Source organism: Rattus norvegicus, chromosome 10 (genome assembly GCF_036323735.1).
Source record: "Rattus norvegicus strain BN/NHsdMcwi chromosome 10, GRCr8, whole genome shotgun sequence".
Lineage (NCBI taxonomy): Eukaryota > Metazoa > Chordata > Mammalia > Rodentia > Muridae > Rattus > Rattus norvegicus.
The window spans coordinates 107549153-107693331 of record NC_086028.1 but is presented as its reverse complement, the minus strand read 5'-3'; the positions used below and the strand labels follow the sequence as shown (position 1 = coordinate 107693331).

The 144179-nt window shown below is 42.6% G+C and overlaps 4 protein-coding genes, 1 long non-coding RNA gene, 2 other non-coding genes and 3 pseudogenes across 14 annotated transcripts in view; 1 reads left to right on the top strand and 9 right to left on the bottom strand.

Moving 5' to 3' along the window:
- Positions 1-6672: 6672 nt before the first annotated feature.
- Zfp950l11 (zinc finger protein 950 like 11) lies at positions 6673-21974 on the bottom strand. Its single transcript, XM_063270052.1, has 3 exons — positions 21879-21974; positions 10503-10563; positions 6673-9244 (listed from the first exon to the last, which is right to left on the bottom strand). The coding sequence occupies exons 1-3, from the start codon at positions 21879-21881 to the stop codon at positions 7809-7811; spliced, it is 1500 nt and encodes a 499-aa protein (XP_063126122.1). The 5' UTR covers positions 21882-21974; the 3' UTR covers positions 6673-7808.
- A 5303-nt stretch (positions 21975-27277) lies between these two features.
- Positions 27278-27384, top strand: LOC120095349 (U6 spliceosomal RNA). The gene has a single exon (XR_005490831.1). It is a non-coding gene; the product is annotated as a U6 spliceosomal RNA (small nuclear RNA).
- Positions 27385-37716: 10332 nt separating this feature from the next.
- On the bottom strand, positions 37717-45213 carry LOC134480730 (zinc finger protein 431-like; annotated as a pseudogene).
- Positions 44881-53990, bottom strand: Zfp950l5 (zinc finger protein 950 like 5). The gene is made up of 3 exons (XM_039087579.2): positions 53870-53990; positions 45136-45262; positions 44881-44945 (listed from the first exon to the last, which is right to left on the bottom strand). The coding sequence occupies exons 1-3, from the start codon at positions 53870-53872 to the stop codon at positions 44881-44883; spliced, it is 195 nt and encodes a 64-aa protein (XP_038943507.2). The 5' UTR covers positions 53873-53990.
- A 4417-nt stretch (positions 53991-58407) lies between these two features.
- On the bottom strand, positions 58408-79367 carry Zfp950l6 (zinc finger protein 950 like 6). The gene is made up of 4 exons (XM_017597761.3): positions 79254-79367; positions 61746-61872; positions 61495-61555; positions 58408-60745 (listed from the first exon to the last, which is right to left on the bottom strand). Exons 1-4 carry the CDS (start codon positions 79254-79256, stop codon positions 59698-59700), a joined length of 1239 nt encoding a protein of 412 aa, XP_017453250.1. The 5' UTR covers positions 79257-79367; the 3' UTR covers positions 58408-59697.
- A 7122-nt stretch (positions 79368-86489) lies between these two features.
- Positions 86490-98451, bottom strand: Ptchd3 (patched domain containing 3). Of its 8 annotated transcripts, XM_063269876.1 has the most exons (5): positions 96936-97601; positions 96528-96797; positions 95581-95702; positions 92213-92358; positions 86490-88414 (listed from the first exon to the last, which is right to left on the bottom strand). In XM_063269876.1, exons 1-5 carry the CDS (start codon positions 97479-97481, stop codon positions 86919-86921), a joined length of 2580 nt encoding a protein of 859 aa, XP_063125946.1. In that variant the 5' UTR covers positions 97482-97601; the 3' UTR covers positions 86490-86918. The 8 variants fall into 8 exon arrangements, 5 of the variants coding, with proteins under 5 accessions (XP_063125946.1, XP_038943505.1, NP_001395857.1 ...); NM_001408928.1 differs by having other exon boundaries at positions 86496-88414; positions 96528-97520; XM_063269877.1 differs by lacking the exon at positions 86490-88414 and adding an exon at positions 88457-89367 and having other exon boundaries at positions 96528-97605.
- On the bottom strand, positions 91439-91582 carry LOC120095434 (small nucleolar RNA SNORA48). The gene has a single exon (XR_005490906.1). It is a non-coding gene; the product is annotated as a small nucleolar RNA SNORA48 (small nucleolar RNA).
- Positions 98452-106305: 7854 nt separating the features above from the next.
- On the bottom strand, positions 106306-107577 carry LOC134480729 (F-actin-capping protein subunit beta isoforms 1 and 2-like; annotated as a pseudogene).
- Positions 107578-113236: 5659 nt separating this feature from the next.
- Rpl23a-ps13 (ribosomal protein L23a, pseudogene 13) lies at positions 113237-113878 on the bottom strand (annotated as a pseudogene).
- A 29750-nt stretch (positions 113879-143628) lies between these two features.
- Positions 143629-144179, bottom strand: part of LOC134480921 (uncharacterized) — a 14920-nt gene continuing 14369 nt past the window's right edge. The window contains exon 2 of the long non-coding RNA XR_010055928.1: positions 143629-144179. This exon is cut by the window's right edge and continues 8146 nt beyond it. This is a non-coding gene — a long non-coding RNA (uncharacterized LOC134480921).

Here is a 144179-nt window from a genome sequence, read left to right as displayed (position 1 = left end):
TGGAGGTAAAACATCTTTTCTTCTTTTAAACATGGCAGCATGAGACATGTACAAGCAGCACAAACCAGGAGTGAAATATTAGTTGTTACTGAATGGCTTCACAACTGTTTACATTTTGGAAGCAAGTGTTGTTTTACCCTGTAATTTTAGGATGAATTTATTAAGAAACATTATCAAGGGCTGGAGAAATGGCTCAGCGGTTAGGAGCACTGGCTGCTCTTCCAGAGGTCCTGAGTTCAATTCCCAGCAACCACATGGTGGCTCACAACCATCTGTAATGGGATCTTATGCCCTCTTCTGGTGTGTCTGAAGACAGCTACAGTGTACTCATATACATAAAATAAATCTTAAAAAATGCTCTTTAAAAAAATAAACATCAAACCTATTCTCAAAGCTATTTGGTTTCTAATAATGGATGTACTGCAGTTCTTTCTGTTCAAAAACACTGTGCCCCTGAACTTTAAAAGAAAAAAAAAACCTGCACTAAAACTTTTCCATTGGCTGATGTACAGCAGGGCAGGGTAAAATCGATAAGGGTGACTGGAATTTCCCTTCTGCCCTCTGAAGGTTTGCTGGAATAAAATGTCTAAGATAAATTAAATGGGAGAAAAGTGTGTAACTGCATTAGTGTTCTTAAGCATCCCAACGTGATTCAGAAGCTTTTGGGCCCCACTCTAACTAAGGGAAGTGAGATACAGGAAATGTCAGAGAACAGCATGCTGGGTTTTCTCTTGTTGTGAGTTTTTTTTTTTTTTTTTTTTTTTTTTATTCTCAACCTCACACAAGTGAGCCTCAACTTCAAAGAAGACTTCTTGAGAAAAGGCCTCTATCAGATCGGCCTGTAAACAAGTATGTTGGGCATTTTCTTGATTAATTATTGATGTGAGGAAGCCCAATGAATTGTGGGTAATGTGATCCCTGGGTAAGGAGTCCTGGGTCGTATGAAAAAACAAGCTGAGCCAACCATGGGGAGCAAGCAAGTAAAGAGCCTTCCTCCATGGTCTCCGCTGTGATTACTGCTTCCAGGTTCCTGCTTGCCAGGGTTCCTGCCCTGACTTCCCTTCATGATAGACTATAAGTCGTGAGACAGAATAAATAAAACCCTCAAGTTGGTGTGGATCATGATGTTTATCACAGCATAGAAAACAAATTAGAACAAACAGTAAAACACATTTAAGGAAAGTCACAGGCTTGAATATACAATAGTTGGGACAAGGTGTATTTGCTCTGCAAACTTGGTGGGGAATACTGTGTCCAATCTTTGAAAACATCCCCCGAGGGCTGGCTCCATTACTTCATCTGATGCAAATCTGACAGAAGGCTGAGGTCAGTTAGAGGTTGCACTGTGCATGTCGTCTAGATCTTAATTACTAAATCACAACCTGTATTTTTTTTTAACAGCATCTGTTGTTTGTGATAGTCCATACCAGGTAATGTGATACAATTTTAAAACAGGTTTTCCCTTCTTCACTAAGAGAAGCAGTTATGGGGATGGAGAGATGGCTCAGTGGTTAAGAGCATAGACTACCATTGAAGAGGACCAAGGCCTGGTTCGCAGCACCCACACTGGAAAGTTCACAACTGCTTCTAACTCCAGCTCCAGGGGACCAGACACTTCTAGTCTCTGAGGGGCTCCCACACTCCCACACACATACTAAAAATAAGGAAAATAATTTAAAAAAGAAAAAGCAGCTGTCAGCTTGCCTTAATATTGTATTTTATATGAAAATTTTTGTTTTTTAAAAAAGATAAAAAGGTGGGTTGAAAATTAGCAAAGTTAAAAGTTAGCAAGACCAAGTGAAATGGTGTCATTGAAATCAACCCAAAATCCTAATTGCTAGAGTTGTCTTAGTCTTGGACTCTCATTATTCCTAATGGTGTGAAAAAAAATAGTTTTAACACCGTACAGTTACTGTTTTCATCTACTCTGCATAGGCTCTATAACAACACTAACACCAGTAACAGAAATACTAATGGTTGTTTATCTGGTGTGCATTAGGTGACAGGGCCTGCATAGTTTTACCTGTTTCACCCCTAATTTTGCAGCAATCCTGAAAGGTACGGCTATTTAGTCAGTTTTGCAGATGAAGGTTCTAGGACTCTGCCTAGCACTGCATTGGTCTGGGACTCAGAGCTGGCATCTGAGTCGCTCAACATTGAACTCTAAGTGTTGTGTTGTTTACCGCTTACCCTGTCTTGAGGCAGCTCGCCATTCCAGGAGTCAGAAACTGATGTTTGTTACATGAAACTTTAGTCTAAGTATCTAAACAAGTACTGAGCATATTTTCTTATGCCAACATGAATTTAAACATCTCCCCACAGCCAAAGATAACACAAACATTTAGTGAAGAAAAGATTCTTTCATGTTGCAGGCCACCACCAGTGCAGCCAGGGGTTTCACACACCCCAGCCTCAGGGACAAACCTTAAGAAAAAGACATTTGCAGACAAAGGAAGCATCTAATGCTGACTTCATGTGCAAGTACATGTGATTAATCAACCCAAAAGGATAGGCATAAAATTTCATCCTGTAAAGTTTTATAAAGGAAAGTGAACTAAGTAAGTACTGCCTGGGAGTTAGTGCCGTGCAGAGCACTCGGGCTTCTCTAAGATTCCGCCTCCTTCTCTGCACCTCACAGCCAACAGCCTCCTCCATTACACTAAGATGCTCAAAGGAGTTTCCTTTGAGATTTCAACAGATCCTTTAGAAAAGACCCTGGTAGACATTTTAATGTTACTTTATTTTTAAGATACACATATATAAATGCAGTGAAACAGTTAAGAAACTGAGCAAAGTAACATCACTGTTACTGAGTTGCAGCTATACAGAGCCCAGCCTTCCTATCACTTTATGGTGAGGGAGGACCTTTTATTTATTATTCTTGTAAAATATACATAATATGAAAGCTATCATTTTTATCTTTTTAAGTTAATAGTTGAGTGGCATTAAGTACATTCACAGTATTGTGGGATTATGATTCCCATCCATCACCAGAATTCTTTTACCATTTCAAACTGAAATGCTACACCCAATACTCTCACTTCTCCCTCTCATAGCTCTTGGCAACCACCATGCTACTTTCCATTGCTACCAATTTGATGCCTCTAGGCTCCTTGTACAAATAAAATGTAATATTTGTCTCTTGGCAACTGGGTTAGTTCCTTTTGTGTAAAATCCTTGGGGCACCTATGTTCTGGCATGTGCCACAGCTTTTTGTCTGAATTATCCACCATCTGCATACAGTGTGTGCATGCATCTCTTGGCCAAATGCTGACGTTGTATATTGTTCCTCAGGTAACATCCATCTTGTCTTTGAAGTCAGGTCTCTCACTTGAGATCAATAATGTATGATAGGCTGTCTTGACAACAAATCCCAGGGCTCCACCTGTCTCCACCTCACCAGAGCTGGGCTTCCATATGCCTGACCAGTGTTTTGGAGCTTTGCACTGTGTGTGTATGTATATGTGTGTGTGTGTGTGTGTGTGTGTGTGTGTGTGTGTGTGTGTGTTTCTAAAAATAGCTTGGATCTATAGTAAAGTTTTCAAAAATGTTTTAATATTTATTATACACAATAATTGGATTTATTATAGTGTTTTCATGCATGTATTAATGTATTTTGACAATATTCCCCAACCCCCTTAATTTCTCTTGGGGTTGCATTGAATCTGTAGACTGATTTTGAAAGTATGGCCATCCCATGAGCATACAAGGCCTTTCCATCTTCTAGCGTCTTTAATTTCTTTCTTCAGTATCCAAAGATTTCATTATAGAGGTCTTCCACTTCCTTAGCAAGGTTTAATTCAAGACATTTTTAACTTGGATTTTTAAAGTGCTATGAATGGGATTACTTTCCCTGATTTCTTTCTCGGTATATTTTTCATTTGTTTGTAAGAAGGCTACTGACTTTTATATGTCATTTTTGTATTCTGCCATTTTGTTGAAAGTATTTATCCTTTCTTTAGGTTTTCTGGTAGAGTCTTCAGAGTCTTTGATGTATAGAATTATATCATCTGTAAATAGGGATAATTTGACTTCTTCCTTTCTTTTACTTGCTTTATATTGTTCTAAGATTTTTCAGTACCATCTTGAGTAAGAGTCAGGAAAGCAGGAACCCTTGTTTTCTCCATTTAATATAATGTCAGCTACAGGCTTGCCATATACATTACTATGGTGAGATATGTTTCTTATATTCTGAGCTTCTTTGGATGTTTGACATGATTGATACTGATTTTGTCAAAAGCCTTCCATGCCTATCTCTTGTCATTTGATTTCTATTCTATAAAAAACAAAAGATCATGTGTGAAATTTATTGACATATTGAGCCAGCACTACATCTCTGGAACAAACCAGCTTGATCATGGTGAGTGGTTTTTTGATATATTATTGAATTGAGTTTGCAAGAATTTTTAAAGAAATTTTGCATAGATGTATATTTATATTGGAGATTGGTCAGCAATTTTTTATTTAGTTTTTTTTTTAATCTGGTTTTAGTACCAGGCTGATACTAGCTTCATAGTTTGGTAATATAGCCTTCCTTTGCTAATTAATAGAATAGTTTGAGAAGCATTTGTGTTAGCATTTAATTGGAGGTCGGGTAATTTTTAATTGGTAGATATTTGATCACTGCTTCACTTATATTGCTTTCTACAAAGCTGCTCAATTTTTTAAATATCTTCATGATTTACTTTGGGTAGGTCATATACATATAGAAATCTATGTTTTATTTTAGTTTTCCAATTCATTAAACTATATGATTCCCCCCGCCCCCCGGAGCTGAGGACTGAACCCAGGGCCTTCACTGAGCTAAATCCCCAACCCAAGGTATATGATTCTTAAAGTAAGACCTAACAATTTTTTTGAAATTACATTAATGTATATGGAATTAGATCTCCTTACCCTCCAGTTTATTTACTTTGAGACTTTTCACGTTGATATTTTTGCATGTTTTCAGAACTTTATATGTGAATACCATATTTATATCATTTGATCCCTTCCTTTCCATCAAAATCCACCTATTTCCTCCCTCAAATTCACGTTTTTTCCCTTTAGTCCTTTGTAACCCTAACACATAACCCACCAACCCTAACTGTAAACTTTAATTCTCTAACCCTAACCCTTAACCATAAAGTAGCCCTAACCCCTAAATCTAACCTAACCCTAACCCCCTAACTGTGAGCCTGATCCTAACACCCCTAACCCCCCTAAAGCTAACCATAAAGTAACCCTAACCCTATCCCAACCCTTAACCTTAACCCATAACCCTAACCTAACCCTGTAACCCAAACCATTCCCTGCTGCCAACCTTGTATAGTAACTCTAACCAACACTAGCTTAAACCTAAACCTACATTCTGTATCAGTTGATACAATTCAACCACAAAAGGAAAGCTCTGTGGGACCCTGTGAATGGCACCCTGGTTTCTGGTTGAGCTAAGGTTTGAATCCCCGGTGACCCTGAAAGGGACGATAGGCGTTTCACCTGACCCTCAGGAAACCATGTCCATCACTAGATGCAGCCCTCCACAGATTTGTGACCATCAGTCATGTAAGGGGAACACCAAGTCCCTCCACAGGTAGAGGATGTCAGGTCTTGTAGCCTCAAGACAAATCTCCATTATAATGAGGTACCTAAAGGACTAGAGGTCTAGCCAATGAACTTTCCTTCCCAGACACTCCTCCCTTCAAAAGGTATTTAATCTCAGGTCCACCCTGAGAAGTCGGGTAAGGTCTTACTCATCCACTTCCCGCCATGACAATAAATGTCTTAAAGCCATGGACTGTCTCTTTTCATCAGGATCCGCCCTTGGGGAGCCGTATAGCTCTTCGCCTAGAGCCTAACCTACCTCAGGCCTTTCTGTGCTCCCAGTGGTGGCCACCACCATACTCAGGCCTACCACCACCAATGACTATCTCTGTTCTCAGCTCTACTGCAGCTTCCAGCATCACCCGGATGCCCAAGAGTCCAAAAGCCCAGCTCCTTGCAGGCCCAGGGACCCTGGAGCCAGATCCAGCTGTGTCCTGTACCTGACTGTGCTTCCTCCACACACCCACCCCAGCCTTGTTCAGCAGCTTCCCTACAAGCGTGACACCTGCCTGGTGGCAGCATGGTGTAAGTGGGCTCAAACTTCCCACATCCTGCCTCCCTGAGCACCTGACCCCAGTGGCAAAGCAGACACGGAACCCATAAACCTACAAAGCTCCTATTTCTAAATTCTGATTCATTGAAAAATTCAAGTATATTTTTTCATAGATGTTTTAAAATTTCAATATTAAAAGCTATGAGGTCAGATATAGATCAGTAGCTCTAACCCTTAAATCCTAAAGGCTTGATTACAATAAAAAAAAAACTTGTCATTTGCATTGGTCTAGTGTTTTGAGGTATGTTATCAAGCAGACCTTATAACAAAAAGGCTTTACCATATTGAGTACATTCATAAGGTTTCTTCAGTCTGCATTCTTTTCTGCATTTGGAGATAACTGTGAAGGGCAAAGGCTTCCATTCATAGGAGTTTCCCTTCCATAAGAATACTTTCATTATGAGGACTACAGAAATGTGCAAAGGTCTTATCATATTCAATACACTCATAGGGCTTCTCTCCAGTGTGATTTCTTTCATGCCTTCAGTCTGAATTTGGGGTTTATTGCTGTGAAAAGACACCACAACCAAGGCAACTCTTATAAAAGACAACATTTAATTGCGGATGCCTCACAAATTCAAAGGTTCAGTCCATTATCATCAAGGAGGGAAGCATGGCAGTGTCCAGTGCTGGAAGAGCCATAAAGCCCAACCCCACAGTGACACAACTCCTCAAATAAGGCCACATCTTCTAGTAGTGCCACTTTCCCATTGGTCAAGCATATCCAAACCACCACCGTTGAAGATCACTGTGACTGGCAAAGGCATCACCACATAGGTTACATACATGAGTTCTTTTATATATTTGGAGATTACTTGGTAATGAAAAGGCTTGACTTCAGTGGTAACATTCACAGGGTTTCTCTCCAGCATATATTCGTCTATGAATTTGGAAAGTACTGATCTGAAATGACTTTACCATTCTGATTGCATTCACAGGGTTTTCTCTCCAGTATGTGTTCTTTTATATCTTTGGAGATACCTTTGGGTCTCTTTACTGTATGAATTATTTCCTGCCTTTGAAGTTGGACATGAAAGGGATTTACCACACTGATTACATTCATAAGGCTTCTTCTCTCCAGCACATTCTTTTCATGTATTTGGAGACTATGGTATTGTGAAAAGGATTTATCACATTCATTATATTTCCAAGGTTTCTCCAGTATGCTTTCTTTTATGCTTTTGGAGATTAATAGGTTGTGAAAAGGCTTTACCACATTGACTACATTCATAGGGTTTCTCTCCAGTATGCATTCTTTTATGGTTTTGAAGAGTACTATAACATGCAAAGGCTTTACTACATTGATTACATTTATAGGGCTTTTCTCCAGTATGCTTTTTTTTATGTATCTGAAGATAATTATGATATGCAAAGGCTTTACCACATTGATCACATTCATAGGGTTTTTCTCCAGTATGTGTTCTTTTATGGTTTTGAAGACTATTGTGACAGGCAAAGGCTTTACCACATTGATTACATTCATAGGGCTTTTCTCCAGTATGTCTTCTTTTATGGTTTCGGAAATTACTATGATATGCAAAGGCTTTACCACACTGATTACATTCATAGGGTTTCTCCCCAGTATGTGTTCTTTTATGGATTTGAAGATAACCATGATATGCAAAGGCTTTACCACATTGATCACATTCATAGGGTTTCTCTCCAGTATGTGTTATTTTATGTATTCTGAGATTATGTAGATTTGAATAGAATTTACCACATTGATCACATTCATAGGGTTTTTCTCCAGTATGTGTTCTTTTATGGTTTTGAAGAGCATTGTGACAGGCAAAGGCTTTACCACATTGATTACATTCATACGGTTTCTCTCCTGTATGTGTTCTTTTATGGTTTTGAAGATTACTGAAGCATGCAAAGGCTTTACCACATTGATTACATTCATAGGGTTTTTCTCCAGTATGTGTTCTTTTATGATTTTGAAGAGTACTATGACATGAAAAGGCTTTACCACATTGACTACATTCATAGGGTTTCTCTCCTGTATGTGTTCTCTTATGTATTCGAAGATAATTATGATATGCAAAGGCTTTACCACATTGATTACATTGATAGGGTTTCTCTCCAGTATGTGTTCTTTTATGGTTTTGAAGACTACTGTGACATGCAAAGGCTTTATCACACTGATTACATCCATACGGCTTCTCTCCAGTATGTGTTCTTTCATGAATTTGAAGTCCGCCATGATATGTAAAGGCTTTACCACATTGCTTACATTCATAAAGTTTCTCTCCAGTATGTGTTCTTTCATGACTTTGAAGACTACTATGACATGCAAAGGCTTTATCACACTGATTACATTTATAGGGTTTCTGTCCACTATGTGTTCTTTTATGGCTTTTAAGAATACATGGTTGTGAATAGGAATTACCACATTGATTACATTTATAAGGCTTCTCTCCACTATGTGTTCTTTTATGGTATTGAAGACTACTGATAGATGCAAAGGCTTTACCACACTGATTACATTCATAGGGCTTCTCTCCAGTATGTATTCTTTTATGTATTCGGAGACTACTGTGACATAAAAAGGCTTTACCACATTGATTACATTCATAGGGTCTCTCTCCAGTATGTGTTCTTTTATGGATTTGGAGATGACTAGAACATACAAAGGCTTTACCACATTGATGACATTCATAGGGTTTTTCTCCAGTATGTGTTCTTTTATGTATTTGGAGATGACTCTGTCGTGAAAAGGCTTTATCACATTGATTGCATTTGTAAGGTTTCTCTCCAGTATGAATTCTTTCATGCCTTCGAAGCTGACCATGGCATGCAAAGGCTTTAGTACACTGCTTACATTCATAGGGTTTCTCTCCAGTATGTGTTCTTTTATGTATTTGGAGATAACTGTATCGAGAATAGGCTTTATCACATTGATTACATTCATAGGGCTTCTCTCCAGTATGTGCTCTTTTATGTATTTGGAGATAACTGTGATGTGAAAAGGCTTTGTCACATCGATTACATTTGTAGGGTTTCTCTCTAGTACGTGTTCTTTTATGTATTTGGAGACTGCTGTGTAAAAAGGATTCACCATATTGAATACCTTTACAGGGTTTCTCTCCAGTAGTACTTCTTTCATGCCTGCAAAGATAATTGGAACATGTCAAAGCTTTACCACATTCATTATACTGATGAATCTTTTTATCTATAGAAATTAATTCTACAATTCAGCCTAGTTGTGAAGAGGAATCAGATCTTAAGGTTTTATCACTCTGTTTACACTCATGGTTCCCCCCTCATTATGGGTTGCTTTGCTTCTTTGAAGACACCTGTAATGGTAAGAGTGTTTATTACATGGCTCATATCTGTAGTGTCCTTTTTCTCTATGAGGTCTTTCACATATCTGAAGAGAACTGAAAGAACTCAGGGGTTTACCACACAGAGTGCATTCATAAATTTCTTATTATCCTATAGTGCAAAATACACTACATTTGCATATAGAATTTACAATGGAAACTGGCCAGAGAAAATTTTCCACATTCCTAGTACTCAGGAATTTTCTTCAGTGCCAGTTTGTGGATATATTCCCATTGAAAATGGAAAACTAATTATTAGCTTGTATCAGACTGAGGAAGTCTACTCAAATGGGGAATATCTTCTAATAGTTCTGGGAGAGAGAGAGGTACACTGCTTCTTTCAATAGCCCTGTGCTCACATGGCTTGCATCCAGTGGGAGGCATGATATACTTATTAAAAGAAGGATAAGAAATGAAGATTTCCACATTGCATTCACACAGTTTGACATTTTCTTCATCAAAGACATACGGTATGGGGATTAAGGTTTCTCCCTAACAACATTCTTGACTCTCATAAACTGCCCCTCTCACTAACCTTAGCAGTGTTACTACAGGTATATGAGCAACACCAACTTTAGGATGGAATATTTCCTTACTAGAGGGTTTTGGACATATGCACCTGTTCAATGTTTATGTTTTGCAATATGTGAGTATTATGGGGTTGGGGATTTAGCTCAGTGGTACAGCGCTTGCCTAGGAAGCGCAAGGCCCTGGGTTGGGTCCCCAGCTCCGAAAAAAAGAACCAAAAAAAAAAAATATGTGAGTATTATGAGTCTAAATAGTTTGTCAGGTCTACAGGGCAGTTGCAATGTGGCTAGTAAATGGTAATTTCTGATGAGGCATTATTTCCTTTTTTCTCAGAGGAATGCCTTGCAAACACAAATCAGACACCTGACACTGAGGTTCATGGATTTTTGAGAATTTAATAATCATCAACATACTTAAAGAAGTGTTACATATACTGCTGTTTTCCTTTAAAATGTCCAGGACACATTAAAAATTCTTCAGAAGCATATTTATACCAACTTACACATGAAAATTACCTTGCATGTCTTCTAGAACTTTGACAATGTTCTTCAATATTATGGTCTTCCCAGTTATAGCCTAAAATACAGTACCAGAAAAGGTATGAATTATTGTTGTAAATTGGGAAAATGTAACTTACTATCTTCACTGAACCTGACTTATTCACCTCATTCTTCCTCGTTCTCAATTGAAATTACAGAGGAACGCAGTAACAAACATTTGTTCTCTTATCTGAAAAACCGAAAGAAAACGCAGTGTCTTACCTATAGCAGTGAGGTTGCTGTAGGTCTCCACCATCACATCTTTGTAGAGATTCTTCTGTGAAGGATCCAGCAAAGCCCATTCTTCTCGAGTGAAGCTTACATGCACATCATCATAGGTTACTGCACTCTAAAACATCCCATACATGTGTATAACAGAAACCATAGACCCAACAACACTGTAAACGTATACTTCATTACAATATATTCATATAATTCTGCTAGTTCTTCCACTTATTTATTGACCTAGAGGTGTTAATATAAGTCATCTCAGAAGTAAACTGAATAACGATGTTCACCTCTGTCATTGCTTCACTCTTTGAGTAGGATATATAGCCTTGCAGGAGAAATGCTGAGAGAGACAGAGACAGAGACAGAGACAGAGAGATACACAGACAGACAGACAGAGACAGTGTGTGTGTGTTTCCACCTTTAATCCTAGCATTCAGGAGGCAGAGGCAGGTGTATTGCATTGAGTTGGATGCTGGCCTGTGTATCCAGGACAAACAGAGGTACATTTCAAGACCCTATCTCCCCTGTAAAAATCAAACAAACAAGAAAGAAAAAAGAACTGAGGTTTTTACTGAAGTTCCCTCGAAGAATTGTACATTCATTCCAGTTCTGTATTTATCTTCCAGAATCCTGAAGTGCCCCAGTTGAAACTAACATTAATGAGATTTTATTAAAAGGGGATCCATGTTTAAATAGCTACAGACGGACAGATGAAAATATTAGCAATGTAAAGGTTGATCCTAGGCTTAGCAGGAGGGAGTGGCTCCCTTAAGGCATCTTCTTAGGCTTCCAATCCTGAGCAAGGGCCTTCTCTTTCATGGTGATAATCTCTTTGAAAATTTAGGGATCTGTTTCAGCTTTGGCTGCCATGTTTTTTCTCTACAAAACAGACTTTGCATTTATTTCTGCCCACTTGTTTCTGTTTTTTGTTTGTTTGTTTGTTTTTTCACTATAATCCTGAAGGAGTCACTGGTAATACTCATCCAAGATATTCAATATTCAGTCTAAGAATTGAGTTGGATTCATTATGTTTTAACTCTATCTGCCTTAATTTCCCACGGCATGGGCAGAATAAGAAAGATTTGGAGTCAAAATACCACACAAATGACCTCTAGCTAAATTTTTCATGGCGTCTATCTTTGACTGAAATCCTATGACTTGAACTTCTGTCTGCTTTACTGGCAATGCTCCAACTTTCCAGGTGCTACAAGAACAGCTGATTAGGCTCTGACTACAGCTTTCTATGCTGTTTGCCATCTCAAGTCCTGATATTTTCTACATTCCTCCAAAAGAGAACATTCCCAGGTTCTGTCCAGCAACAAAATCACTTGTTGTGTACCTTCTTTTGTTGTCTTTTTGTTCTAGCTCGCTACTCTGCTGCTGCTGTGATTGAATCCTCTCAGCAAAGGCATCTCAGGTAATGAACAGGTTCACTTGTTGGGTCCTGTCAGATCACAGTCCATCATTTTGGGAGCTTAGGATCAAAACTCAAGCTTCAATAATGAAGGCAAAAACCATGGACAAACACTGTGTCCTGCCTTGCCCCCTTGCTTGGTCCCTGTCTCACGCGCAGCCAGCTCTCTTACCCAGCCCAGGCCCACTTGCTTAGGGATCCTGCCACCCTCAGTGGAAGAGCCTTCCCACATCAATCATCACCCCACACAGTCTCTCACTGACACAGCAGCCAGCCATTTTGATGAGGGCCATGCCCCCAAGTGAGGCTCCCTCAGATGACTGTGGGCTCTAAAATGTTCATGACTGAAGCTAATTAGGACACAGAGACAATAATATGTGATAAAGTTTTTTAAAACCCAAATTCAATGTGTTAACCATATCAATCACTTCAGTAGCAAAGCCCCAAACATTGGTGATGGCAAGAACTGGAAAGCACAGATTTGCCAAGGAATGAGGAGAGGCCTTCAGGATCAGGAAGAGGAAACTGAAACTGTTTCTCCACAGAAAGTCCCCAAACTATCAAAAACCCGAGAAACTCATAACACAATATAGTAAGTGTTCAGAAGAAAAAGAAACAAACCAAACCAAAACCAAAACCAAAAACAAACAAACAAAAAACAAACAAACAAAAAAAAACAAAAACAAAAAACAAACCACAAAACAGGTGAAGGTCTGTTTCCCAGGGAAACAATAATATAATAAGATTATAATGAATAAAAATCACACACCATAGATGGCACCATTGATAAAAGGAGACAGAAAGATAGACGTGTAAGACTTTTAAATACTCCTCTGTGCACTCTTTTCTCCTCTTTGTCAGAAAAGGATTGGAAGTGGCACAAAGCCAGTCAATTGGACAAAGGCAGCGTAAGGAATGGCAGCTTAAGGTTTACTTTTTATTTTTATTTTCTTACCAAATCCACATTGTATAGAGGCCTAATATGCAAAATATATAAAGACCTCAAGGAAATAGATGTTCTAAACCAAAAAAATCCAACTAAAAAGTGGGGTATATATGTAAACAGAGAATTCTGAACAGAAGACTCTCAAATGGCTGAGAAAGACCTAAAGAAATCTTCATCTTAGTCATTAGGGAAATGCCAATAAAATACTTAGAGAATCCATCCTACATGTGTCAGAATGGCTAAGATCAATAATACACGTGCAGCTCATGTTGGCCAGGATACAAGAAAGGGGAACAATGCTCCAGTGCTTGTGGGAGTGCAAACTACTATAACCACTATGGAAATCAACACTTCCTCAGGAAACTTAGACCTCAATTCCCAGCTATACCACTCTTTGGGATCTATCCAAAAGGTGCTCCATCCTACTATAAGACACTCGCTCAACTGTGGTCATAGCATAGTCATACTAGCCAGAAACTGGAAACAAGCTAGACATTCTTCAATTGAAGAATGGATAAACAAAATCTGGCACATTTACATATCACTCCACTGTTTTTTTGTTTTGTTTTGTGTTTTTCTTTTCTTTCTTTTTTTTTTCTGTTTTTTTTTTTTTCAGGAGCTGGGGACCGAACCCAGGGCCTTGCGTTTGCCTAGCACTGAGCTAAATCCCCAACCCGTTTTGTTTTTTTAATGACATCATGAATTTACAGGCAAGTGAATACAACTAGAAAACAAAAATCACCCTAAGTGACACAACCCTGACCCAGAATGACAGATATGGTATGCGTTCACTTATAAGTGGATATTATCTATTAGGTAAATCTAATCAAGCTACACTAACAAACCTAGAGAGGTTAGGTAAAGAGGAGAGCTATGGGGAGGGGAAGCATGGATCTCTCTCTAAAGGGGAAATAGAATAGTTTCTGTGAGTAGCCTGGGGTTTGATGGGAACAGGAGTGGGAGGGATCAGGTGGGGGTAGGGGGTGGATGAAGGGAGAGAGCACACTACAGGGAGAAAGAGATGGAATCAGGGGTTATTAAGGAGTATAGAAACCCAGTGTAATGGCAACTTCCTGGAATCCATGAGGGTGACCCTAACCAGGACTCATAATGGAGGATACAGAGGCTGAACTGACCATCCTTTGACACCAGGCAGGGCTTCAATGTTCAGAATGGGTGACATTCAGTTGAGCTGTTGGCCAAGGTGGTCCCTTGAGGATCCCTAAACAACTCATGATGATGCTAGGACAAAACTTGGCTCTTTGAAAACTGACAGCAGGGCCCCATCGCTGAGGACAAATTCTACACAGCCCCACTGAATGTGAGGTCAAGTTTCACCCTACGTTCTAGTCTCTTGGAGGAGAGAAGGTACTTGACAGAGAAGGCTACAGAAAGAGAAACCTGGACACCAACCCAGCTACGAAAACCCTCTACCGAAAATTGGTTCTTCATGCAAGATGTGCTGGGGCATGAAGGGACAAACTTGTTTGAGTGGCCAACCCACGTTTGGTTTAACTTGAGGCCCAGACATGAAGAGGACACATGAGTAACATTGTCTGGATTTCCAGGAACCTTACAGAGACTTAAATGGCAAGCATGGGGCCAGCATGGGTCTGTGCCATGTGCCAGGTCCTCTGCTGATGCTATGGCTGTCAGCTTGGTGTTTTTGTGGTCTCCTAACAGTGGGAACAGCTCTGACTCTTTTGCTTGATCCTGGGACTCTTTTTCTCTTATTGGTTTGCTTTGTCCAGTCTCAATATGAAGGCTTTCACCTTGTCTTTTTCTATCTTGTTTTGTCCTGTTTGGCTGTCCTCTCTTGGAGGTCTGCTGCTCTCTGAAGAGGAAATGGGGATGTGGGGTGGATCTAGGGGAGAGGAGGATAGGAGAGGTGGGAGGTAGCTGGGAGGATTGGCAGGAGGGGAAACAGTGGTCAGGATATACTGTATGAGAGAAGAATCTGTCTTCAATTAAAACATCAATTCAATATTGCTTAAAAGAAAATGCAAAGAAGGGAAGCAATAATGAACAAAGAAAAGTGAAATAGTGAAGACAGGAGAGACAGCATGAATCTGACAGACACAGTTCTCCCGCTGTCTGTGTGGAGGGTGACCATCACACAGGAGTGTAAAAGTATCTTTTATTTGCCTGATGTAACTGTAATCTCAGAGGCTTACTTTTCATCTGCTAACCTAGGCCTAGTCCTGGAAGCTTCTAGGCTCTGTGCAATCTTATCTAGGTCTAGAATGTTTTCAGCCTCTGAGACTTAACTCCTAAATAAACTCACCCTTTCTTTCTGAACTCTGGCTGGCTGTTCTGGCTCTAAACTCTCCACGTTATTCAAACTGACTTCTTTCACTTCTGACTGAATCGCTCTGAAAACTAACTCTAGTTTTCTGCTTTAACCTTCGGGCTCCTCCTCATTCCCTGGCTTGTTCTATCTTCACCTGTGTCTAGCTTGTTCTCTCTTTAACCTTTTTTTGTAAAACTGTCCGGGTAAAACTGCCTCCTGCTCTCACCCTCTGCACCTTCCTCCTATGTTGCCTCTCTCCTGTCTTCTCTAGAGCTGGGCTTATCCTATTCTGTCACATCTTTCTCTAATTCATTAGGCATCACTTTCAAACACAGGTGCTTCCTTCTAAAACTAACTTTACCTTCAGTGCTTGGGTTTACAGTTGTGTACTAAGGGTGTGTCTGTATTCCAGCCAGAGGGATCAAAGGTGTGTGCTATGGGTTGAATTACATCACAACTAGACACATTTTTCCTAGTAATTAACACAATCTTGGGGTTCACAATCTGATCAAATACCTTCAACACAGGAGTTCACGACAAACTTATTCTTGGGCCCACTCTAGATCTGTGAAATCAGAAATTTTCCTCTCAGCAATATGAAATACGTATCGGGCAGGAAACAAAAGCAGTCAATTTCTTGTGTTAACTTTCGCTCATTTGGACTATGGAATTACAGACCTTTCTGTTCATCCCATTCTAAAGGAATACTCTTATTTCATTTCAAGAAAAACTAATGTTAGAATAACTATTCAAATAATAAAGATAAATATTCGATGTTATGCAGAATCAATACATTAGACAAAGTGGTGCACAAATGTTAAAACATTCTTCAAAGCAAAAATAAAAGTATTACTATCTGAGATTGGTTATTTAATCCAGAGAAAACAAAGAGGTGAGTCAGTTATCTAAGACTTTTACATGTTTGTTCAACTGTAATTTATCATTAGTATTTAAACTCAAACAAAACAGCCAATCTGCTTCTTAACCTCACTTTTGCTTCCTCACTTAGCAGGACTCATTGGCAGAAAGCTCTCATGCCATCCAAGTAAAGCCACTTTCTGCATTTTTACAGTGTACCATAATAGCACATTTGCTTCTCATCTATAACAACCCTTGCTACGCTTGATATTTCATTTCTCTTCTGCACATAACGTTCTAAAAGAACATTAGAAAAACCCTTTGAAGGTGACTGACTCAGCCAGATTCCGTGCTTTCCGTCTATGGCTGTGTGCAGTGTAGATAAGATGGCTGCAGCTCTCACATCATCTGACAATAAGAGTGCAGTAAAGATTAAAATCAGACGGGAGACAGAAGTGGTTGACACTGCTTACGCTGTGATCATACAGTTTTATCACCAATATAGCACTGACTGTGAACGTCTTTACAAGTGCATGATCCTTTTTTTTTTTTTTTTTTTGGTTCTTTTTTTCGGAGCTGGGGACCGAACCCAGGGCCTTGCGCTTCCTAGGCAAGCGCTCTACCACTGAGCTAAATCCCCAACCCCACAAGTGCATGATTCTTTAACCACTGCTATTGTCTCCATTCCTTTAGCTCAGTGTCCTCCTGAGGCACCTAGCTTGTCCTCAACAAATGAGCACTGAGGTGATTTTCATATTTCCACCACTATGAATACAACTGCAATGAACGTGACAATTCTGACGCTTCTCAATGCTAATTTCTACTGCATAGAAAATATACGGAGATTGCTGGGATCCATGTCAACTCTGCCATTTTTATGAGAACTCTGTACAATGGAGTTGCTTGGGTATAGGTACTATGCCCAAATGTATCAGAATATACACATTAAATATGTGTAATTTTACACCAACTGTAACAGTACAATGTGCTTTTAACCAATTTTGATATCTGGAAAATCCCAACTTACTGTTGTTAGAGAATATTTTGCATTCCAATACACAATCCTTAACTGACAAAATAGTGAAAATTAAATAAACACAAACTTCACATCTCCCACTCAACTAACTCAGTGACCCCTAAACTGTGACTTTCCAACCCTCTAGCTACTTCTGATCTCTCTTCAACAAAGGCCCCATGCTCTAAAGCTCTCTCTGTATGGAGGTGATCAGCTGCTCTGTCTGTGAAGCTCCCCATGCCTCCTGTGATCTCACCCAAACCCAGCCACACTGAGCCCACACAGAAAACAATGTTGAGGGATAATTTAATGTCTGTTTCCTGACACGTGGATTATGCCACATGATGTGGGATCTGCCTTGCTCACCTGCACACCGCCATGCACACCTGAGAAACTTCTGCATATCAGAAACTCAGTTCGTACCCTGAACTTCCCTGAATCACACCATTCATTGCAGCCAGTGGTAGTGGAAATGTTAAAGGATTTTAATCAAATATTGCTGAAGGATGATCCCCATCACCTCCTTCCTACCAGTTTCAAAATGATTTATACAATTTATCACACAGATCTAAATGTGAAATGCAATGTTCAAAACTTCTAGAAACCAGACCTTTGGTTTCTGAAATCTGTCTTCCCACTGTACACCAAAAGCAGTGCTTGTGTGTGCACACTGGGCAGTGATGTTATAAGTGATACAGCTTCCTAGGGCCAGAGCTGCAGAGCCTCCTCCCCCACAGGGAATCCACACCCAGGCTGGCTCAGAGGCCAAGGCCCTCTGCCCAGGCCACCACATGTACCAACTGCACCACAGTCTGGTTCACAGTCCACGTCAGTCCCATCAGACTGGACCCTCATAGCTTAGCCAACCTGTTCTTCCTGATGGCTGCCACAATCACTGTTGTGCGGCATGGCATGTGGGCTCCCTCACAGCTCTCTGATGAACTGCATCAGAGGAGAATAAGAAAGAACCTGCAAGGTCCCTCCTACAGGTGCTTTCCTTTTTTTTTTTTTTTGTTCTTTTTTTCGGAGCTGGGGACCGAACCCAGGGCCTTGCGCTTCCTAGGCAAGCGCTCTACCACTGAGCTACATCCCCAACCCCTACAGGTGCTTTCCTGATTGCTAGCCTGGCCACAGGGCAGTAGCAGCTCCCCTACTGGAGGAGTAGAGATTAAATGACTCAGACAGCTCTTCCACCCCACCCTACAGGCAGACAGAATCTTTAGTAGAATCTTCTACCCTCCCAGGTCACCTGCTCATCTTTGAAGACACGGGGTCCTTGGTGTGCACATCCCATTACACACTCAATGTCCAGTGCAGCCATAACCTTTGCTTCAGAGCTGGGAAGTGCTGCACCCAAACTTCAGTCAAACTCAAACAGTAACAACTGAAGCAAAAGGTGGCTATGAATTTGAAATCAAGAAACAGAAACTGGGAGGTAAATAAAAAAAAAATTGGAAAGAACATGGCTGCCCCTAGGTACAGTGGAATGGAAAGTTTATTATAGATAAAAGGGAGAGCATAGTGAGGGGCAGGGACATCTGGGAGAGTCCACGGTGGACGTGACCCACAGCCATGTCAGGAGATGGTGGACGGGAAGGGGGAGCCAGGCTAAGAGGTCAGGAGGGTAAATGATAGATGAAAAAGACCAGGTAATCAAATTACTTAAGGAAGGGCCGCTGAGACAAGAGCAACACAATCCCTAAACTAGAGGGCGGATATACCAGCCATACCTGTGACAGGTAGGGACTGAGGGATGCTTGGGAGAACCTGACAGCCAGGTCCACTCGGATTTGTTAAACATTCAGAGAAAAGAGAAGTTGAAATGATTTAATTATAATCTCAAAGTTTTTTTAAAAGTTGAACCAGGCTCTATGTTCCAATATTCTCCAGCGATTAGACATGTGTACTAGAGCACACCAAGTACACTCACACCTTTCCTCTCAGGCTGTGCACCTTCAGACAGGAAAAATAGCTTTCCTGTTAGGTACAGCCATGCCGGTTTGTCAGGATCTTCTGTGTTGGGTGAACTAGTGTAACTACAATAATATGGTTTCTGGAAATAAGTTCAGATCCTTACTTAGATACTTGACTGTCCTGCTCTATGAAAATGGCCATTTTGGGGCTGGAGAGATGGCTCAGCGGTTAAGAGCACTGACTGCTCTTCCAGAGGTCCTGAGTTCAATTCCCAGCAACCACATGGTGGCTCACAACCATCTGTAATGAGATCTGATGCCCTCTTCTGGTGTGTCTGAAGACAGTTACAATGTACTCAGTGTACTCATATAAATAAATAAATAAACCTTAAAAAAAAAGAAAAAGAAAATGGCCATTTTGGACTTTTATTGCTCATCTAAAATTGATTATCTGACTACCCACTGCTAATGCCAACTACTTTCACAGCAGGAAAGCTCTCACCTTCCTTCCTGGCCTGGCCTGTCCCTTCCATGCTGTGAGTACAACCGCTTCAAAGGTGGACAATGAACTCAATTCTTTTACACTGGTCCCTCTTTATTTCTAATTCTCCTGTAAATGTCAGGGAGTCAGGAACACACTTATTTTCTGGTCTCTCTTCCTCCTCAATGATTGGTCAGGGCCCAGCCCAGAGGAATTGCAGCACTGTCTTCCAGGCCCTGGACAGGGGAGGCAGGATTAGGTGTTCAAAACAGGTCTTAACTACATAGCATGAGGCAAGCCTGAGCTACAGAAGAGATTGCTCTAAGTAGAAACAAATAAAACACTTGAGAAAAAGGGATAAAATTCTAAATGACCTGGAGTCATTGGAGAAAAGAAACAAACAAGAGATTGGAACAATGATGCATTAAGAAAATGAAAATTAAAGAGCAATACCGACAATTGACTTCTTAAAAGGTAAATATAACTGAAAAAGGAACGTATAGCTATACTGACTGTAAAAAAGAACAGGCCGGGGCTGGGGATTTAGCTCAGTGGTAGAGCACTTGCCTAGGAAGCACAAGGCCCTGGGTTCGGTCCCCAGCTCCGAAAAAAAGAACCCCCCCAAAAAAAGAACAGGCCATTCCCTAGTAGATGAAATGGCTACAACCAAAGGCCTGTGTCTCAACTCTCTGAGCTGACTTAACTGTGTCAATAGAGATCCATATCTCCATAAGACAGTCCCCTCACTGGTAATTCAGTATTCATTGGCTCATCACAACCTCCTCAAATTGTACACCCACCAATCTGGTCTGTTTTCACTAATATCCATGAATTAATACATGCCATGAATTTACAAAACCACCACCCTGCCTGAATCAGGTTCTTCTTCACAATGGTGAGTGACCCCTGCAGCTGACTCCCTTAAACTTTAGTCTGTGATGTAGCCATTGCCTACCCTGTTTCACCCTGCAGTGCACACAGTAAAGTGTTGCTCCTGTTCTGGTCTGAAGGCAGAAGCCATCAAATAGTGCTACACAAGGGGAAGTCAGGGTATCTCAAGAACATTCCTGGCCAAGCCTTTAGTGGCCTTGGGACTGATAACCACAGCCCCATGCACTGGGAAGAGCTATGTTCTCAGAATCTGATGCAACCCCTCCCTTAGATTCTGGCCCCAGGCTCTCCTAGGCATATTCTTGGTTTTAGAGAAAGAGCTCTGTTTTATCTCCATACCTGAGAGCCTTCGGGAAAGCTCCCAAGGCCTAGGCCCAAGAGTTACTGCTCTGCCAAATATAGTTACTGGGTTTCAGAAGGAGCTATGCCATTCTCTGTACGTGGGGACCTCAGGGAAAGAAAGTCTGGTTTTATGTTTTCTTTTTTTTTTTTTTTTTTTTTTTTTTTACCTTTTCAAATGGTTATAACCAGGTATCATCCTGCCTTGTGGCAGAACTATGCTGTTCTCAGGAAGAAAACTGAACCTTTAGGGCACACCGGGCCTTACTGTTACTGTGATCCTGTAAGGCCTCATCTAGCAGCTTGTTAGAGGCCTGCTCTCTGACATGAGGATGGGCCTGGTGACTGGTTGTAAATCAGGGTTGTTTCCTTTGTTATGGCTTGGAACCGTATTTCTAGACATCCTGGTGAACAAACGTGTATCCTAGCATTCTAATCTCTAACAGGCCTGGTTAGCACACTGCTTACCTGTGGGGTATTTTACAGGCAGCCCTCCCTCAGGTAAATTCTACTTGGTGTGAACGAAGTATTAGTAAATACTAATTCTAATCTCCTAAGTATTAGTAAATCCTTTAAATCGCCAATTCTACTCTTTTACATCACAGCTTAAAGTGCACTGCTACCCAAAACATGAGATGCTTTTTAGCATCTCCACAAAATTAACTCCAAACGGATGGTACACCTTCATGTTAAATGCTGGGAAAGAACTTGTAGAAACTAGGGGGCGGGGTCCGAGCTTGGCATCCCGCCAAGGCTATTTCTTCACACGAGCCACTGTTCCAAGTGCTCTGCAGACTCAGCCCCCACGTGAAGTTATTCAGAGGCTACCTGTTGGTCCGGCGAGCGGCTAGGACCACAAAGGACCTCACAGGTGGCCGCCGGTTCCCACCCAGTTCCCGGAGAGACCCACCGCACCAGCTCCCGCTGCTCAGCCTCCTGCTGCTCCCCGTTGTTGGCAGTGACCCTGTGCTCACCATGTCGCAACTTCGGAGCTTGTCCGAGCGCCCAGCAGCAGGGCTCACGGCACAACACACGGAGTCATTCAAGCCCGCTCAGCTACTAAACGGAACCTGCCGCACGGCGCCCGGAAGAACCCGCCTCCTCTTCGGACTTACAGGTCCGCCTGAAGGCTCTCATTGGTCAGTACGTCTTGAGTGACATGAGCATCTCCCTTAGGTTTAGACTGTGCTGAGGCAGGCAGCACAGTGAGGGGATCCTGGCTTAGACTTCCAGTCCAGGACTAGACCCTTTTCAGATCTGCAGGGACTTGCATTTCAGCAGCACTTGCTCCTGTCTCCCACCCAGCCCCCGGGAGGATTAACCACTCAGCTTCCACTGCTCAGCAGCCTGCTCCTGCCCTTTGTGGGCAGTGACCCTGTGCTCACAAGGTCCAGACTTCAGAGTTCCCTTCACAGCACTCAGTAGGCACTTCCCCTTCTTCCTGGAATCAAGGCGGTTAGCTTGCATAGCCCCCTTACTCAACTTGCAGTGGAGTTATTAATCTGTCCCACAAGTGGAAGGGTGCCCAGAATAATAATAGTTAAAGAGATTTTTAAGACAAAAATTTGTTTAGTGGCTTCATGCTGGGTTCAGGTAAACAGCAGCTACTTCTCACCTGGTAGGTGAGACAAGCCTGGGAGAAAAGCAGGAAACAGGTGACAAACACTGAGGAGCACTATTGGCAGCCAGCACATTGTCCTCTGTGGAAAGGTGAAAACAAAATACTAACGAACAAACAACAACAACAACAACAACACACACACACACACACACACACACACACACACACACACACACACACACACACAGAGAAAACCTTGCTAGCCAGAAGTAGGGCAAGCAGACACAGAGAGAAAGCGCTATAATCCTCAATGTCCTTTATATATGTAGGCTGACACCAGAAGCTGTGGCCTAGATTAAAATCCTCCCCAAATACATACTGGAGAGAAACCGTATGAATATAATCAATGTGGTAAGTCCTAGTCACAACCATGGTGATCTCAAAATCCAAAAAAGAACACATATTGGAGAGAAACCCTGATGGGAACCTCCTGGCCTGGAGCTGGTTGAAAGGAGACAGAGAAGGACTCTGGTGTGGCTTTAAAGACTGAGGGTCTCCGGACATTCTAGCTCTCTAACTAACCATTCATGCTGATGGTAACTTCTAAAAAGTCCTAAAAAGAGTCTTGCTCGTTCTGAGGGTTAAAACACCTGCAGCCTAACAGCAGGGGATTAAGTAATGTAGCTTTTGCTCTGTCTCAGCAGTAATTGCAGACTATGCCTGGTTTGAGGAGCCTACAGGTGCTCAAAAGGGCAAAAGGAACTTCTTGCCAAAGCTGCAAAAGGACTGGAAAGCCCCAAACTTCACTTGGTAAGGTATCAAGTTTAAAACAATAAAAGAGGAAAGAGAGTGAATATAAAACATCGTTGATATAAATAGTTTAAAATTAATAAATTAAAGTCCTTACGGAGAATATTAGAGATTAAAAGAAACAATATTTTGTGTTAAAATGGATGAAGACACAATGTCACAGGGCACCTGGATTACGTATAATTTGGATATTTGTCAACATAAAAATAATTATTTTTTCAATAATGATTGAAATTTTAGATATCCTTTATAAGAGAGATTAAATTAAGGCAGACTTGGAAAAAGAAGAGACTGAGAAATTAGGTTCTAGACTGGAAACAATAGAACAGAAATTGGAGATTCTTTACATCAAAATAGGGAACCTTCATAGTAATCCAATTTGGAATTTACAATAACATCAAAAGAGGTAGTTTCAATTGAGAAAAATCTAATTTAAAGAATTAAAATGGCAGCCCATGAAAATGCAATATATTGAGTTAATAATCCAGATTCTACCTATGGATGCTCCCTTACAGCAATGTCATCCAATAGATTTTATGTTTTATTTTGTAGAGTTTGGGGAATTAAGATATATATGTGTGTGGATGCGCCATACTACTGATGCACGTTCAGAATTCCAATGGGCTTCTGCCATGAACTCTGAAAAAGATAATTCTGAGATTGCACATTTACTAGAGATGATGTCTTGGAGATGCCATTACAGATTAAATTGGAATACAGCGATATTTTAGATACTATGGCATGAAACATGTTACAGATATAACTTACAATCCTACAGGTCAAATAGATATGGAGAGATCTAACAGGGCTTTAAAGGAAATGCCAACAGAACAGAAGGAGGATATGGAAACCCCCAGATTATGTACTACTTTATCGACTTCAAATTTCTTAAATGTTAAAAAACAACAACAACAACAAAACAGCTGCTGAAAGACATTGGATTATGGAAAAGAACGGCTGAACTAAAGCAGCCTGTGTATATTAAGGATGTCTTTACTTCTGAATGGAAGGAAGAAAATGTATTATGCTGGGGAAGAGGCTTTGTATAGGTTTCCACGGGAAAAGAGAAGCTATGGATTCCTTCCAAATGGATAAAACTCAGATATGACAGTGGGAGACTCCTGAAGATCTTGGCTGTAGACAAGAAGAAAAAAAAATCAAGAAAAAGAATAAAACAGGGGAGTATTGCTGATCCCTCTAACATGGCAACAGCTTTGAGATCTCCAGCCAGTACTTCAACTATGCATAGCCAATACATTTTGTTGGCTACAAAATCCTCAGAATTTGTCATGCCATCCTTTTAAATGGCATAGATAGAAACATATTACAATTTGGTTATACAATCCAAACCAACTTCCTTGCCTGCTTGAGCTGAGAGCAGAGAATCATCTTTAACTGATTTGTGCACATCACAAATTCCATACATTGCTATTGCTGAACTTTCATAGATTACCTATGAAAGTTATATGTTCACAGACACCAATGAACTCACGACAGCCCTGACAAGATTCACCCTCGGTGATACTGAGAGGCTGAGGCATATTTATTCCAGTGTCCTGCCTGATCCTACCTCAGACTGCTTCAATGCTGTTTCTTCAAAAATCTGCACCCAAGACAACTTCTAAATGGCTAGCTAAGATGGTCGGGCATCAGAGACTTCCAGTCAGGACTTTAATTAAAGTCCAAACATTCTCAGACTATAGAGACTGGACAACAAATGCTACAATTAACTTTCTTAAGACTGACCATTATCCCAATTGGGGGGGAGCTCCCAAAAAGGAAAATGATACCCCCAAATCAACAGGAAGCAATTTTAAAAGAATGACACCCATTCCCAAAAGATGGGTGGATGATTTGGTGGTCATTCGATGTGTTATGGATGTTTGTTGTCTAGTGGGGTTGGTTACAAGTTATTTAATGGTCTTGATTAGGGAAAAACAAGGTATAGGAAGCTAGACTTTGGGATTTCCCTCTTTTCTTTTCTCTATCCTTCTTTCTTATGTGGGGGGAGGGAATGAAAATAAAAAGGGGGATTTAGGAATAATATAGGAATAGTAGAAATAAAGGAGAGATTAATGAATCTACTCTTAAACTATTAGAGCTACTACAAGCCAAAAATCGTACATGGGTGTAGATCTTTGTATACTGATTCAAAATTGAGGTTATCTTTTGTTACACTGATAAGGATCTTTGTATACTGATGCAAAATTGAGGTTATTTTTGCTTCAACATACTATGTATCAACTCTTTTAAAGGTATATTATACCTATGTAATTTTAAAAAGTGCAATGTTAAGTTCTAGTCCTTTGAAAGCTGCTATTGCAAACTGTTTAGGATAATTAAGAAATGCAAGTCAATAGTCAATAAAATTCATAGTCATATCAGATATAGTTTATTACAGACATTGTTTCCAAGGTCAAACAGATAGTAAATATCTGGAAATATGTTGCCTTATTCAGATATACTTAGATAAATAGATGGTCTTCAAAAACCTCAGAGATCCACAGAATATGACATTTAAAGATGCTTTTAAGAGGATTATTTTTTGACCATGAGGCACGGTAGGTCCTGGCAGCATCCCATTCCACTTTAAAGAAGATGATGAGCACAGAAAAATCTCCTTATGGAATTCGCTTCAAATACGGTAAACTGCCACTGGAAAAGAAACAGCCTTGCTTCAACTGCAGACAAAATGCAGTCCAAAATGGACAAATGGGTTGCAGGGAAGTGGACTGCTGAGCTTTGCAAGGATTAGGTAAGGCAAGGCCTTTGTAAGTCCTGTCTATCAGATACTCAGAACCAGAAGGCTGCGAATTGATGCTCCAGTGATATAGAGAATTTTGTGGGGAACTGTCCAGACACCCAGCTGTCATTTTTATAGTTTTGGAAGCTGCTTATCTGTGCTTCCTACATATTCTGGTAATATTCCTTCTAAAGTCTCTAATGGATAGAAGACTAGATAGTTAAAGTCTCACAATTAAGCTTGAGTTGTTTAGGATTTGAGAAAATGTTTTTAGGAATAAAAGGATGTTAATAGGTTGGTAATGCAAGTCATGATAAAATAGGATTTAGGTACAGACCTCTGAACTCACCAGGATAGGATAGATAGTAGAGTACTTTATCCAAAATTGCCAAATACATAAATGTACATCTTACCTGACAGGTTTCATAAGTGTTATTACTGTATATATTTTATTATTGTAAGAGAAAGTCTAACTTAAAATTTTTCAGAACTAACTTTTAATATAGGTTCTTAAATGCTTTAACATCTCTTCTGGCCCCCACCTGCCAGATGTAGTAGAAAAGAAAGCTTTAATAAGCTTTCTTATTAAATGGATAATGGGTATGAGAGAAGTGGACCTGTTTAGAAATTGTTCTTTAGAGCAAATGCCATCTGTGTTGTCAGATCAGCAGTTCAGTGTTAGAAGAGTAGTGGTGGTGGCAAGAAACAGCCAGGTCTCAGTCAAATCGGCAGAAGTCAGCAAGGGGGAGGAGGACCACCAGAGACACCAGGAGAAGTTCTTCCCCATGCCTCTCTCAATGAAGCAAAGATCAGCAAAGGCGTGAGACTAAGAAGTGTTGCAAAGCTAGTTCTACAAGCAAGTCCCTCTCAGTCCATTGAGCCCTATTTATGCTCCCTCCAAACATCATGAGTCCTCCATAGGCCTTGCCTTGTCATGTGTCTCTAGAACTCATTATAATTGACATCTGTAAGTTGTCCTCTGAATGCCACATGCACACCATGGCATTTACACACACAGAACATTTAGTGGTGCAAGATTTTAACCCCAACACCTGGGAAATAGAGTGAGGTGGATCTCTCTGAGTTTGAGTGAGTTTTAGGGGCTGTTGCGGTAAATATTATAAAAAAAAGGGGGGGGGGGTTGGGGATTTAGCTCAGTGGTAGAGCGCTTGCCTAGCGAGCGCAAGGCCCTGGGTTCGGTCCCCAGCTCCGGAAAAAAAAAAAAAAAAGGAAAAAAAAAAAAAAACCAAAAACCTCTCGTGCTCGCTTTGACAGCGCATATACTAAAATTGGAACGACGCAGAGAAGATTAGCATGGCCCCTGCGCAAGGATGACACGCGAATTCGTGAAGCGTTCCATTTAAAAAAATAAAAATAAAAAAAAACCCCTCACTATCCCTTACTAGTGCTGGCCTCATGGGCCACATGGCATCTGCGGGGTATTTTCATCTCAGTCAGCAAAGCCTCTCACCTGCTAAGCTCCCAATCTCCATCCCACGCTGCGGCTGGCTACTCTCTGAGCCCAGCTTCCGCTGCCCTCTTGCAACTCTGTCATCTAGTTCCCAAGGTGAGTCACCGCCTCGCCAGTTCCATAGAGTCCGCCTATGTCGAGGCTCTTACATTCCCAGCATCTGCCCCTAGTCACAACTTCTAGTAACTCGTTAAAATCAAAACTCAAAAAGCTTGTAATTTAGAAATCAGATTTATATCTTAAATCCTCAATCCACAAATCGTCCACAAAATAAACTCATAACCGTTTGATAATGATCTAAACTGCCCACCTGGATAAGACAAATTGTCTGAAGATAGCTATGATGGCTAAAGCCTTCCTTAAACAGGCATTTTTTAAAGATTTGTCATTTTCTTGGACTATTATTATCTATTTCTTCTATTGTATCTTCAGTGTCTGAGTTTCTTTCTTTCATTCTGTTGGTGATGGTTGTGTCTACAGTTTTTGTTTGCTTACCTAGATTTTTCATTTCCGGAATTCCCTCAGATTGTTTTTTCTTTATTGCTTCTATTTCTGTTTTCAGGTCATTTCCTCCAACTTTTTTTTCTTGCCTTTCTTTAAGGAATGTATTCATTTCCTCTTTAAGAACCTCCATCATCTTTATGAAATTGTTTTTGTGTTTTGTGTGTGTGTGTGTGTGTGTGTGTGTGTGTGTGTGTGTGTGTGTGTGTGTGTGTTTGTGCTTCAGCTGCTGTTGGCTGTAGTCTTACAGTGGAGTATCAGCATTTGGAGTTGGGGTAATTACAGTCTAGATGCTGATTTTTGAGTTTGTCTTTGTTGGGTGGATATTTCATTCCTTTGTTTCTGTTTCCTCTCTGGTCTCCTGGCCAGTGTGCCCTGTGGTTAAACAAAGGGTCTCATACCTGGAGTTCTGGCAGCCTTCGGTCCAACTGGGTGTCTCTGCTGATGTTGCAACCTAGATTCATTTTCTAAAAGACAAGACATAAAAGTTTCTAGTGTAGAACTTCTTGGCCCACTAGCAACACCTTTCGATTTACAAATTTGCCAAAGAATATGGGTGTTATGGATGAACATTATGATAGTAATAGAGACTATGATAGCCCTACATGTTACATGGCTCTTAGGAATGAATTACCAACAGTGACTGCACTGACTTGCGTATTCCGTCTTCTTTGGCTAATTTGTAAATGGACAAGGAATGCTAAGCTCGGTGCGGTCACTGTTGGTAACTGTTACGAGTTCTTATCCAAAGTCTGTAACAGAGATTTCTCTACTTTGATGAAATATACCTACAGCATATGTAAAATGCCCTGCTCCATAATATTCTTAGATTATTATTTGAAATCATGGAGTTTGAGCCAATGAGTCAATTGGTCTGTGTAGACCGTGGACACACATATTAGGCTCTATAACGTAGGTTCTCAGCCTGTGGATCCTGACGCCTTTATGGTTCAAATGACCCTTCCAGAGAGGTAGCATACCACATATGCTGCATATCAGATATTTACATTACAACTTATAACAGCAAAATTACAGCTATGAAGTAGCAACAAAATAATTTTACGGTTGGGTGTCATCACAACACGAGGAACAGTATTAAAAGGCCGAACCATTAAGAAAGTTGAAAGCCACTGCTTTATAACTAACTCTATAACAATTTAAATGTAAAATACTGCAGGGGATCAGCCCTGGCCGAGGGCAGGGCCTGGAGCAGGGTGGATTCAAGAGCCGCAAGGGAGCAATCAGATGTGGGACACCATTCAGTTTTGTTTCATGAGAGACAGGACAGAGAGGAAACACATCTAGGTATGACTTATCCTACTCTGACAACTTGTGTCTCTCACAGGCTTTATTTAAACAAAAAATCATTTCCCCAGAAACTTTATTCATTGATTATACAGCTTTTCAAAAGTCTTCTTTGACTGCATAAGGATAGTGAAGGAGGAACAAAGCAAGCAAATTTTATGGAAGCTAAGAAATTAACATTATGCTAAAATCATAATGAGTTCATTTTAACTCAATATCTTCTTCCTTAAGGTTGGTGCTGAAAGACCCCAGCTTAGCAGCAGTAACGCCATTTTGCAAGGCTGTACTTAAGATGACTGGTTCAGGGAAAGGTTAGAACACTGAGTACACAGCGGCTGCCAAGCAGGATGTGTTTGGTTGAAGGCCTGGCAACAGGAGGACTGCCGTTGAGCACCTGACAATGAGAAAAGCCCCGGGAGAGGTCCCACACCCTGGTGGGGGGCCGAGTCAGCCGTTATGTTCCAAGAAGGTAGCTAAGAAACTTGCCCCCGGGCTGAACCCTTGGGGGGCCGAGTCAGTCCTTATGTTTCAGGAAGGTAGCTAGGAAACTTGCCCCGGGCTAAACCCTTGCCATATTAGAATCCACCAATTATATCCCTGTAACCATGCATCTGCTTCTGTATGCTTGCTTCTGCTCCCCAAAATCCTATAAAAGCCCATCCTTGGTTCCGTGGGGCGCGCCAGTCCCCCGAGTGACTGAAGCGCCCGCAGGTGCCTGTGCCTGTGTATCCCGACAATAAACCAAATCCTCTTGCTGATTGCATCCTGTGGTGTCTCGGTCTGGTCTTTGGAGTTAGAGGGTCTCCATCCCGAGGGAAAGTTCTCCCTGAGAGCTTTTCAGTGCCATAAAGCCTTGCAGTTACAGAAACGCAAGACAGGACAACTCTATTTGAATTTGATTGTTTCAGTTTAGCACAGAATAGATCAAAAGTTATTTCCTATTATATGTTATATCAACAGCCTCTCTCTAGTATAAGTAGGGATCAGATGTTAGCTTATACCCAACTATTTAGCCTTATGCTTCCCATGGAACTGTAGTTACAGAAATTGTGAACTTCCGTGGGTGTGCTGGGAACTAAACCTGAGTCCTCTGGAAGAGGAATGTCTTAGTCAGGGTTCTCCAGAGTCACAGTGAAAGACCCCCCCCTTAAAAGGAAAATTATACGAGCTTAAGGTCCACAACTATAAAAGTAAGATCCACAGACTCAGAGCCAAAACAGGCTGGGGCGAGCCCAGGCCCTGTGGGGCCTGCCCTGCCGTTAAGACTAACAGACCATAAAGATAAGGAAAAAGGAATGCAGGAACCAGCGGGAGTTATCAGTGCTGACTCATAGGCCATCTGGCAGGAAGGGATAAGCCCCTAGCCCCTGACATTCCGGACGCCCCAGCCTGCACGTACTCTTTTGCTGCATAACCATGCATCCGCGCCTCATTTGAATCCACCAATCAAGTCCCTGTAACCATGCATCTGCTTCTGTATGCCTGCTTCTGCTCCCCAGAACCCTATAAAAACCCGTCCCCAGTCTTGCTGGGCACGCAAGTCCTCCAAAGAGACTGTGTGCCCGCAGGTACCTGTGTTTTCCAATAAACCCTTTTGCTGATTGCATCTGAGTGGTCTCGGCTCAGTCATTGGGCGCTTGGGTCTCCTCCTGAGGGAAAGGTCCTCTCCGGAGGTCTTTCAACAGAACTTATGGGTAGACTCTATATAGTAAGAGAACTGGTTGATGACTTACAGTCTGTAGTCCAACTCCCCAGCAATGATCAGCTGCAGCTGTGAATGGAAGTCCACGGATCTAGCAGTGGCTCAGTCCCATGAGGCAGGCAGGCAAAAAAGAGAAACTCTTCCTTCTTCCAATGTCCTTATGTAAATCTCCAGCAGAAGGTGTGGCCCAGATTAAAGGTGTGTACCACCACGCCTGGGTCTGGAATTTGCTTTGTCCCAGGTGACCTTGAACTCAGAGATCTCCTTGCCTGAAGCTCTTGGGACTCATAGCCACTTTGCCTTAAGATCCAGGTTAGAAACTTGTATCTCCCAGCTTTGAGATCAGGATCACAGGTGAGCCTTCCAATTCTGGATTGTAGTTCATTCCAGATATAGTCAAGTTGACAACCAGGAATAGCCACTGAAAGGTAAAAGTTTTAAAGTCGCCCCCCTAGACACAAAGTTTAGAGCAGAAGAAACAGGTTAGGTCTCAGAATTGTGTGTTCCAGGAAGCCTTTCCTAAGGCTACATCTGCTGGTTCCTATCGAAACAATCTTGAGAAGCAGGAAGCAGCTTCTCCTAGGAAACAATCTTGAAAAACAGAGTTTCTCCTAGGAAACATAACGCCATCCCTGCCCCCTCGGGTTGTGGTTTCCCCCTTTAAATACCTCTTCTCCCAGCCTCTCGGGGTCGAACTCCACTGCCCCTGCGTGGGATACGAGTCTCGACCCCAGTGTACTGGTTGCTATCGATAAACCTCATGTGATTACAAGGACGGTCTTTGTTTTTTTTTTCTTCTTTTCGGAGCTGGGAACCGAACCCAGGGCCTTGCGCTTGTTAGGCAAGTGCTCTGCCGCTGAGCTAAATCCCCAACCCCACAAGGACGGTCTTGTGTGAGTTCTTAGGGGGTTGTGTCATCCGGAGACTTGAGTGAGGGTCTCCCCGCTCCGGGGGTCTTTCACCACTACAATGAGTTTGGTGTTCTTAACCACTAAACAATCTTTTCAGCCCCTCTAACCCATCTTCAATGAAGTAAAATAAAATATCAAACACAGGAGATTGGAGATAGAAAAACCATGGGACATTTTTTGAAGAAAGGTGCAGGCATGTAGAGGACTGGCTTTATAAAGATCTATAATGAAAAGGAGCAAGCGAATTAAGGGAAAATACAAAGTGTACAGTTTGAGGAGAAAGTGGGCACCAGGTAGTGTAGTAGAGCTGAGTCCTGTGTTCAAGTTAATAAACAGATGAAAAAAAAGCCTGATGCTAAATGGAATAAAGGGATCATTGGCACCAAGGCAAGACCCCACCCAGCTAACCTTTCCAATTTGTAAAAAGGGGTTAAAGAAAAACTTAAGCAGTGAAGGAAACTAGTGAAAACAGAAAGCTGATGTAGCTGTTATTGAACAAGGGGGCCATGATCCAGCCACAGTAAGCATTAGAACTTGGTAGATTTGGCCACATGGTTCTGGCTTTAGAATCAAGAATATAAGAAAGGGATTGATAACTAAGGAAAGTCATGGAGAAAAAAATGTGCGTGCAGGGTTTCATGGTCCAGAGGCCCAGAGAGGCCTCTGCAGGAAGCTGTGAAGGTGAAGCCTAGATTGCCAGGGAGACCACAAGATATTGGAAATGCCAAATCCATGGGAAACCTACCAAGGAAAGCTGCGGCCTGGGTTTGGAACTAGCTCTAGAGAGAAAAGTATGTTGCAGACAACAAAACTGAAAGGAGTTGGAGAGCTAAAGAACATTTTGATATCAGACATGAAGATGCAAAGTTCTGAGCTTGCCCTTCTGGTTTTAGGTCTTGCTTTGGTCCAGTGGTTCTCCCCTATGCTCCCTTTTCTCTGCATTGGAATGGTAACATAAATATATTCTGTGCCATTGTGCAGTTGGAAGTATGTGATCTGTGCAACAATGTTACTGCTCATTGTGTAAAGGTTATCCTTGTATTATTCAAATGCTGATTTCTGTGTCCCCCTGCTAGAATAAGGTTTCATCCTTGTTTGAAGAATTGCCTATCTTTTTTTTTAACTAGGTATTTTCTTTATTTACATTTCAAATGTCATCCCCTTTCCTGGTTTCACCTCTGGAAACCCCCTATCCCATCCCCCCTCGCCCCTGCTTCAGTGAGGGTGCTCACCCACCCACCCACCCTCCCTTCCACCTCCCCACCCTGGCATTCCTCTACACTGGGACATCAAGCCTTCACAGGACCAAGGGCCTCTCCTCCCATTGATAGCCAACAAGGCCATCCTCTGCTACATATGTGGGTGGAGCCATGGGTCCCTCCATGTGTACTCTTTGGTTGGTGGTTTAGTCTGTGGGAGCTCTGGGGTGTCTGGTTGATTGATATTGTTGTTCTTCCTATAGGGTTGGAAACCCCTTGAACTACTTCAGTTCTTTCTCTAATTCCTCCATTAGGGACCCTGTTCTCAGTCCAATGGTTGGCTGGGAGCATCCGCCTCCGTATTTGTCAGACTCTGGCAGAGCCTCTCAGGAGACAGCTATATCAGGCTCCTGTCAGGATGCACTTCTTGGCATCTGCAATATTGTCTGGGTTTGGTGATTGTATGTGGGATGGATCCCCAGGTGGGGCAGTTTCTGGATGGCCTTTCCTTCAGTCTCTGCTCCACACTTTGTCTCTGTATTTCCTCCTGTGAGTATTTTTGTCTAAGAAGAATTGGAGCAACCACACTTTGGTCTTCCTTCTTGAGCTTCCACCTCACACCAGTGAGAATGGCTAAGATCAAAAACTCAGGTGACAGCAGATGCTGGCGAGGATGTGGAGAAAGAGGAACACTCCTCCATTGTTGGTGGGATTGCAGACTGGTACAACTACTCTGGAAATCAGTCTGGAGGTTCCTCAGAAAATTGGACATTGCACTATCTGAGGACCCAGCTATACTTCTCCTGGGCATATACCCAAAAGATGGTCTAACATACAACAAAGACACATGCTCCACTATGTTCATAGCAGCCTTATTTATAATAGTCAGAAGCTGGAAAGAACCCAGAGTCAACAGAGGAATGGATACAGAAAATGTGGTACATTAACAATGGAATACTACTCATGCTACAATACTATTAAAAAACTTCATGAAATTCTTAGGCAAATGGATGGAACTAGAAAATATCCTGAGTGGGGTGACCCAAGCACAAAAGAGCACACATGATATGCATTCAGTGATAAATCGATATTAGCACAAAAGCTCAGAATACCCAAGATAAAATTTAAAGAATTGCCTATCTTAATGTTATGTAAAAATTGCTCCCCAATAAAGCTAGCTGATCAGCCAGTGACTGAGTAGTGGAGAGTATAGGGCTGGACTTCCTCCCAGCCAGGGGAGAAGGTAAGAGGGGGGTGGGGGAAGTGGGGATTAATTATGGGGAGAGAGTCCAGAAGATATCATGAGAAAATACCTGGAGCAGAGAGAGTCAGATCAGTACTAAAATGCAAGTATTATGGAGATTTTAGCTGGGAGATAGCCAGGTTAGTTTACAGGATTAAAATAGAGTAATGGGGTTGGGGATTTAGCTCAGTGGTAGAGCACTTGCCTAGGAAGTGCAAGGCCCTGGGTTCGGTCCCCAGCTCCGAAAAAAAGAACCAAAAAAAAAAAAAATAGAGTAATACTGCTCAGTTGTTGTGCCCCTAAAGATTGTTAAATAAATATAATATCCAGTCTCAATTATTTAGGACCTAGCCAGTATAAGAGGAAAACTGCAACACATTTATACAAATCATTCTAAGAGATCTGTGAAGTGGAAACTTCTAGTTTCTTCTGAAAGTCATTTATGTCAAACAATGTTTTGCTAGGGCACACAGGTGAAACGATGTCTTGCTAAAGTCAACACGTGTAAGAATGTTTTTCTGGAACAGACACAGGTGAAAGGATGTTTTGCTGGAGTGGACACATGAAAGGATGCATGATGAAGGAGTATAAATATTTCCACACAGACAGAGGGAGAGGGAAAATTCCCTCTCCAGAGAAAGGCGCATGGATGTTCTGTGAATGTCCTTGGTTTGGTCTGCTCTGACTTGCTATTCTTCGCTGATGACACACATGTAGTGGTTCGCCTCACACAGCGTTGTTGAGCTCCACTTGTGGTAATGCTACCACTGAGAGGAGCTTGCCAAAGAACTGCTCACAAGGTTCCTGCAGGAGCTGCTTCCATCCTCTTGCCTTGGGCTGGTTGGAGAGTCTTGCAGTTTCTTCAGGACTGTAGCTGCTGGTTCAACTGTGGAGTTTGCCTGCCTAAAGGATTTGTCTGTACCTGCTGAGTCGTATTTGGTGTTTGCTACAGGACTGAACTGCTGACAAAGAAGATCTAGCTCACCCCCAAAGAACTATTGCTAAACAGGTCCACTTCCTCCATATCCTAATAACTTTTCTCTTCCACTACCTCTGGTGGGTGGTGGGCAAGAGGAGAGGTTGAATGTTTATTAAAATAGGCTACAAAAAATGCCAAGGTTGGGGATTTAGCTCAGTGGTAGAGCGCTTGCCTAGTAAGTGCAAGGCCCTGGGTTTGGTCCTCAGCTCCGAAAAAAAAAAAGAAGAAAAAAAAATTAATGCCTACAGATCTGCTTTTATATTTTGATATAATTTGATAAAATAAGAGATTGCCCTTAATGTCAGAAGAGACTTTGAACTTCAGACAAAAGTGGTGTTGGGACTGTTATAGACCTTGGGAACTTATGGAATTGGACTGAAAGCATTTTTGCGTTATGATATGGCTGCAAGTCTCTGGGGGTTAGGGAATGGAATGCAGTGGTTTAAATAAGAATGGCCCCCATAGGCTCATATACTTGAATGCTTAGGTGGTGGCACTGTTTGAAAGAATTAGTAGCTGTGGACTTGGAGAATATATGTCACTGGGGCCTGGTAGGAGCCATATTGTCTCTCCAGGGAGAGGTGCATGGATGTTCTGTGAATGACCTCCTTGAGGCAAGGTTCCTTGAAGTTTTTCTCCCATTTGACAAGAACCAGTGGGAACAATAACCAGAACAACTGCATCTCCTTTGGAAATGGAGCTCTGGGGGTTGGGGATTTAGCTCAGTGGTAGAGCGCTTGCCTAGGAAGCGCAAGGCCCTGGGTTCGGTCCCCAGCTCCGAAAAAAAAAAAAAAAAAAAAAAAAAAAAAAGGAAATGGAGCTCTGATCTGTTTATTCAAAAGGTTAAGTAAAGACATGACTAACACATTTACAGAAGATCCCTTATTGTATGGTCTCAAAATTGATAGGAATATATGAGGAAAAAGGAGGGGGCTTGGAAATGTCAACTATTTCTTCTGAGGACGTAAGCATGCCAATACATTGCAGAGAGGGAAAGTTCAAAACTCACTTAGAGGAGATAGGGCATAAAGATCAAGAGTGGAGAGATCATTCTCAGGACAAGTTAGTTCACTCTTAGGATAAGTTAGTAAGTAAAATGTGTTGTGCTCTTAAAGGAAATATGAATTGGATAGATTCATCTTTGCCTTGGGTAAGGGCTTACATAAAAGAAACAGTATAAGTTAATGGAAAAGTATTGATTGTCAGTTTCTGTCAGTTCTTGTCAAATGAAAGAAAAGTTGTGTAGGGCAGGAGCATATTGTAAAACGAAGACAAATCGTGGCATAAAAGACAACTTATAATACATGGTGAGCATACTGAATTCGAAGGTGATAAAATCCAAAGGTTATTGTACTGGCTGGTTCTGTGTGTCAACTTGACATAACTGGAGTTAGCACAGAGAAAGGAGCCTCCCTTGAGGAAATGCCTCCATGAGACCCAGCTGCAAGGCATTTCCTCAGTTAGTGATAAACGGGGGAGGGTCCAGCCCACTGTGGTGGTGCCATCCCTGGGCTGGTGGTCTTGGGTTCTATAAGAGAGAAAGTTGAGCAAGCCAGAGGAAGCAATCCAGTAAGCAGCACCCCTCCATGGCCTCTGCAGCAGCTCCTGCCTCCAAGTTCCTGCCTTGTGTGAGTTCCAGTCCTGACTTTCTTTGGTGATGAACAGCAATGTGGAAGTGTAAGCTGAATAAACCCTTTCTTCCCTAACTTGCTTCTTGATCATGATGCAGGAATATAAACCCTGAATAAGACAGTTATAGTCTTATTAAAAGTTTGTTTGGATTCTAATCGTCTTTTTACTTTGAAACTGTATGAAACTGTATGTATGAAGCCTGTGCACCAACTAGATGTGCCTGACTAGATATAATCATTTGCCTTGCAATACAGCACTTAAGTCACTTTGGCCTGCAATATGCAGTTGTGCTTAGGTATGACATTATCATTTGGATTGTAATACAGTTGTGCTCAGATATGGGAAAAGGTTAATCACTGACTACAAGAAAATAAGGGGAACTTAAGATGAATTTTAGTAAGTAATTGTTGAGAGTCTTGAATAATGATTAAAGAAAATCTGAAACTCTATATGTGTTTGAATGCTCTGAAATTCTGTATAAATAAAGATGGCTTAAGCTATTCAGGGCCACTTGCTTGAAGAACAAGTAGTCAGAGTCCTTTTCATTTCCATTTCAGGTTACTGAACTCACCAGATAAGAATTCAGCAGGGACTGACTTTGAGGTTTCATAAGCCCATGCTAGGAAAATATTCTCTGTCTCTCTCTGCCTCTGCCTCTCTCTGCCTCTGCCTCTCTCTCTGTCTCTCTCTCTGTCTCTCTCTCTCTCTCTCTCTGTCTCTCTCTCTCTGTCTCTCTCTCTCTGTCTCTCTCTCTCTGTCTCTCTCTCTCTCTCTCCTGCCTATGGTCTGGATACAGAACTCAGCTAGCTACTCTCTAGCATTATGTCTGCCTACAAGCTGCCACGCTCCCTGCCATGATAATGGACTAAACCTCTGAAACTAAGAAATCCTCAATTAAGTGCTTTTATTAATAAGAGCTTCTGTGATCACAGTGACCCTGCATAGCAACAGAACTCAGTCTTACACACAAATTAAAATTATATTTACCTTTTACTGTTTGTTTTTGAGATGGGTCTTACTGTGGAACTGACTACTAGGTCTGGCCTCAAACTCAAGAGTGATCATCCTGCCTCTGTCTCCTTGGTGGCAGGACTAATGGTGTATGCTTACATGCGAGATAATTTTTGTTCTTGAAAATGATGATAATATTAGAACAGTGGCTAACAACTGAAAGACTTTCTAAAGGTATTTTCTCACTTCTCCAATGCTCATTTCCCTCTGTTATTAAGCTTTGTTCTTCTCTTTCGTTTTTGAGTGTGTGTGTGTGTGTGTGTGTGTGTGTGTGTGTGGTGTGTGTGTGTGTGTGTGTGTGTGTGTGTGTTGCCTGTAAGTATGTCTGCATATCTAGTTCATAACTAGTGGTGAGGGAAGTCAAAGAGGGAGTCAGATCCCCTGGAACTGGAATTATGGGTAGTTTGAACCACCATATTTGTGCTGGAATGGATCCTGTATGCTATAGAAGAGTTTTCAGTGTTCTTAACTGCTGAGCTACTTTTCTGGCTTCTGTTTTCTATTCCTGATTGTGTTTTCTGTCCAAGGCAGCTTAGATCATTAGGAGATCAGACTCATTCATCATTAAGGAGTAGAACTTCCTTAATGTGGGAGAATTAGCATCAGGCAAGGATGAACTCTCTAACTGAATACCTAATACATGGTTTGGTGATTAACCCTGAAACTACATACACATTACAAAAGAAAAAATTTACTCACCATGATGTATTCACATATTTCTGCACCCTTATTCATACAATGCATATAGAAACTTTATAAGGGAGAGGACATGAGAAGGGTGTTATGCCTAGACCACAGGTCCTCACAGGCCACCAGTGACCACCAGGAATCCAACTCATATGCAAAAGCAAAGAGTCTTTGTTCAAGCTCAAGCTTAGACCCTCCAACTCTCCAACGCAATGGACGGGTGTGGAAGGCCCAAGTTGGTAAAGCCTTGCCTTCTTATTATGATCACAGCAGGGTAAGGGGCTTTCCAACTTGGCAGTTACATGGTTGGTTAACATTTGAAAATTGCAGCTTGGTGCATTTCTGTTGGCTAGTGATGATTCAGCTTGGTATGAACAATTAAGACGCCTGGAACTTTAGGTGCTTTCCTCCTAAGAGCTAATTGTCACTAGGGGTGAAGCGGCTGTTGCTAGGGATGTCTCAATTCCTGGAACAAGTTGGGGGTTTTCCAGTAGCTGAGTTCAATCTAAGGGTAGGTTAAACAAAAAATGGAGTCTAAAAGCAAAATGGGGTTTATAATGTTAAGCAGGGCCCTTCAGGGAACTTGGGAAAAGATGGAGGAGTGGTGAGAAGAAAGTGGTGTAATTGTGTTTCAATTAAAAATGAAATGAAAACTAGATAGCTTAGATCAGTGATTCTCAACCTGTGGTCATGGTGGTTAAATATACCATTCTACAGGGTTCTCATATCGGATATCCTGCATATCAGATATTTACATTACAATTTATTACAGTAGGAAAATTACGGTTATAAATTAGCAATAAAATGTTATGGCTTGGGGCGGGGGTCACTAAAACATGAGGAACTGTATTAAAGGGTTACAGCATTAGGAGGGTTCAGAACCTCAAGCCTAGAGAAATGGCTCACTGTTTAAGGCCATTGAGTGCTGATCCAGAGGATCCAGGTTCTATCCCCAGCACTCATCTGTTGGCTAACAACTGGCTATAACTCCTGTTCCAGGAAATCTGATGCCCTCTTCTGGACTCTGAAGGTACTGAGCATGGTCATGTATAGGAAACCACCAAATATAAAATAAAAGGTTAAAAGAAAACCCTGAATCGGTCAGAAATTTTGACTGTGAGTTGATGACCCTGTCCCTTCACTTGGGGGTGGGGCTTGGCTGGGAGGTAAATAAATAAAATGTTTTTTAAAAAAAGAATGAAATTATCTATGATGATGTCAGAGCCCTGAGACAGGCAGCAACCAAGGCTAGTTAAAACAACCTCCTTCTAGTCGTGCATAGAAGCGTCTGTGGCCTTCCTCTAAGCCAGCCTGCTCAGAGGCAAAGCAGCATTATTCTGAGGTTAGAACCCAAGACCACCAGCCCAGGGATGGTACCACCCACAAGGGGTCCTTCCCCCTTGATCACTAATTGAGAAAATGCCTTACAGCTGGATCTCATGGAGGCATTTCCTCAAGGGAGGCTCCTTTCTCTGTGCTAACTCCAGCTTGTGTCAAGTTGACACACAGAACCAGTCAGTACAAGGACCAAGGTCAGGTTTTTGACAACATCCTGTAATTTCTGCTACAAGAAGATCAAAGGTTCTCATCTTCTTGGGAACCAGTACACGCATGCACACTGACAATTAAAACAAATTGTTAAATAATTTTTACTCATAAATGCCCTTCTTGTGTAGGCATTCATCCTATAACTCAGGTGTTGAGGCATCTAAAGGCAGAGTTTTCTTTAGCATAAATTGGTTCATGTAACAGAAAGCAAGGATGTAAGACTGAAGTGAAAGAAATAAATCCTCAGTTGGTAGTATCACTTGGGAAGATTTAGGAAATGCTGCCCTGCTGGAGGACATATGTCACTTGGGGTGGACTTGAGCATTTACAGTCACACACCATTTCTAGTTCCCACTCTCTGCTTCATGCTGCAGGATGAGGATGTGAGCACTGAGCTTCCTGCTTTACTGCCATGTACAACATTTGTTGTGATGCCAATTACATATTGATCCCATATCCCTTTGGAACCATAAGCCAAATTAAACTCTTTTATAAGTTGCCTTAGACATTATGTTTTATTACAGCGACGGAAAAGGCACTGATACACACGCACGAAGTTTTACACCTGGAGGAGTTATTTCATGTAACTGAAGAGTTTGTGAAATCTAAAAGAGTTACCTTATTGTTTAAAATTCATAGGACTTTTGTCCATATGAATTTTCAGGTACAAACAAAATAGAGAGGGAAATCATAATACATGGATAGTTGACATTTATGAAGCCAGCACTGGACTATTTTGTTGGTTCCTTTTCCTACTACCCTTCTCCATCCTTCCAACCCTCCAAAAATAGCAATCCTACTTCTTGGAGCATATATGTATTCCTAATCATAAAAGAACAAATTAACGTAATTAGTCAGACTGTAAAATCTACATTCTGTATCAGTTGATATAATCAACAACATAAGGAAAGCCCCTATTCCCAAATCCTGATTGGTGGAAAAATTTAATTGTAACTTGGCACAGATGTTTTTGATTTTCAAACTTAAAAGATCTATAACAGGGGTTGGGGATTTAGCTCAGTGGTAGAGCGCTTGCCTAGGAAGTACAAGGCCCTGGGTTCCGTCCCCAGCTCCGAAAAAAAGAACCAAAAAAAAAAAAATCTATAACAGGGGGCTGGGGAGATGGCTCAGTGGTTAAGAGCACTGACTGCTCTTCCAGAGGTCCTGAGTTCAATTCCCAGCAACCACATGGTGGCTCACAACCATCCGTAATGTGATCTGATGCCCCCTTCCAGTGTGTCTGAAGACAGCTGCAGTGTACTTAGATATAATAAATCTTAAAAAAAAAAAAAAGCTCTATAACATTCTGGCTTGGGGTTGCAGTTCCACAGATCAGAGGTGGCCTGATTACAATGAATTCTTGTGAATTGCATTGACCTGGTGTTTGAGGTGTGTTGGATCTAAGCAGCCCTCATAACTCAAAGGCTTTATGACATTGAGTACAATAGAAGGTTTCTCTCCAGTATGTAGTCTTTTCTGCATTTAAAGATAACTATGAAGAGCAAAGGCTTAACAACATTGCTTCCATTCATAGGGTGTCTCTCCAGTATGACTGATTTGAGACAATGAAGACCATAGAAATGTACAAAGGCGTCACCATATTAAGTATATTTATAGGGTTTCTTTTTAGTATGATTTGTTTCATGCCTTTGAAGATCATTGTGCCTTGCAAAGGCTTTACTTTAACGATCACATTCATGGGGTTTATCTCCAATATGTATTCTTCTATGAATTCGGAGACTACTGTGACATAAAAAGGATTTACCACATTGACTACATTCATAGGGTTTTTCTCCAGTATGAGTTCTTTTATGTATTTGAAGATAATCATGATAGGCAAAGGCTTTACCACATTGGTTACATTCATAAGGTTTCTCTCCAGTATGTGTTCTTTTATGTCTTTGGAGATTAAAACGACATGTAAAGGCTTTACCACAGTCACTACATTTGTAAGGTTTCTCTTCAATATGAACTTTTTCATGCCTTTGAAGTTGACCATGATAGGCAAAGGATTTGCCACATTGCTTACATTCATAAGGTTTCTCTCCAGTATGTGTTTTTTTATGTATTTGGAAATAACTCTGTTGTGAAAAGGATTTATCACATTCATTACATTTGTAAGGTTTCTCTCCAGTATGAATTCTTTCATGTCTTTGAAGTTGACCATGAGAGGCAAAGGATTTACCACATTGCTTACATTCATAAGGTTTCTCTCCAGTATGTGTTTTTTTATGTATTTGGAAATAACTCTGTTGTGAAAAGGATTTATCACATTCATTACACTGGTAAGGTTTCTCTCCAGTATGCATTCTTTTATGTATGTGAAGATAACCATGATATGCAAAGGCTTTACCACAATAATTACATTCATATGGCTTCTCTCCAGTATGTGTTCTTTTATGTATTTGAAGATTATTGTACTGTGAAAAGGTTTTATCACATTGATTACATTTGTAGGGTTTCTCTCCAGTATGTGTTCTATTATGTATTTGAAGGTTACTAGGACATGCAAAGACTTTACCACATTGATTACACTCATATAGTCTCTCTCCACCATACGTTCTTTTATATATTTGGAGACTACTGTGATATGCAAACACTTCATGATATTGAATGTCTTCATAGGATTTCTCTCCAGCATGTGATCTTTTATGTACTTTAAGTTGACCATGATATGCAAAGGCTTTACCGCAATAATTACATTCATAGGGCTTCTCTCCAGTATGTGTTCTTTTATGTATTCGGAGACTACTTTGGCATGCAAAGGCTTTATCGCATAGATTACATTTATAGGGCTTCTCTCCAGCATGAATTCTTTCATGCCTCTGAAAATGACTGGGACATGCAAATGCTTTATCACATTGATTACATTTATAAGGTTTCTCTCCAGTATGTGTTCTTCTATGTATTTGAAGATGACTGTGCTGAGAATAGGCTTTATCACATTGATTACACTTGTAGGGTTTCTCTCCAGTATGTGTTCTCTCATGTATTCGAAGATAACAGCGATATACAAAGGCTTTACCACACTGATTACATTCATAGGGCTTCTGTCCAGTATGTGTTCTTTTATGGGTTCTGAGGTAACCGTGTTGTGAAAAGGCTTTATCACATTGATTACATTTGTAGGGTTTCTCTTTAGTACATGTTCTTTTGTGTATTTGGAGACTACTCTGGTATGCAAATTCACCACATTGACTACCTTCATAGGGTTTCTCTCCAGTATGAATTCTTTCATGTCGTTGATGATAACTGTGATAGGCCAAGGCTTTACCACACTGAGTATATTCAGAGGGTTTCTCTCCAGGAGGACTTCCTTCATGTCTGCAAACATAATTGGCACATGTGAAAGTTTTACCACATTCTATATACCAATGAATCTTTTTATCTTTAGGCATTAATTTTACAATTCAGTCTGAATCAGATCTTAAGGTTTTATCACTTTGTTTACACTCATGGTTCCCCCCTCATTATGGGTTGCTTTGCTTCTTTGAAGACACCTGTAATGGTAAGAGCGTTTATTACATGGCTCACATCCGTAGTGCCCTTTTTCTCTATGAGATTTTTTACATATTTGAAGAGAACTGGAAGAACTCTGAGCTTTACCACATTGAGTGCATTCATCAATTTCTTATTATCCTATAGTGCAAAATACACTACATTTGCATATAGAATTTACAATGGAAACTGGCCAGAGAAAATTTTCCACATTCCTAGTACTCAGGAATTTTCTTCAGTGCCAGTTTGTGGATATATTCTCGTTGAAAATGGAAAACTAATTATTAGCTTGTAGACACTGAGGAAGTCTACTCAAATGGGGAATATCTTCTAATAGTTCTGGGAAAGAGAGAGGTACACTGCTTCTTTCAATAGCCCTGTGCTCACATGGCTTGCATCCAGTGGGAGGCATGATATACTTATTAAAAGAAGGATAAGAAATGAAGATTTCCACATTGCAGTCACACAGTTTGACATTTTCTTCATCAAAGACATACGGTATGGGGATTAAGGTTTCTCCCTAACAACATTCTTGACTCTCATAAACTGCCCCTCTCACTAACCTTAGCAGTGTTACTACAGGTATATGAGCAACACCAACTTTAGGATGGAATATTTCCTTACTAGAGGGTTTTGGACATATGCACCTGTTCAATGTTTATGTTTTGCAATATGTGAGTATTATGGGGTTGGGGATTTAGCTCAGTGGTACAGCGCTTGCCTAGGAAGTGCAAGGCCCTGGGTTGGGTCCCCAGCTCCGAAAAAAAGAACCAAAAAAAAAATATGTGAGTATTATGAGTCTAAATAGTTTGTCAGGTCTACAGGGCAGTTGCAATGTGGCTAGTAAATGGTAATTTCTGATGAGGCATTATTTCCTTTTTTCTCAGAGGAATGCCTTGCAAACACAAATCAGACACCTGACACTGAGGTTCATGGATTTTTGAGAATTTTTTTTTTTTTTTGGTTCTTTTTTTCGGAGCTGGGGACCGAACCCAGGGCCTTGCGCTTCCTAGGTAAGCGCTCTACCACTGAGCTAAATCCCCAGCCCCGATTTTTGAGAATTTAATAATCATCAACATACTTTAAGAAATGCTTTTTTATACTTGCTTTTTAAAAATTTTCTAGGACACATTAAAATTTCTTCAAGCCATATTCATAACAACTTGCACATTAAATTACCTTGTATGCCTTCTTGAACTTTGACAATGTTCTTCAATATTATGGTCTTCCCAATTATAACCTAAAATACAGTACCAGAAAATATATGCTATATTATTGGAAATTAAGGAAAACATAACTTACTGTCTTCAGTGAACCAGATTTATTCACCTCATTCTTCCTTGTTCTCAATTGAAATTACAGAAGAGCACCAGTAACAAAGAAACAGTTGTTCTTTTATTTGAAAAAGTGAAAGAAAATTCACATCTTACCTATAGCAGTGAGGTTCCTGTAGGTCTCCAGTATCACATCTTTGTAGAGATTCTTCTGTGAAGGATTCAGTAAAATCCATTCTTCTCGAGTGAAGTTCACATGCACATCATCATAGGTCAGTGCATTCTAAAACATCCCACACATGTGTACAAAAGAAACCATGATACAGACAACACTGTAAATGGATACTTCACTGATAATATATTCATATACCTCTGGTGCTTCCTCCACTTATTTCTTGACCCAGAGGTGCTAATGTAATCACCAAGCTATCTTAGAATTAAACTGAATAATGAGGTTCAGCTCTGTCATTGCTTCACTCTTTGAGTAAGATATATAGCCTTGCAGGAGAAATGCTGAGAGCGAGAGAGCGAGAGCGAGAGCGAGAGCGAGAGAGAGAGAGAGAAAGAGAGAGAGAGAGAGAGAGAGATATTGAGATTCCGCCTTTAATCCTAGCATTCAGGAGTCAGAGGCAGGTGTATCTCATTGAGTTGGATGCCGGCCTGTCTATCCAGGACAGACAGAGGTACATTTCAAGACCCTATCTCCCCTGTAAAAATCAATCAAACAAGAAAGAGAAAAAGAACTGAGGTTTTTACTGAAGTTCCCTCAAAGAATTGTACTCATTCCAGTTCTATATTCATCTCCCAGAATCCTGAAGTGCTCCAGTTGAAACTGTAACATTAATAAGATCTTATTAAAAGGGATCCATATTTAAACAATTATAAATGGACAGATGAAAATATTAGCAATGTAAAGGTTGGTCCTAAATCAGCAACACAGGGCAGGAGAGATGGCTCAGCGTGAAGAGCTCCTGCTGGACTTACAAATGATTGCACTCAACTGCCAATACTTACAAGAGGCCTCAGAACTATTCATTACTCCAAGTTCAGGAAGTCTGAGGCCATCTTCTGACTACATGAGGTGCATACTCAAGCATACAGGCAAAATACTCATTCATTAAAAAAAAATCAAACAAACACAACAGGTAGGAAGAATAATATGTACCTGCAACTTGATGACTCAGAAAGCTCAGGCAGTATTATCATGAACACACGTCATCCTGATAAATATTCTCTCTGCCAGATTTCAAAATTCAGGTGGATGAAGAACAATACAACAGTATATGTTTGACATGTACTGAAATCTACATTTCAGGCTAATCAACCAATAATATAAAAACAAACAAACAAACAAACAGCCATGCCTGTTGACCCACATTTACTCCCAGAGCTCTGGAGCCAGAGTGAAGTGGAACTTTAAATTTGATGCCTGCACGTTCTACATACCTACTTTCTGAACAGCTAGGGATACACAGAGAAACATTGTCTTCAAAAACAAAAGGAAAACCAAACCCAACAAGATTAAAACTAATAATAATAAAAACCAGGTTCACAAAATAGTTTAGCACTGTACAGCAATCGTTTCTACTGCCTCCTTTGTGATTTAGGGATAGAGTCTATAATGTGGAAGGCATGACCACATGAGAAGGAAGCTCACTGATCAGTTTCAATCACTAGACACACACACACACACACACACACACACACACACACACACACACACACACCAAACAGGAAAAGGGTTGAGTCTATAGACACCCAATCCCATCCCCAATAAGGAATCTAGAAAGGCTCCTCCTACAAACACCTCTATAAATTCCCCAAAGAAAGCCCCAAAGGAGAGACAAGTGTTTAAACTCCTATCTGGGAGCTTTTGACTCAGTCAACTACATCCTGACCCTAATGGTCACCCCAGGATAAGACTGCATTTACTCTAACTTCAAAGATCCTAAGAGTCTGCAAGAGCTCAAACACTGTTCAAATGTTCAAAGTCTTTTCTGACACTCAAGACAATCTCTCTATTGCCACATCTTATAAAATCAGAATGCTGTGTTTTATAAAAATAAACAGGAGAGAGGGAATATGTTTGGTGAATGTGCAGTCAGGTGTGGGGGAAGGGGGTACCTCCGTAGGCCCAGGCTGAGGCATCCCTTACCCTTGAAGGACCAGCCACACGACAGCATAGGATAGAACAGAGTTCAATCAGGGTATGGGGAGGGGAGTTGAGAGGGTAGTAGAGATAGAGAAAGGCAGAGAGAGAGAGAGAGAGAGAGAGAGAGAGAGAGAGAGAGAAGAAGAAGAAGAAGAAGGAGGAGGAGGAAGAGGAGGAGGAGGAGGAGGAGGAGGAGGAGGAGGAGGAGGAGGAGGAGAGGCCATTCAGGAGCACATGGAGAGAGGGAGGGAGGAGGGGAATGGAGAGAGAGGGTAAGGGGCAAGAGGACAGAGCAAGCACAAGAAAGCAGGAAAGAGAGCCCCTTTTATAGGGAGTCAGGCAAACCTAGACAAAGTACCAACACAGAAAGCAAGTTATATCTTTCTAATATACAATGGCACAGAATACCCCACCAATTCCAACAGAGAGAAATGTGTACATAGTGAGGGAAGATTGGACAGAAGCAAGAAACCCAGCAGGGTAAACAACAAATCCTGTAGCTCTGCCTCAGATACATGGGGCCTCAGTTTCAAAATGCTTAGATGGCCCTATCCCCGCAACTTCTCATACATCTCTCAGTTTAGTTTCTTCCACTCTCTATATGCAGCTCCCCACGAGAGATGTCTCACAGCTTAGGTATCTCAACATCTTGTGGTCTCGAAATGCAACTCAGGCTTCATGCTCATAGGTTCATGCAATGCCCTCTCACAGTTTTCTCCCTCACTGGGGCTCTGACTCTGCCAAATATGAATGGCTGGAACAGTGCTGAACTGAAACCACAGGGGAAGAATCTGATCTTAAATTTTGCATCTTTCTTGTTTCCAGAACTTGGGTGCTCCTGCCAAGTTTGGATTTGGGATGGACCCTGCCATGCTTGGACCACAGGTGTAGCAGTTTTGTATGAAGTCCCTTGCAGGGACTGGGGATCACTTTGCCTTCTCCCCCTTCCATTAACTGAAGGCTTAGCAGGAGGGAGTGGTTCCCTTAAGGCATCTTCTTAGGCTTCCAATCCTGAGCAAGGGCTTTCTCTTTCATGGTGATAATCTCTTTGAAAATTCAGGGATCTGTTTCAGCTTTGGCTGCCATGTAAAGCTACCCAGAGCTGTTTGTCTCTACAAAACATACACTTTTCATTTATTAAGCCCCACTTGTTTTTTTTTTTTTCTTCAGGGGACTCCTGAATGGTAATACTCATCCAAGAGATTCAATATTCAATCTAAGAATTCAGCCCATTATTTTTTAATTCTATCTGCCTTAATTCCCCAGGGAATGGGCAGAACAAGAAAGATTTTGGGACAAAATACCACACAAATGACCTCTGGCTAAATTTTCCTTGTAGTATATTTTATACTGAAATCCTATGACTTGAACTTCTGTCTGCATTACTGGCAATGCTCTGACTTTCCAGGTGCTACAAGAACAGCTGATTAGGCTCTGTCTACAGCTTTCTATGCTGTTTGCCATCTCAGACCCTTATAGTTACCACATTCCTCCAAAAGAGAACATTCAGAGGTTCTGTCCTGCAGCAAATTACTTTTTCCCTACGATTCTTGCTGCAGCACCTTGCTGATCTGCGGCTGCTGTGATTGAATCCTCTCAGCAAAGGCATCTCAGGTAATGAACAGGTTCACTTGTTGGGTCCTGTCAGATCACAGTCCATCATTTTGGGAGCTTAGGATCAAAACTCAAGCTTCAATAATGAAGGCAAAAAACATGGACAAACACTGTGTCCTGCCTTGCCCCCTTGCTTGGTCCCTGTCTCACGCTCTGCCAGCTCTCTTACCCAGCCCAGGCCCACTTGCTTAGGGATCCTGCCACCCTCAGTGGAAGAGCCTTCCCACATCAATCATCACCCCATACAATCTCTCACTGACACAGCAGCCAGCCATTTTGATGAGGGCCATGCCCCCAAGTGAGGCTCCCTCAGATGACTGTGGGCTCTAAAATGTTCATGACTGAAGCTAATTAGGACACAGAGACAATAATATGTGAGAAAGTTTTAAAACCCAAATCCAATGTGTTACCCATATCAATCACTTCAGTAGCAAAGCCCCAAACATTGGTGATGGCAAGAACTGGAAAGCACAGATTTGCCAAGGAATGAGGAGAGGCCTTCAGGATCAGGAAGAGGAAACTGAAACTGTTTCTCCACAGAAAGTCCCCAAACTATCAAAAACTTAAACTTATAATACAGAAAACATGTAGTCAGAAACATTGAAAAATCCTGTTTTTACCTGTCTTAGACCATTTATGCTCCCAGAAGAAAGATATGCACCGCCTTTATACTTTAATATGCCTTAATCAGTACAACAGCTGGGCAAATGTCCACCCTCCATGCAGTTAGAATCAACCTCCCTATCCATAACCCAATGCACAATGGGGTTGCCTGGGTGCAGATATTATGTCCAAATGTACCAGGATACATACATTAAATATATGCAATTTTATATCAGCTACAACAATACAACATGTTTTTAACTACTTTTAGTTGATATATGTGGGAAAGCCCAACTCACTGCTATCAGTTTATTTTGCATGCTAATACACAATCCTGTGTCCCAGCCAGATTCATTGTTCAATTCTGGACCACGTTTGATCTCCACTCCTTGTTTTTTCAATTAAGTCATACTTAGTGAGATATCATTTATGTGACTCAATGTATTCTGTGTCACTCAGATATATAATAAAGTCTTCTTTCTATGGGTTTGTCCATTATTTCACATCAGTCTCAGTTTCACACACTAACTGTATATTGGTAAATGGATTATGTAGAATATCTTTTACTCATTTATACAACTGTAAACTACATTACTTAAGGAAGGGCCGCTGAGACAAGGGCAGCACAATCCCTAAACTAAAGGGTGGATATACCAGCCATACCTGTGACAGGTAGGGACTGAGGGATGCTTGGGAGAACCTGACAGCCAGGTCCACTCGGATTTGTTAAACATTCAGAGAAAAGAGAAGTTTGAAAAGATTTAATTATAATAAAAGACTTTTTTGAAAAGTTGAACCAGGCTCTATGTTTCAATTTTCTCCAGGGATTAGACATGTGTACTAGAGCACACCAAATACACTCACACCTTTCCTCTCAGGCTGTGCACCTTCAGACAGGAAAAATAGCTTTCCTGTTAGGTACAGACATGCCAGTTTGGTTGATCTTCCGTTTTGGTTGAACTAGTGTAAGTACAGAAATATGGTTTTTGGAAATAAGTTCAGATCCTTAATTAGAGACTTGATTGTCCTGCTCTATGATATATATGCTCTATATTGGACTTTTATTGCTCATCTAAAATTGATTATCTGACTACCCACTACTAATGCCAACTACTTTCACAGCAGGAAAGCTCTCACCTTCCTTCCTGGCCTGGCCTGTCCCTTCTGTGCTGTGAGTACAACAGCTTCAAAGGTGGACAATGAACTCAATTCTTTTACACTGGCCCCTCTTTATTTCTAATTCTCCTGTAAATGTCAGGGAGTCAGGAAGACACTTATTTTCTGGTCTCTCTTCCTCCTCACTGATTGGTCAGGGCCCAGCCCAGAGGAATTGCAGGACTGTCTTCCAGGCCCTGGACAGGGGAGGCAGGATTAGGTGTTCAAAACAAGTTTTAACTACATAGGATGAGGCAAGCCTGAGCTACAGAAGAGATTGCTCTAAGTAGAAACAAATAAAACACTTGAGAAAAAGGAATAAAATTCTAAATGACCTGGAGTCATTGCAGAAAAGAAACAAGAGATTGGAACAGTGATGCATTAAGAAAATGAAAATTAAAAAGCAATACCGACAATTGACTTCTTCCCCCCCCCCCCCGCCGCGCCGCCCGCCGTGCTCCCTACCTCCGCAGCCGCGCAGCCCCGCTCCCGCACCTCAGCCCCGACAATTGACTTCTTAAAAAGGTAAATATAACTGAAAAAGGAAAGTATAGCTATACTGACTGTAAAAAAGAACAGGCCATTCCCTAGCAGATGAAATGGCTACAACCAAAGGCCTGTGTCTCAACCCTCTGAGCATACTTAACTGTGTCAATAGAGATTGTCCATATCTCCATAAGACAGTCCCCTCACTGGTAATTCAGTATTCATTAGCTCAAATCGTGCACCCAACAATCTGGTCTGTTTTCACTAATATCCATGAATACATGCCATGAATTTACAAAATCACCACCCTGCCTGAATCAGGTTCTTCTTCACAATGGTGACCCCTGCAGCTGACTCCCTTAAACTTTAGTCTGTGATGTACCCATTGCCTACCGTTTCACCCTGCAGTGCACACAGTAAAGTGTTGCTCCTGTTCTGGTCTGAAGGCAGAAGCCATGCTCCACATGCAAATCTTTTTCCTGTTGCTGCTTTGGAGAGTTAATGACATGACTGAAGTGGGTAATTTTAAATCTCTGTTAAGATATATCCCTTTAACCTAGGGATTTAGGACGTTTAATCAAGACAAAAGCAAGGTCATTGCCCTGGGGAGCGAGACCAGAATCAAGGTAACCTGAGTCAAAACAGCTTGTCTCAGAAATTTTTTTATGAAAGGCTGAAGATACCGCTGTTTTAGAAATAAAATGCCTCCCCAGAGAGAAATCACTTTACACACAATTGAAAGATTAATTAAAAAATTTATAATACCTCTGATTTATAGTGACATTTTTGAGAATTCTAGAATTTTGGTATCTTTAAAAAACACAGAAATATTACAAGAATGTGCTTTCCTTATCCAAGGTATAGCAATGTGAGGCTGCTTTTGACTATCTGTAGCCACAACCATGATTTGTTTGACTATCTGTAGCTATGACCATAATTGGCCTCATGCTCCAGCTGCAGCATCGTTTTGTCAGCTGCCCAATTTCTGTGATGGTGTGACTTTTGAAATTCTAGGAACCTTTTGGAGGATACACAAATTCGAGGACCCCCCCCCCAACACACACACACACACACACACACACACACACACACACACACACAGACACAGGGTTGGGAGCTGTTGGTCTTTTAGGAGGTTGGCTTTGGTTTGTTAGTAGCCGTGTTCAAAGAAGAAGCAAAGCATCTCTTTCTCCTCTATCCTTGTTTCTCTCCTATCTGGTGTTAGCGGGTAAAAGTGGGGGAGGGGTGGGAAAATAAGAAACCTCAAAGTAGCAAAGACCAGCTACACTGGTTAATACTAAAAAAGAAGCCAGCCTAGGACTGATTTTGGATTCCTCATATACTGTCACCCTTACATCTCTTTTAGGTTCAGGTCCCAAGTTATGTTTTGAACAATTTAAACATGGACTGGAGACTGCACCTCTAGCCATTAGAAAGATGGGAGAGTTATTCAGCAAAGATATCCCCAGGATTATTTCTTAAGTATACCAGTGCCCTAAAGCTGCAGGTCATTCTTCAGTGGCAGGGCCCTAAGTGGACGGTCTGAGATGGTAAAAACATAGGAAAAGGACAAGATAGAAAGTATAAACCTGGGGTGGGGAGGTCTTGCACAAGCTATGCATTATGCTAAGTAGGCTTCTTAAGAAGAATGCCATCTTGTACACTACTTACATGGAGGAAATGGAAGGAAATGGGAGACATCTATGAAGTCAGCAGAAAGATGAAGAAACTATGAAGTTAGCAGAAACATCATACAATGGGACACACTCAGAAGTCTAATCAAATAGTGCCTCACAAGGGGAAGTCAGGGTATCTCAAGAACATTCCTGACCAAGCCTTTAGTGGCCTTGGGACCAATAACAATGCACTAGTGCCCCATGCACTAGGAAGAGTTGTGTTTTCAGAATCTGATGCAACCCCTCCATAAGGCCCTGAGATAAAACAGATCTCCTTCTCTTAAAACCAGGAGTGTGCTTGGGAGAACTGGTCATGGTCTGGGGCCAGGGCCTTTGAGTCATCCTCAGTCCATGTGGACCTCAGGGAAAGAAAGGCTTGCTTGATCAGGCCTGCACTCAACACAACAATGGTTTTGTTTTTTTGTTTTTTGTTTTTGTTTTTCCTTTTCAAATAGTTGTAATCCGGTGTCATCTTGCCCATGTGGCAGTACTTTGCTTTTCTCAAGAAGAAAACTGAACCTTTAGGGCACAGCAGGCCTTAATGTTGGTTGCGATCCTGTAATGCCTCATCAAGCTCCTTGTTAGAGGCCTCTTTGATGAGGGGATGTGCTTAGTTTCTTGTTATGGGTTGGAACCTTATTTCTGGACAATCCTGGTGAATAAACATTTGTATCCTAGCATTTTAATCTGTGCTTGCCCTGGTTAGCACACTGCTTACCTGTGGGGTGTTTAACAGGCAGCCCTCCCTCGGCTAATTCTACTTGGTGCGACCTACTACCTCCTAAGCGTTAGTAAATCCTTTACATCACCAATTCTTTTGCAGCACAGCTTAATAGTGCGTTGCTACCCAACACATGAGATGCCTTTTACCATCTCCACAAAATTAACTCCAAATGGTTCGTACACCATGTTAAATACTAAGGATTGAACTTAGGAGAAACCGGGGCTCTCTGAGTTTGGCATCCTGCCAAGGATGTTTCTACACAGAAGCCACGTTCCCAATGCTCTGCATAGATGCGGCCCCAATAGTGAAGTTATTCAGAGGCTACTGCTGGGTCCAGTGAGTGACTAGGACCACCAGGGACCTCATGAATGGCCCAACCTGGCCGCCGTTCCCACCCAGCCCCGGGAAAGACCCGCCACTCCATCTCCCGCTTTTCATCCTCCTGCTCCTCCCCGTTGTTGGCAGTGGCCCTGTCCTCACCATGTCGCAACTTCGGAGCTTGCCAAGCGCACCTCACAGCACCCAACTGCAAGCCTCAGAGCTCATCTATCTATTCATTCAAGCCTGCTCAGCCAGCCAGTAAGTGGAAACTGCCTCACGGTACCCGGAAGAACCTGCCTCCTCATCTGACTGGCAGGCCTGCCTGAAGGTTCTGATTGGCCGGTGTGTCTTGAGTGACATGAGCACCTCACTAAGGGCTGAGTGTGCGGAAGAGACACCGCACTTTTGGTTCCTATCCAGACCTCAGTTCAGAGTCAGATCTTTTCCAGATCTTCAGAGATTTGCGTTTTAGTGGCACTTGCGCCTGTCCTCCAACAGCCTACCCAACTGTCTCCCACCAAGCCCGGGGGATGATTAACCACTCAGCTTCCACTGCTCAGCTGCCTGCTCCTGCCCTTTGTGGGCAGTGACCCTGTGCTCACCAGGTCCAGACTTCAGAGCTCCCTTCACAGCACTCAGACCTTAGGCACTTCCCCTTCTTCCTGGAATCAAGGCGGTTAGCTTGCATAACCCCTTACTCAACTTGCAATGGAGTTATTATTAATCTGTCCCACAAGTGGAAGGGTGCCCAGAATAATAATAGTTAAAGAGAGATTTTAGGAAACAAGAGTTTTGTTTTGTGGTCCCGTTCTGGGTTCAGATAAACTGCAGCTACTTCTCACCTGGTAGGTATGAGAAAAGCCTGGGAGAAAAGAAGGAAACAGGTGACAAACAAGGAGGAGCACTTTTGCCAGCTGTCACATCTTCCTCAGTGGGAAAGTAAAAAAAACAAGAAAACCCTCACAACCGTATTAGTGAAGCTTCTCTAGATGAACAGAACTGATAGAACCAATCTCTCTATGTAGGTAGAAAGTATATTTATCAGAATGGTTCACAGGCTGTCATCTAACTGGTGGCTAGCAAGTTTGTTGTTGTGGTGGTGGTGGTAGTTTTATTTTATTTTGTTTTGTTTTGTTTTACTGGAATTAGAGCCCACTTCTTTGGAATTCTGGTATTTCTGAAGACCAACTGAGACATCCAGCCACATGGGCTAAACCACGATTGGATTCTTCAACTTTCCATTGGTAGACAGCCACTGTTAGACCAGTAGGACAAGACGACAAAGAACCGCCATCTTCAGTGTCCTTTATATATGTAGGCTCACACCAGAAGCTATGGCCTAGATTAAAGGTGGATTTATCACCTCAAAACATCCGGATTAAAGAAGAGATTTCCCACTTCAAAAGCTATACTTAAGAAAAATCCTGCCTAGCGCCCAAATTCTTTTGGTTTGTTAGTTCCACATGTAGTCAGTTTGACTACCAAGAACAGCCATCACATCCGTCAAGTCAGAAGTACTGAGATAGATACCCTGCCCCGCCTCCCCCCACCCCCAACGTGGCAAGAAAGGTGAGCATAGGAGTCATTTCCAAAATAATGACTTTCTTCAACTAAGGAACCCTGGGATTTTATTGAGGGAGTCTGAATTTGTTCTCTATAGGTTTTTCAATTCCTATGCATGCTAAGTTAAATCCTCTCATGAACATGGTCATGATGTCAAAGCAGAGGTTAAATATCTCTGGATATTCTTAGCTAAAGTCAGCAGAAACATGTACATTATAAAAATTATGGACAGAGATGCCTCTGGGTTGTTCAGCTAATGCTGTAAGGTCTTAGTTAAAACCTAGTAAAGAGTTAAAACCTTGAAATATTGCTTAGGAGCCAGTGCTGGCTGTTATGATTGATCTGCGTATGATCTAACAGGTAGGTGCCACATATACATAGGATTCAAATTCAGAAAACATCAAGGAAAACTCACCTATCTGAACTGCGGACAATTTTCCTTAGAGGAACAGATTTGCTGAGCTATTCTAACCTCACAGTATGGCTGCTTTAGCCTCTGAGCAGGCTGGCTCAGAGGAAGGCCACAGCTGCTTCCTTGCAAACTAGCTCTGTCAGTATTCTGTCTGTCTTAGGGCTGTGGTATCACTCTATAGAATTATATTTTTTAAGGTTTATTTTCAATATACGTGTGTGTTGGGAGCAGCCTTGAGATGGCGAAAGCAGCCTTCAAGTTAAAAAGCAATTGTGTTCTAGCCTTATGCTGGAATAATAAGCAATATTCTTCAGGTTAAAAAGCAATTATATTTTAGCCTTATGATAGAACAAAAAACAATAGCCTTAGGTTAGATCAAAGCAGCACCTGCAGCTCTACATAAATTCAATAGATAGCATAAATCTAGGTGTCAGATCACTGAGTACTGGTGGTCAGGCACTGACGGTCAGGTCACTAAGCAACCCACCCTGCTGTTCCCCCGCTTGGCTGATTTACCTGGCCAATATCCTGGTTATCAAGCCAGGCCCATTCTTTGTGGTCACCCAACTCCTCCCCACATTTTGCTTCTACCAGTATATCTTCAGCCTGAGAAAAATTAAAAATTGTCAGCTTGATCAGACTTCTTGACTTGCTGTCCGTTCTTTGCGTCTCTTGTCCCCCATTCTCTCCTAGGTGTACCCCAGACCCTGGTCGACTGCCCTGCGGGTCGGGGCACGTGTGTGTGTGTGTTTGTGTGTGTGTGTGTGTGTGTACACATGCAGTAGTAACACAAGCTAGAAGGAGGCAGGAAGTGCCAGCGACTGGAGTCCTAGTAAATGGTTAGCTACTATGAGGTTTCTGGGGATGTAACAAGGGTTCTCAATAGCAACACCCAAATGCTCTCAACTGCTAAGCTATCTTTATAGCCACTTTTTATTTAAAAACTAATTTATGCATTTTAATTAAATATATTACATCACTTTCCCCTTTTCGTCCTATGTCCATCTTTCCTCAAATTCTTCCCACTCTCCGGGGCAGGCAGCTGTAAGCAGGGCATCATGGTGATGGGGAGGCCTGCTGGAGTGGTGAAGTCCTGAGTCCTACAGCAGTCAGCAGGTGGTGGAGGTCAGATGGTGTAGATGCTGTGGCTGAGGCAGCAGCTGTGATTGAATCCCTGTGATGCACGCAGAAGCAACAACAGATGTAACAGCAGGGCCCAACAGCAGGACACGCAGCAGGGACCTCCGACCCTGTGCATAGAAGCGGCGTGCATCTCCAGTCCTCCTCACCATAGCCAGTGCCCAGCCCATGGTGATTGTGACTGCGCCTGGGACCCAAGGTGAACTGCAGGTGATGCAGCAGGAGTGTGCGGCTCCTCCATCCCTACCCACTGCATAATGTGCGAGCGCCAGGCCCATAGAGAGTGGCCGAGACCCTGTGGACCATGCTGTTGGCTGCTGCTGTGGCCTGCAGAACACAGCAGCCTGGAGCGGGCCATGTGGTCACAGGGAGATCATAAACCCCGTCTGTGTCACCCAAGTCTCAGCACCAATGTTAGGGTTTCGAATCTCTGCCCATGCCCGGAGAGAACACACGTAGACAACATGGTTTCACGTGGAGGGATTTAATGAGAGAGGAAGAGGTGAGGAGAGGAAAGGTGGCCGGCCATGGGTATGTGAGAAGGGGGCAAGAACAGAGAGGAACAAAGAGTATGAGGGGGTAAGAGAAAGAGGAGGGGGCAAGCAACCCCTTATATAGTCAGGCACAGCTGGCTGTTGCTAGGCAACTGTGGGGCGGAACATATCTGGCTGATATGCAGGGAATTTCAAATCCTTAATGACCAACAGGGGTCTGACTTTGAAGTGACCAAGGATACAGAAAACACAGAGTGGCAAATACATCAGCTAACACTTGCTGATGCCATGGACCTGAACTCCATGAGCTGCAGGGAAAACTATGGATATTGGCCTGAGCTAATCAGAATGTCTCATTGTTCTGTGGACTACTTAGCATACCACTGACCATTCTCTCCTTGGATGACCTTGAAATCCTGAAATTCCTGCCTTTTTTTTTCTTTTTTTCCGGAGCTGGGGACCGAACCCAGGACCTTGTGCTTGCTAGGCAAGCGCTCTACCGAGCTAAATCCCCAACCCTGCCTTCTTTTTCTAAGCACCGTGTTTTCTGGCCTGTGTAACCATGCCTGTCTTAGGCTGTTTCAACTTCACTTGATGGTTTATTGGAATGATGGGGCAGTGAGATAAACAGCTGCACTCAACTATATTGCAAAACCACTTTTCTCTGTGAGCCTGGGTTTCACTATCTGTAGAATAAGAACAAAACTCTGCCCTAGTTTTTGATGAGTTATAACAGACTCAATGACAAAGTAAAACAACTTTGCTCATAGTTGGAAGACAGAGCTGCATTTGAAAGGGAGCTTTCTTCTGTTACTGGAGTTACAATCAGAGCCTGTGTCCTGGTTACCCTAACCAGGTTCAGCCACTCATCCAAAATAAGCTAATTAGAAAAATTGAATTATGTAGATCTGACTTGCCTACCTATAATGCAGCGATCTGAAGGGAAGGTGAGAAGATCTTTTCAATGTCCTAGGACAGCCTAGTTTATATATTGAGTTCCAGGCCAGCCAGAGATTCATGGTGTAATTTTATAAAATAATAATGAAAAAGAGAGATAAAAAGCAATGGAAAAAAGCAATTATTAATGAAAACTGAAAACGTACTAACATATTTATTTGGTATAATTAATTTACACCAGTGATGAAGACATAATGTAACTAATTCATCCTTGAGGTCCTAACAGGTCTACATAAAAGGCAAGAGATATGAACAATGAAATAATCTATCTAAGCCAGGAAACAAATTCTATCCTCTACATAAATCCCTCCCCTATTCTCAGCTCCTTTCTTTCCAGAAAGGTATTCAGATGAGGTTTATTCAGCAGAGAAATTTTCTTTTCTTTTTTTCATAGAAATTTTCCTATGCAGGAATCATTCTTCTCCTAGAATGAGATTGCAGGGGCAATTTGAATTTTTATACAGTCCACTATTTCACTTGATGTTGTCCTTCGGGAGAGATATAAATGTCTCTGAGAATATTAGTATTCCTACCAGGCAGGCAGGCTACAGGGATGACACAGGGAGGGTGAGAAGATTTAAGGTCCAATTGGAGACCACAGCAGGGGCCTGAAGGGTGCTGTCACTGACAGGTACATGCAATTGCCCAGAAATGTAAAGAGTGGAAGACCTGGAAGGGGTTGACTCACCACAGATGAGTGGATACAGAGAATACTGCAGGAGCCAGCTTGTGCTTGCTGCACCCTCAAGTATTGCTCTCTGGCCTTTTAATTCTCTTCCATTTATATCCAAATCTCCCTCTCCCTAATAGTTTATTCACACTCAGCAGCTCTTTCAAATGCCCAATTTCCCCCATGAACAATCCTTCATGTCACCTAGAGTCCCCACTACTCAGGGCTTCTGACTGAGTGTTTTGAAGGCATCAGGGAAGCAGAATATGACCAAGAGATTAGTTATGTGTTCTTTTATATATTCAGAGACTACTTTGACCTGCACTGAGTTTAACACATTGAATACATTTGTAAGATTTCTCTCCAGTATGAATTATTTCATGCCTTTGAAGTCGACCATGAGAGGCAAAGGATTTACCACATCTTTATACTGATAAGGTTTCTTTGCAGTATCTATTATTTTATGTACTTGACAATAACCATGATGTGCAAATGCTTTATCACAGCGGTTACATTCATAGGGCTTCTCTCCAGTATGTGGGTTTTTTTTAAATGGGTTTTGAGATTACATGCTTTTGAGAAGGATTATTATTGATTACATTCACAGAGTTTCTCTCAAGTATGTGATCTTTATGGATTTTGAGACTGTGGTTGTGAATAGGATTTACCACATTGATTACACTCAGGTTTTCTCTCTAGTTGTGTTCTTTTATGACTTTGAAGATCACTATGACCTGCACATTGGTTACATTCACAGAGTTTTTCTCCAGTATGTATGAGTTCTTTTATGTTTTTGGAGATGACTTTGTTTGTAATATGCTTTATCACACTGATTACACTTGTAGGGTTTCTCTCCAGTATGAAGTCTTATATGTATTCGAAGACTACTTTGACATGCAAAGGCTTTACCACATTGATTACATTCGAAGGGTTTCTCTCCTGTATGTGTTTTTTTATGCCTGTGAAGACTACTATAACATGCAAAGCCATTACCACATTGACTGCATTTGTAAGGCTTCTCTCCAGTATGAATTATTTCATGCCTTTGAAGTTGAACCTGAGATGCAAAAGATTTACCACACTGCTTACATTCATAAGGTTTCTCTCCAGTATGTGTTCTTTTGTGTATTTGAAGATTAATGTCTTGTGAATAGGCTTTATCACATTGATCACACTTGTAGGGTTTCTCTCCAGTATGTGCTCTTTTATGACTTTCAAGACTACTATAACGGGCAAAGACTTTATCACATTGTTTACATTCATAAGGTTTCTCTCCAGTATGTGTTCTTTTATGTATCTGAAGATGAATGTTTTGTGAATAGGCTTTATCACACTGATTACACTTGTAGGGTTTCTCTCCAGTATGTGTTCTTTTATGACGTTGGAGACTACTGTGACTTACAAAGACTTTATCACATTGATTACATTCAAATGGTTTCTCTTTAGTATGTGTTCTTTTATGTATTCGGAGATGACTGTCCAATAAATAGGCTTTATCACACTGATTACACTTGTAGGGCTTTTCTTCAGAAAGTGTTCTTTTATGTCTTCTGAGATTACTCTGATTTGACAAGGCTTCATCGCATTGGTTATGTTTGTAGAGCTTCTTGCTAGTATGTGTTCTTTCATGTATTTGAAAACTACTACGATGTGCCAAGGATTCACCATATTGAATACTTCCATAGGGTTTCTTTCCAGTATGAATTCTTTCATCCCTTTGAGGATAACTGTGACGTGCAAAGGTTTTTCCACACTTAGTATAGTCAAAGGGTTTCTCTATATCATGACTTCTTTTATGCCTGCAAAGAAAATTGGCATGTGTGAAAACTTTACCACACTGTTTGCACTGACCTATCTTTATATCTGTATTACTAATTTTACAATTTGGTCTAGTTAATAAGACAAATTGAATCTTAAGGTTTTGTCACTTTGTTTACACCCATGGTTCCCCCTTCATTATGGGTTGTTTTGCATCTTTGAAGACACCTGTAATGGTAAGAGCGTTTATTACATGGCTCACATCTGTAGTGCCCTTTTTCTTTTTTTTTTTTTTTTTTTTTTTTGGTTCTTTTTTTCGGAGCTGGGGACCGACCGAACCCAGGGCCTTGCGCTTCCTAGGCAAGCGCTCTACCACTGAGCTAAATTCCCAGCTGTAGTGCCCTTTTTCAATGAGGCTTTTCACATATTTGAAGAAAACTGAGAGAACTCAGAGCTTTAGCACTCTGCGTACATTTAAAATTGTTTCTCAGGGAGAAATACTCTAGATTAGCATACTGAATTTGCAACATTTACTGGGTCAAACAGAGAAGAATTTCCACATTCCTAGTACTCATAGAGATATTCTGCAGTGTGAGTTTGTGGATATATTCCCAATGAAGTTGGAATACCAACTAGTTATAAACTTGAATCACACTGAGAAAGTCTACTCAAATGGGGAATATCTTCTAAATTGTTCTGGGAGAGAGAGAGAGAGAGAGAGAGAGAGAGAGAGACAGACAGACAGACAGACAGACAGACAGATTCATACTGACTTGCACATGAAAATTACCTTGCATGTCTTCTAGAACTTTGACAATGTTCTTCAATATTATGATCTTCCCAATTGTAGCCTAAAATATAGTACCAGAAAAGGTATGAATTGTTATTGGAAATTAGAGAAAATGTAACTTACTATCTTCAGTGAACCAGATTTATTCACCTCATTCTTCCTTGTTCTCACTTGAAATTATAGAAGAGTATCAGTAACAAAGAAACAGTTGTTTCCTTATTTGAAAAAGTGAAAGAAAATCACTGTCTTACCTATAGCAGTGAGGTTGCTGTAGGTCTCCAGCATCACATCTTTGTAGAGATTCTTCTGTGAAGGATCCAGCAAAATCCATTCTTCTCGAGTGAAGCTCACATGCACATCATCATAGGTCAGTGCATCCTAAAACATCCCACACATGTGTACAAAAGAAACCATGATACAGACAACACTGTAAATGGATACTTCACTGACAATATATTCATATACCTCTGGTGCTTCCTCCACTTATTTCAGACCCAGAGGTGCTAATGTAATCACCAAGCTATCTTAGAATTAAACTGAATAATGAGGTTCAGCTCTGTCTCATTTCTTCATTCTTTGAATAGGATACACCCTTGCAAGAGAAATTCAAACACACACACACACACACACACACACACACACACACACACACACACACACACACGTATATGAGGGAAGAGAGAGAGACAGAGACAGACAGACAAGCAAACAGTACTGAGCACTCATCAGAGAAATTGTATGAACAGTTACTAACAACAAAAATGATGGGCAAACTGGATGTACTGAATCATGCCTTCCTTTAATCTCAGCATTCCGGATGCAGAGCCAGGTGAATCGCATTAGTTGGATGCCAGCCTGGCTTATCTAGGACAGACAGAGGTACATATTAAGACCCTGTCTCCCTTGTAAAAAAAAATCAAACAAACAAGAAAGAGAAAAAGAAGTCAGAGGTTTTTACTGTATTCATCTTTCAGAATCCTGAAGTGTCCCAGTTGAAATTGTAACATTAATAAGATCTTACTAAAAGGAGATACATGTTTATACAGTTACAAATGGACAGATGACAATATTAGAAATGTAAATGTTGATTCTAAAAAAGCAACATAGGGAGGAGAGATGGCTTAGCAGTGAAGAGATTTTGCTAGTCTTGTAAGTAATTGGGTTCAATTGCCACTTACAAGGGGGCTCACAACTATACTCCAAGTTCAGGTATTCTGAGGCCATCTTCCAACTACCACAAGGACCAGGCACATGGGATACATGTTCATACATACAGGGAAAACATCCACATTCATTAAAAAAATTAAAATAGTTATGAAGAATATTATGAATCTGTAATCCAATGACTCAAAAAACTCGGCAGTAAAGCTCAGGCAGTATTAATGTCATGAATACATGGCATCCTGAGAAACAGAATATTCTCCCTGACAAATTTGAATATTTACAACGTGGTTAAAGATCAATACAATACGCCCGACATTCACCAAAACCTACATTCTAGACATATCAACAAATAATATATATATATATAAAAAACAAACAGCTGGGCATGTTGACGCACATTTAATCACAGCACTATGGAGTCAACGTCAGGTGGACCTTTAAATTTGAGGCTTGCATGTTCTATATACCTACAGCCAGGGTTACAGAGTGAAACTTTGTTTTCAAAAGGTAAATAAAACAAAACTAAAAATATAAAAATGCCAGGCCCACAAAATAGCCTAGCATCGAATTGCTTCTACTGATTTAGGGATAGAGTCTATAATGCAGAAGGCATGACAGCATGAGAAGGAAGCTCACTGATCAGTTTCAACCATAACACACTAAACACAAAAAACAGGAAATGGGTTGAGTCTAGAGATATTCAAATCCCATTCCCAGTAAGGAATCTAGAAAGGCTCCTCTTACTAACACCTCTATAAGCTCCCCAAAAGAAACCCTAAAGGAGAGACAAGTGTTTAAAGACATCATCCTATCTGGGAGCTTTTTAACTCAATCAACTACATCCTGACCCTGGTCACTACAGGCTAATGGTCACCCCAGGATAAGACTGCATTTACTCTAACTTCAATGATCTGCAAGAGCTGTAAGAGTCTGCAAGAGCTTGTACACTGTTCAAATGTTCCAAGTCTCTTCTGACACTCAAGACAATCTCTTGATTAGCACATCTTGTAAAGTTAGAAAGCAAGTTATATCTTTCTAATATACAATGGCACAGAATACCCCACCAATTCCAACAGAGAGAAATGTGTACATAGTGAGGGAAAGATTGGACAGAAGCAAGAAACCCAGCAGGGCAAACAACAAATCCTGTAGCTCTGCCTCAGACACATGGGGCCTCAGTTTCAAAACGCTTAGATGGCCCTATCCCTGCGACTTCTCATACATCTCTCAGTTTAGTTTCTTCCACTCTCTATACGCAGCTCCCCACGAGAGATGTCTCATAGCTTAGGTATCTCAACATCTTGTGGTCTCGAAATGCAACTCAGGCTTCATGCTCATAGGTTCATGCAATGCCCTCTCACAGTTTTCTCCCTCACTGGGGCTCTGACTCTGCCAAATATGAATGGCTGGAACAGTGCTGAACTGAAACCACAGGGGAAGAATCTGATCTTAAATTTTGCATCTTTCTTGTTTCCAGAACTTGGGTGCTCCTGCCAAGTTTGGATTTGGGATGGACCCTGCCATGCTTGGACCACAGGTGTAGCAGGTTTTGTATGAAGTCCCTTGCAGGGACTGGGGATCACTTTGCCTTCTCCCACTTCCATTAACTGAAGGCTTAGCAGGAGGGAGTGGCTCCCTTAAGGCATCTTCTTAGGCTTCCAATCCTGAGCAAGGACTTTCTCTTTCATGGTGATAATCTTTGAAAATTCAGGGATCTGTTTCAGCTTTGGCTGCCATGTAAAACTACCCAGAGCTGTTTGTCTCTACAAAACACAGACTTTGTATTTATTTTGCCTCACTTGTTTCTTTCTTTATTTCATTGCAGTCTTGAATGTGTCTCTGGCAATATTCATCCAAGAGATTTCATATTCCATTTAAGATTCCAGCCCATTGATTTTTAACTCTGCCTGCTTTAATTTCTCTGATTATGGGCAGAATAACAAAGATGTTGGGTCAAAATACCACACAAATGATTTCTAGCTAAATTTTTCTTTCTTTCTTTCTTTCTTTCTTTCTTTCTTTCTTTAAAGATTTATTTATTTAATGTATATGAGCACACTGTTGCTGTCTCCAGGCACACCAGAAGAGGGCACCAGATCCCATTTCAGATGGTTGTGAACCACCATGTGGTTGCTGGGAATTGAACTCAGGACCTCTGGAAGAAGAGTCAGTGCTCTTAACCGCTGAACCATCTCTCCAGCCCCGCTAGCTAAATTTTTCATGGAGTCTATCTTTGACTGAAATCCTATGTCTTGAACTTCTGTCTGCATTACTGGCAATGCTCCAACTTTCCAGGTGCTACAAGAACAGCTGATTAGGCTCTGACTACAGCTTTCTATGCTGTTTGCAATCTCAGGTCCTGATATTTTCTACATTCCTCCAAAAGAGAACATTCAGAGGTTCTGTCCAGCAGCAAAATCATTTGTTGTGTACCTTCTTTTGTTGTCTTTTTGTTCTAGCTCGATACTCTGCTGCTGCTGTGATTGAATCCTCTCAGGAAAGGCATCTCAGGTAATGAACAGGTTCACTTGTTGGGTCCTGTCAGATCACAGTCCATCGTTTTGGGAGCTTAGGATCAAAACTCAAGCTTCAATAATGAAGGCAAAAACCATGGACAAACACTGTGTCCTGCCTTGCCCCCTTGCTTGGTCCCTGTCTCACGCGCAGCCAGCTCTCTTACCCAGCCCAGGCCCACTTGCTTAGGGATCCTGCCACCCTCAGTGGAAGAGCCTTCTCACATCAATCATCACCCCACACAGTCTCTCACTGACACAGCAGCCAGCCATTTTGATGAGGGCCATGCCCCCAAGTGAGGCTCCCTCAGATGACTGTGGGCTCTAAAAAGCTAATTAGGACACAGAGACAATAATATGTGAGAAAGTTTTAAAACCCAAATTCAATGTGTTACCCATATCAATCACTTCAGTAGCAAAGCCCCAAACATTGGTGATTGCAAGAATTGGAAAGCACAGATTTGCCAAGAAATGAGGAGAGGCCTTCAGGATCAGGAAGAGGAAACTGAAACTGTTTCTCCACAGAAAGCCCCCAAACTATCAAAAACCCAAGATATTCAGAACATGTATAGTAAATGTTCAGAAGGCAAAAGCATGGGGAAGGTCTATCATTTACTAGAGAAACAATAATATAATTAGATTATAGTGAATAAAATCACAATATAGATGGCACCATTAATAAGAGGAGAAAGACAGGCCTATAAGGCTTTTAAACAACTATAAAATTATAATTTAAAAAAATAAAAGAAACTACAGGTCAACACTGATGCCGTGTACCCTGTTTCTCATCTTTGCCAATAATTGGAAATGGATTGGAAGTGGCAAAAAGCCAGTCAACTGGACAAAGAGGCAACCTAAGGAAAGGGAATCTTTTTTAAAAATAAAATCCATATTGCATAGAGGCCTAACAGAGAAAATATACGAATGAATTCAAGGAACAAGGTTTTCCAAAACAAAAAATCCAATTTAAAAATGGGGTATAGGGGTTGGGGATTTAGCTCAATGGTAGAGCGCTTGCCTAGCAAGCGCAAGGTCCTGGGTTCAGTCCCCAGCTCCGAAAAAAAGAAAAAAAAAAAGGGGGTATAGATCTAAATGTAGAATTCTGAACAGAGGAATCTCAAATGTCTGAGGAAGACTTAAAGAAATCTTCACCATATTAGCCATCAGGTGAATGTAAATCAAAACACATGTCAGAAGGCTAAGATCAATAATACAAGTGACAGCTCATCCTGGTAAGGATATGGGGAAGGGGAACTATCCTCTACTGCTTGTGGTAGTGCAAATTAATACAGCTACTACAGAAATCAGTATTCCCTCAGAATTATGGTTCCTCAGTAAACTGAGAATCCATTTACCTCGAGACCGAGCTATACCACTCTTGGGCATCTATCCAAAAGGTGCTCCATCTTACCACAAGGACATTTGCTCAACTATGTTCATTCATAGTATATTTATTCATAGCTTCCAGAAACTGGAAACAACCCAGATGTCCCTCAACCATAGAATGGATTAAAAAAATGGTGGCATATTTATGCAAAAGCAGTTTTTTTAATGACATCATGAATGTACAGGCAAGTGAATACAACTAGAAAAAAAAATCACCCTAAGTGACACAACCCAGACCCAGAATGACAGATATGGTATGCGTTCACTTATAAGTGGATATTATCTATTAGGTAAGTCTAATCAAGCTACACTCACAAACCTAGAGAGGTTAGGTAAAGAGGAGGGCTATGGGGTGGGGAAGCATGGATCTCTCTCTAAAGGGGAAATAGAATAGTTTCTGTGAGTAGCCTGGGGTTTGATGGGAACAGGAGTGGGAGGGATCAGGTGGGGGTAGGGGGTGGATGAAGGGAGAGAGCACACTACAGGGAGAAAGAGCTGGAATTAGGGGTTATTAAGGAGTATAGAAACCCAGTGTAATGACAACTTCCTGGAATCCATGAGGGTGACCCTAACCAGGACTCATAATGGAGGATACAGAGGCTGAACTGACCATCCTTTGACACCAGGCAGGGCTTCAATGTTCAGAATGGGTGACATTCAGTTGAGCTGTTGGCCAAGGTGGTCCCTTGAAGATCCCTAAACAACCCATGATGATGCTAGGACAAAACTTGGCTCTTTGAAAACTGACAGCAGGGCCCCATCGCTGAGGACAAATTCTACACAGCCCCACTGAATGTGAGGTCAAGCTTCACCCTACGTTCTAGTCTCTTGGAGGAGAGAAGGTACTCGACAGAGAAGGCTACAGAAAGAGAAACCTGGACACCAACCCAGCTACAAAAACCCTCTACCGAAAATTGGTTCTTCATGCAAGATGTGCTGGGGCATGAAGGGACAAACTTGTTTGAGTGGCCAACCCACGTTTGGTTTAACTTGAGGCCCAGACATGAAGAGGACACATGAGTAACATTGTCTGGATTTCCAGGAACCTTACAGAGACTTAAATGGCAAGCATGGGGCCAGCATGGGTCTGTGCCATGTGCCGGATCCTCTGCAGATGCTATAGCTGTCAGCTTGGTGTTTTTGTGGTCTCCTAACAGTGGGAACATCTCTGACTCTTTTGCTTGATCCTGAGACTCTTTTTCTCTTATTGGTTTGCTTTGTCCAGTCTCAATATGAAGGCTTTCACCTTGTCTTTTTCTATCTTGTTTTGTCCTGTTTGGCTGTCCTCTCTTGGAGGTCTGCTGCTCTCTGAAGAGGAAATGGGGATGTGGGGTGGATCTAGCGGAGAGGAGGATAGGAGAGGTGGGAGGTAGCTGGGAGGATTGGAGGGAGGGGAAACAGTGGTCAGGATATACTGTATGAGAGAAGAATCTGTCTTCAATTAAAACATCAATTCAATATTGCTTAAAAGAAAATGCAAAGAAGGGAAGCAATAATGAACAAAGAAAAGTGAAATGGTGAAGACAGGAGAGACAGCATGAATCTGACAGACACAGTTCTCCCGCTGTCTGTGTGGAGGGTGACCATCACACAGGAGTGTAAAAGTATCTTTTATTTGCCTGATGTAACTGTAATCTCAGAGGCTTACTTTTCATCTGCTAACCTAGGCCTAGTCCTGGAAGCTTCTAGGCTCTGTGCAATCTTATCTAGGTCTAGAATGTTTTCAGCCTCTGAGACTCCTAAATAAACTCACCCTTTCTTTTTCTTTCTGAACTATGGATGGCTGGTGCACTCATCTGTTCTGGCTCTAAACTCTCCACAGTAAATGATTCAACATGGCTTCTTCCATTTCCGAATGAACTGCTCTGCTTATCTTCAAACTAATTGTAGCAATCTGTTCTAAACCTCTGGCTCCTCATTCTCTGGCTCGTTCTATCTTCACCCGTGTTTAGCTTGTTCTCTCTTCAACTGGTCTCTGTAAACTCTGGGTAAAACGGTCTCCTCTGCTCACCCGCTGTGCTGCTCCTCTATGCTGGCCCTCTTTCCTGTCTCTTCTCTTGATGGTGGTGCATAGCATATTCTCTCTCCTCTTTCTCTGATTCATCACTTTATCTGCCACTCAATTAGACATCACTTTCAAGCAAGCGTATTTCCATCTAAAACTAAATTTCCTTCATTGTTTGGGTTTAAAAGTGTGTACTGAGGGCCAGTGTGTATTCCAGACACAGGGATTAAAGGCGTGTGCTATGGACTCAGCCATATCACAACTAGAAAACAGGTTATTTGTTTTCTTCAGGAAATAACACAATCTTGGGGTTCACGATGTGATCAAATATCCTGCAACACAGGAGTTAATGAGGGGCTCATTCTTGGGCCCAGTCTAGGTCTGTGAAATCAGTTTTCCTCTCAGCAATGTGAAATACATAATATACAGGAAACAAAAGCAGGTCATTGACCTGTGTTAACTTTCATGAATTTGAAATGTGGAATTACAGAGCTTTCTGTTCATCTCATTCCAAAGCAATATTCTTGCCTCTTTTCAAGAAAAACTGTTTGAATAACTATTCAAATAACAGAAATTAATATGTTATACAGAATTGCTACATTAACTATATTAAAGATAAACAAACTGTTATATAAAAATGTTAGAACACATTCTTCAAAATGAAAAAATTAAGGTGTTACTATCTAGGATAGGTTATTTAATGCAGAGAAAATAGAGATGATCACATACTTAAGACTACTCCTTTTTTGTTTTGTAATTTAGTCATTTGCTGTAAAGTAAATTACTGTCAAAACTGTAATCTACTGTCATTTTTTAAATTCAAACAAAATACCCAGTCTGTTTCTTAACCTCATTTTTACTTTTTCATGCAGCAGGATACATTGGCAGAGAGCTTTCATGCCATCCAATAAAGCCACTTTCTACATTTTCACAGTCTATACTATAATAGCACAATAGCTTTTCATCTGTATAATTCTTGGTACAAAAAGCTTGCTACTTCACTTCTCTTCTCTACATACTACCTAAAAGAACAGGATAAAAACCCATTGAAGGTGAATGTTTCAGCTAGATTTTGTGCGTTTTGCCCTGCGTTACCCCCACCCCGCACCCAGGTTCTCAACAAATGAGCATTGAGGTGATTCTCACATGAAGGCCACCATGAACACAACTGCAATGAATGTGAGAATTCTGATGCTTCTCAATGCTAGTTTTAAGTGCAATTATACTGAGAAGATTGCTGGAATCCCTGGCAATTCTGTCATTTTTAGGTGAACTCTGATAATGGGATACTTGCTTCCAGGTATCATATATAAATGTATCAGAACACATACATTAAATATTTGCAATTTTACATCAACTATAACAACACAACATGCTTTTAACTATTTTAGTTGTTATCTGTGGAAAATCCCAACTTACTGCTGTCAGAATTTATTTTGCATGCCAATACACAATCCTTAACTGAGAAAACAAAGAGTGAAAATAAGACATGGTACAGAATTGAACAATGAATTTGGAAATTTTTTGAATTTATGCTGCAAATTGAACACATTTTATTTTCTCTCTTTTGTTTTCTCAATTAAGTCATACTTAGTGAGCTCTGTTATCCAATCCAAATGATGTACTCTGTGCCACTAGGGTCTACACTAAAGTCCTCCTTCTTAGGCTTTGACAATTACCTCCCATCAGGCTCAGTTTCTCCTTCCAGTCTGTCTCTCTTTCTCTCAACACGGCAGGTCTGCAGGTCTCCCAGGAGATCTGCAGCAACCCAGAGATACAGGAGGCAAGCTCCAGACAGAGACACCCAGGGCAGCCAATCTCAGTGATAACCAGATGGCAAGAGGCAAACACATCATAACCAACAGAAGCCAATATACTATGACTCACCAGAACACAGCTCTCCCACAACAGCAAGCCCTGGATACACCAACACACCTGAAAAGCATGAGGCTAACCTAAAATCCCATTTCATGAAGATAAAAGAGACCTTTAAGTAGGATATAAATAACTCACTTAAACAAATACAGGAAAACACAGTTAAACATGTAAAAGCCCTTTAGGAGGAAACAACAACAACAACCAAAATCCCTCAAAGGAATACAGGAAAACACAATCAAATAGGTAAAGGAATTGAACAAAGCAGACTATGACCTAAAAATGGAAATAGAAACAATAAAGAAATCACAAATAGAGAAAACACTAGAAATGGAAAACCTAGGAAAGAGGTCAGGAGCTACAGATGCAAACGTGGCCCAACAAAGAGTGAGAATTCAGACCAAATTCCCTTATGAACATTGATTCAAAAATACTCAATAAAATTATAGCAAACCAACTCCAATGACACATCAAAACCATCCTTCAGCACGATCAAGTAGGCTTCATCCTAGGGATGCAAGGTTGGTTCAATATACAAAAATTCATTATTGTAATCCACTATATAAACAAAGGAAAAAACCACAATTATCTCATTAGATATTGAAAAAGCACTTGACAAAACACAGCACCTCTTCATGTTAAAGTATTGGAGAGACCAGGAATTCAAGGCCCTTACCTAAACATAATAAAAGCAATATGCAGCAAATCATCAGCCAATATCAAATGGAGAGATACTTGAAACAATCCCACTAAAATCAAGGACAAGACAAGTCTACCCACTCTCTCCCTATCTATTCAATATAGCACTTGAAATTACAGCCAGAACAATAGGACAACAAAAGTACATCAAGGGAATACAAATAGGAAAGGAAGAATTCAAGGTACACTGTGGATATGACAGTATACATAAGTGGCCCCAAAATTCTACCAGAGAACTTCTACAGTTGATAAACAGCTTCAACAAAGTGGCAAGATATAAAATTCACTCAAACCAGTAGCTTTTCTCTACACAAAGGATAAATGGGCTGAGAAAGAAATTAAGGAAACAACACCCTTCACAATAGTCACAAATAATATAAAGTATCTTGGAGTAACTCTAACCAAGCAAGTGAAAGATCTGTATGACAAGAACTGCAAGTCTCTGATGATGGAAAGATTTCTCATGCTCATGGATCAGTAGAATTAACATAGTAAAATCAATCATTTCACCAAAAGCAATCTATAGATTCAATGCAATCCCCATCAAAATTCCAACTCAACTCTTCACAGAGATAGAAAGAGTAGTTCTCAACTTCATATGGAATAACAAAAAAATAAAGTGAAAACAATTCTCAACAATAAAAGAATTTCTGGGAAATCACCATCCCTGACCTCAAAGCATTAGTAATAAAAAAGTGATATAAAGCAATAGTTATAAAAACTGCAGAGACAGGCAGGTAGATCCATGGAATAGAATTGGAGACCCAGAAATAAGCCCATACACTTAGGGACACTTGATCTTTGACAAAGAAGCAAAAAACATACAATAGAGAAAAGAAAGCATCTTCAATAAATGGTGCTGGTCTAATTGGTAGAAAAATGAAAATAGATCCATATTTATTGCCTTGCACAAAGCTCAAGTCCAAGAGGATCAAGGACCTCCACATAAAACCAGATACACTGAATCAAAGAGAAGAGAAAGTGGGAAAGAGCCTTGAATTCATTGGCACAGGCGGAAATTTCCTAAACAGAATTCCAATGGCTTAGACTATAAGATCAACAATTGATAAATGGGATCTCATGAAACTGATAAGCTTCTGTAAGGCAAAGGACAGTCAATAGGACAAAATCTGGCAACCTACAGGATGGAAGAAATCGTCACTAACCCCACATCCAATAGAGAGCTAATACATGAAGAATTCAAGAAGCTAACCTCCACAAAACTAAATAGCCCAATTTAAAAATGGGGTACAGAGCTAAACAGAGAATTCACAACAGAGAAATCTTGAATGGCCAAGAAGCACTGAAAGAAATTATCAAAGTCCTTAGTCATCAGGGAAACGCAAATCAAAAGGACCCTGAGATTTTACCTGACACCAATTAGAATGGCTAAGAACAAAAACTCAGGTGGCAACACATGCTGGTGAGGATGTGGAGAAAGGGAAACATTTCTTCATTGTTGGTGGGATTGCTAACTGGTACAACCACTCTGGAAATCAGTCCGACAGTTACCCAGAAAATTGGAAATAGATCTACTTGAAGATTCAGCTATAATACTCTTGGGCATTGCTAAAATACCTAAGGTTTCTACTCCTGTTACAATGTCTTCTGCCGCCAAGCATGCACCTTTAGTCTCATGGGTTGTTCCCTATGATCGGCGAAGAAGAAGAGAAGACTAGGACCTGGTTTACTGATGGCTCTGCATGTTATGCAGGCACCACCCAGAAGTGCAGCATTACAACCCCTTTCCGGATGAACCCTGAAAGATCCAAGTGAAGGAAAATCTTCGTAGTATGATTGTTCACTGATTCATGGGCTGGCCATGGATGGTGAGGGGTTTGGAAAGATCACGATTGGAAAATTGATGAGAAAGACATCTAGGGAAGAAATATGTAGATTTATCTCTTCAAATGGGCAAAGAACATGAAGATATTTGTGTCTCAGCAGAGGAGAAGTTCAGTAATCAAGTGGATAAGATGACTTGTTCTGTGGACAGTCAGCCTCTTGCCCCAGCCATCCCTGTCATTGCTCAATGGGCACAGGAACAAAGTTGCCATGGTGGCCAAGATGGGTGTTATGCTTGGTTTCAACAACACAAACTTCCACTCACCAAGACTGACCTGGCTACAGCTACTGCTGAATGCCAGATCTGTCAACAGCAGAGGCCAACACTGAGTCCCAGATATGGCACCATTTCTCAAGGTGACCAGACAGTAACCTGGTGGCAGATTGACTACATTGGACCACTTCCTTCGTGGAAAGGACAATATTTTGTTCTTACTGGGGTAGATACTTATTCTAGTTATGGATTTGCCTTCCCTGCATGTAATGCTTCTGCCAAAACCACTATCCATGGACTTACAGAACGGCTTATCCATCATCATCATGGTATTCCACACAGTATTGCTTCTGACCAAGGAATTCATTTCACAGCCAGAGAAGTGTGACAGTGGGCCCACAATCATGGATCCACTGGTCTTACCATGTTCCCCATCATCCTTAAGCAGCTAGTCTGATAGAAAGATGGAATGACCTTTTGAAGACACAGTTACAGTGCCAACTAGGTGGCAGCAGCATGGAGGAGTGGGGCAGAGTTCTTCAGAGGCAGTATATGCTTTGAATCGGTGTCTGTTATATGGTAGTTTCTCCCATGGCCAGGATCCATGGATCCAGGAATCAAGGGGTGGAATAGGGACTAGTTTTACTCACTATCACTCTTAGTGACTCTTTAGGAAAATTTTTTCTTCCTTTCCCCACAACTCTAGGTTCTGCTGGCCTACAAGTTTTGGTTCCAGAGGGGCGAGTGCTTCTACCAGGAGCCACAACAAACATTCCATTGAACTGGAAGCTCAGACTTCCCCCTGGTCATTTTGGGCTTCTAATGCCTTTAAACTAGCAGGTTAAAAAGGGAATAACAGTGTTAGGAGGGGTGATCAATCCAGATTACTATAGGGAAATTGGACTGCCTCTCCACAATGGAGGTAAGAAGGATTCTGTCTGGCGTGCAGGAGATCCCTTAGGGCATCTCTTGGTTCTACAATGTCCTGTGATTAAAGTCAAATGGAAGCTACAACATCCAAGCAGGATAACAAAGGATGCAGACCCATCAGGAATGAAGGTATGGGTCACTCCTCTAGGAAAAGAGCCAAAACCTGCTGAGGTTCTTGTAGATGGTGGAGGAAATGCAGAATGGGTAGTAGAGGAAGTTAGTTATAAACACCATCTATGGCTACATAGCCAGTTGCAGAAACAAGGATTATAGAGTAATATGGATGCTTCTGTTTTATTTTGTTAAGAACATGTTTGTATAGCTATTTGTGCTTTCTTCCAATTTCTTTTTTTTTTCCAGAGCTGGGGACCGAACCCAGGGCCTTGCACTTCCTAGGCAAGCGCTCTACCACTGAGCTAAATCCCCAACCAATTTCTTTAACACCAATTGGTATTTAAGTTGAGATACTAAAAGAATGTTCCCAAGGGACATTGCCCCATTGTAAATTTACAAACGCATTTGCGATTGTACGAGGAATAGTTACATCATATTAGGTGTATTCATGACCTTGTTACTGTTTCGTGTGGACATGAGATATTTGTGTCAAGTTGACAAGGAGTGGATTGCAGTGGCTATTCCTGGTTGTCAACATGACTACATCTGGAATGAACTAAAATCCAGAATTGGAAGGCTCACCTGTGATCCAGATCTTGAGGCTGGGAGATACAAGTCTCTGACCTGGATCTTGGTATGGAGATCTTGAGGCATAGGGGCTATGAATCCCAGGAGACTAAGGCAAGAAAATCTCTGAGTTCAAGGTCATCTGGGACAAAGCAAGTCCCAGATCCAGGCATGGTGGTACACACATTTAATCTGGGCCACACCTTCTGCTAGAGAGCAACATAGGGACATTGGAAGAAGGAAGACTCTTCATCTGCTTGCTTTGTAGAACTGAGAAACTACTGGGTCCTTGGACTTCCATGCAAAGCTGATCATTGCTGGGGAATTGGACTACAGACTGTAGGTCATCATAAAAAATTCCCTTACTATATAGAGACCACCTATAAGTTCTGTGAATCTAGAGAACCTTGACTAATACAGGAGTATAGCCAAAAGATGTCCCACCATACCAGAGGGACACGTTCATAGCAGCCTTATTTGTTATAGCCAGAAGCTGGAAACAATCCAGATGTTCCACAATGGAAGAATGGATACAGAAAAATGCGGTACAGTCACACAATGGAATACTATTCAGCTATTAAAAATGAAGACATCACCCGAGAAACTTCTGTATCTGAGAAACTCCTTTTGTACCTGGAATTGTATTTCCCTGAATCATGCCATTTGTTGTCCTTGTGGGAGTGGAAAGGTCACCATATTTACCAACAGCACCACAGTTTGGTTCACTGTCCATCCAAGTCCAGTCAGATAGTTTACCCAACCTGCTCTTTCTGGTGGTTGTCACATTCACCATCAGAGGAGAATATGAAAGAACCTGCAAGGTCCCTCCCACTGGTGCTCCTCCTGATAGCTAGCATTCCCAGAGGACAGTAGCAGCTCCCCTACTGGAGGAGTAGAGATTAAATGACTCAGACAGCACTGGCCTTCCCAGTTCTGTCTTCCACCCCACCCTAGAGGCAGACAGAGCCATAGCCTGGTGAAATTTCATTTTAGTAGAATCTTTTACTCTTCCAGAGCACCTGTTCATCTTCCAAGGCACAGGGTGCTTGGTGTGCACATTCTATTACACACTCAATGTCCAGTGCAGCCATCCCTTTGCTTCTTAGCTGAAAAGTGTTGAAACCAAACTTCAAACTCAAATAGTAACAACAACTGAACCAAAAGGAATTTGGAATCAAGGAACAATAACTGGGAGGTGAATGAAAAAAGAAATAAAAAGGAAAGAACACAGCTGCCCCTAGGTACAGTGGAATTGAAAGTTTATTATAGATAAAAGGGAGAGCATAGTGAGGGGCAGGGACATCTGGGAGGGTCCACGGTGGACGTGACCCACAGCCATGTCAGGAGACGGTGGAAGGGATGGGGGAGCCAGGCTAAGAGGTCAGGAGGGTAAATGATAGATGAAAAAGACCAGGTAACCAAATTACTTAAGGAAGGGCCGCTGAGACAAGGGCAGCACAATCCCTAAACTAGAGGGCGGATATACCAGCCATACCTGTGACAGGTAGGGACTGAGGGATGCTTGGGAGAACCTGACAGCCAGGTCCACTCGGATTTGTTAAACATTCAGAGAAAAGAGAAGTTGAAATGATTTAATTATAATCTCAAAGTTTTTTTAAAAGTTGAACCAGGCTCTATGTTCCAATATTCTCCAGGGATTAGACATGTGTACTAGAGCACACCAAGTACACTCACACCTTTCCTCTCAGGCTGTGCACCTTCAGACAGGAAAAATAGCTTTCCTGTTAGGTACAGCCATGCCGGTTTGGTTGATCTTCTGCTGTGGTTGAACTAGTGTAACTACAAAAATATGGTTTCTGGAAATAAGTTCAGATCCTTATTTACATTCTTTATTGCCCTGCTCTGTGAACCCACAACAATGTCATTTTGGACATTTACTGACTATCTAAAATTGATTATCTGACTACCCACTACTAATGCCAACTACTTTCACAGCAGGAAAGCTCTCACCTTCCTTCCTTCCTGTCCCCTCCATGCTGTGAGTACAACAGCTTCAAAGGTGGACAATGAACTCAATTCTTATACAGGTTCCTCTTTATTTCTAATTCTCCTGTAACTGTCAGGGATGTAGGAGGACACTCATTCTCTGGTCTCTCTTCCTCCTCACTGACTGGTCAGGGCCAGCCCAGCAGGAGTTGCCAGACTGTCTTCTAAGAACTAGAGGCAGGATTAAGTGTTCTGAAAGGCTGAAGATGCAGCTGTTCTAGACATAGACATGCCTTCCCAGGGAGAAATCACTCCGTACCCAATTAAAAGACTCATGTGGCCGGTAATCTCAATTCTTACATAGGTCCCTCTTTATTTTTAATTCTCTTTTTATAAATCTCTTTCACAATAGCTTGCATCCAACTTTGGTTTGTAGTGACAATTTTGAGAATACTGGAATTTTGGTTTCTAAAGAAAAAACAAACAACCAGAAACATGATAGGAATGTGCTTTCATTATGATCCCAGATGTAGAGATGTGAAGTTACTTCTGATTCTTTCAGCCCCTGACTATGATTTGCCTCATGCTCTAGCAGAAGCATGATTTTGCCAGCTACATATTTCTGTGATGGTGTGACATCTGCAACCGGTAACATTTTGGAGCTTATGTAAATCCAAGTACCTCAAGAGGCAGGGTGGGCGGGTTGTTGGTCTTTTAGGGAGGTTGGTTGTGGTTTGTTAGTAGCTGTGGCCAAAGAGGAAACAAAAGGAAAGAAATCCAATTCAAGCATTTTTTTCTCCTCTACCCTTGTTTCTTTCCTATCTGGCATTAAGGGGTGAAGAGGGTGGGGAATAAAGGGCGGGGAATAAGGAGAAACTACAGAGTAGCAAAAGTCAGCTACACTGGTTAATGCTAAAAGAGAAGCCAGCCTAGGACTGATTTTTGGATTCCTCATATACTGTACCCTTAAATCTCTTTTAGATTCAGGTTCCAGGTTATGTTTTGAACAATTTAAATATGGACCACAGACTGGAATTCTAGGCATTTAGACAGATGGGAGAATTATGCACCATAAATATTTCCAAAATTATTTCTTAAGTACATCAGTGCCTTAAAACAGCAGACCATCCTTCAGTGACTGGGCCCTAAGTGGAAGGTCTGAGATGGTAAAAACATAGGAAAAGGACAAGATGGAAAGTATAAACCTGGGTTGGGGAGGTCTTGCACAAACTATGCATTATACTAAGTAGTCTTCTTAAGAAGAATGCCATCTTGTACACCATTTACCTGGGGGGAATGGAAGGAAATGGGAGACATCTATGAAATCAGCAGAAAGATGAAGAAACTATGAAGTTAGCAGAAACATCATACAATGGGACACACTCAGGAGACGTCCAACCAAACAGTGCTGCACAAGGGGAAGTCAGTGTACCTCAAGAACATTCCTGACCAAGCCTTGGGACTGATAACCACAGCCCTGCCAGGTGGGAAGAGTTGTGTTCTCAGAATCGGATGCAACCCCTCCCTAAGACCCTGAGTTACTGAGGTAAAATAGATCTCCTTCTCTTAAAACCAGGAGTGTGCTTGGGAGAACTGGTCATGGTCTGGGGCCAGGGCCTTTGAGTCATCCTCAGTCCATGTGGACCTCAGGGAAAGAAAGCCTTGCTTGATCAGGCCAGCGCTCAACGAAACAGTGTTCTGCTTGGTTTGTTTTTATTTTCATTAACTTTCAAATAGTTGTCACACGGTATCATCCTGCCCATGTGGCAGAACTATGTTGTTCTCAAGAAGAAAACTGAACCTTTAGGGCACACCGGGCATTAATGTTACTGTGATCCTGTAAGGCCTCATCTAGCAGTTTGTTAGAGGCCTGCTCTCTGACATGGGGATGGGCCTGGTGGCTGGTTGTAAATCAGGGTTGTTTCCTTTGTTATGGCTTGGAACCATATTTCTAGACATCTTGGTGAACAAACGTGTATCCTAGCATTTTAATCTCTAACAGGCCTGGTTAGCACACTGCTTACCTGTGGGGTGTTTTACAAGCAGCCCTCCCTCAGGTAAACTCTACTTGGTGTGACTTGCTAAATCCTAACCATTAGTGAATTCTTTACATCATCACTTCTACTCTTTTGCACCACGGCTTACTGTTGGATTGCGACCCAACACATGAGATGCCTTTTACAATCTTCACAAAATTAATTCCAAATGGATTGTACACCTTAATGTAAATGCTAAGGACAGAACTTATAGAAACTAGGGATTCTCCGTGGTTGGCATCCCGCCAAGGATGCTTCTACACAAGCCACTGTTCCACACGGTCTGGACAGATGAAGCCCCCATAGTGCAGTTATTCAGAGGTTGCCAGCGAGTGGCTAGGACCGCAAAGGACCTCGTGGTTGGCCTCACGTGGCCTCCGGTTTCCTCCTATCACCACCCACCACTCCAGCTCCCGGTGCTCAGCCCCCTGCTCCTCCTGCTGTTGGCAGTGACCTGTACTCACCATTTCCCAAGTTCTAAGCTTCCCTGAGTGCGCCTCACAGCGTACAACAGCAGGGTACAGAGTAGCACGCAGGGCTCAAGCCTGCTCAGCTACTAAGCAAAACCTGCCTCGAGGCACCCGGAAGAACACGCCTCCTCTTCTGACTGGCAGGTCCTCCTGAAGGCTCTGATTGGTCAGTGAGTCTTGAGTGACGTGACCACTGCTCTTAGGGTTGAATGTTCTGAAGGTCACGCAGCGTGGTTCCAGGCCCACACTTTCAGTGCAGAGCCAGAAATTTTCCAGATCTTCAGTGATTTGTATTTCAGTTGCACTGGTGAGTGTCCTGCAACAGCCTACCCCGCTGACTTCCTGCCCCGCCCAGGGGAAGTCCCACCACTAGCTTCCGCTGCTCAGCCGCCTGCTCCTCCGCTTTTAGAAGCCGTGATCCTGTACTCACTGGGTCCTGATATCAGAGATTGTCGGAGCTCTCTTTATAGCACTCAGTAGTCACGTCCCCTGGGATCAAGGTTGTTAGCTTGCATAGCCCCCTTACTCAACTTGCAGTGGAGTTATTAATCTGTCCCACAGCGGAAGGGTGCCCAGAGTCCTAACACTTAAAGAGAGATTTTAGGAAACAAGAGTTCTGTTTGTGGCTTCATGCTGAGTTCAGATAAACTGCAGCTACTTCTCGCCAGGTAGGTATGAGACAAGCCTTGGAGAAAAGCAGGACTCAGTGACAAACACTGAGGAGCACTTTTCCAGCTGTCACATCTTCTCCCGTGGGAAAGTAAAAAACATAAAAACCCTCACAACCGTATTAGTGAAGCTTCTCTAGATGAACAGAACTGATAGAATGAGTCTGTGTGAAGAAAATGGGTTTACTAGAATGGCTCACAGACTGTGATCTAACTGGTCTAACAATGGCTGTCCACCAATGGCAAGTGGCAGAATCCTGCAGTAGCTCAGTATAAGTTGCTCTGTGTCTCAGTTGGTCTCAGTATCTATGACAATTCCAGAGATGTGGGCTCTAATGCCAGTAAAACAAGCAAACCTTGAACAAAAACAAAACACCCCCTCCCCCAACACCACTACTACAACTAAAAACTTGCCAGCCAGACGTAGGACAAGCAGACAGAGAGAAAAAGCTACCACTAAGTATCTTTTTTATATGTGGGTTGCCAATTAAAGGTGCTTTTCACCGCCTCAGAAAATCCAGGTTAAAGAAGGGATTTCTCACTTCAAAAGCGACAACTGAGAAAAATTCCCACACAGCGTCCAAATCCTTTCCGTTTTAGTTAGTTCCATATGTAGTCAGTTTGACTACCAAGAATAGCCATCACATCAGCCAAGACAGGAGAACTGAGAAAGATACCCTGCCCCTTCACTTCCAGTAGCAGGAAAGGAAAGCATGGGAATTGTTTCCAAAACAATGCCTTTCTTTAAAGTAGGAGTCACTGGGATTATGGAGAGAGTCTGGATACATTTGCACAGAGGTATTGCTGCTCCTACACATGCATGCTCAGTTAAATCCTCTCTTGAACGTTGTCACAATGTCAAAGCAGTGATATTTAAGGGTATTCTTAGTTCAAAGTCATATACATATGACTTAGCTGAAAATCCAGTAAATGCCACTGAAAAAGTAGACTGCTGGCTGTTATGATTGGTCTACGTATGATCTAACAGATGTGTCAATGCCACAATTCTCACATATACAGAGGACAGGGAACACAAATTCAGAAAGCTCACCTGTCTGAACAGATTTGCTGAGCTATTCTAACCTCACGGTGAGCAGGCTGGCTCAGAGGAAGGCCACAGGACCAGAAAGCCTCCGTTTTAATTAGCTCTGTCCGTATTCTGTCTGTCTCAGGGCTGAGACATCACTATACAGAATTCTGGTTTTTAGGCTTTATTTTCATTATATACACACATGGGTGTTTGCCTGCATGTGTCTGTGGGCAGTACCAACAGAGGGAAGAAGGTGGGAGATGCCTAGGACTGGAGGCCCAGCAAATGGTTAACTACTACAGGGTTTCTGGGAATGGAAGCTTGATCTTCAATAACAACACCAAACTGATCTTAACCTCTGAGCTACTTTTTATTTAAAATTTATTTTTATACATTTTAATTAAAATATACTACATCACTTTCCCCTTTTCATCCTATGTCCTTCTTTCCCCAAATTCTTCTCACCCAATTTCTTGTCAAGTATGTGTGAATAAATATGTTCAAATACATGAATAAAACTGGCTGGGTCCGTTTCCGTTAGTAGCGTGCATGTGGTTTCAGGACTAACAATTTTGCATTGCATGGCCCAATAGGGAGCTCATCTTTGCCTGAGGCTAATTCTTCTACTTGCAGGAGTGATGTACAACACTTTGTTGCAAACACAAAGGTTCTTGTACCCAAAGATCATTAGGGAAATTAGGAATGTCAAACACACAGGGACCTCTTCTCAATAAAGTAAATCGCATTCTATCCAAAAGGCTGAGAGTGGATTTTATTAATGACCTAGAGCTATCTGTGGAGGCAAATCGCTCCTACCTATTGCTAGAGAGGCAGACCTTACCCAAATTCCCAAGAATGATTATCTCAGACTCTTTATCTCCTGCACTGTTACCCATCCTTAGGGGAGATGTCACATGTACTTTATGACCAGCTGACCTCTATGCTATTGGTCAGAGATCACATTAAATTCTAAGTCTTTTAGCTATAGAACCCTCATGCTCTGTAAACATATATATATATATATATATATATATATATATATATATATATATAAATACAAATACCTAGTCAGTGGATGGAACAAAGTTCCAACAACTTGGTTTTTTTCTCCCATAGCTTATATATTCCAGAAAAACCTTTCAAGCAGTATAAGATTAAAAAGTGATTGCATTTTTCTTCTAGTAAATAACTATGAAAGAAGTGTGTTTCTCAATAGCTTTACAAGAAATAACATTATGTAGTACAGGTAAAGAAAATAAATTGGGGTTGGGGATTTAGCTCAGTGGTAGAGCGCTTGCCTAGCGAGCGCAAGGCCCTGGGTTCGGTCCCCAGCTCTGAAAAAAAGAAAAAAAAAAAAAAGAAAAGAAATTATTCCCAAGAACCCACGTACATTCATAACTAAGCAATTTGTTGTAGATTAACAAAGTATGAGCAAGCAGCTTAGTTTTCTCAGTTACCTTTACTGGCAGGCAGCAGTTTGTGCTTACAAAGAAAAGATTATTTTATTATTTAATCTTTAAAAGTAATATCATAAGAGACTTAAAGCAATCACAAATCTAAACTTTTATATAAAGGTCAGTAACATAAATTTTAAATCCTCAGAATGTATATCTACTCATCAGCAATTTTTATTAAATCATATCAGGAAGCTGACAGCAAAAATGGGTGTTAGAAATCAACCATCATTAGTTCAGCCTTAGTGAGTCAGGTCGGCCAGTGCTACCATTGTTCCTGTCCCCTAACTTTAAAAAAGTCCTTGGCTTAACTGTCTAGAGTATGCCCTTCTGAACTTCAAATTGTTCCTTAAGATATTTATTTATTTATTTATTTATTTATTTATTTATTTATTTATTTTAGATATTTATTTATGTTTCAAATGTTATTCCCTTTCCTGGTTTCCTGTCCATAAGCCCCCTATCACCTCCCCGTCCCCTTCTTCTATAAGGGTGTTCCCCTCTCCACCCACCCCCTTACCTCCCCCCCCTGACATTCCCTTACACTGGGGATCCAACCTTGGCAGGACCAAGGGCTTTTCCTTTCATTGGTGCCTAACAAGGCCATCCTCTGCTACACATGCAGTTGGTGCCCTGGGTCAGTCTATGTATAATCTTTGGGTAGTGGTTTAGTCCCTGGGAGTTCTGGTTGGTTGGCATTGCTGTTCTTATAGGGTTGCAAGCCACCTTCAGCTCTTTCGATCCTTCCTCTAATTCCTCCAATGGGGGTCCCATTCTCAGTTCAGTGATTTGCTGCTAGCATTTGGCTCTGTATTTGACATGCTCTGGCTGTGTCTCTCAGGAGAAATCTATACCCGGTTCCTGTCAGCATGCACTTCTTAGCTTCATCAATCTTATCTAGTTTTGGTGACTGTATATGGATGGGCCACCTGTGGGGCAGGCTCTGAATGGCCCTTCCTTCAGTCTCTGCTCCAAACTTTGCCTCCATATTCCCACCTATGAATATTTTTGTTCCCCCTTTTAAGGAGTGAAGCATCCGCACTTGCATCCACACTTTGGTCGTCCTTCTTCTTGAGCTTCATGTGGTCTGTGGATTATATCTTGGGTAATTCAAGCTTTTGGACTAATATCCACTTATCAGTGAGTGCTTACCACATGTGTTTTTCTGTGATTGGGTTACCTCACTCAGAATGATATTTTCTAGTTCAATCTATTTGCCTATGAATTTCATGAAGCCATTGTTTTTGATAGCTGAATAGTACTCCACTATACAGATGTACCACATTTTCTGTATCCATTCCTCTCTTGCAGGGCATCTGGGTTCTTTCCAGCTTCTGACTATTATAAATAAGGCTGCTATGAACATGGTGGAGCATGTGTCCTTATTATATGTTAGACCATCTTTTGGGTATATGCCCGAGAGGGGTACAGCTGGGTCCTCAGGTAGCGCAATGTCCAATTTTCTGAGGAACCTCCATACTGATTTCCAGAGTAGTTGTACCAGTCTGCAATCCCACCAGCAGTGGAGGAGTGTTCCTCTTTCTCCACATCCTCGCCAGCATCTGTTGTCACCTGAATTTTTGACCTTAGCCTGACTGGTGTGAGGTGGAATTTCAGGGTGGTTTTGATTTGCATTTTCCTGATGACTAAGGATGTTGAAGATTTCTTTAGTTACTTCTCAGCCATTCGATATTCCTCAGCTGAGAATTCTTTAACTCTAAAAAATAGGGTATTTGGCTTTTTGCAATCTAACTTCTTGAGTTCTTTGTATATTTTGGACAATAGCCCTCTATCAGACGTAGGATTGGTAAAGATCTTTTCCCAATCTGTTGGTTGCCATTTTCTCCTAATGACAGTGTCCTTTGTCTTACAGAAGCTTTGCAGTTTTATGAGGTCCCATTTGTTAATTCTTGATCTTAGAGCATAAGCCATTGGTGTTTTGTTCAGGAAATTTTCCCTTGTGCCCATGTGTTCAAGACTCTTCCCCACTTTTTCTATTAGTTTGAGTGTATCTGGTTTGAAGTGGAGGTCCTTGATCCATTTGGACTTAAGCTTTGTACAGGGCGATAAGAATGGATTGATTTGCATTCTTCTACATGCTCACCTCCAGTTGATCCAGCACCATTTGTTGAAAATGCTGTCTTTTTTCCCACTGGATGGCTTTAGCTCCTTTGTCAAAGATCAAGTGACCATAGGCGTGTGGGTTCATTTCTGGGTCTTCAATTCTATTCCACTGATCTGTCTTTGTACCAATACCATACAGTTTTTATTACTATTGCTCTGTTAATACTGCTTGAGGTCAGGGATGGTGATTCCCCAAGTTCTTTTATTGTTGAGTATAGTTTTTGCAATCCTGGGTTTTTTTTTATTCCAGATGAATTTGCAAATTGCTCTATCTCTGTGAAGAATTGAGTTGGGATTTTGATGGGGATTGCATTGAATCTGTAAATTGCTTTTGGCAAAATGGCTGTTTTTACTATAGTAATCCTGCCAATCCATGAGCATGGGAGGTCTTTCCGTCTTCTGAGATCTTCAATTTCTTTCTTCGGAAACTTGACGTTCTTGTCATACAGATCTTTCACTTGTTTAAAGTCACACCGAATTATTTGAGACTATTGTGAAGGGTGTCATTTCCCTAATTTCTGTCTCAGCCTGTTTATTCTTTGAGGAAGCCTACTGATTTCAGTTAATTTTATACCCAGCCATTTTGCTGAAGTTGTTTATCAGGCTTCCTAGTTCTCTGGTGGAACTTTTGGGGTCACTTAAGTATACTATCATATCATCTGCAAATAGTGATATTTTGACTTCTTTCTTTCCAATTTGTATCCCTTTAACTTCCTTTCATTGTCTGATTGCACTGGCTAGGACTTCGAGAACTATATTGAATAAGTAGGGAGAGTGGGCAGCCTTGTCTAGTCCCTGATTTTAGTGGGATTTTTTTTATTTTTATACTCCAGATTTTATTCCCTTCCTGGTCCACCCCATCTGTTCTATATCCCATACCTCCTCCCTGTTCCCCCAACCCCAGTCTCCACAGAGATGTCCCCACCACACCCATCCCACCAGATCTCTAAACTTCCTAGGGCCTCCAGTCTCTTGAGGGTTAGGTGCATCTTCTCTGACTAACTCGGACCTGGGAGTCCTCTGCTGTATATATGTTGGAGGCCTCATCTCATAATTCTGTCTGAAAGAAATGCAGGATGCAAATGGAGAAGAGCCTGAAGAAAAGAAGGTACAGCGACAGGTCCAGAGTGGGATCCAGCTCAAGGGGAGGCCCTAAGACCTGACACCATTACTGAGGCTGTGGGGCATTTCACAAAAGGGCCTATCATGACTGCCAACAAGCAGCTGAAAGAGTCAGATGCAGATTTGTGCACCCAAATGGACAGAAGCTGCTGACCCCTGTGGTGGAATTAGGGAAAAGCTGGAGGGAGCTGAGGAGGAGGGCAACCCTGTAGGAGGACCAGCAGTCTCAATTAACCTGGACCTCCAAGATCTCTCAGACACTGGATCACCATCCAGGCAGCATACAACAGCTGAGATTTTATACATCAGAGCCTGTAGCAAAAACATCTTAACCTAGATTCATCAACAATTTTATTTTCCAAATGCTTTCTAAGGTCACTGCTGACGAACTACATCTCCAAAGTTCTTTACTAAGGTGGTGACTGAATCATTAGTCTGCTCCAGCAGCAATGCCTGAATCAAGAGGTCAAGCATTATTGTTGAGTGCCAGTGACAGTGCCCAGTGAGGGGCTGGAAGCCCCCTTAGAGTTTCCATACAATTCTTAGATTAAGAGGGATATGAAGGCAACAAGCAGAGCAAAACTGCATAACAGCACGAAGTCCTCAGAACATGGAGTCCTCTGGGCCATGCCCCTCCTATGAGTTCTAAAGCCCTGTCATTCCTCCTGTATGGCCCCAGGCAATTTATTCACTTCCCCATCCAGTTATATTCCTCTCCCTTCATCTCCTCCCAGTCCCATCCTCCCACCACCAAACTTGATTTTCATCATGGTCTTTACTACAGCAATAGAGAATCGAAGACTTACTGTAGATGTTAAAATAAACATAACACTTTTCCTAATTTGGTAAAGAAATTTTAATTTTTTTGCAGAATATGTTAAAGAACAATTTAATATGGGACTTCCACATCAAGGAAATGTCTTTAGATAGTGACTATTTTTATTTTTTAACATTTTCTATGTTTTCACTTATACATTAATCATTCATATTTTATCATATACCAATTGGACAAATTTACGGTTTTCATTGAGACATTTTCATACATGTATACAATGTGCCTTGTTTACATCCCACATGACCCTCCCTTCCCTCCTATCCTTATCCCTGCTTCTTCTTACCCCATAACCCTCTTCTAATTTCATTTCTATCTTTTTCTACTGACTAGCCTTAATTAGTGCATTTTGTAATTAGACTGGATTCAGGCCATCAAGAATTATATAACTGGTTAGGGTTATTTGTTACTGTGTATTCAAACAAACTTTCAAAAAAAGGTTAAGAATACTGGAATAAAAATTAGGCCATGGGCAGCCCCGAAAAACATAACAAGAAACATAATCTTAAAAAAAGTTCTGAAGATGTAGGCTTTAGCTGCAGCCAAAACACACACCCCTATTATCGTTGAAATTGCACTTTGCAACACTGGGTAACCTAACAAGTATAATGCCTCAATAGACTTCTTGTTGACTGAAGGCTCATTACTGGAAACAAATGCATAGGAGATGTGTGCAGAAAAATCAAAAGAAAACCCTATACAAATAACAAGATTAATCATGGATATGGAATCAAGATTAACATTCCAGAATGCCATAAAACCTGTCACTCCCACAATCACAGAAGCAATAGCAAAGGTGACCCACAGGGAACACACTGGGTGAGGGATCAGCAGTAAGGAAACGATGAACATAGCTGTTGATGCAATCATGACATTTCGAACAGTATTCTCTATTATCGCAGCATACTGATCAAAATAGATGAATGCCTGGTTATATACCATCAAGGGAACCTCACAGTTTTCAGCTATGCCTCGCAACTTTAGTAACATTCTTTTCTTATTGCTAGAGGATGAAACATCTATGGTTTGGATAAAGCCTCGTGAAGAAGTGATTTCATTTGATGAGGAGACATTAATATCATATGTAAAAACAGGGAAAAAGTTTAAAAAGCCTGCAATATTATTCATAAAGGTATTCTTGTCATTAGGATTATTTCCAGTGTTATTCATATACTGCATATATGCCTCCAACCAAAACTCTGTGAGATTTTTATCTACATACTCATTTTGTTCAAATTGTGTCATACATTTGTCCAGTTTCTGTCTTACATCTTTATCCCAGTAGTTGACAGTTTCTGTAACAATGACCATAACTCTTGGACCATAATCTGAAAAGTAGTCTTCCTCGACATTAAAGTAGGGTGTGATATAGGAATCATCACTTGCCAGGTTGCGAAGATCTAACCCTTCTTGCACTTGGAAGCACCCATATATACTGCTGATGATGTAGAAAATGTATATTAGCACCACAATAAACTTGGCTTTGGAAGTTGTGAGAAAAGGACCAAAATAGTCTCTAAAGAACAAATTCATGGGATGGTTATCATCTCCGTGTTCATCTGGAAACGAACCGAATGGGACACAGCAGAACTTTTTAAATGAGGAATATTTTTGGTCTGGCTTTTCCAGCCAGCGCGACCACACAACTTCTCTTTTACCATCCAGAGCCATAATTGCTCCAAAACAGGTGATGCTATAAAAATAGCAGAAGAGCAGGGTTGTTCCCGTATAGATACAAAAATACTGCACGGATCTGAAAGAGCTGGTGATTCCCGTATAGAAAGCAAGGACATTGGTGATGGTGGTGATTGTAATGGACACTGCCACCTTTGAGTAAGAATTGGAGAGTCGTTCGCTTACGCTCTCCGTGAGGCTGGTCTTCTGCCAGGCAGAAATCATGATAAACATGTCATCAACTCCAACACCTATAACAAAAGAACAGATGTTCAAGTATATTAATAATATACAAGTTAAAACACTGGACATTTTCTATTGGCTGTTTGCAAATCTCTGCTTAAACACTGTTTGCTCAGGCTGTTTCTGAGTTTATATCAGAATTTGTCACTCATTCCTCTGTTAGAAGTCTTAGCTCTGTACACACCTGCTGTTTGTGCACAGCACACTCTGTGTAACCAGGGGTCTTCATGATAAACCGAGGACACCTACCTGATGCCCATTTCATACTAGTTGAAGCAGTATCAGCAACCTATCTTTGATCACACAAGCCATTTCAACCAATATACAAATATGTCTATCAAACATTACTTGAAATGCAAACTGGCAAGTGTGTTTATAGGTAGCATCAGGCCATGTAAGTAGTGCCACTTGTATTATAGCACCTGCTCTCTAGAAATACACCCAGGCGTACACTATCCCTGCTGGTCTCTATTGGACACCCAGCATGTGGTGGACACAAGGTTTCATTGGTCTTGAGATGAGAGGGTTGTGCAAAACTGAGATCTTCAAAACCCTTTCCATGATGCAATTTCATGATTGGCTTGAAACAGAACTGAAGAATGTGAGAGAGCTTTGACATTACTAATGTCAAAAAAGAATGGAGACATAGAAGGAAGGAGACTAGACAGTCCAGTCCTACCACCAATGAATTCATTTTAGACTACAGTTGAGACTGCATGTACTTGTGTTTTTATTCCCAAATGTATTTTACAGTGAGTCTTGGAACTGCAATGCTGATCGTTACTCTTTTTCATAGAGTACAAGTTAGGGTTGGGGAGATACTGGGACTCATAAGCTGGCCTGTAGTTCAGATATTCATGCTCATGACTGAGGTGGAAAGATACAAAATTTTCACAAAGATAGAGGAAGTGTCATAGACTGTATGGTGGCACCACATGACTAGCAGCTCTCAAGTCTCCAGCTGAACAAGGGAAACAATTAGAGACACTGAGGACCAAGAATGGGATGCATTGGTTTCTTAGGTGTTTAAGAACTATTATTTTATTCAGAAATTCTCCTCACAGTTCTTAAGTTGCTGAAATGCATATACAAATCTATTCACACACTCCTGTGGATACAAACTGTGCAAATACAGTGAATACAGACTGGCTTGTAGTAAACACATCTCCCTTAACTATAGTTATTGATGTCTGTGTGGAAAGAGAAACTCTTGAACCTTATGGAAGCCATCTTGTGTCAATTAAAAACAAACCTAAGGCCAATGAGCTGAGGCAGGAAATAGGAGGTGGGAGTTCCAGCAGAGGAGCTTGGGATTCTGGGAAATAGTCAGGTGTGGGAGATTCCAAACACTGGAAGAAACTGACACATAAACCTGAGAAGAGGTAATGAACCAGTGGAAGAAAGTAGCCTAGAATAAACTGGATTATTGCGATATGAGCTACTCAGGGAGAGAGCCAAAGCTTATGGCTTATTTATTAATGAGATATTAAGTCTCAGAGTCACTATTTCAGGGAACAAAGTGGCTGGGAAGAAAATCACCAACTACAGCTGTGGGCACACTGACTGTACATAAATGAGGGTGTGCTCTGAAAAACAAGGCTAAATTGATGTACAATACAAAACCATTTACTATTTTCAGGGAAAACATTTTTCTCAAATTGCATAGTTTGATGAGTGTATGGGTGTGTATTCTTACTCTAAAATAAATTCCAAAAACAGCATAAAAAAGAACACTATAATCTCCCTTTCAAGGATAATCCTGAAAAACATTTTAAAAAATTTTATAGAATTTGTTCTATGTAAATATTATTCTATTTCCATTTAACTTTTATTCTTTGTTTCATGTCATGCACCCCATTCTTGTTCATCTCCCCATCCTCTCATACCTGCCATTTGGCCTTGCAACTCCACTGCCCCAATTAAAAATACACAAACACCAAACAAAAACCAGAAATCATAGAAAACATGATCATGGACTCTGTAGTGTGTCACAGTGTGTCCCACAGTATATCCCTCTGTCCACACATTTTCATTTGTAAACTTTGATTGCAACAAATCATTGGTCTGGTTGAGATCTCTGGTTTCTGTGACACCATCAATACTGGATTCTCACCAGGTCTCCTCCTGGTTATCCTGTTGTTGCCCTGTGTCATGGAGATCCTGCAGTTTTGGATCAGCAGGACTTGTACTTTCAGGCATCCCAACCACTTATAGATGATATTGATTTTGGGGTTGGCCAACTCAGAGCCCTGGGTGGCAGCTGAGCTAGTCAGTGGTCCAGCTCTTTCTTATCCACACCACCATGGTGAGCTCTCTAGTCCTGCTCCTGCTAGGCCACCCGATGCCACATCAATAGTAGACAGGGTCAGTTCTCCTGGGCATATGCCCTTGAGGCTGGCTCACCTACACTCCATGTCTCCAGGGCCAGCTCCACTGTGCTTCCCATCAGGGCACAGGGCCCACTCTCCCAAGTGCAGCAGCTGGTGAGAGATGGGACCAGCTATCCAGAATGCTGCAGTCAGTGAGGGGCAGGCCAGTTCTGCACAGCCTCTGGACATCCATGTGGCCTCCAGTGGCTGCCACAACTAACAACATCCCCATGTTCTCTACTCGTTATATGAGCCGTGGACATTGACATTGATCCATGCTGCTGCATAGTCAAGGACCCAGAAATGGCCCTCATCTCAGCAGCAGCTTGAGTTGGGATTTTACCATGACCCCTGGTGGCAGGGCTGGCCACTCCCAACAGGCTATTCCTCTCCACCATCAAGTCTCCAGCTCTGCCTCTTGTCATGATGCTCAAGCTGCTCCACTTCTCTTTCTCATCTGTCCACCATATACTTGTACATTGTGGTGGCTCCTACTATAGTCTGGCCACATGGCTGGTGGGACCCTGGGTGACATCCTCCAGCAAGTGGATGTTTATGGCCTGCTTGTGAGGTGCAACAGAGGGCAGATCTTTGGATGGCATGGCTGAATGCAGGTCTCAGTCGTCCTCCTTCCACACCGTGCTGCCTGGATTTGATCTGAGTTTATGTGTCCTAGGCATAAAACAGCTTTGGCCACCAAACTAAGCATCAAGCTATGATGAACAAAGGACTGCCATCTGCCCTGCCCCTGACTGATATAAGAACACCACCACCACCACCAATGTCTCTTTACCCAATGCCGGGGCGGGGGAGGTAAGTTGTTTTATAATGAGAAATTTTCATTCAATTATATTTGTCTTTTAAAAGGTTAAATATGTTTCAACATTTCAATATGTCTGATCTGACAAATTCCACATTGATATGGGATCAGGTTGCTCTTAATATTTTCTTATTCAAAACACACCAACATTTATTCTACTTATAATTAATTACATTTATCAGATAAATTTTTAGAAGTGAAATTGCTTGTCTGTAGTTCTCCCCTTTTAAGTCTTTGATTTGCTCCAAACTTGGAGGAATGCAAACCAATTTATACTTTTCCTACAGCAGAATCTAGAGAGTTTTCATTTATGCACAACATTCCAAAATGATCTCACCAGTACTGATTAATCAAGAAAAAAAGAACACTTGTTTTGTTTTTTTTAGATTAGTGTGTATCCCTTGATATATTTCATCTTGTGTTTTCTGGGGTTTCTATTTTGTTTTCTATGTGTGAATGAATGGCCATCTCTATTTGTCTAGGGCACTATATTTTTCCAACTCTGAAGACAGATAATTTGTTCTTTCTGTTGTTTGAGCCAGCTAAACACAATGCATTCCCTTATCCACTGAACATATCTATAGATTTAACATGGCTTCATAATTTGTTTTACTCACCAAGAATAAGAAATGGTGAGTTTGCAACTATGATCACAAATGGGACCCCAATGTGCAGCATCAGGCCAAAGCCACTCACCACTGACATGGCGACAGAAAACACTCCAAAGACTGCAACCCACATTTTGTTTCTTATACAGTCCAACCTGTAAATTTAGAGGGAAAATAAGAACTTATGATGGTGGCTTCCAGATTGAAATCCTACTAATTGGTTGTTGACTTAGACACCTAGGCAGAAGTCTTTGGGCTGACAATTTCCATAGCTTTCTGCCAGAGACCTTAAACTAACAGACACCATTACATTAACAACTCACAAAGAAATAGTGGGGACAATGAAGTGGGGAATCTACAAACGTTCCTGGGTGATTTTTATGTAACTATTTGAGCACTAATCCACTGACTACCATTTCAGAATAGAAATTTGCTAAGCACTACAAATGCTTAACTCTGACTTGGGTATGGATGAAATACAGTAGGTAATAGGTGGTGGCTTGGCTCATCTTCGGTTGTTATGGCAAAATACCTGTGGCTGGATACTTTATAAAAAGAAAAGCATTTACTTAAGTTCACAATTCTGAAGGTCCAATAGGATGATGCAGCATCTTTGCAAGGGCTTCTTTCACTGTGTTATAACATGGTACTTGTCATTGTGGTGGGAATGCTTAAGAGAGAAAAAACAAAAGGAAATATAGGAAAATTGATAGATTTAGGATCCAGGCTTGCTGTTTTCATAACAACTTCCTGTTTTGGGAAATAATGGGGGTCCCATGAGAACTTTCTGAGAGCAGCATCCCCTACTCTATGAAAAGTGACCTACTGCTTTTCATAGATCTTGCTTCTTAAAATCTCCCAATATCACAATACTTGAAAACCAACTTTCTAACACATGAACCAGGACTCATTCAAACCACAGCCAAGGACAAACTGAAACGGAGCATGTATCCAGTTTTTTATTCCTCCAACCCCCGACTTCAAGATATAAACATAGTATACATAGTCTGCAATTTCAAATTAGCTCAGTGAGTGTTGCAGCTAAAAGTATGAAAACATTGTTTTAAATGATTTTTGTGATGCTTATGTCTTTCTGATATGGGCTTTATAGAAAGGTTGATAATTTGAAAAAAGAAAAAGTTGAACACAACACATTCTGAATGACCAACCTATTTTTTTTGTCAAAAGAACAGAAAAGAAGATAAATACAGGACATGTTTAAAGTATGACACTATCTATGCCTTATCATCCCACAGGTCGCAATGCATATCTGTATAAGGGTAACATCCATCTAACCCTAACCCTAACCCTGCAGCAGTCAGGGAGGCTGTCTTGTTATAAGCCACCAACAGAGTTCTGGGAACTAAGCATGGCTCCTCTGCATGAGAAACACAAAATTCTCTAAAGCATCTCGCTGCCCTAACACACATTTTAAAATCTTACAATACACTCCAGGTTTTAGGCTTTACTTGCTATAAAGTGCTTCAAAACAATGACTGATACCTACCTTTACAAATATATTATAGGGAAAAGAAAATAGGTTAGACCCTAAATATGAGTATGACAACTAGGAATTCAATGACATTGATCACATATGAAAAAGGTAACAATTTCTTTACCTGTTCTCATTCCAGGAAGAGGAGGTGACTCCAGAAACATCTGGGAAAGCAAAGCCTTGTAAGATTGTCATAGACCTGCTAGGAGAGGCGACTCAGCAGCCAAGCCACTGAAAGATCCTCAGTCTATCCAGCTGGGTTTTGCAGAAAGCTCTAGGGATGTGTCTTTCATTGAGGCCAAGCAATGTATGCCTGAAAGTCCATTGTGTGATGCTATAAAGGTGAATGTAATTGAGATCCTAACATGTCGAAGATGTCAAAACTGGGAGACATATATCCAAGGAGAACTGCACACAGAGAAGGGAAGCAGCCCAAGAGAGGGACTACAGGCAACACAGCTATAATGGCTGAGGCATCTAAGACCATTGAAACAGAAGTTCCAGACATACAGCTATGAAGTTCTGTGTTTGCACTTCTGGGTTTCAGTCTTCCTTCCCTTTACTATTCCCTTACTATGTCCTCATGCCTCCTTTGTGGAAGGGTAATGTGTATTCAGGCCCATTTTATAAGGGAAGTATATAATTTATTTTTTTAACAGAGAATCACAGGGAATTAACTCAAGTCTCAGATGAGGCTTTGGCTTTTTAACAGTGCTAAAAGTTAAAACTATGAGGACTTTAAATAAAAGATTTGTAAGTTTGATTTTACGTGTATAATCTTGTCCCAGTTGTGGTCACGAGAAGGGGGGTTGGGTCAACTAGAACTGGAGTTATAAGCAGTTGTTGGTCACCATGAGGGGTGCTGGGAACTGAACCCAGGTATTCTGCAAGAGCAGCAAGTGCTCTTAACTGGTTTTATCTAGTTATTACTGTGGGAATATTTAAAGTTGGACTAGATGCATGAGCCAAGGGGTTGGGATTTAGCTCAGTGGTAGAGCGCTTGCCTAGCAAGCACAAGGCCCTGGGTTCGGTCCTCAGCTCCGGAAAAAAAAAAAAAGATGGCCATGAGCCTATTGGGATCAGGGACAGAAAGTGTTAGTTTGAATGAAATATGTCCCCCATAGGCTTATGTGTTTGAATACTTGGTCCTCAGCTCCTTAACACTTGGTACTGTTTTGAGAAAGTTATGTAAGCTTTAGGTGGTAGAGCCTTGCTAGAGAAAGTGCATCATCACTGGGACCAGCTCTGAGGTTTGTAGCCTCACTCTCTGTTCCCACAGATGTGGAAATGTGGATGAAACATGATCAATCAGCTCCCTGCTTAATGATCAACTGTATCCCTCAAGAAACAAGCCAAAATGAATTCTTTCTTCTTTAACTTTCTTTTAGTCATGGTTTCTATCACCATGTATTATGAAAAGTAACTAATACAACACTAACTTATGGAATGAAGTGACAAGGCAAATATTTGACAATAGATACCCAGTTTAAAAGAGAAAAACTCAATAATTTGAAATCTGTAAAACTAGGAAAGAAAATAGAACTAAAACAGAAGTTTCTTCATCTGTTCTGCTTTCTATAACAAATGCCTTAGACTGAGTAACCTATAAGAGCGGAAAGGGAAAGTCAGCAAATTCAGAGATAGAAAGTAGAATAAAGTTTGTCTGGGTCTCAGGGAGAGGAATTAGGTTATTGCATAATGAATATGGAGTATCTGTTAATAATGATGGGAAAAACTTGTGAAGCAGATAGTTGTGTTGGATAAACAGTATGGATATAATTAATATTACCAAATTGTTCACATAAATGAAATATTGTAAAGTGTGTATGTTCTATCACAATATGTTTACTATGAAATAATAAGTAAAAAAGAATAGTTTTACCTGGAGCATGATACAACTGCAAATAGTATGATTAAAATGTATGCCAAGTGAAACAGAGGAATCACAGTCTTGGAGGTTGCCTCAAACTCCAACTGTCTGGAAAGGGATGTAAAGTAGACCACCTGCAACAAAAACATGCCCAGGAAATAAATTCAGATTACAGATTCTGTCAAAAGTACAAGCATACCAGATGCTTCAGCTTGATGGGCAGTGTAAAAAGTGGGACATTTGCTTCTTCACAGAAAATCTGCATAATGCTTTTCAATGTTTCCTTCAAAATCAAAATCATTTCTTTGCCTTTTCGTTAAGATCGGGTGAGAATCTTAACCGTAAACCTAAACAAACCAAAACTGAGTTTTATGCATAACTATGAAACCCTGTCCTCCTTAACAACTGTGGAAAGTGTGGCGTTTTATAAATCGTGTTAGGTTGCTAGCTTCTTATATTTTAATTGCGTCAGTAACTCCTTAGGAAACACTTGGCCTTCCGCTAAGTATTCACTGGGGTTATATATTGGAATTGCTGGTCCAGAAATTTGTCAGACGACATGGACGTCAGCACTAAGCCAGGTTCCCTACCTATAACTGCCCTGAAAAGGGCCGGGCTAGTTACCACCTTCTAATACAGCGTGGTAGAACTCGAAAGTTTTGCCTTTTAATTTCACTCGATACGAACGGGCTTTGAGGGCTCTTGGAAACAAGAGGAGGGTCACATAAAAGAAATAATTTTCAAGTGACTTAATTGGAAAGCCAAACCCTACACCGAATGTGAAAATTCGCGTCTATGCTAAGCGGAGTGACTGATGCAGGCTGCAGACCCGGACGATACCGATGCATTTGCGATGCGACGCCCTCCGAGCGCAGCAGAGAGAGCTCCCGGCTTCCATCCGGGGGTCGCTCTGTCTCTGCCCTCGTTGGCCTCCCTTGCGAGCCCCAGCCTCCGGGCACCTCTATGTCTTCCAGAGCCAGGTCGCTCTTCATGTCGTTAAAATGGTCGAGGAAGTGAGTCAGCCACGCCTGGCTGCGCTCGCGGTCCTCGGGGTCCTCCGTCTTGAGGTAATACAGCAGCCGCATCGCCCGCGACTCCACCAGCCGCTGGCGGTTTCCGGTCGTCGCGTAGCCCAGGACGTTTCCCCCGAAGAAGCCCGCGAGGTGGATGAGGTGGTCGGCCACGCTGTGTATGGGGAAGGTGAGTTCCGACAGGTTCAGCGACGAGTTCTGCTGCCACGAGAAGAGCAGAGGGTTGGGCGGGACGCACCCGACGCTGTACTTGGCGCACACCTCCGGGTACAGGATCTGCGTCCCGTTCTCCTGGACGACTTTCAGCGCCTGCACCGCTCGGTCCAGCCTGCTCACCTCCGCGAAGGCTTCCGGCTCCAGCAGCGAGTCTCTGTGGGACACCACCAAGATGGACGCGAAGTTGGTCTCGGAGCTGGTCCTGGAGGCGGAGAAGCGGTACGAGTCGTTGGTGCTGAAGTGGCTCTGCACGAAGCGCCGCTCGGCCTTGGCCGGGCTGCCGATCGGCGTGTACTGCTCCTCGAGGTTCTCCTTCTCCTTCGGGAGGAAGATGAGGCCGGTGCCCAGCGACGCCGTCAGCAGCACAGGCCCGAGCAGGAACAGCCATGGGTTCGCGCCCACGAGGGCGCCGAGGCGAAGGAAGCAGCTGGACAGCGGGGCTTCCAGGCAGTCGGTGTGGCAGCGGCGCGGCGGCGGGGCCTCCTGACCCACGGGCGGCAGGCGCTCCAACGGCGGCCCGGTGGCCCAGCTTGGGCTCGCCTCGTCCGGAGGGACGGCTTCCAGTTGTCCTTCCGTCTCCCGCAGCTCCTCCTCAGCCGGCGCCACCTCGGCCGGTGCCTCCTGCTGCTCCTCCTCCTCTCCTGGTGCCACCTTGGAGGAGATCATGTCACCCACGGCTGTTCAGAGGAGCTGCTGCGGAGCTGTGTGCACCGCAGTGGTCCGGCGGGGACCGTTGGCTGCTCTTGTGCCCGGATGTTGGAGGTAACGGTTGGGAGGTGCGTGCGCGAGGCGACCTTCCTGGTGCGGGTCACAGAGCGTCCATCCTGCTATCCCCGCACTGACCGAAGCCCTCGGTGGGAGCACAAATTAAACCTTTTTAGTTTGGCGTCCCGGTGGCCGGGACAACTTCGCGTTTACTTTGTTGTCGTGTGTGTGTGTGTGTGTGTGTGTGTGTGTGTGTGTGTGTGTGTTACTCTCATCCCTGCTATGCTGTCAGAACGCTGAGGTGAGGGTCATTAAATCTAGTTTTGCTAACAAATTTAAGTGCCAACCAGAGGGACATAAGCATTTCTTGGAGGAAATGCTGCTTGTGCTACTTAAACAGTTGTCTATCTAAAGTTTACACAGTTTCCGATCTAAACGAAAATTGTACCGAGACAGATTTGGAGATCTTTATGAATCAGCACCCAAAGAAGGACGAGCAGCAGAGGATCGTTGCTTCAGCTTTATTTCCTCCGCGTGTGTTGAGACGACGCAACAGAGTTCCCCCTAAATGTGCTGCTTGTGCGCTTTCAGATTCCGTGGAACAGAACCGGTCCGGTTGTTTTCACCACAGCAGAAGATGTTACTGCGCCCATCCTGGATGTAGGAAGGGCCTAGCAGATTAAAGATCCGACCCCTTCCATTTCTCACAGGAGCAGGGGCATCGCCAAAAAGACCGACTTTTCATCAGCCAGCGCCTCGTGCACTCTCGGGCCTGGCTGAGGCTGGAGTAGCAGGGACAGTCAGGGGAGGGTTTTGGGAAATTTCCACAGAGATCCTGTTAACAACCCAGTTACATTCAGGACTAGCTATCTCCTGTATGTTTCTGTTGATTTTGTGTTGCTGTAAAATTATAAAAATAAAAGGCTGTCTTTTACCCCCACTGGGCCCTGCACGGTGGCGGCCCAGGCTCTCTCTTAAACTTAAATCGCTACAGGAAAGAACAACACAGTAAACCTCTGATCCAATTGATAAGATATAATTGCCCACCTAAGCATACAAGGCCCTGTACACATCCATCCCTTCAGAATATTCATAACAACCTTTAAAGGTACAGAGTGGAATCTTAACATCTGCCTCCATGCTCTCTTGGCGTTTTCTTCCTCCATTCTCCTCCTCTTCCCTCAAACTTCTCTCCTGCCCATCCTTCCTTCTCATCCAATGACAGGCCCCGTTCTATCTTGTACCTGCCTTCACCTGCGTAATGACATCATCCCACAATTTTGTTGCCAGAACTGCAGGCTAAGATGTGTTGGTCATCACAGCTGTTCTACCGCATGGAAGCAGTGATAGGTAAGAGGAGGTACCTATCACTTTTGCTTAAACTGGTCAGTTTATGGTTTGTCATAAATTACAGCTGATGCCACATGCGGTGGTTTGCACCAGTAGCCCTAACTATTCAGGAGGTTGGGACATGTATATTGTAAATTGAAGGCTAGTTTGGACACCATGGCAAGCAGGACTTTGTTTCAAAACAAAATATCAAACCCAAAGAATGGGGCTATCGTTTAATGGTAAAGTATCTTCCTAGCATGTACAAGCACTTAATCCCAAGCACCACAAAAATGCAGTTAGAAAAAGTCTAATACACGGAATGACTATTTATCCTGTCATGCATAGGGATAGAATGAAAGTCACGATCAGGGAAGCATGCCTAACAGTAACATCCAAAGTAAATCAGAACAAAAGATAAAATGAATAAATTTAATAACTACAGAGTCCAGATAACAGTTGTCTCATTTAGGGCAGACATTGGGAAGACAGCTTGTGGTAGTTTGAGTATGCCTAGCCAGGGAGTGGCACTATTTGGAAGTGTGACCTTGTTGGAGTACGTCTGCCACTGCGGGCTTGGGCATTAAGATGTTGGGCATCCTTACTGCCTGGAAGTCAGTCTCCTGCTACTGGCCTGCAGATGAAGTCACAGAACTCAGTTCCTCCTGCACCATGCCTGTCTGTATGCTGCCATGTTCCCAACTTGATGATAATGGACTAAACTTCTGAACCTGTAAGCCACCCTCAACTAAATGTTGTCTTTATAAGAGTCGTCTTGGCCATGGTGTCTGTTTACAGCAGAAAAACCCTAAGATACAACTTTAACACGTTGTGGTCATTTTGGTTTTTATAAGGCTTTTATTTAAAAAAATCATGCAAAAATTTTATATAAGGGAAAAAACACACATGAAACTAGACAGGGCTGTCTTTATGAGAAAACTAAACATCATGTTAACTTTATTTTTTTTCCATGTTTCCTTTATCTTTTTTTCTTTTATTGGATTTTTAAATTTACATTTTAAATGTTATCACCTTTCTTGGTTTCCCCTCCAGAAGCCTGCTATCCCATCCCCTCTCCCCCTGCTTCTATGAGGGTTCTCCCTAACCCATGCACCCACTCCCTCCCACCACCCCACCCTGACATTCCCCTACCCTGGGGCATCAAGACTTGACAGGACCAAGGGCCTCTCCTCCCATCGTTGTCCAACAAGGCCATCCTCTGCTACATATGTAGATGGAGCCATAGGTTCATCCCTGTGTACTCTTGGGATGGTGGTTTAGTCTGTGGGAGCTCTGGAGGGTCTGCTAGGTTGATATTGTTGTTCTTATGGGGTTGCAAACCTTTTCAACTCCTTCAGTCCTTTAACTCCTCTATTGGGGACCCCATTCTCAGTTCAATGGTTGGCTGGGAGCATCCGCCTCTGTATTTGTCAGGCTCTGGCAGAGCCTCTCAGGAGACAGCTATATCAGGCTCCTGTCAGCAAACACTTCTTGGCATCTGCAATATTGTCTAGGTTTAGTGAATGTATATGGGATGAATCCACAGGTGGGGCAGTTTCTGGATGGCCTTCAGTCTCTGCTCCACACTTTGTCTCTGTATTTTCTCCTGTGAGTATATTTGTCCCCCCCCCTTCTAAGAAGGTCTGAAGCATCTGCACTTTGGTCTTCCTTCTTCTTGAGCTTCATGTGGTCTGTGGATTGCATCTTGAGTAATTCGAGCTTTTGGACTAATATCCACTTATCAGTGAATGTGTACCATGTGTGTTTTTCTGTGATTGGCCCCCTCACTCAGGATGATATTTTCTAGTTCAATCCATTTGCCTATGAATTTCATGAAGTCATTGTTTTATATTTTTGAATCCATTCCTCTTTTGAAGGGCATCTGGGTTCCTTCCAGCTTCTGGCTATTATAAATAAGGCTGCTATGAACATAGTGGAGCATGTGTCTTTGTTGTATGTTGGAGCATCTTTTGGGTATATGCCCAGGAGAGGTATAGCTCGGTCCTCAGGTAGTGCAGTGTCCAATTTTCTGAGGAACCTCCAGACTGATTTCCAGAGTGGCTGTACCAATCTGTAATCCCACCAACAATGGAGGAGTGTTCCTCTTTCTCTACATCCTTGCCAGCATCTGCTGTCACCTGAGTTTTTGATCTTAGCTATTCTGACTGGTGTGAGGTGGAATCTCAAGAGTTGTTTTGATTTGCATTCCTCTGATGACTAAGGATGTTGAACATTTCTTTAGGTGCTTCTCAGCCATTCAATATTCCTCAACTGAGAATTCTTTGTTTAGCTCTGTAGCCCATTTTTTTTTAAAAGTTTGATTCTCTGGAGTCTAACTTCTTGAGTTCTTTGTATATATTGCATATTAGCCCTCTATTAGATGTTGGTAAAAACCTTTTCCAAATCTGTTGGTTGACGTTTTGTCCTATTGACAGTGTCCTTTGCCTTATAGAAGCAAAAACTTTCTGGGCCTTGTTTTATTTACTTCTTGAGCCTTTCCATAATGAGGATGCCATTCAGGATTTCTGGCGGGGGTTGGGGGATGACTACTTACCCAGATTCAACAGACCCCAAACAGAGAAGATTTAGTGTCACACACCCAAAGAGCTGGGGCTCTCTAAGATGCTTCTGAGTTAGAAAAGTTGCACAAAGCATTGCAAGGATACTGGAGACCACCATTGGTGGACAGCAGTAATATTTTAGACTAAGTCCTGTAGCAAAAGTTCTACCTTGGGCTCCTACAGATGAGTAGCTAATGTTTGACCTGCTCTTAGCCAACCTGCTACAACCTTTTTCTAGTTTCTTACTTTTCTCCCTTGTATTCTTTCACCTTTTCTTTTTTAATTTCCACACTTTGCACTGTGGAATTACAATGTTTGTCTTTGAACTCTAACAGCGGTCAACAGAAACTTGAACAAAAATAAGCAGAAGTTAATTCTTTTTCACCAAAGCTGTAGAAAACTAGTCACTGTCCTGACTCAGAAAATGTTCACTGAAAATGCAATTTCCAAAGACTCTATTTCTCACCTCAGTCTTTGCTGCCATGTGACACAGCTGCCATGAATATTTTCCAACATTTAAAAAGTGGAGCTGGTGTTTCTTTTTGTAAGGCAACTGAAGGCCAGAAACAGATGTGAGGAGTCAATAATGAAGAAAAAGCAGGTCAAATGGCAGAGGTCACCAAGAACTTGGTCTTACTGCTTTGGCTAAAGTCAGTCCTCCACATTTAATGAAGCTCAGATCCTATGTCCAGGGCTAGACAGTGTGGTCAACTCAATCTGCTTTCTGCGCAACCTTTCAGCTAATTGTGTTGTTGTTTTAGACTTGCTTTTTGTACCCACTTCTCTTATGGTTTCCGACAAAGTTTAAGAGACAGTCTAGGGGTAAAGTGCTTATTTACACAAACATGAGAACCTGAGTTGGAGTTCCCGACCCCATATTTGTAGTCATAAATAATAGAAAAGGATTTGGGGCACCAACTCATGCTAACGCTGGCACCGGCGGGCCACATGGCGCCAGCGGTCTCATTTAGCTAGCCAGGCTTGGCAGACTCTCCGGCCCAAAACTCTCAAAATGTCTCACTCACTAAGTTCCCAATTTCTATCCCACACTACTGATGGCTATTCTCTGGGCCCTCTGGTAGGAGCAGATATGTCTCAACAACAAAAGAATAAATAACGTTAAATGTCACATTTTGTGGATTTCCGATGTTTTTGAAAACTATATAAAGTAATCTGGACCATTGTTCATTAACTACTCAGCTATTTCTAATAAATTATCTTGAAAACACCCTAACAGCAAACTCAGAGCTTAATCATCTCAGATCAATTTATAACAGCAGTTATAGGACTGGGTCTAAGCCTTGTATTCTTAAATGTCTATAAGAGAGTAACAACATCAATCATAATTTTATATCAATAAGAAATTCATAGCAATGAAAACCTAAATTTGTATCAAATTCTGTAGCAGTGTAAGAGATTATGACTTCAACTTAATAACAAATATAAGGATTTCTACCAAATGAGATAATGGCTGCACGATGAATTCTAGCTAATTTCTCAAGGTTAAATTATGACCATTTCTAACTTTCCCAGAAAGACAACTTCAGAACAACCACCCTCAGCCCCCCAAGTCCAGGACATTGGGCTGACAACTCTTCACAACTTCTTCAGACTGAATATGGGTGTTGAGATATCTTAAAGGGGGGTAGGGAAAATAGGGGAGTTGTTTGGTCTTAAGAAGGCCATCCAACGATTGTTGTAGTCTCTGATGTCTGTCCTGACTGGATCCGGCTGAAAGTCCCTGAGATCAGGAGTTCAAGAAGTCAGTTCAGCACGTCTGATGATGACAGTCACCAAACTGTAATTCTGTAATATATAAGTCTCAAAACAAAATTTTAGTATCAAAATATCTGTATGGATTGTATTCGTCTGTGTAGGGTGTACAGAGTGGTTAGGATGAAATTCTGTTCTTTTTTTGTTTTATTTTCTTGAATCTAGTTCTTCAGGAGCTCTCCCTCTATCAAATCTGACCCATAAAGCTCTGGAAGGTTTCCAGAGCCCAATCACCTTTTCTAAAAGCACAAACCCAAAACCTTTTCCCCAAATCAGCGTATCCTTCAGTTGGCAACCAGAAAGGCTTGTATCTTGTGTTCTCTTCCAGAGAAATAATATTATCACAAATCTCAAAATCACACCCATTTTGAAAATTAAAACAATCTAAAACAAATGAAGTAAACTAAAATATTGTATTATGCCCTCTGCTTGGAGCCATTGCATTTCCCCCTATACTAGTTGTGAACCATGGGCAGAATTTCTCACGTGACTTGGGCAAAATCTGTTTCTCCTTCTAACAATAAAAGCAAAGTAATCACACTTCTATTAATGCCTGCTAATAAGAAGCAGGCAGCTTGTCAAACCAGGATTTTAACCCACAATTCCCATGGAGCCCACATTAGAAAGAATATGAATATCCTGTAAGACTTACTAGAACACTGTATCTTTATACCATCTATCTGTTGAGCTCTCTACCTGGAGCCTCAGACCTCCACTCACAGCAACTTCTATAATATGCGGCTGTTATTCACTATGCCTGATGCTACAGACATCTAATTTTTCTAACTTAGTTCTGAATCATGGGCAAAATTTCTCACGTGATTCGGGCAAACTCTGTATATGAATCTATTCTAAAAGCAAATAAACCAGTCTTTGAATTAAGCCACACTCTTGGCTTTTTGACCCAGTGTAGCCAGGCTCTTTTCACAGCAGGGGTGAGCAGAGACTTCCCCTGTGTTTCTTTGTTTCAAGGTTTCTATGCTTGAGTCTCGATCTCTGAGCCACCCCTCTCCCACTTAGAAAATAAAACTCTAACTTTCAGGCTGATAATTTTAAATTTTTCATGGATTCTTGACTAACATGTTGGTTCACCACCTGTAGTGGTAAATAATAGAAGTGGAAGCACCAACCCCCGCTATGGCTGGCACTGCGGGCCACATGGCATCTGAGGGGTATTTTCATCTCAATCAGCAAAACATCTCCACCTGACCTGCTAAGTTCCCAATTTCCCTCCCACACTCCTGCCTGCTCTCTGGGTTCTGCAGTGATCTCTCCGCTTCGGTCATCTATCTCTCAGCTCTCTGCTGCATATTTTGCTCACATCCCCGGCATTCTCCCCCTGTGGTTATAGTCACAACTCCCAGTAACCTGTTAAAATCAAAACTCTAAGAAGCTTATAATTTATCAATTAGATTTATATCAATAAATTCTCACTCCACAAAATGTCCTCACAATAAACTCAGAGTCAATTAACATTGATATAAACTGCCCACCTAGATAAGACAATTAATATATATAAGATAATTGTCCTATAATTATCCATCCCTTAAGAAGTATTCATACCTACTGTGGCCATTAAGACAACACAGATCTAGGTTGTCCTTCTCTGCCTCCACCTTGGTTCTTCTTCCTTTCCCTATCTCTCCGGCCTCTTAAAAACCTTGTCCCTGCCTTACTTTTTCACTGCCCAATCACAGGCCTTGCCTTATCTTGTGCCTGCCCTCACCTGCATATAGACAGCAATGCACAGAACTGGAGACATTAATAGACATTATCTGGACATTTTAAACCAGATACTCCTCATAAAGATTCATCTTTAAATTGAACATAGACATTTATCCTTCAGGATAACAAGTGCCTTGTTTGCCCAGAGAAAGACATGGTTTGTATCCTTTTATTGCTAAATGAATTAAGCCCCAGTCTGTAAGAGGAAAGCTTTGCTCTTTTTAGTAAGACTAAGCCTACCTTGCTGTTAAGAAGATATCTGGGGGCTGGAGAGATGGCTCAGTGGTTAAGAGCACCCGACTGCTCTTCCAGAGGTCATGAGTTCAATTCCCAGCAACCACATGGTGGCTCACAACCATCTGTAAAGAGATCCGATGCCCTCTTCTGGTGTGTCTGAAGACAGCTACAGTGTACTTACATATAATAAATAAATAAATCTCTAAAAAAAAAAAAATTTAAAATGACCCAGACCATCTGGGCAGAGCGTTTAAAAAAAAAAAAGAAAATATCTGTTCTGTCCCATGATAAGGAGAAGCTTTTCTGCTCTTTCTGCTCCCTCTGCAGCTTCCTTTTTGTACCTCTTTTTTTTCCTGCATTCTGCATATTGCTCTCCTAATTTCTAAGTGCCCTGTTAATTTCTAAGATAGTCTGTTCTGCTGTCTTCTCCTAACCTTGCTCTCTCCTCCTGTTCTGATGTAGTAATGTCCTTCTTTCTTTCTTTTTTAAGAAGATTTTATTTATTTATTATATTTAAGTACACTATAACTGTCTTCAGACACAGCAGAAGAGGGCATCAGATCCCATTACAGATGGTTGTGAGCCACCATGTGGTTGCTGGAATTTGAACTCAGGACCTCTGGAGGAGCAGTCAGTGCTCTTAACCACTGAGCCATCTCTCTAGTCCCTGGTAATGCCTTTCAATGCAATCATTTCTAGTCTTTTGTACCTTTTCTGGGAGAACAGATCACATGGGTTTCCCTTTTTCCCCAAAATGTTCACTAGAAGATCAAACATAAATTCAAATCATAAGTTGAATAAGAAGTTTACAACAGGGAATGTTTACATAACATTCACTGTCTGTCACTATCTCTACAGGTTTATGGAGAGGCTAAAGACCATAACTAAGTTGTCATTCAAGTCGTGTATAGATAAACCAAGTCAATATTTTATCTTCTGTCCTTGCATCTACAATGAATTATTAGTTCTCTGATAATAACCTTTGATTAGTTGTTTTACAACCTCTTGGAATGTGTTCTAAGTTTTAAATGCCTGCTTTATCCCAGAAGCAATTAACTCGTGACACTTGAAGACTATCAGAGTTCTCATTGCAGTTTTGACTATCAGAAAAGACTTAATAGCAGTCCTATTATGAAGGGCTTAATAATTACTAATATAATTTTAGGAATTCTTATAGGAGCATCATTAATAATTAAGAAATCATCTACTTGTCTATATAGCATCACCATAACACAGTACATCTTGGGTTGGGGATTTAGCTCAGTGGTAGAGTGCTTGCCTAGCAAGCGCAAGGCTCTGGGTTCGGTCCCCAGCTCCGAAAAAAAGAAAAGAAAAGAAAAAAAAGACAGTACATCTTCATTGTTCTGAAAAATCTGCTCGAAAGGGTGGGTTAATATCTAGTGTTTGCTATATATATTTAATAATTATGGGGAAAGCATATTAATAGCAGAAATCTTTCCTCAAATGTTTTCTCTTCAGCCTTGCCTAGAAGGGCAAATCCATCATGTCTTTATAGTCCATAGTGAAATTGTGGAAGATCACCTGTTAGCTTTTAGCTTCTCCTAGATGGCTTCTGGCAATTATCTATAATACTCTTCACAGACTTCGGCCCAGTGACAATAGCTTTGGTTTTTCTGTAGTAGAATTAATGTAGTATACCTGTGATTTTATTTTGTATGTCCTCTACCTTCCTGCCCCCGCCCCCATGTCACCTATCTGTGGTGAATAGCTGTCACTTACAGTTTCCTCTTTTTTCATCCATCTGGTAATGCTGCCTCTGGGGTTCATGGTGCCCGAGACAGATTTGTTGGCGAATAGCTACAGCATCACCATAAAGGCCAACTTGTAATGGGTAGTGTGACTACTGGACTTCTGCAGTTCTTCCTCATGTATGGAACCCCAGCAGCCTTTGATCACAGATTCACTCCAGCATTCTTTATAGTGATCGCTCCAGAAGAGCCATGGTTCAGATCCCAGAGGCACATAGATGAGATGTCACCTTCAAAATATCTATAGAATCCCCTGTCTCCATCGTAGTCCCACAAAAGGTAACTCTTGCCCACCACCTTGTCTTTCAACTTTCAGTGGCTGGTCAGCAGAAGAGGACGCCGTTACACAGACTGGGGAACAGATAGATCTGGCTGCTGATGTTTTTCTTGACTTTCTGTGGGGAAGAATTACCTGTTAAGTTCAAGGCAAAGGCCAACTGCTGATTTCTTATTGTGGCAGCCATGGCAGGAGCCTGAGGCCAGTATCTGTGTCTCTCTCTCCAAATCAAGGCACAGTGTATTTCCACTTCTCTGGATACTCAGGAGTGACCATCAAACGTTTTTCTTTGTATATCTGACTATTTTCATTCAACATCCGTATTGCTAATGTTTCAGTAGTCTTTTCTGTTTCTAGCTCGCATTATGTTATAGAATTATGCCACAATGTCTTATAAATTGTGTCTATGGAGAGCTGGAAGGTAATTTGTAAGCTGTTCCATATAGTTCACCTTATTGAACCTGAGTCTGATGTATTTGCATTTTTGCCAGATATATATCTTGGAGTAGAATTTCTGAGCATATAGCATGCTTTCTTACCAGCAACTGAGCTTGTCAGTCTTCACAGTTTTACTTAATTGGGATGATGTATGATATATCCTCAAGGATATATGACAAATGGTGCTAAACACCTGTTCATACATCTACTGCCTATTTGGAGTCCCTATTTTATTTATAGGATTTTTAAAAACATATTCTAGATATGAACCTGAAAAGTTATACATTTGAAATGCTTGGGAACCTGAGAAATTCCCTGCAGGAGAATCTGACACACTGGGATTATCAGCAGGCAGTTAGAAACCGGATTAAGGGTTTAGAAGCTGGATGGCTCCTGACAAGGGTCAACATGTCATTGGACTTCCCAGGAGAACTCCTGGCAAGGATGCTATGTGATAAGGATCTCCACCAAAATTTACAAGCTTGGAAAACTGAAAATAAATTTATAAATGAAAATCTTCCCATTCAAAGTTCCCTTTTCTTCCCTATAGAGCTCTAAGCTCCGGGTACCCTGGCACAGTTTCCACTTATGCCGAGAGACTGCTGTCCTTCTTACTTCTAATTAAAGGGCAATTTGTCTGTTGGGGTTGGACTCTTTTTTTCATTTATCTCCACTTGCTTCAGTCAGTCCTGTTCTCACAGAGATCCTTGACTATTACTTGCTCTTCAAATACCTTTTCCACAACAGGATCTGCCAACCTGTATGGCTTTGGGATTGACCTGACTGAGGCAACAGGAAATGAAGAAATGACAGATACGGATACAGCAAAGCTGGGATCAGTTAGATTCTGCACCCTGATGGACACTACCAGTCACAGCCTGGAAATTCATGCATATATTACATACCATAGGACCAAAGAAAAGGCAGGTTAGCTAATCTCAGTGTGGTACCTGTGTTAGTTAGAGTTTCTTTTGCTGTTTTAATACCATGACTAAAAGTGACCCGAGGAGGAAAGAGAGTGTTTGACTTGCACACATATCCTAAATCACAGTCCACTGAGAGAAACCCATGCAGGAATTCAAACTGGGTGGGAGCATGGAGGCAGGAGCTGATGCAGAGGCTGTGGGAGAGTGTTACTCACTAGTTTGCCCCTTGTGGCTTCCTCAGCCTACTTCCTTAAAGTGCTCAGGACCACCAGTGGTGGCACCACCTGCAATGGTCTCAGTTCTCCATGTCAATCACCATTAATTAAGAACATGTCTCACAGACTTGCCTATAGCCTGATAGTATAGTGGCAATTTCTCAGTTGAGGTTACCTCCTCTCAGATGACTCAAGCTTGTGTGAAATTGATATAAAAGTAGCCGGCACAGGATATCTGTAAAGAAGCCAGACTCAGGCTGCAGAATGCTGCAGGAAGTGGAGGTTGATATTTTCAGGCAACATCAGCATAGAGGACGCTTCAGTTGCTACTTTCTGCACACACTAGATGGAAAAAAGCAGTGGATTTGGGACTTAGTTTCAATAGACTTCTCCCATAACTGGACTTAGTTTCATAAAAATAATCACCGGAAATAAATATGATCACCAGAACATCCCAGAAGAAGGCCAGGCCTGAAGCTCTGAAGTCTTTCACACGGCCATCCTCAAGTCAATAATACACATTCCCTTGGGACTTCATCCACTCCCCACACCCCCTTATTTCTTATTTCTTAGATGTCATGATGAATCTCCACATTTGGTCCAGAGGAAATTTGCTGCAATGTTGGACACCAGACTATAAAAATAATAAGGAAGAACATAGCAGCCATTTAAAGGGATCGAAGCTTCGAAATGCCTTGCTTGTTTGTTTAATTGGTTTTTTGCCACAGTTATGTTAGGATAAACATCTGATGATAAGCCTTTATCATTTCTAGGTTGTCCCAACATAACTAAGCCACATCCACAATATCACTGTATGTCCAAGCACTTAGGAGGTGGGTCTTTGTTGTGGATTTGGTCTAACTCATGTATTATGTCAATTAGTCCTGAAAACTGCACAACAATCTGCACATAAGGCACTGAGGGTCCCTGCCCCCAGCTGGTTTTGATTGGTGAACAAAGTTGCTGGCAGCCAATAGCTGAGCAGGGAGACAGAGGTGGGACTTTAGGATGCCCAGGCAAGGGGACGGAGGGAGGAAGAAGGAGATAGGGCGGCCATGCTGGGAAAGGAGTAGCTACCATGCCTGAGACGTAAAGGACAGAAAGACAGACAACATGTACGAGCCAGGGAAGAGTGGCCCCAGCACCCCACTCACTGGGTTTCAGGCAGCAACGATGGAATATAGATTTTAGTGAGTAATAACTCAGGAATATTGGAGGGGAGGTGTCAGCCACATGGAGGTTTGTGAGTGGCCCATCCATCGAGGTGTTTAAGGCACATTAAAATATAAGGCCACATGTCTTGTCTTCCATTCCGGCTGTGTGTCTTCCATTCGGGATCCAGAACATTGGGGCAGGCAGCAAGGAACATGCAGCCATTGCTAGGTTGATTAGAGAAGAAGTTAATTGGAAACTGCCACAGGTCTTAATTAATCCCCAATTATATTTGCTTTCATTACAAGGAGCTGCTGTCAAGCACGTGCATTGGTAATCTGTATGACATTAAATCCTGTCTAAATCAAGAGGCTGCAAACCTTTTATCCTTACCAACTCTACTGAGGACAGTAGTAGATTAACTGGTAATTCTAAAAATATTGACAGTTATCAATTTTCATAGGTCCTTATGATAAAAGGTCATTCAACTAGTCTGAGATTTGGTCTACGCCAGAACATTGTATTATTGCATTCTGTGGAGCCATTGGTGAACCATTGAACAATGCTAATGCCATTAACATTGTGTGTGTGAGTGGCATCAAACAAGCAATGTCTCCAGGGAGCATAGCCAGGTACCCATTAAACCTTATAAGGATAGATGAGTGGCAAGGTTTTTGCTAACACCCCACTCTGGTCCAGTGAGTGGGGCTTGATAGTAACATTTGCTACAAATTTGATGTAAAAAAACAAAACCAACCTTATAAGGATCTACATTTTCCCATTGGATGTATATAGGGGGCCTCAAATTCTTTTAGTACTACCTTTTCATCTTTAACATGGGTACGTTCAATATCAAAGTGGCTGTGCTGGATAGGTTTATGCCAACAACACAAGTCAAATTCATCTGAGAGAAGGGAACCTCAATTAAAAAAATGGAAAATATCATCCTGAGTGAGGTAACCCAATCACAGAAAAACACACATGGTATGCACTCATTGATAAGTGGCTATTAGCCCAAATGCTTGTATTACCCTAGATGCCTAGAACAAATGAAACTCAAGACGGATGATCAAAATGTGAATGCTTCACTCCTTTAAAAGGGGAACAAGAATATCCTTGGCAGGGAATAGAGAGGCAAAGATTGAAACAGAGACAGAAGGAACACCCATTCAGAGCCTGCCCCACATGTGGCCCATACATATACAGCCACCCAATTAGACAAGATGGATGAAGCAAAGAAGTGCAGGCCGACAGGAGCCGGATGTAGATCTCTCCTGAGAGGCACAGCCAGAATACAGCAAATACAGAGGCGAATGCCAGCAGCAAACCACTGAACTGAGAACAGGACCCCCGTTGAAGGAATCAGAGAAAGGACTGGAAGAGCTTGAAGGGGCTCGAGACCCCATATGAACAACAATGCCAAGCAACCAGAGCTTCCAGGGACTAAGCCACTACCCAAAGACTATACATGGACTGACCCTGGGCTCCAACCTCATAGGTAGCAATGAATATCCTAGTAAGATCACCAGTGGAAGGGGAAGCCCTGGGTCCTGCTAAGACTGAACCCCCAGTGAACGTGATTGTTGGGGGGAGGACGGTAATGGGGGGAGGATGGGGAGGGGAACAACCATAAAGAAGGGGAGGGGAGGGGTTGGGGGATGTTGGCCCGGAAACCAGGAAAGGGAATAACACTCGAAATGTAAATAAGAAATACTCAAGTTAATAATAAAAAGAAAAGAAAAGAAAATGACTCCATGATATCGGGCCATTGGCAAGACTTTTTTTTTTTTTTTTTTAAATTAGTGATTGATGGAGGAGGGCTATTGTGAACGGTGCTGTCCTTGGGTTGGTGATTTAGATCCTGTAAGAAAGCTGGGCAAGCAATGAAAAGTGAGCCAGTAAGAGCACCCATCCATGGCTTCTGCATCAGCTTCTGCCTCTAAGTTTCTGTCTTGAGCTTCTGCCCTGACTTCCTTTGATGATGAACAGTGGTGGAAGCGTAAGCCAAATAAACCCTTTCCTCTCCAATTTGCTTTTTGGTCATGAAAGGATGTCTCATAGTAGCAATGGAAATCTAACTATGACACGTTGGTGCCAGAATTGTGAAATATTGACAGATCTGACAATGTCATTTTGGGAAGGATTGTGAAAGGATTTTTGAATGTTGGGCAAAATAAAAGTCACTGAGTGTTCAGTGGTTGATAATTTGTTCTGTGGGGGCTTGGAATATAAGAATGTAGAAGATAGAAGCCTGGGTTGCGAAGTTTCAGAAGGAAGTTTAAAGACTCTATCAGGGCCATTTGTTATTTTGAATTAAGATTCTGTGTTTCCGGCTAGCTGGAGCTGAAGAACCAGCTGTGGTTAGCAAGATACCAGAACTAAAGTGAAACCTAGCGTCGTTGAAGTAAAATCTTCGGGAAAATGTTTCCTATAGCACACAGATGTTTTATTCCAGAGGCAGCCGAAGTTGTACCTCATGCTGGCAGATGAAGTTGGTAGTTTAAACGTCACCCAGGTGGTTGTTTTGATGGCATGAAGGGGCAACAGAGGGCAAATGAGGATTAGCACGAGGTAAGGTCATCGGTGAGGGTGCAGCCTCGGTGGCAGTTGAAGGCCCACTATTGCAGTTGAGGTCTGGCACCGAAGAGAGCCTATGAGAAGTTAATGGTGACAGTGCAGCCCAGTTGCAGCAGAAGACCCCAGCCTTTGGAGTTGCTAGTACCACAGGATGGCCACCAAGAACAGCAGCTATGGAGTAGAGAAGATGGAGCTTAGAAGACAAGCTGTGTGTGTTCAGAAGGTGAAGCCAGAGACGTGACCCAAGCCCCTTGGAGGAGGCCAGAAGATCATAAATAACTCCTAGACATTGGAAGTTGAGTTATTTACATTTTTAAAGCTTTGGATTTCATTTGATTTGATTGCGACTGTGCCCTAGTTCTTCCCCATTAAAGTAAGAAAGTATTTATTATTTTAATTTCATAGGGCCCTACAGTTGGAAGATTTTGGATTTTAAATGAGATTGGCTGGTTTAAAGAAATTAAACTTTTAATGTGTTTGAATTTGTAAAGACTGGGACTTTTAAAGCTATTTATATTTTTAATGTGAGATCTTGAGGATGATAAAAGGTGAGACTTTAATGGTGATTTTAATGGTTTTGTGTCACGCTGACAGAGTCAATTGTGCTGAATAGTTTTATGTCAACTTGACACAAGCTAAATCAGTAGAGAGTAGGGAACCTCAATTAAGAAAATGCCTCCAAAATGTCAGGCTGTAGGAAAACCTTTAAGGCATTTTCTTTTCTTTTTTTCTTTTTACGGTGGAAAAAAGTATATATTTAGAATTAACCATCTGGACTCACTTTAGACGATCCCAATCTTGTTGGCAACATCTAGAGCCTCATAATCAGGAGCCAAGCGAACATACGCCTTCTTCTCTCCGTCAGGCCGTATCAGAGTATTGACTTTGGCCACATCAATGTCATAGAGTTTCTTCACGGTCTGATCTGGTGCTTGTTGACCTTGACATCCACAAAGAACACACGCGTGCTGTTGTCCTCTATTTTCTTCATGGCCGACTCGGTGGTCAGTGGGAATTTGATGATAGCATAGTGGTCAAGCTTTTTCTCCTGGGTGCACTCTTTCGAGGATATTTTGGCTGCCTCCAGAGCCGCAGGGTCTTGGGCCGCCGGAAAGTGGGTGACGTTCGGATCTTCTTTTTTGTGGCTGTGGACACCTTTCAGCACTGCCTTCTTAGCTTTCAAGGCCTTCGCTTTGGCTTCTGCTTTGGGAGGGGCAGGAGCTTCCTTCTTCGCTTTCGGCGCCATCTTGGCCAGGCATTTTCTTAATTAGTGATTGGTGGGGAGGGCTTAGCCCACTGTGGACAGTGCCATCCCTGGAATGGTAGTCATGCAACTTGTCTGTCCCCTTTCTGCTTTCCCTCACCTGGAACTATTCAGACTTTGAAGTTCCAGACCTGAAGATACGGTTTTCTAGAAACGGAGTTCTTTGTCTAGGATCATTAGAGCACATTCAGGGTCCTTCATAAAGTGTTTTTTATCTTCCTAAAAGGAAAGTTTTTATCGCATTAATTTTCAGATTTTGAAAAGGTTACTGACATGTGGCTGAAGATATTATACTTTGGGTCATTTCCTCTGAGCAAGCACTTGGTGCCAGCAGAGTAAAGAGCAAGTCTGAGATCCAACTCACAACTATCAATGTAACTACAAGGTAATTTTTCCTTTTGCTTGGTTGTTTCTCCAGCTGTGTGCTTCGTTGGGAAAGGATTTGACCATTCTAGGCAGCTGTGTTTGGTGCTCTGAGAGGCAACCAGACATAAATAATTCATAGAGTGTGACTGCTGGCTGGGAGCTATCAAACATCCCCAAGACGTTTGTTAAGTGGAATCATAATGCCTGAGAAGCAGGAGACCCTGGGCAGTAACATCCCTGGCTACACCTGTTCTTCCCCTGGCCTGTGCACAGCAGGAAAAACAAGCTGTGGGGCACAGTGGAGCAAAAGCTCCCAGAGTATATGCTGCAAGATGGTGAAGGGCCTGGCTGTGCTGGGATCTCTAACCAAGACGTCTGTCACGCCTGGATTCTTAGGTCGTCTAGATCACAACAGAGAAAAGAATTCTGCAGCCTGAGCATGTCACAGGAGACAAGTGGGAGGAAGCCAGGATGGGGGCACTTAGGAGCTGGAGGAAAAGAGACAATTCTCCTAGTGAGGTATAGGATGGTGGGCATTGATGCTGTCTGATCATTGTCTCCCTTCAGCATGCATAGCTGGAAATAGAGATGCTACCAACACTAATACCTAAGAGGGGTACAACTTTAAGATTCTTCCCGAACTAAGTCTAAAGTTTGACGCCTGCTTCTCAAAGGCCTGATCAAAGTGGCCCATTTAGAAAAACCACCCCAAAATCCTCTGAGACAGGCTTTATTAACAGTTTTACCAAAACCGTCAATACCAAAAGAAAATGGGGTCTGTGAGGGGTCTGGTGGGGCTTCACAGGCCAAGATCTGGTTCCTGCATGAAGCAAAACAGGAATGTGCCTAGGTGAGGGCTCTGCCCAGATATATGACCTCAGGACAGGCTCCTCAATTGGAATATGGGCATCTGATGTCTGTGGGAAAACTCTGCTAGTTAAGTCTACTGTTAACTGGATAGCCTTCTGGGGCTTGATCTGTAATGGAAGTCTCCCTTCATTAGCAGAGCTTTTCCTTCTCTCACTTTGTCCAGGGAGTTCTAAGCCCCCATATTTGCCTCTACCTGAGGAATGTCATGTAGCCTTAACTAGATTATAGGACCAGTTCCTTTCTCCTGGCAAAGCTTGTTCAGCCAGCACTGGAGATTCCTGAAAAGCTTCCCCATGTTAATGAGGCATTCCAGGTACCATGAGCCCCCAGCCAATGAACCTTTGCCCATCCTGGATGTTCCTGCCTTCAGTCTCCCAAAACTTTATAAGCCTTCAATCACCCTAAGTAAAGTTGATCTGCCTACTAACAAGCCGGTCCAGTTGTGGTTGTTCACCATAGATATTCACAAGAGCTTCTAAAACCCCTGTTTGGCATCTCTGCTCCTACTGCCCTTGTGGATTGTGTTGGCCAGTGATCCACAAGGGTGGAGAGACCCACAGACATTGGGCCACTCCAACTTACTGATCCTCTGCTGTTTGCTCATGACCACTCTACTAACAAGTGGGAAGACAGAATGTTATCTTATTTTCTTGGGTGCCTTTGTTTTGTGAGGAGTTTGGGCTCAAAAAAAAAAAAAAAAACTGCAGGAAGCACTTTCTAGTGGGTGAGCAAAATGCTCAGGCCTAGAAGAGAAGTTCATTATTAAGGGGTGGCTAAAGACCAAGGTGTCAAGTGGTCAACAGGGGCTCCCATTAAAGGTCTTCTGGTGTGGTAGAGACTACGAGTTTCTTTAAAAATGAAATGAGGAAAGAGTATCATGACCCAGGCCTCTTTGTAAAGTAATCCTTTGGCTACTTGGTGGGTAGGGGATAGCGTAGTGAGACACTAGAAGGCTTCACGGAGTCTAAGTCAGGTAAGATGCTCAGGGAATGGTACAGGACCGAGGGGCTGAGGAAGCGGGGACTTAGAATGTACAAATTTGTAAAATTTGGAGCCTTAGGAAAATAAAGGATGAATGTGGGGCTCATGAGAAGAGCCAAACTGAGCAAGGCTGGGGTGGTTTTTGTTTGTTTTGTGGGTTGGGAAGGACTCCACTTCGGACATAACACATATAGGGTTACATGAGACATCCAGGTAGAGAAAAATCAGAAGTAGGAAAGGAGTTAATGTTGTAGGGACAGACCTTACAAGAAGATGATAGTCTAGCATCACAGCATCTAGAGGTAGAAGAGCAGGAATTTGAGCACCAGAGACCACAAGGACTAGGGACTAGGTTGGTTCAGCTCCAAGCACCAGAGCTACAGTTCTTCTGTCTGCTCCTCCCAGCTGTATCTCTGTTCCCCATGACTGAGAGATAAATGATGGTTCTGGTTCAGGAAGTCAGACCCTGTCACAGCTCAGGCCTGAGTCTCCTGTGTCCCTCTGCTATCCTTCCTCCCTTTGCCAGACCTCCCTGCTAATGAGCCCCCCTCACATATTTCTCCTGTCCCAGTTCTTCATTCCTCCCTGCTACTTTTCCTCTCTTACCTGTTGGGTCTCCAACTTCATTCCCTGTCTGGTACATCAGGACAGGCAGGGAAAACTGGCCCAGATATGATGAGGCAGTTTCAATTTCTGCATTGCAGGATAAATTTACTGCCTGCACACCAGGGCTTCTCAGTGGAAAACTTCAATACCTGTTCCTTGAGCTTGGTATGAAATGAAGACAACCCTTCATCTGTTAAAAGTCACACATGGCCCAATCCATCCAGAGCTAGTTAGTTTTGGTGTCTGCATTCTTTATTTTAAGAAAAAAATTAAGTATTGTGATCATCTATAAAGTCATGCACATAGAACACAAGTGTGTCCCAAGTACAACCAAACCTGTCACAGACGTGCTGAGAGCTGTGGCCAGACATGACAGAGTAGGAAGAAGAGTCAGATGGTGCAGATGAGAGAGAGTCAGAACAATCACATGGCCAAGACAACAGAGCAGATGATAGTGGACAGGAAACTCACAAAAGAGATGGGAAGTGGGTAGAGGAGGAGGAGGAGGAGGAGGAGGAGGAGGAGGAGGAAGAGGAGGAGAGGGGGGAGGAGGAGTCACAATAGAAGTGACTATATAGCCACAGAAACCAGGATTTCTGGGTTTCTGAGTTTTCAGTAGTGAATCATGATCACTGATCTGATGAGGCTTCTGCTTTAATCTGTGAGCCTTCTGCTTCAACATGCACAATATTTCCCCCTTTCTGCACGTCCGTATCTGATCTGAACCACTAACTTAATTGCCTATAAAAGAGTCACTGGCAGAAGACAAACACTCCCTACCTGTCTATGCTGCCCAAGCTTCTAAGTGCCCTCTTCTGGGCCTTCGAATTCAGGCTAAGCCTGAATCCCACTCAGATGCCTACGAAGTTCTTACCTTACCAACATGCAACTGAATTACCTTACTAACCCAGTTGTTTTTTGTAGTTTTCTATCCTTTCCTTCAACTTTCCTGATCAGCTGTGAATCCATCCTTAACTATATTGTGTTCAGCTTTCTCTTCCCATTGCAAGCATTCTGAATAGTCTTTGTGGCCATTTTGAAGGAGTATCTATTAAAAAAAAGCTCTAACCAGTCTGACAATTCTCTATCAAATCTTAAGAGAAAGAGTAACAGCAGTGCCTGCTGTATGAATTCAGAAGCTTCTTTCCTCCTGTTAATGTATGCAGCCGTCCATGTCAGTGCTTGTTTTCTGAGGTTCCTTTAGCTCTGTGTGAAGTGGACATTCCTGGTTTCTTTAGAGACTGCTATGCCAAATGATGTTTTACTGGGACAGACAGGTGAAAGGGTGTTTTTCTGAAGCAGATACAGGTGAAAGAATGTTTTGCTGAAGCAGATACAGGTGAGAGGATATTTTGCTGAAGCAGATACAGGTGAGAGGACATTTTGCTGAAGCAGATACAGGTGAGAGGATATTTTGCTGAAGCAGATACAGGTGAGAGGATATTTTGCTGAAGTAGACAGGCAAGAGGACACATGATGTTTAGAAAGAATATAAATATGAGTCCACAGACAGTGGGGAGGGGCTCTGGCATTGGTTCACCTTGCTCCACCTCACTAGTCTTCGCTGACAACACTCTTGTATTGTTCTGCGTTATATCACATTGCCAATCTTTGCTTGCCGTGACTTCACAGAGAGCAACTCGTCAAAGTGACATCTCGTGATATTCCAGCAGCTTCTTGCCAGTTCCTCAGACTGAGGCCAATTGGTGGAGCCTCACAGTTTCTTCTGGATTGAGCCAATTTGTGAGAGTGGACTGGACTGCCGCTGCCGATTCATGTTGGTGTTTTGCTAGAGGACTGGACTGCTGACACCCTCAAAGATCTGTGTCTAAACAGGTCCACAACCCTGTTCCCTATTAACCTTTCTTTTCCACTACCTCTGGTGGGTGGTGGGCTAGAAGGGAGGCTCAAGCTTTTAAGAATCCTTAAGCCTACATCTGTGACTCTGACGGACAGTCTCAACCATGAACCTGAAAAGGAAGGGCTGACCCTCGGAGTCCCTGCCTGGGGTTTGTTCCAGGGCCTTGGCAGTGGTGTGCATAAAATGACAACAGCCAAAGCCTTCAAATGCTTCTCTTAAACCTCAGTAAACATGGAAATATCATGTCTCCACACGAGTGTTGTGTCCAGGAAGGAGGATTAAAGTTGAGAGCCAGATATTTCATGTCTGAAGCAGAAATAAGAATCTCTAGAAACTAAGTTGTGCCAAGGCAGAAGAGTGCTTCTCCTGAATCTGTTCAAGAGGCACCTTGGGCTCTTGCTCTCAACACCCCCTGCTTGTGGCTTCAGCTTCCACTAAGGAATTATCAGGAAGAGAAAGGACATCTGATATGTTGGCCTTCAGTTAACCCCGTCTCACAGTGGCAAAAGAGTACAAACCACTCTACCTGAAAATTTGTACTAAGTTATGTGTGTCTATTTTTTTAAAGATTTATTTATTTATTATATATAAATACACTGTAGCTGTCTTCAGACACACCAGGAGAGGGCAGTGTGTGTCTATTTTTAAGGATTTAGATACATAGCATACATGTAAAGCGTTTAAGTCTAAAGAAATTTTTAAAAATATAGTCCAGTGATAAAAAGGTATTTTAACATTTCTGGTTAATGGTGATGAAACTAAAATTTGTATTTACAAAGCAAGAAAAGTATCAGTTGCCAACATAGCTGACAATGTCAAAGTCCCTCCTTGAATCTACAGGAAGCCCACAGTCTACATGCAACCTGGGAGGATACAAACAGAAACATGCAGTAAGTGACAACAGTGACAGTTTTGAATTATGAACACAAAATTTCTGTGATGTGAATTAAACATTGATGGACAGTCCTGAGTTCCATACAAATGTAGGGATAACACAATAGTCTATAATTTGTCTATAGAAACAAAGATTTTTTTTAAATTAGCATTCTTCTAGCAGGCTTTTAGGAAACATTTGTGGAATAAGTAACATGTTAAAATATCACTAAGTATGTGGCTCAGTGGTAGAATATTTTCCCAATATATAGAAGACCCTAAGTTCAATCTCAAGTGCTATAGGGAAAAAATATGTATCCCACCAGCCTCAGAACTGAGCCACAGAACTGCTTTAGTGGGACAGTGCAAGCTGTGCTAATAAATAATAAATAATAATGTGGACTCATGGGGTATCCTCCCAAGAACAAAGCAAAATAGTGGGCAGTGTTTGAGAAAGGACACAATCCCTACCTTATCCCAATTGCTTTCTGCAATGCGCACATATATGTGAGCATGCACAAATCCATCCATCTGTACGTTTGTCCATCCAGTCTCAATGTTTGACTTAAAGCAGAGACCTTAAAATAGCAAGGTAAAGAAAAAGATGGACGTAACTGTAAAAACGCAGCCACTGAAGCACACCGGTGTGCTGCTGTCCACTGAGCCTGGAAGTACTAGCTACCCCCTCACTGTGAGGCAGTGTTCTGGTCTCTTCATTGTGATTAACCTGGACAAAGATAATCACAACACTGAAAAAAAGCAAGACACAATGCATATGGGTGAGCGGAGGATTCCCAGAGACCTGCTGCTGTGTGGCCCACCCACAGTGGGAGCCACCACAGTGTGCAAGCATGTGGTACACAGGTGGAAAGGAGAGAGAAGTGAACATCATGAAGAGATGCAGAACTGGAGACTCGAGGGTGAAGAGGAATGGCCTGTTGTGAGTAGCCCACCCTACTACCTGAGGCCATGGTGGAGTCCGAGCCTGTGCTGCCTATGAGGGCCATGTCTGGGTCTGTGGCCATGCAGCAGCAGGGGTCTGTGTGGCTCACGTTACTACGTAAGACCGTGTGGACATTTCTGGTTGGGCTGCTGCTTGGGACCGTGTTGCTCTCCGAGGGCTGTGCAAAGCTGGCTCCACCCCTCATCAGCTGCAGCACTTAGAAGTATGGGCCCTGCACCTCACCCAGGCAGCACAATAGAGCTGGCCCTGGTGACTGGGTGCAGGTGAGCTGGCCCAAGGGTGTGAGCACGGAAGAACTGGCCCTGCCATTTGTCTGTCACAAGGCATCATGGGTGTGGGAACGATGACCTCATACCCTCTTCACCTCACCCCTCGATATCTGTGGCAGCCAAGAGAGCTGGTCCTAGGATCATGAGAGTGAGAGCACTGTCGCTGCTCCTCACCACAAGCAGCACTGAGGAGAGTGGGCCCTGGGCCTCACCCAGGCAGCATAAAAACAAAACAAAACACTGGCCCTGATGGCAAAGGGTTAGGGGAGGGTGCGAGAGAGGGAGAGCCCAACGACCCCTTGACAGCTGTAGCACTTTGGGGAGTGAGAAAGCGGATTTTGTATCTCGACTGGGTGAAGTGTTGGGTGAGATAGCTGGGGCAGTGCTGCAGTGTAAAAGTAACTCCTGTTCACCTGCTTTAATTGTTGCCTGTTTAATTACAGCCACTGTCTGCTAACACAGGCCTAGTGTTAGCATCTGGGAACTACCACACAAACCACTCAGACACTAGTCTCAGTCAAACAGAGATGGTTTATTGAACACTACAGTTAAAAAACCTCTTCTCAGTCAGCTTACCTTCAAGAGAGAACCCAGAAAGAAGAGCAGCTAGGGCACCCTCCCAGGACCCCGGCATCAGGGCTTTCATAAGTGGCTCTCCTTCCCTCAGTGAACTCCGCAAAGCCAGCAACACCTCCCTTGTTTCATACTTTATCAGCCTTGGGCTTTGAAATCTCGCAGCAAAGCCCTTCTTCTTGCATCCTCATCAACCACGAGCTTCGTTAAGCAGCGCTGCACTGTCACCCATGTGAAGGAGGCGGCTGCAGGCTCCCATACCTCCCTTCTTCATGTCTAGCTCTGCCATGAGGACTTGGCTAAGGCACAGGCCAGCCTTCCTTCAGTCAGGAAGTACCCTGTGGAGGGGCCAAGAGAACATTAAACTCAAGCCCCACATGTAAGAATGGCCCAGAGAAGAAGACAGCAGCCTGGTGAAGCAGAGCATGGCATTAACATGCCTAGAGAAAAAGAGATCTAGTTTTAAAGCTTGGGTTCAAAAATCAATGAAATCGTCAAATAAGAAACGGTGTCTCGCTTATTCCAGGGTCTTTGTTTGGTTTTATCATCTAGAGATCAGTCTGTTCTCTAAAATCTTACCGTCATTCCAGCAAATGAATGAATGACTAGGGCAGGCCACAGACTCCCAGGCAAGAGTAAGGTGATGCTCTCGGGGACCAGCCAACACTGGCAGGGACCAACTATGTCTAACTAGAGCCAATCTGCCAGTGAGACTTTTTAAATATGATTTTTAAATTTTTCATTGATGCTTTGCCTGCATGCATGTCTGTCTGTCTGAGGGTGTTGAGGTATAATTAAAAAGGGGCATGACTGGTTCACATGTGTCACCGCTCCATGCTGGGCCCCTGGTACTCTTGGACCTGGGCAAGTATCAGTTCTGGCACCATAGAGCCATATAGAACTAACATTAATTTATCTCAGCAGTGACTGGCTTTAGTGAGGCACCACGTCATGTTAGCCTAGGTATCTTCTGGCCCCAGTGCTCTCTTCGCTTCCATTGCTAGTCACCCTGGCCAGCCCTGACCAGCCTGAAACTCTGGTCCCAGCTACCTGGTAATAACAAGACTTAACAAACTGTAGCCCAACAACCAGATTTATATATTAAATACTCAATGTACAATACATTCATGCAATTAACTTACAACCAATTGATAAGGATATAAACCGCCCACCTAGATAAGATAAATTTGTCTACAGAAATCTAGCCCAGCTACCTTGACAATTCAGGACCACAGGGATCTGAGTCATCCTTTTCAGTCTCCATTTTGATTCTCCCTCCTTCTCCTTCTCTCCCTCCTTACAAAAACTTTGTCCCTGCCTTATTCTTTTACTATTCAATCATAGTTTTGATCTAACATGCCAGCTCTCACCTGCATAATGACATCAACCTACATGAGGGTGTCAGAACCCCTAAAACTGGAGTTACAGATATGAGTGAACTGCCATATGGGTGCTGGGAAATGAACCCAGGTCCTCTGGAAGAGCAGCCAGTGCTCCAACCTGCATCATGTGAGACTCTATAGGGGAATCTTAGCATATAGGCAAGTGCTGGGTTTTCTATTCCAAGAAGCCACTCCTTCAGGCCATGAGGACAGCTCTCCTGTGTTTGGAAAGACTCTGTTGGTTAAAGAAATGAATGGAAACAGCTTAACAGAGTGTCGAGCTGAATCTATGCTTCTGGAGACCTAGTACTGGTCTATCATTCTCTAGGGAGACGGTCCTACAACTTTTATGGGGAATTGTACAATGTTCCTGGCACCCAAGAAAGGTCAGATGCCACGTATGGAAGGCCAAGCAATGAGGTCAGGATGAAGCACTGAGATGGAAATGTGGCTAGGGAAAGAAGCAGTATACGTCTCCAGCAACGGTCACAGCTTACAATTAAGTCACAGCATTTCAGCATCCTCCTAGAGTATGTGCAGTGCCTCTGGTCCCACAAGGGTCCAACCTGCTCTCTCTGCCTCACATGTGAGCCTGATCACAGCCTCTAGTGCAACCCAAGGAAGACATTTTGCCTTCCATGGATCTACATTGCCAGGGAAATGGCAAAGGGAGAGCCTGGGGTAGTGAGCAGGTGGAGCAGCCTACACAGGTCACTAAAGATTAGCACTCCCACACTCATCTACTGCCTAGGGCCAAACCTTTCCTCTGCTGGAGACCATGTCCTGTCTTTGGCAGCCTTCCCTCCCACTCCAGACCATGTGGGAGGGAAGTAAGTAAGTGCAGTAAGTAAGTGAGTGCAGTAAGCTTGTGCCAACTGGTTTGGGAGCTCTTCAGAGATGAAGGCAGTTGAGACCCAGTGAAACTTGGGCCTGGGGAGATGACAGCCGGATAAACTTTAGTTTCAGGGGCTCTGACACCCTCAGGCAGACAAAGAACCAATACACACCAACAGCCAGCAGGTGGCACTGCAGAAGCGTGAGACACAGCGCTTAGGCTCTCATCAAATGAGTTTTCCTTTCCTGCACAGCTGGCTGCTGCTGAGGTTGTCCCTTAATCTTCCTCATAGATGGAAGTTTGGCCTTGGGCCAGGGTCAGAGAAAGGCTGTGGCCATGGGATAGTGTCAGAGAATGCTGGGGCTTCAGTCATCCTTCACCACCACTTCCATGGTATGTTTTCTCTTCCTTCATTCACATGAGGATACAGTGCTTTGCACTCAACAGCCTGGTCAGCCTCTAGTACTTGCTTCATAAAGGCAGAAGTGGAGGGTAGGAGTTGGCCCAGAGAACTCCAATTGCTGCTGAAAGCCACATCTGGGGTCAGTGTCCACAAGGCTTACGTCAGTGACCTTCCGTTTAGTTCTACCCCCAAGACCCATAGTCGTGGATCATCTCTGAGGTGTTGACCTTCTAGTCTGCTTAACAGACCAAGGGTGTGTGTGTAATATAGATGTGTATATAACTATAAACATGAGAATGTATAATGTGTGGGCTTTAGGTATGACACTGTATATTCTTCATGGAGAAAGTTATGTGTGTGAGTGATGTCCTTTGTGTATATGAGTATTTGCACATGGCGTGTCCTCTGTGTGTGAGCATGTTCATGTGATATACTATGCCAGTCACATTTGAGAATATGTGTCTTCTGTGTGAGCACATACATGTGATGTACTGTGTCATCTATACGTGAGAGTGTGTGTGATGTGGTATGTCTTCAATGTGTGAGCATGTGCACACGATATGATATAGTCTGTGTGTAAACACATGTGTCAGATTTCTTTGCATGTATTTCTTGCCATGTATGTGTCAGGTCTGATCTTCCTGTGTCTTCCACCACACCTGTATTCTTGGATATTTAGACAAACTTCCTCTCATCAATACCATGATGCTGTAAGCCACTTTATCTGCTTATGAGTAGCAACAGAGTCTGCTCGCTGAAGTGCTCAAAATCCTGATATGCCTGCAGAGCTTCCCTTACTCAAAGTTCCATCCAAGAGTATTGGAGAGTGATATATACAATAGGTCCTGGCTGGCACCTAGCCCTTCCCCCAACTTTTTTTTTAACATTTATTCATTATGTGTGTGAACATGTTTATGCATATGCACACTTCATAGTGTGCATGCTGAAGTCAGAGGACAACTGGTGGGAATCTGTCCTCCCTCTTTACCATGTGGTCCAGGGATCAAGTTCAAGTTGTCAGACGTGGCGTCACATACGTGTCTTTACCCTCTGAACCAGCTCCTAGCACTGCCTCCCCCACCTTTCTTGTTCATTCCTCAGATTCACCCCAGCCTGGAAGGAAGCTTTGGTGCTGTCAAGAGTTCCCATGAGGTATTAGGGGGAAAACAACACCGAAGTTGCTCCTGGAGCCAGTTACTTGCTGACAACTTGGATAAAGTATCCTCCCCATCTCAGATTCAATTGGAAACTATTCTGCCCGAAAGTTCCACTCCAAGCAAGACCCAGTCCTTTGGAAGCCTCTAATGAAGAAAAAGGAGCCACCACATTTGTCTTCTGCTTCCAGAGAGTCTTCACGAGGATGAAAGCGAAGGTGTAGAGCTGGTTTCTTAGTGTTTGTAGAGCAAGTGGTGGTATGTACTTCAGCGGCTTTCCAGGGGCTGTACGTGAAAATGGGCTGGACAAAAAGTTGGCTCAGCATAGGTCGAACAAGGCAGAGAAGAGTCCTAGGCCTGATTAGGAATGAGATGGTGCTTCCCTACCTTCATTCCTTGAAGCCCCTCTGCCCTATGACTTTACCCCCCAGGACTTCAATTCCATCCAGTCCCTCAGAGGTCGGCCATGCAGAGGTTGCAATGTAGTCCCTATGACCAAGACTCAAGTGCTATGGGTGATCCTGTGCTCCTATCTAAGGCTTTCTGCTTCTTGAGATCTTACAGGATACTTGGGCTGGCATTTGGAGGTAGGACATTAAGGCACCCAATAACCTCATTCAGGAGAAACTTGAGGGTTTTCTGAAGTGGAGGTGATTCATAGCAGTTAAACCATCTGGCTTCAGTGATCAACTCAGTTTCCAGTTTTCCTCCCTCCTCAAAGGTGGAGTTGAGACTAACCTTCTAAGGAAGACTTGGTCTTTTCTGACAGACCTATCCTAAGCTTTCAAGAGCCTAGGACCCAGCTGACCATCTAATTAGCATCCAAAAGACACTAGCCACCATAGAGTTCAAGAACTGTGATTGTTGTATGCCAAGAACCAGAAACAAAGATCAAGTACATGTTTATCTTGTCTCTTAGCAAAGGGGTATGGAAAAGACCAGAGTCCAAGACTAGACTGTGGAGGCTAAGGGGAAGAGACAATGCTTAGGCAGGCTTGAAGGAGAGTGGCGAAAGGATCTAGGAGTGGCAGGGAGATCCACAGAGCAGAAGGAGGAAGAGCAGGGGGTAAGGGAGCGGGTAGGAGGGACCATGGTGGGTAGAACCACTAAGCAGGAAAAATGCAGAGGTGATTAGGGCAGTGACAGGTGGAACCACAAAACAAGCTGCAATGGAAAGAAGTGCCAGCCTCATCCTAATAAATCTCTTAATCTCACCTAAGGAATAGGGTCAATAATGCCCATCCCACAGCTTTGTTAGGAGACTGTGTAACAAAGTCTCTGGCACAAAGAATGGATTTGGGAATCATTACCAAGCCCAAGCTCCACTGAGCCCTCACTTCCAGCCCCAACCGTGCTGGTTTAGCCCTCACACTACCAAGTACAGCTGGGACCTGCCCTCAGGTCATGCTCTGAATTTACTTAGCCATGTCCTATGTATACCTTCTGGTGCCTAAAGCCAGGCTAGAGAGATTGGAAGACACTGAAGAAAACAGACTTCTGGTATTATCTAGTTGTGTGAACATGAGCAAAGATGGAGTCATGTATAGTCAAATGTATGGGGCATTCCTGTCTGAGCATGTCTGCATGTGCAGGTGTCTATACATGCATAGAGACTAGATGAGTACATGGATACATGTGTACATAGGGGCAAGCTCCTGGGGCTCCTAGACTGGGTGAGGAAGCGACTCTCTCATCTTCTGAGAATAGCAGCCAAGTAGAGGGCCTGGGACCTTGGTTCTTTTGACAATCAGAGCCTAAAGCTCAGGGCACATAAGTTTCTAGGAACCCACAAAAATATTGAGCCTGGATAGAAATAACTTCCATTGGCTCAAAATGTAAAGGAACATTGATTTAGGTCTCTATGATCACACCAAGATTTCACTTGGGGGATTCGCTATAAAGTATGCATTCCCAAAAGCCCCTCCTCGGTTTACTAAGTACTCATGTAGCCAAGAGAACCAGGAAAGAAGGGCCAGTCCAGGGTGAGCAATCTCCAGCCCCAGCCTACCTCAGCAGCAACTGTCAGTTCTACACGTCCTCTTACGGAAATCACTACAGCTTTTCTGGCACTTCATATCCAAGCCAGTTTTCTAGCAACTGACTGTCCTGGACTATCCTTTCCTGGCTCTTTGTTGACCCTTCTACCCCATCCTAGAAATGGAAACCTGAGATGAGAGAGCTCTAAGGGCCCTCAGTTCCAGTTAGATGAATGAACTGGATCTGCCCACAGAACCCAAACCCAGAAGTCACTAGAACCACAAGCTCATGTTCCTCCGAACATACAGTAACCTAGTAAGTGGTCTGAGCTTCTAAGGGTTACTAAGGTCTCAGCACCTGTTCTGCTAAGCTAGTACGAACCAAGCAAGCTTCTGACATAATAAAATGTGCCGACAGTCTTGGGTGACTGTATAGGACATTGTGAAACATCAGTGATCACACAGGCCTTGCTTCTTCACAAGTAAAACAAAAACCAGACCATGAATTACTTGCCCAAGCTGTACAGGCAACACCCACAACTTCCCAGGTAAGGGTGAACATGGGCTCAGAGGAAGCTTGAAGGCTGTAGAGTATCCATGTCCACCCCCACCACCACCTTCCTAGACCAGCTCTGGTTAGTCTGAATTCCGGAAGTAACCCCAGCCTTCAAAAGGTATGGAAGCCACAATGTTAGTTGCTTCCTTGGCCTGGGTATAAGGTAACTTTCAAATAGCCCAGAAAGAGCCCAAAATTCACGGAGTGTCCCCATCTTCCTGTGACTGATTCATGAGTTTCCCGTGACAGCCACAGCAACATCACATCCGTTCTGAGGACTATTTTTAACTGACTTATGTATTTCTTATATGAGGAAGGTATCAGCCCATTTCTGCAAGACTTTTGCAATGTGCTCATGTCAGCAGTACTGACACCATGAGCCAGTCAGGCCTTCAAAAGTCATGTAGAATTTATGAAGTTAGAAGTCTGAGTCAAGCTTGCAGACCACTCAGTTTGAAACAAACAAACAAACAAACAAACAAACAAAAAAGGCTCGGTTGTCAGGTCCTTCTGACTAATAAACACATCCATTTTGAGAGAAAATACACTTTCTTTAAACCATTTCAGAGGTGCAGTGGAAGACAGAGTTTATGGCTGGATACTTGTCTCTGCCCACAAACAGTTGATGTCCTTGTATAGGTAGGCAGGGCTTCTGAACAAGAAAGGAACAAAGCTTTAACTTTCTGGACCCTAGATAGCTTCCTTGAGGCCAGAATATCTTGAGGGCAGAATCTTCCCTTCAAACAAATGTGCACTCAGGCCTGCATGCACATCTAGGTCTTGTGGAGACTATCTGTCAGTGCCCTGGGTGGCAGTGGCCTAAGGGTACCAGGAGCTGTCCCACTGGTCTGATCAGTGGTGCTTGTACTCTTAGCACCAACTCTAAGCCAGCTCCAGACAGACTCCCCTCTCTTCCCTTGTCTTCTTGAATGCTCTCAGCAGGAGGCTGCCTACCAGCCTTGGGACAATTAGCAGGAAGCTACAATAAGCAGGGGGAAGAAGACAAAAGAGACCCAGAGGCTCACAGATGCCTCTTAAGCCTTTGTAAAGTTGGGTTTGAGATTGCACAAGTTTAGGCAGCCCTGATAGGCCTGAATGAGAGCAAGAAAAAGAACTATAGAGCAGCAGCCCACCTAGATGAGAGTCTCTTGTCAGAAGGCTGTCTGTCAATGCCTGGTCAGCAAGGAGACCATTATGTGCCTCCAGAGCCCAGAGGACTAGAAGAGCCTGAGAAGTAAACACAGCTTCCTCCTTAGAGTAACAAGGAGCGTCTTGTGGACTCTGCTTTGCAAATGAGAAAGCTGAGATTCTGGGCTATATATCTCCAAACCTGATCCTTGAGCCCTCAGCAAACAGTAGTTTCCATCTTGGAAGCCCCTAGGCTGGCCAAAGTCTGAGTCTCCTATAGTCCTTGGCAGCCCGGGACTTATCTCTGTCCTAGGACAGTAGGATGGGATGTGTGGGACAGGGACCAAACTAAGTTCTATGTTGTTCTTGTCAAGTTACCTAGAGGCTTTGAGAAACCGGTTTCTTCCCTTGCTTTCCTCTTTGCAGGAAGAAGAAAGATGAAAAAACCTAGTAAATGTTTGGAGGCAGGACCCAACCCTGTTGACATCCAAAGCTGAGACACCATCTGAAGTATTCACCAGAGGGTATTGTTTGGTTCAGTACAACCATGTACTTGGAGAAGAAGGAGCTAGAGGCTCAGCCACCAGCCAGCACCCAGCCTTAATGCAGGCTGGACTCCAGCCCAGGAAGCTGGCCCCAGTCTCTGCAGCCCTCTAGGCTATAATTTGTGTCCTCCAGGGCTCAAGATAGCTAAGGTTTAATGTGGAAAAATGGTTCCACTCTGTCTCACCCCATACCCTAAAATAAACTTAGATTAGGGACAAAAAGCATAATTATAAAAGTTTTGGGAGAAAACACTAAATGAAGTCTTCGCCCTCTCAGGAAAGTGAGCAAGAGGCAAGCTCCAAAGCCTATAGAAAACAACTAATTTGGCTTTATTAAAAAAAAAAACTTCTATGTGGAAAAATATAGCACCATTAGAAAGGTAAATTGGCACTGTCAGCAGTGTAAACACAAAGTCTTGATACCCATTGTATTCAGCTCCCACAAATCAACAGAAAAAAAGCAGAGTCCCACAAAAACAGTGAAAAGTAAACATGCAAAGGGTGAGGATGAATAGGAAAAGATCTGACTTCTCTATTCATGGTAACAAAACCTGAAAAATCAAGGACAAAAGGCGGGGCTGGGTACAAACGGCCATGGAGAAGCAAATTGGAGCCTCATTGGGGCTCTGCAGATCACAGCCAGCTCTACAGAATGACACCTGTGCAGAGGTTGTGTGACGTCAAGACTGGAGAAGTGCTTTTCTTTCCAGGGAAACAGGGACCTTGGGGGATTTAGGTGAGGAGGGTGGTGGTAGTCATGATACTAGAGGACCTTGGTCTTGGACTTCAGGTCCTTGTCCGCCTGCCGTCGGAGACGTGGACAGAGAGTTTGGAGAGGCTACCTTCCCTCAGCTCCAAGGAGCCCTGTCAACTTACAGGAGACACAGGCTGATCAGCTCAAAATAGGGAGATGGCGGCTGGGCCTGGGATGTTGTGTGGCTGCAGCACTCCTCAGGAAGCTGTCTCCCACACCCCATCCAACTCACTTCTACTGTTTCAGGGTCTCCCATTCCAGGCTAGATCCCCACACCCAAGACTTTCTTCCCCTTGGGGGTCATCCCTCCTGTACAGCAGTGTCCTCTCTCCCTTCCCTTTTTACACCCAGTGAGCTGAGGGTGGTGGCATATGCAACACACACCCCTATCACATTTGCTTCTTGGTCCTTCCCTGTCCTCCTCCTACCCTTGTTACTGCCTCCCCAGGGGAAATATATATATATATACATATATATATACATATATATGTATATATATATATATATATTCATTCATTCACTGGGACATGGTCAAATTCTCGGTGGCCTGCCCCCTAAATGAAACTGTGTCTTTCCCCTCCTGCATCCCTGCTGGAAGTCATTTGACACTCCAAATATACTATTACAGTTTTTAAGAGTTCTCTCTGATGGCTTCCTGTCTAGGCTGTTACTATTGGGACTGAGGGGGCTGTAGAGGTAGAGTTCTCAAGAAGTCTTCTTTGCTCATGTTTCTCTGCTGGGCATTCAGAAACAACACTGTCCATGGACATCAATGCAGACCCAGCTGCAAAGGACCATGAACCCAAACTTGGCCCTCACAACCACAAACATCACCACAGACTCAAGGCAGCACAGACTACCTATATCCATGTCCTCCCACCCCCACCCCCTCAGCATCAACACGGCTCTAGGCTACAGCACAGACCACAGACATTCTGGTAGTCTTCAGTGGTAGCATTGGCCACTGACATCAACATAGACCCAGACATGGCCCTTGGCAGCAGCCCAGACCTGGTCACCATTATCATCTCAGGTGGCAATGCAGGCCACTCACATTAGTACAGGGTGGCATGGCCTATGAACATCTGCATGTAGTCAGGTGACAACATGATCCTTAGGCATCATCAACCCAGACCTAGTCCACATCAGGGCGACTGACACCCACACATGGCCCTTAGCAGCATCACAGTGGTACTTCAGGGAAGGCTAATCTAGAAAGCAGATTGCTCATCTTGGGTGACCCAATGTCCAGGCTGCTTCTTTGGGGGCTGGGTCTGCATCTGTTTAAGCTCCAAGCTCACCTGTTCTGCCTCTCTCCATAACACATGTGTCATTCCACTCCTCCATCATTCATTCGTTCCTCACTATGGTGTGGCCGGGCGGTGTGTGTACATAGCACCGATGGCTTCTGCCAGGGCAGGCCTCTGTCCCTAATTTTACTTGTGGCATGAACCAGTAATTTGATACAGATGCCAGAGAAAATCACAGCTAGATATATGGGGTGGGTGGTGGTTGGCCATAAAGGGCTTCTATCTTAAGAACCAGGAGTGAGGTCTGAAGGGTCTGTCCCTGGGGAAGAACATGGATCATTCCAGGATCTCACCTTTGCCACAGGGACTATGTGCTGGAGCTACCATCAGTGCTGTGGCATCTCAATAGGAGAAGAAGGAGTGGTTTGGGGACAAGTTTCACTCACATTAAAGCTATCTCCCAGCTTGGGGCTACTGCTTTTCCTCATTACACCACCAGTTACTGCAAATTTCCACTGCCAAGGAGGACCCTGGGCTCAACTGATTGCACTATGACATTGGATCATCACCCTCTCCTTCCCCAGTTCCCACCTGAGCTTAGAGCACTCCCAGAAGTCTCCTTCTCACGGGGATCTGTATATCTCTGGAGCACCTACCTACCACAACCACCGGCAGTTGCAGGCCACGGCTTAGGCACGGAGGACCAAGGATCACGTAAAAGCCTTGGCACTGAGCCCAACCAATGGAAGCTGTATTCTCCTGTACCCAGTCTCTACTTACCCTGTTCTGTTTTCTTACAAAGCATTCTTTTCTTTTCCACTCCTTAAACAAGACATGATTTACTGACACGTGTTTGCTTGTTCTCTGCAGAGTTCCCAGTAATGAACAGTAAGGGTGTCCAGCTCTACAAACTCAGAGCAGAACACCATAAGGCGCTCACTCTCTAGAGTGTCCTAAGAGAAGTCAGCCCTGAATTCCAGAGTGTCCAAAGGCAGATAGGATCCAAGCCTAGCCTCAAATTTAAAGCCTGAAAGTTAAAGAACAAAGTACTACTTGGTGAATGTCGACAGAGCACATGTCTTACCCCAAACCAAGGCCCAGGGAGACCTCTCTTCCCCAGCTGAGAGCACGTCTACCAAGAACAACCACAAACTGGGGTCATTTCCAGAAGACACCATCCCTAGTTTCCTATAGGGGCCAAGGCTGGGGGCATTGACTAAGAGCTGGGAAGGCCCCAAGATGAGGTTAGAGAGCACACTTAGGTCACACTGCCTGAAACGGGAGGTTGTTAGGAGAGAGACATCAGGCCCCTGATTCTGACTCTAGGCATCTATTTGTATGAGAGCCAGGTAAAGAAGTCATCTTGGTTCCTCACAAGCACAGCTTACTGCTCTTTGTGAGAAGTTTGCTAGCATCCTTACCCCAACCAAGCCTCTGTGTGGTACGGCCAGCTCATACCCACAGTGCTGAATTCCAACTAACTAAAATACCCAACTGCTTCCAAATTTCTCCACATTTCCAGATGGAGAATATCTCCGATTCCCTGTCCCAGAGAATACTACTTCCTGCCCCATGGGACAAGGCAAAGCAGCCCTTCCTCTTAGCCACGACACTGAACAAGAGAAATTCAGTAGGGCTAATAGCTGACACACTCTGCCCCCTACCTCTTCCTCCTTACATGGCCTGAATTTGCTTCCTGGCTCCTGAGGCTTGGTGAACCACACTTAAAATAGTTGTTTAAATACCCAGAGAGCTTACACTGGAACTGGTCTCTACATAGCCGTACCCAGCCCTGGTAGCAGGTCCTCTTCTAACTCAAAGACTTTGACCCTTGTCAGGAAATGACTCCTGGAAAGACTCTCTATGTCTGGACCTTGGCCCAATCCCCAACCATAGAACTCCCAGCCTGGTGGTTAGGGCTCCTGACACACCCAAGCCTCTCCCAACAGATCTGCTCTGCTAGTAACTCAGAGCTCAGAGGCATGTAGGCCCACTAGCTCTGTATTCCTGGGAGTGAGTAAACAATAGTGGTCAGTAGATAGTGATATTTGAAAAAGGACCAAGCGGATGTGGTCCTTATGAGACATTAGAGCCACCCCAGTGAGCCCTTCACCCTTTAACATGGACACACGAATGCATCTGGCCAGTCAGTTATAGGACTTTGTCTCTGTATAATATGTCTGTTGGAGACACTATAAGGACATTCATTCACCATTCTTAGAGGAGTAGCTTTACACACACACACACACACACACACACACACACACACACGCACATGCACACACACACAGCAACTCTCCAAGGACCTGAGAAAAAGTGACTGTTGTTATGATCTTATTGATAAAGACACATCACACGACAGATCTTGCATAGGTTTATTGGGGAGGGGGTATACAGAGTCTGCTTCTGGGCCAGGTTGGAGGAAAAGGGGGGAGAGGAGGGGCTGCACTTTTGTAAGGGGATGTGGCACATGTGCAGGAGAATAAGTGACTCGAGGTGACAGTGGAAATGTGTCCCATCTTGCCAGCTAGTGATAATGTAACCTGTTGTTGCTGGGTCCCTGAGGCAGACAATGGAGATGCTTGGTTGCTAACAACTGTGTAGGACGAAAGCCTTGTGAGGGACAGACAAGCCTGACCTTTGTGCTTACCTTACTCTGATCAAGGGTCTACATAGCCTTGAAGAATTGACAAAACAAAAGGTCAGCAGCTTGTCAGAAAATTATCTGCTGTAACCTAAAGAGACACTTTTTTCAGTCTCTTACTCTGCCTCTTGGGACCAGAACCTGAGTGTCTGGGGCTCCAGACAATCACTGGAAAGGGTTCCATATCTCCCAAAACAGGCAGTGGGGTAGAGTTCTGACCTTAGCCAAACCTGCTTGATGCTTGAGAAGTCTTGTGGTTTTCATTTCATGATACACACATAAGTTAAAGTAGGAATGTGAGTATGTGAGAAACGGCATCCCCATACACTCTTGGGAAGCTCTTCTCCTGGCCTTATGTCCTATCTGCTCCCGTATAGCTCTAGGAGGGAACTTTAAGGCACAGCGTACTGCATTTCTCTGCCTCCACTTCTAGGCTGCTTTTTCTCTGAAGCTGTTTAAGGAGAACATATATGCATATGCAAGCATGTGCCCGTGTACTAACAATGCATGACATCTAGTTTCTTACTCCATACTCAGCTGCAGAGCCAGGGCAGAGAGAGAGAGAGAGAGAGAGAGAGAGAGAGAGAGAGAGAGAGAGAGAGAGAAATATGAATATGAATATGAATATGAATATGCGATGAATTAGTCCCACACAGAACACTGACTGGCCTTCGTCCCCAACACCAGAGCATGTTAGGCTGTATCTAGATACCAAAATGCCAGGATCAGATCAGGATCTGTGCATCACAAAAGAATCCTAAACATATAACTTGGTCAGTGAGTGCTTAAGGATGGAGACAGATGTGTTTGCAGGGGTTGAAATATATCACCTGGGGATCTGCCACTATGTCTCTAGCGCTGGCCCTTCTCCTGAGAGGTACTCAGTAGACCAGATCTACCAGTAGCATTCCACATAGAGGCTCAGCACTAAGCAAGATAGGGAAAGGAGAGGCATTTGAATCAAAATCTCCTGACATTGTCCTAAGTATGGATACTACATACTATCCATAGCTGCTGAACCATTTATAGATGGGACCAAGGCAGTGTAGTTGCCCAGTGTCCTACAGCTAGTGATTCCTTGTCCATCTACACACAAACAAAGTACCAGTCTGGCACATTCTTTCTCAGTAAAGCCACTAATTCTAGTAGGACTGTAGAATTCACATCTATCATCAGTGTTCAGAGGTAGATGTCATCGCACCACCAAGTTTTCTTGGAGTCTGTCAATAGAACCAGACTTTTTTTCCTGAGGTCAGATTCTCAAAGTAGACAAGTGTGGTTGGCCCTTTGGCCAAAGTCTCCATTAACTCTATGACATGAAGCTTTCCTCCCCAAGTTACCCAGGCACATACCTTGAAAGGTCTTTGGCCTCAGCCCCATCCCACTGTTGCCTACATACCTATCCATTGGCACTGTCCACAGAGGCGGGCGCTAAATCAGGAACATGAGGACAGGCCTTGCCCGGAAATGAGGTTGACTCAGGAGCTTATAATCTACAAGTGTCACTCTCACTATGTGGTTGTGCCCTAATCTATCTACTGTTCCCATCAGGGTGACCTTTGGTCTTATGGATGGGGCCCCCTTCTAGCATCTTGGTCCTTCCTCTTCTGAGCCTCTAACACTATCCTGGGTGTGGACATTGAAGCCAGAGTTTCCTCTTTTGATTTACATAACTCTACCTCACCAACTACAGAACAACCTCCATTGAAAATTGCCATTTGAGTTGCTTTTGTGCCTCACAGCTTGGGGTTGATTGGAGGGCAGGAAGTGATGAACTTAGCTTCTGACAGGGAGGCTGTGGTTGTAGAAGACAGATGGTCAGTGGGCAATACTGTGTAGTTGAAGGTGAACGACATTGCATTGTCCATAGATGGGCAAGAGGAAAGGAACCATGCACAACAGGACAGATAGACTTTAGAAAGACAGAAAGACAAATGCACGTGTTGACATTCTGTAAAAGCAGAGAACTGCTGTGTAGTGAATGAAAACATGGGATTTGTCCTACTAATATTATCCATGTGACTGTGAACAACACATCCAGACCCTAGTTTCCCGGTTTTCAGAATGATCTATTTATACAGTGCTATAGTAAGCACAAAGCAACCTTCTTTAAGTGATCTACAGTCACTTAAGGAGCCAAAGCTTATTCCCATTATTTCCCATCCATAAACAGCACATCACTGGGCAAAGGCACTGCCCCATAGGGTACCTCAGTCAGGATAAGAGGCCGTATATAGAGAAGGGCAGCTCATGAAGCTCAGTGCCCAGTACCTGGGAATCTACCTCAAGACCGGACAAATAGCTTTGGTGGAAGCGTACTTGAAGAGTCCAGGGAAAGAGAGGACCCTAAAATTAGAAAAGCAGGAGGCCAGAGCAGAAGAGACACAGGGTTTAGATGGTCTTTCTGGATCAGGGTAAGGTGACCTACAATGCCTGCGTTTCATATTTTCACCATCGTAGGGAAAATGGGACTCCAAGGTGGCTTTAACTTGACCAAAAATAATCAAGTAAAATACTACACTTATATGCCTGGCCTACTGGAGATGTGAAGTCAAATTTAAGTTTGCTTTGACGTGTGCTTAGGGCACCAGTAAGAAATGAACAGCTCATTCTAATGCTCTACAAAGGTAGACAGAAGAGGAAGCAGCGAAGCACGGAGCATGTGACTGAAAGCAGTTTGAGTGCAGCAAGGTATCAAGCCGAAAGCCAGTACAGCTCACCTCAGGGAACACCACAGAGTCCTATATGTCTCAGTCCCAGCATAATCTTGGGAACAGCTAAGCTATACCAACAAACAGGTGGGACCCTGCTGCCTGGTCAGGGCCAAGCTGCTTAGCTTGAGCCAAAGTGTGTAGCATCCATCATCAGCTTTGCAAACAGCTTCCAGGGCTGTGAGCAAAACAATCCCAACCTTATTTTCCACAAGCACCAACAGATGTTTAAAATTGGGGAGGAATCTCTAGACTAAAACATTTCTCAGGCAGGGCCTCTGGAATAGCTCCAGGGAGCTGCACACCCATGGCTTGTGCTGTTGTTCTAAGCCGCCCTTCACACATCAGGAATGTCAAACAGAGCTGACCTCAGCACCCTGAGAGCTCCACTCCAAACACAGCCCTGGGCTGTGCTCTCCAGCAGCAGGCAGACTCTGGAGTGTTTGTCTAATTTAAAACGAGCTAGTTGGATGGTGTATTATTTCTCCAACCAAATAATACTGAAGCTGCACGCGCAGCCATCTCTGCTGCTTCTGTACTTCCTGCATCCCTCAAGCCTGCTCAGCATATTTGGCAAGTGGAAGAGAGATGACTGTTTCTCATTTCACTGAGAAATTAGAAGGAATCAAAAGATTTCCATGTGTTTCCTCCAGGCATCTCCTTACCCAGACTAGCACTTCTGTGACTTAGGAGCTTGACAGGAATCCTCTCCCTAGCTGGGTCCCTCCACACCAGTCATGACTTCAGGGGGTCACTGTATAAGGCCTTCAGGCTTGGCCACTGCCTGTCTCTGCTCTTTACTGAGAACAGTCAAGGGGACAGTATTGTTATCTCCACATATTTCACACTTTTCTTAACCCTTTCCTTAAGATTTTATCTCCTCCATTTTACACGCACACACACACACACGCGCGCGCGCGCACACACACACACACACACACACACACACACACACACACACACACTTTTGCTGGGCTCTTAAGTGGCCTACCAGTTGCCAAGCCTGGGCATCAAATCTTAGTGTTCTTAGCAATATCCCACACAGAGCATCACGCCCTATGGAAAATGAATTCTTTCTTAACTTCATTTCCAGGGCCATTCTTTAGCTGTTCTCATCACCATGGCCCTGTATTATTTTCTTACTTCTGCTAAAACAAGCCATCGGAAAGTTAGTGGCTTCAAATGACTTTCAAAAATCTGTAAGTGGTCTTACAGTTTTGAATAACAGAACTCTAAAAATGGCTCCTCTGGGCAAAAATCAGGATTTAGCAAGATCACCCACCCCCTGAAAGATTCAAGTGAAACCTTAATTCTGGACTTTCCTAGCTGTCCATGCTTCATACTTCAGGGTCCCTCCTCTTTTTACAAGCCAATCTCATTCATAGTTCACGGTCCCTCCCTCTCTTTACAAGCCAATCTCATCCCTCTGATCTCTGCTTCTGTCCTTAAGTCTTGTCTGGTGCCAATAGTATTGTTCCCTTTTTAAAAAACGTTGTAACTCCTTCAGAACCATCTCATCTTTTCTCATTTGCATCAGCAAGACATCTTTTGACATATAATGCAGCATAGTGACAGGTTTGGAGATTAGGATGTTGGTTTCTTTGGAGGTTATTATTATGCTGACCACAACCCGACTTCCAAAATTTTATACACAAAAGTCATTCACATTATTCCAGCATCTATAAAAATCTAACCCATTGTAATATTAAGACAACGTTTATAAAAGTTTTAAACTCCCAAACTTCAACAGTCTGGAGGCACAGGCCTATTTGAGATCAAGGTCAGCCTGGGCTACATAATCAACACATAAACTATGAAGTGTTTAAATTAGTACATAAATATCCCAAGTCTCATCGTCTCAGTCAGGAGTAAGTGAGGCTCTAGATATAGTCTATCCAGATGTATAGTATTCTCCGTTCACAGGCCTATGAGGGGACAGTTACTTGCTCCTCAAGTATGACAATGTGGCAGACTGATATCAACCTTCCCATCAAAAAGCAAGAAAATAAAAGAGACACCCTTGAAAGTCTAGATGCAACAGACAATAGAACATTCTGGTCTTAATGTCCTTCATAGCTAAACGCAGAAATCTGGGCTCTTCATTCCCCAGGCAGGCCTTCTTGTCTCCCTAGTTCCAACAAATTTCCAATATCCCCACCCAACATACTCTGTCCCAGGGCTGGAGTGATGGTCTAGTGGTTAAGAGCACTGGCTGCTGTCCCAAAGGACCCAGGTTCAAAATCCCCAGCACCCACATGGCAGCTCACAACTGTCTGTAACACCAGTTCCATCGGATCTGATGCCTTCACATAAGCACACATACAAGCTAAACACCAATGCACATACAATAAAAACAAACAAACAAACATACACTTTCCCAGATGTAGGGAGAAGGCAGAACTTTGGGGCCCCTTGATCAGAATAGAAAAGAGGTCTATTGCACTGATACTGAATGGTGGGACATTCCCACTGTCTCTGTGAAAAAGGGTTAGGGTGAGCCAAGCATGTGGACACTGGGCCCTTAGGGCCTGCTTCTCTGAGGACAAGCATGCCGAATGAGGCAAAATTCTATGTTTACTACTTATTCTAACAGCCCCTTAGGTGTCGGTGTGCTCAGGCCTTACCACTACGTCTCTAGCTCCCATCTTTTGCTCATGGTCTGTCTCAGAGCAATGCATAGGTGCTGGCAGCAGGCTGGATTCTGCCAGAATCAAATTACCTAGACACTAAACCTGGGTTGGTCCACTTGTAAAATGCGTATCAAACACCTACCACATGGGCTTTCCTAGTAAATATTATAGCATGTTAATTTCCCACAGCTACCACATAAATCACCACAAACTGACTGACTTAAAACTTCAGAAATGTATCCTCTAATAGTCCAGGAGGGCAAAAGGGCAATACCAAGGTAGGAAGACTCTTTCCTGTCTCTCCCAGCTTCTGGCAGCTCCAAATGTCCTTTGGCCAGCACCCTCACCCAATCTAATCCTGTCAGATGAGACAATACACTCAAGGAGCCATGCAGGATTTGCATTCCTCTACCTTTCCAGATGAAGTGTGGGTAATGGCCTATCAATCCTACAACTAGCTCTTCCAGTCTGGACAAGACGATCTTCATTTCAACTGCAGCTCAAGGAGAGCTAATGAGTGGCTGTAGTGGCTTATCTCAGCCACTCCCGTAGCAAAATATTGTTTTCCTCCCATCCTCAGTACCACAGGTGGGCACACGGGACCTGGGTAAGCAATGGAATGTGGTTGAACGGACAAGGAGTTGCTCTGAGCAGAGGTTTCAGAGGCAAAACACATTCTGCTCAACCTCTTGCAGTTTCTGTCTGGAACTTGCCCTGTCGTGCTTCTGCATCTTCCTTAGACCCTTCCTTAGAAAGAGGGAAGAGAAAAGACTCTAATATGAGATGTTGTGCCAGAAGCAGAAATTAAGAGAAATCCTAAACCAGTGGAATCAGCAAGGCAGGTAGTATACAGCATTGTTGTAGCAATAGCTGACTAGAAAAGAATCTGGTGTCAAAAGTTGTGAAATGGCAATTTGTGTTATGTAATTTTTGTTTTGTTTTGTTTTAAATCACAAAACTGCCTCCAATAACCTAGAAAACAGGAAATGTACCTAGTGTAGCCTTGGCTTTGCAAAGGGCTTTCCAAGCAAAACATCACCAGAATGAATTAGCTATTTCTACTACGCTCAAAAACACCTTGAAGGGGAAAAAGTTAATCCACAAAAGAATAAGTAAATTGGCAGAAGAACTGAGAGAAAAGTAGAGGAGTCCCAGAAGTATAGCTTTTGCAAGACGAAAAAATGTGATCATTTCTTCAGTGATAACGGAGGAATACGCAACCAAGGACCTTTAACTAGAAAAGACTTCCAGGGTGTAAGAAAGCATCAAGGGTGCTTCCACAATGTGACCAGAGCCGATTCAGGGGCAGAGGGGGAGAGGGGGGAGGGAGGGAAGGGAAGGGAAGGGAAGAGGAGAGAGAGAGAGAAAGAGAGAGAGAGGCTCAAAGAACAAGGTTAGGGAGTAGACACTTTGCAGTCGTAGGGATTTCAGCCTTGCGGGGCTTATCTCAGTGTTTTCAGTGGCTGGGACAGCCCAGGGCAGCAGCTTTGTCTACCATCCTGTTATGAAGGAAGGGAGTGTGACTGACACAGACAATAACAGAAATGAGCCAAGAAAGAACAGGACACCCAGGAGGCTAAATCATGGCTGATGACACCACTACCCTGCCCTGAGCTAACCTTCATGGTATCTGAGCCTCTGCCAACATGGGTTTGATTTCAGACCAAACCAGCCAGGTCACCCCAAAGCAGGATTGGCTCTGGTCCTGGGCCCAAACCCTTACCCTTGTCAGGAGACTTGCATAGCCTCCGCCCCCAGGACCCTGCCAAAAACCTGTCAGTGCGGATGTTTGTGTGGCTGCTCCAGTGAACCAGGGTTACACTGGGAAGGGAGGTACTTTTTGAAGCTGTAGTCACTGTGTTTGGTGTACAGAACATGACAGCAAGGAGGAGAAAGTCTGGGATTTGGAGCCAGACTCTGTCCAAATCCTAGCTCAGTTTTGTCATAATCATGTGGCTCTGAGCAAGTTGTTTATGCTCTTTGAGTCTCAACATCTATTCACGTGTATCAAAAACACCACCACTACCAGCTGTGGTATGTGATAGAAAAAGCAAAAGATGCTCATTGTCTGGCAGTGTTAATTGTCAATTTGGCAAAATCTAGAATCATCTGGGAGATGGGACTCTGGGTGTGCCCGTGGGGGAACTATATTGATTATATTAATTTGTTTGGGAAGACTCATCTCAGTTGTGGGTGGGACCATTCCCTGGGGAAGGCATTTGGACTCTATTAAATGGAAAAGGGGATCTGAATGTGCAGTCACTGCTCTCTTATGACTGTAGACATAACTTGACATCTTCAATATTCTCTTCATTGACTTCCCTGTCATGAGATATGTCATGAACTGTGAGGCAAAGTAAACCCTTTATCTCTTAAGTTGCTCTTGTCATGATATCATGGCAACAGGAAAAATTCAAATCATACTAACAGTATGTCCCCTAAACATCTCATGGGTGGAATAAATACAAGACGAGGAGGCTGAGGCCTGTGAACCGACAGCATTATCAAGACCCTGAAGTCAGTGCCCACAGAATCTGTGCCCATAGATGTCTATGTATTAGGCCTGGATGAGAAAATGTCACACCATTTCTGAGTCAACAAAATAGGATCCAAACATGGCAGTGGTACCGTAGGATCCAATGTACCTTCTTAGGGGAAAAAAAGCAGTGAAAAGCTGGCAGCCCCGGGAGTGACTAAGAGAAAACAAAGCCCCAGCAACTGAACCTCGGAGAAGTTTACAGAAACAGAGGGGAGCCACTGCCTGGGAATGCACCGGAGGATACCACTTTTGCTGCCTCCAGGAGAGAAACAGCACATCACATCTGCGAGAAGAAACCCAAACACAGTTTTTCTTGAGCATCAAAAGTTGCATAGCCTCTACCATGGCCTGCTTCTGCTTGGAAACAAAAACTAAGGGTGGTTTTGATGTCAGTAACAAAAATTTTCATATTTTTAGCCTGCACAGCTTCTCCCAGCTCTGCTCCTTATAGCTGATACAGAAGACAACACTGAGCCACTATTCTGAATTGTCACAAATTCAAAGGAGAGTAAGACTGAGGTCAGTGCCATTTTCTCAAACAGTGAAGAGGGCTTCTTTTTGGACCTCAGACTTTCTTAGAGATCCAGAAACTGGAGCCTTCAACACAGAGGTTTGTCTGGCCCTGACCTGAGAAAGTTTCATTCTTTCTTTTCTATGGATGGGGCCAGACTTCAAAGAGACCATCTGTCAAGATGCTCCCTACTCCAAGATCACGTTAACCTGAGGACTCGAGCCATCCTCCAGGGCTTTCTAGCATGCTCCACAAACATGCCTACGGTGAACTTATCCCTTCCAAACCGACTAGAACCTTCAGGCTCTGTGAATTCCAGCCTGATGTCATTTTTGCCATCAGCAATAATGCTGGCCAGGACGATCATCCTCCCTTGGAAGCCTTAAGCTCTCCACACAGTGCTGTTCCGGGCATCCATGTCCTGTCTAGCTCTTTGAACACACGCTGTCTCTAGCAGGTTCCCACCAGACATCATAGCTTCTTCTGGCAGGAACACTGGTCTTACTGCTATTTTAACTTGAATTTCACTGATAACCCCACAGATAAGGAACCACATGCACACTGCCTGTTTGTCTCAGTTATACATCTTTCCCTTGAAGTTGCTTTTTTTGTTTTAAATAAATAGAAGAAATGACTTGTATATCCTAAACATTAAATTGATAAGGTTTAGAAGTCAGAAATATCCTGCCATACTTGCCACGTACAATTAAAGTTGTGAAAAAGGCTTCCATACCATTTTCTTAGTCACAGTGAATAAACAAAGTAAATACCTTCGCTAAGCCCAATTTTCAGAAAAATAAACTTGTGTTCAGAGACACTGCTTCCCTGGACAGTCTCGGACAGAGGTGAGAATTGAAGTCAGGCCACACACTCTGACTTGTGGAATTTGTGCTATGATGGTCCTCTTCAAGACTAAACTAGGTGAAACCTTGATAAATGGTAGTGACCTGAGTACAGGACCACATGGTCATTCTTGATCTGGTCCCAGCACGTATTAAATTTGAATATAGGATTGTGAAAGGAAGGAGATTCTGCTTCGTTAAAATTTGCCTTACAAGGTCAAATTCAGAGGGAAAAAATTTAGGGTTTTGCTCAATCTCATGTAATCACCTGTACCAAGAGTCTCTCTTTTTTCCATCCTGTTATTACAGGCTGAATTGCTAACCCAGAACACCTGAGGTCACCTTGTGGCCTATACCACAGTACACACCCCTTCTAAATCTTCTCGGGCAGTTTGGAAACATAGGGCATCAAGGAGCCCTCGGCCCTGCTTCGTTTGTCTGGCAGAAGCCACATGAAAAAAACCACTGAGACGGCTTGAAAAGAGATCTCAGCTTGAAAAGTACTTGCTGTGGAAGCAAGAGAACCTGAATTCAATTCCCAATACCCAAGGGGATGTGGAAATCCAGTTATGGAAGTGTGCACCTATAAATCCTATCATAGGGAGACAGAGATCTCTGCAATTTTCTGGCTAATGGAGATCAATCTCTCTCTCTCTCTCTCTCTCTCTCTCTCTCTCTCTCTCTCTCTCTCTCTCTCTCTCTCTCTCTCTCTCTCCTACATCTGCTGGAAGCATGACCCAGGGCAGAGAGGGTGAGAACAGGAGTCCAGGGATTTCACTTCCCTCACTGTGTCTATAAACAGGCTGCAAACAGCATCTGTCACACGTGCACCCAAACCAAACTATCAGCCTCGTTGTGAGAGAACCCCTGGCATGCAGTTGGGGTGAAAGGTCACAACTGTCTATCTGGAGCTACAGTCAGTGATGCCTTCTGCTCTCTATTTCCTGCTAGAGGAACATCTCCTTCTCCTTCTATCCCTAGGTCTGGCAGAGAACATAGACTACAAACATCACAGAAGTAAAGACAACCCAAACAGCACCAACTAAAGCCCCTCCCAAATCTCTACTGGGCATGAGCAGATGAAAGATGGCCTAAAATCTGCTCCCTAGGCAGTCTCCAGGCCTCCTGACCGAGTTATCCCTACCCTGTCTCTAGCTGTAACTATAAGTATGAAACCTGCACTTTATAAGATA

Bases quoted from the DNA above. Each gene is read 5' to 3' on its own strand.
- Ptchd3 (NM_001408928.1), bottom strand. From the start codon at position 97,481: ATGATCTCCTCCAAGGTGGCACCAGGAGAGGAGGAGGAGCAGCAGGAG. The intron at 92,359-95,580 runs GTAAAACTATTC...CTAAATTTACAG, and splicing joins GCAGTTGTATCATGCTCCAG to GTTGGACTGTATAAGAAACA. The intron at 88,415-92,212 runs GTGAGTAAAACA...CTTTTGTTATAG, and splicing joins CTCACCATTTCTTATTCTTG to GTGTTGGAGTTGATGACATG.
- Zfp950l6 (XM_017597761.3), bottom strand. The intron at 61,556-61,745 runs GTAAGACAGTGA...ACTATATTTTAG, and splicing joins CAGCAACCTCACTGCTATAG to GCTACAATTGGGAAGATCAT. The intron at 60,746-61,494 runs GTAATTTTCATG...TTTTCTTTGCAG, and splicing joins AGTTCTAGAAGACATGCAAG to GCATAAAAGAAGTCATGATA.
- Zfp950l5 (XM_039087579.2), bottom strand. The intron at 44,946-45,135 runs GTAAGATGTGAA...ACTGTATTTTAG, and splicing joins CAGGAACCTCACTGCTATAG to GTTATAATTGGGAAGACCAT.
- Zfp950l11 (XM_063270052.1), bottom strand. The intron at 9,245-10,502 runs GTAATTTTCATG...TTATCTTTGCAG, and splicing joins AGTTCTAGAAGACATGCAAG to GCATGAAAGAAGTACTACTG.